Source organism: Leguminivora glycinivorella, chromosome Z, assembly GCF_023078275.1.
Source record: "Leguminivora glycinivorella isolate SPB_JAAS2020 chromosome Z, LegGlyc_1.1, whole genome shotgun sequence".
NCBI classification, from domain to species: Eukaryota; Metazoa; Arthropoda; class Insecta; order Lepidoptera; family Tortricidae; genus Leguminivora; species Leguminivora glycinivorella.
This window is the reverse complement of record NC_062998.1, coordinates 48,019,962-48,162,894: the sequence shown is the minus strand read 5'-3', so window position 1 is coordinate 48,162,894 and position 142,933 is coordinate 48,019,962. Positions and strand designations below refer to the sequence as shown.

Below are 142,933 nucleotides of genomic sequence, written 5' to 3'. Positions count from 1 at the left end.
GCAAAAGTGACCACTTTGTGACTTGTGAATATTGTATTAGAAATTATTTATTGGCAAGCTTCAAAGTGGCACTTTTTGGTCAAGTACGTCAGATTTTGTAACAATTACATTGGTGCTGCTGGGCGATTAGTGAGACTTAGTGATAGAAACAGTTAGTTTCCTTTTTACTTTCCGTTAACCATGGTTTAAGTGTTTTTCTAATACAAAAGGTACCACTGCGTGCGTGAGGCGTTATCGCGAACCTTATTTGTATGCCCGAAGGCTGAGAGGGCTGTAGCCATTTGCGTCAGATGTCGAAGTTTCAGGCCTCAGAACATTATAATATGTACTAGACAGCGGACAAGCGCCGGCGGAAGTGTCGCAGTTGCCGTTGTGTGCGTGCGTGACGACACGACTTGCTGGTAGTTCGCATGTACACAGATATAGAAATGATGCGCGTATATTGCACAATAGCCCAATAGGAGCGTCCATCTACTAGCATGTGTGGATGCAAGAATTTGTGACAGGCGTATTCAATACAAATCGCCCGGCTGGTCCGATCTTCTTCCTTCCTATATCTGTGGTTCGGGCAATGCACGCAGTGGTACATTTTGAGGGAAAATGTCACAAAGATACCTAACAGCATAGTGGACGACGGTAGGGTATAGGACTGAGGCCGATCGTCTCTTCCTGACACGTGCACTTACGACATTGTGAAATTATTCAATATGTATGATAAATAAAGTTGTCACTGCATTTTACATTTTAATTTATTCTAACTCTCCCAAAATTAACACATGTTTTCTCATTTTAATAATAGGTTAAGAATTAGACTTTGATTAGAAATGATCTGATCTGTAAGTCAAGTTTTTGGATAAATGTCACTTTTGACATTAGCTGATACATCCACGGCCCCCTCAATCCTCGTGTACAAATTCTTGTACATATTCCAAAATTTGTATTGAACTTTTATTGAGTAACAAAAGGTTCCAAAGTCAAAAACATAACAAATGCCTCCAGGACTCCGGAGGTTAAAACTAATGGGGATCTAATTCTTAATCTGTTATTTAAATCAGAATGCGCTTGCATTAAATTTTTAGACTTAATAGTCCTATACCCTATAGTAAATATAGGGCAATTAAATTCATAACTATGCTTAGTTAGTATCAGTATTAGAGCAGTATTTTGAGTATTTATTTAGATGTTCTAAATAAGTCTACGATAATTTTTGGACAATTGATTGAAGGGCATCCAGGGCATTAGATGTTATAAATAGTATTGGGGCGAATCTTGTATGCGTATATAATTTACTGTGCTGATATCTATCATCTTATAAATAATTACTAACTACTTCGGAATTAAAATTATATTTTGGATAGATCCCTCGTTATTCAACTGGGTGCCTTCTGGGCCGAAATTTTGCAGCTATAGCACAATACTTACATATACATGCACTAACTAGCCATCCACCTTTTTCGTTAAAAAGAAAGGATATCCTTACATGTTAACCTTTTAACCACCAAACGCCAGTCACACAAAACCCTTAAAACGCCGATGTCGCAAATTTGTTACTGGATTAACTCCTCAAACGCCTTGTCCCGTATCTATCACAGGGAATTTAACCCTTAAATGCATAGTGACCCTTATATACATACGCATCATGCATTTTTGACTCTATTGACAGCATGTCAAAATTCAAATTTGAATAAATCTTTGCCAAGGTCATGCATTTAAGGTAATCTGTCACTCAACACATTGAACCTTTGATTTGTTAATTCAACTGTGACGTATACGAGACAAGGTGCTGGAGGGCTTTAAGGCCCTTTGTTTTTGCGACGCTGTCGTCTGTAGGTGACTAGGCGTCATTGGCATCCTTGGTAACACTTTTCGATAACGCCATCGACCGATTGGTGGCCTAGAGGTTAGTGTGCATGGCGTATCGAGGGAATATATGACCTAAAATCCCGTATAAATTTATTTCAACGGATTTATTGTTGATGAGTTTGATGACATAAATGGTATCTTTTATATGAAAAATATAAAAGTCATTGTTGATAATTACCTGTATTTTAAGGCTAGAGCAGAATACAGTCTTATCTTCTACTTTTCTAGCTTTTATTAATAGTTTGCTAAATTATTACCACTGAACTTTCTGAAAGCACTAAATACGTATACCTAATTGTTTGGCCAACCAAGAAATTCAGTTTTTATCTTAGGGACGCGAGATCGGTATAATTTGGTGCCTACACAAATCTATATAGTAATTAAGGGTTATACAAAAATATTTTAGCTAAATGAAGAGTTACGTACTTACTAATACTCAAACTTTCAACGTTCTGCTTATTAAATACTTTCTGAGAAATAAAACCATTTTAGAGACGCTGTAGGATGTCTATATTCATTTATTTATACATTTTATGCTTGCCAGCATTACAGTCTGGCAAAAAGAAGTAGAAATTAAAAGAAAAAAAAAAAACGGGACGACTCTACGACCATGGTACTGTTTAATTTCTACTCTACTTTGCCAGACTGTAAGGCACGCCACAGACAGTCTTAAAAATTCATAATCTTAATAAAGATGTGTATGCAAACTGTCAGTTCAATCTGAAAATTATGTCAGTTTGAACTGACAGGTTGCATACAAATCTTTTTTAAGATTATGAATTTTTAAGAACTTTGTCTGTATTCACAGCTGTGTTGTTGACTATACCAAAACTTATGTCTATGTAAAAACCCTTATCGGGAAACCGAATAGACCAATTGCATTGTAAAATACAGTTGAACGATTTGTAAGTATTATTAGTTATTTTTGTATAGAATGCACATTTACATACACATGTGCAAAATTTCTAATATTAGCCGTTTAGAGTTTTATGAAAGTATATATTGTATAGACAAGCTAGAAGTCGTGAATGTTTGTGGTAACAAAATTAACCCCTGGAACGTCGTTGTAAAAATTTTGCTGCTGAATTTAAGCTGTTAATTACCTTGAATTAACCTTTAAGTTGTTAATTATTAGAGTAATTTTTTTGGGACAGACGTCCACAAGGCGTTTGCGGGGTCAATACACATTAAAATGTAGCTACCGCGAAATATAAGGGTTACGTACAACGCCATCTAGATGCTTAATACGTAACATAGTACCTACTTTTTTTCAGTTCTTGAAAGTTTTTTCAAAATAGTGTTTAGATAAGCGTTATGTATATACGAAATGTTTATGGTGTTCATTCAAAAGTCCCGTGTAACCGATCAGAGCTTCATGCATCAGTTTTATTTTTGGTAGGTAGAGATGGGGACCCGAGGAAAATAACACATCCAATATCAATACAACATAGCCAAATTTTATTGTAAGCCCAATCAAGGATAATTTAGGATTTACAATTTTCATACTAACAATCGTACCTAATTTTTTTAGCGCTACCTATTAAATACTATCATAACTACACTGATGATGCCTAAAAATTTTTGTTTTTTCAAAATCTGTATTGATGGGATATCATGATATTAAAATAAAGAAATATAAATGATATATTTCAAATATATCATTTGTTCTTATAATAAATAAAAACACTCAAAAATATGTCAGGCTGCGAAACAGCGCCATCTAATTTTAATCCTAAACAGCCCATACATTTCAGGGGTACGCTTTTTTGTATGGACTTTGTCAGTTCCGGTAATATATCGTTCTTCTATATACACCGTGTTTCCGGTATCACTCAAAACCTCAGACACCCCAACTGATTTTTATTTTTTTAAACGTATCTAGGATATTCATTTTTTAATTTGATGATTATTATTTTTTTAAATTAAATATTTAATTTTCTGTGCAGCTCTACTCGACTTTTAACTCTACACTCAATAAAATAATTGCATCGTAAACCTTAAAACTAATTAATTGTGTACGTTACTGCAACGACATAAGGTTTACCAATAGACAGCTATGTCACTGTAAAGCACGTTAAACTGTGTCACAGTAAACTTCAAATTGGACAGGTGACGCAGTAAGCAAATTTAAACCTAACATTCAAAATGACAAGGTTGTAATTAGGTAAGAGTTCAATTTGTTATGACTTATGATAAACTTTAAAATTAAAGTGACGCACAACGTCAAACTCGTAGCGGAAAAAATAATCGTCCAAGTAACCAGCCAGTATTAATACCCCTAAATACTGACAAAGGTATACACGGTGTTTCCGGTATCACTCAAAACCTCAGACACCCCAACTGATTTTTATTTTTTTAAACTCATCTAGAGTATTCATCTTTTAATCTGATAGTTACTTTTTTTTTAATTGAATTTTTAATTTTCTGTACAGCTCTACTTGACTTTTAGCTCTACACTCAATAAAATAATTGCTAACTAGTATCATAAACCATAAGACTATTTATTTGTGTACGTTACTGCAACGACATAAGGTTTACCAATAGATAGCTAAGATGTCACTGTAAGACACTTTAAAGCTTTGTCACAGTAAACTTCAAATTGGACAGGTAATCGCAGTAAGCAAATAAACTCAATATTCAAAATGACAAGGTTGTAATTAGGTACGAGTTCAATTTGTTATGACTTATGATAAACATTAAGATTAAACTGACAAACAACGTCAAACTAGTAGCGGAAAAAATAATCGTCCAAGTAACCGGCCAGTATTAATACCCCTAAATACTGAAAAAAGGTAAACAACCTCTAGCAATGCGATATACACAATGTTGTATTACGAGTACAATAGAATGGGCACGTAAAAAATAACTAATAATACTAATTTAAATAAAAATATTACCCCCATCAAGATATAGCTCAATCGATTCTACTCTCGATTCTGAACAAACTGTTTTCAGGTTTTTAGTGTTAAGTGAAACACGGTGTATAACCTCTAGCAATATGATATGCACAATGTTGTTTTACGAATTTGTAGAATGGGCACGTAAACAATAACTAATAATATAAATTAAAACAAAAAATATTACCCCCATCAAGATATAGCTCAATCGATTCTACTCTCGATTCTGAACAAACGGTTTTCAGGTTTTTAGTGTTAAGTGAAACACGGTGTATACCCTGATATCATTTTTATGGGTTTTATATCAGCATTGCCATACTATTGCTGCCTTATAGATTCTTTTTTCGACCGATTCAATGATTTTCACTTCTCATGCTCAAAAAGTAGACCTTTATGTCATGCGTAGCCGACATAAAATCGCATTTTATGCTCTAGAGCATAAAAGTAAAATTTTCTTCTAAGGCAATTGGTCTCAACAGCCAAACAGTTAAAACATATTGCACAATTTTACTGAGCAATAAAGTTGTGTAGGTAACAAAACTCGTTATATTATATTATTTTTGCTACAATTTATTAGAATTCCGTATTTTCTGTCATTAAATTTAGTAAATCACATAAAATAGGAGTCGATTATCGTTCAAAACTGCTCCGAAATGTTTGACTTGACAGAAAATCAAGCGTCTGAAACTCTGATCAAATGTTGAATAAACATTAAAAAAAAAACCGCCTTCAAAAATAAGCGCGTTAGAAAACACGGAAAAACTAAAAAGCAAAAAATGTTGTAGGAGGTAGGGCATAGTGAATGATATTCCGCTTTGTGTGGTAGGGCACAGCACAGCGGATATCGTCTCGCTCGAATCTAGAGCAGAGCCCAACTGGGGAAGTATCTCCGCCTTACAGAAGACCGCAGCCAAATAGCACTAGACCCTACTCATAGTGTTGTGTTCCTGCCGGTGAGTAAGGCTGCCAGAGCTCAACGAGGGTGCGGTGTGCTGACGACGGGAGGACTTACGGAACTAATTTCCTTGAGTCATCGGCAGCCCGAACCCTCCTGAGAACTTGTACACTCCTTTTTGCTGTGTACCTACTTATACTTAACACAGCAAAAGGGAGTGTACAAGTTTCTAATGGGGTGGCAACGCGCATGTGACACTCTTTGAGTTGCAGGCGTCCATAGGTTACGGTGACCGCTTTCCGCCTTGCTATTACCTGTTTGCCCCACCCACGCATACGCAGGCTGGCCCCGACTCCAAAAATAATTGAATTGTTTATAATTTGTATCTTTAGATTATTGCAATCCGATAAGAAATCTGAATTCAAAGGTTTATTATTTTTTCACGGTTCACGATTTTCGGAGATATCGAGTATCCTCCTTTTTTGAAGTCGGTTAAAAAAGAAAAGTTAGTTGGCGGGAATTGGTTATGTATTGTTCTTTCACTTTACGACAATTTCGGGGTGTAAATTGCCGTGAAAAATATAATTATTTTCCTCGCAATCGTAGTGAAAAGCAGAGTGTACAAAAAGGGCATAAATGTCTATTTTTATCCTCGTCGCTCGTCTACTATTTTGGTGTTCGCTTCGCTCAGACCAAAAAATTGCCTCGAGTGAAATGGGTCACTTTATGTCCTTGTTGTACAATGTACTATTTCGTACAAAAAATCTAGATTATTTTATCGAAGCGTAGCCAGTCGTGGGAAGGGGGGGCTGACAACTGCCACGGATTTCTTCATTACAATATCCCCCCGCAAGTTACGCTTCCAGGCATAGAGAAATGATGAACTGGGTTTTTAGTATTTTTTTTTATTTAATGGAATTTTGCGCTATTCAAAAACGAAGTGAGGAGCTAATTTTATCTAAGATATTTGCGTTTTTTCTTCATTTATGTATGTAAATCACTCAGATACTGAATCCAATGACACCATCTGAACCAAAAGCTGCACTGCCACAAAATGTTTAAAACTTTGTTTAAGCTTCTCGTGCCGCAATGACAACATGTGTATAATATATCGTCACTACTTTGAAAAAATATCGTATCTCACGCTCCTCCTCAAAGTTAAAACGCAGTAAGTCTATATGCATTCCATACATACTTACTACAATTTTCTTTTCATTGACAGACGAAGATACAAGTTTTTTTTAAAGTAGTGACGATATATAACCAGATAACACTGAATCGGTTAGGTACCGCGCTGAATAGTGCCATCTAGTTGTCAAAGCAGTGTTCAGCAGATACCTTCAATAGTCCTTTCTCTATGCCAGTAACAATTGAGTTACTTACCAGTTCTTCTCAGCAAGTGTTTTTACAACGATACCAAATCTTAGGCCGATAGTCCACTAACATATGTTTATCATAGAAATATGATCATAGGCAACATGCCGTCCTTATTTCTTCACGTTGGAGAAAAAAGGAAAAGGAGGCATACTGACCTATGATCATATTTCTATGATAAACATAATTATTATGTTAGTGGACTATCGGTCTTAAAGGTTATAAGCGTAGCGTATTCGTGGAGAGGGGGGGCTAACAACTGCCACGGGAATTTTCACTAGAATTCAACATCCCCCCTTAACGCTACGCTTATGTTTAAACCTTATGCTCAATAGATGGCGTTGCGCGTCGTAATGTTACCCGAACTTCCTGTGTTATATGTATACCTATGTACATTATTGTATTATATTGTTGCCCCCTTGTTCATAAACGTACTCTAAAGTTATTAAGCCGATGAAGTTCGTTTGTCCTTTCTTTCCGACGTATTGGTGTGACAGAAAAGGACAAACGAAATTTATCGGCTTGATAACTTTAGAGTACGTTTATGAATAAGGGGGTTAGTGTATATTCGCCAGTTAGGAAATAAACTATGTGTGTTGATTAATATTCGATTTATAGTCTAGTTCTTTCTAGGAAGATGGCAGCTTTTATTATATATAGAATTAACCATCAGAGCATACACTTTGCAATATAAAATTGCAAATTGTTTATTACTAAAGTCACCATCAAACTTATAGGAGCGGCCAGTTAACCAATATATATCTGAACTTGTCTCTATAGTAGTGTATCGCCTCGTTTATTTATATAACTCAAAAAGCCCCATTGATTTGATATCCCACGTAGTATGATTTAAAAAAAATTGTTTATTGTACTTCGATTCGGCCTTAATGACGTTATGGCACTGGTCCCACCGCGAGCTAGTAAGGTATGAGCTATCGGCTATAAAAACGAACAAAAGATAAGCACTCCCGTGTAAATAAAAGAGACACGGCGATGTTTATAGTTACTCGCCCAGCGGTGAATTATTAATATCGCCGTGTCTCTTTTATTTGCACAGGAGTGATTATCTTTTGTTCGTTTTTATAGCCAATAGCTTACTAGCTCGCAGTGGGACCAGTGTCGTCTCGTCTCATATATCTCATACACCTATACCAATTTTACCCATATCCGAAAAATCAGTGACACTCAAGATATAAAATGAAAGTGTTGTCGCAACTCACAAAAGTATACAGCGTGTCTATTCCATACGGGCGTATATCTTAATAACGATTAGTAACGGACCCAAGGAGCCTAACTACATGTTTTTTTTAAATAAATTACATATTTTTTTCATACATAATAATTCAGCACGCAACGCAATGTAATTATGTCCATATCAATTAGCGTACCTACCTAAACGTCATGTATTATGTCATGTAAAATGAAGTTGGATGGCGTACATTGCTGCTTGGTCAGATTAAAAAAAATAATTACTCTTAATTACATGTTAACACTTTTTAACAAAATTATCATATACGATTCGTATGATCAGATACTATAACTGGATACATTAATCGCCCGTATGGAATCCACACGCTGTATGCATAAGGTTACGCTCATCGATATATGATATAAATTATTTAGTGTTCGTGTATTCCAAAATGTTTTAAATTGGCCTCTTACAACACACCAGCTTCATCACAATCTAGCACTTCACGGCTGGCTTTCGTCTCTTTCCCTCGAAAGCCTAGCACATGTAATAGTTGCAACGAGGTGCTAATAGTTATTTGTTATACAAGGGGGCAAAGTCGTATTTTAACGCCGAGTGTGGAATTGAAAAACGAGCAAGTGAAAGGATTCTATAGTTGAACCACGAGCGAAGCGAGTGGTTCGAGAATAGAATCCTGAACTTGCGAGTTTTTTAACACACGAGAAGTAAAATACATTTGCACCCGAGTGTAACACAAAACTTTTCCCCTCACTACAGCGAGGAAACTACAACGCAAAAAATGCGTTTATCACAGCTTCCAGTAGTTCCACAGGTGGTAAATCATCTTTATTACTAGATTCACCTACTTTTATCAATTTTAAAGCAGTTAATTTGACTTTATTCAAGGTCAAATTACTTTACCCACTAGTGGATAAAATGCGTTTTTACCCGCTGGTATTAAAGGACAAAACACGTGTTTCCGAGCTAGTGAGGGGAAAAATAGTTTTACATGGTAAAATAATTGTGATGCCGGCTATACACACTCGTCAAACGATCTCGAGACAAGCCGGGAACTAGTGTGTCCTTTCCAGTGTGCGTAGCCGAATGCACAAATGCTCACGATACTTAATATCTGTTTCGTAGCTATCTTATATCTATCTCTTGCGTATTGGCGCGACAGAGCTAGCCTGCATTTCTGTCGGCGTCTGGCGTCGACGATTGGCACTCGGCTACGTGGGCTGATCCGCCGGTCTAGGTGAAGTGACAATCATTGAAGGTGGTTTTCCACCGGGAGAGCGTGAATGGGCAGAGCGGAGAGGGAATTGAAATTTGTATGGCGAATTTTAAATTCTCGCCCAGCGCATCTTTGGTGGAAATAGTAAAGATTGACTTGGATGTGCGGGACTTTAATTGAGATATTTGTTAGTGTAAAAATGAACTGTACTGCTTCCGACTTAAAGTATAAATTAACTCTGATGTTAGTTTCCCACCGGCAGAGCGAGACGAAAGTGGCTTAGCGTGGAGAGGAGTGGATTGACGTGGATGTGCGGGACGTGAATTGAAATATTAGTTAGTGTAATTGCTTTCTATTTAGAGTATAAATTAACTAGAAGGTGGTATTCTACCGGCAGAGCGCGACGAGACATGGCGAGGCGCGGATTGAAGAGGATCTGCGAGACTTGAATTGAGATATTTATTCGTGTAAAAATGTACCGTATTGCTTTCGACATAGAGTATCGTATGAAACCTACAACCTGCGACAGGCCCGCGCGGGCTCGCGATGGCTATTAATGGCAATTTTTAATGGAAAAGGGTCCGGGCGATTTCAATTCCCTCCCCGCTCTGCCCATTCACGCCCTGCCGGTGGAAAACCACCTTGACGCTACGGGGCGGTCGAAACGCAGTCTGGCTCTGTTGCGCCCCTACAGAAGAGCAGTAGGGACAGCTAGTGAAACGCTCACGAAGCGTAAGCGATTGTGACGTTTGCTAGGAACTGGGTACGTAGCCGAATAGCACAAACGCTCACGAAACGAAACGCTCGTAGATATCTATCTCCATCGCTCTTGCGTATTGGCGCGACAGACCCAGACTACCTTTCGCGGCGTTTCGTTTTCATTTCGAGTCGCAGAAATGCCATTCGGCTACGGCACCAGATAGGGATTTTATCTTGCCGAGATGATCCCAACAAGTGTGTGCAGTCGTCGACATAAAAATGGTTATATTGAAACGTGTAGGGACAGCTAGCGAATAGTGTATTAGCCATTAAGTTTTGTGCCGGATTTTCTCACACATAGACAAACATCAAAAACAGCTTACCTATTCCGTTTTTTAAATGGCAACCTGCAACAAATCTACATTGGGGCCGATTTTTGAATGTCGACCATTCGGTTTCGTGAATTTTCTTCAATAATATCTCCACTACTAGCGATTTAAATACTCACAGAACGAGTGGTCATTATCACTAGATTTAAAATGACTAGACGTTCTTTTTCAAAAATAGCTTTATGTCGTTTTCCACGGACTTTCGAACGGCGAATTCGTGCGTTCGAAACTCAAAAATCGGTCTCATTATCTCCAATTCTTCTGGTTAATCTAATATTTTCGCTTATTTTTAATTACATAAATGTAAGATAACAGATTTTGACTAAAATCTACCTTGTCACATTTTATACCTGCACCGTGTAATAGTGTCAGGCAACTTGGCTAATAGACGTTCCAAGTTGAACAAGAAGTTGGACAGTCAGAGGCACCGACTCCAGGGATAACATCTTGACACCGCGGCTCTTATTTAAGTTTGCGTGTGTTGGCTCAGTTGTCTGTCATATTTAGTTAATCTTATTATTGTTAAAATCTTATACTGGCATGACAGTTTCTTTTTTTGTCCATTTTGATATTTTTAGTGAATTTTAAGTCAGTTGCACTCAGAATCACAAGCATTTTCTATTTCAATAGCAGACAAAAAGTGTCCCAGAAATTCCATTCATTTTTGTTACTTCCCTCTTTTGTTACCCCATACAAATTATATGGAATATGGTAACACGGCAGACAAAAACAGTCGCACCATAAGGGTTCCTTTTGTACGATTTTGGTACGGAACCATTAAAATCGTATGGCACACTTAGTTTACTTATTAGGACTGAAAAAGCTAGTGATAGAGGCTCTGGTTATTTCTCATACTACGTTACATTATTACATTAAAAAAGTGGACAAAAACACATAAGTACCTACTCGCATAATTTATTTTCGCCTGCGAATTTTCCGTATAAACCATATGACAATTTTTTAGACTGGAATGAGTGATAGAAAAATGTGTTTTCTACCGAGATAGTAAATCGAGAATAAGATGTAAATCCGGCACAAATTCTATATTATTTACTCTGTTATTCGTATAAGAAACGTAAGAAAATGAGATATTAATATAATTAGCCTTAAAATGAATAGTTTATAAAATATATCATAATCTATGTCTGGTACTAACAGCAACACTCTTTAACTCATCAACATTCTTTAACTATCGGTAGACTTTATGCTAATAAGGATTACAAATGCCACAGTAAATGCAGCAAATGTAACAGTGTTGCCGATGGTACAGGTTATCACTTATCAGTATCACACCCATTTTAATAAGCAATAAATCCATTTTTATCTGAAATCCCAATAGATATTATTTTTCTAATGGTAAGAAACATACTTGCGGTTGCATTCGATTTGGCGCACGAAAGTGAATACTTTTCTAGTTAAACTTTGCCCAAGATTACAAAATGCAATATCATTTAGATATTTACCCCCTTATTCATAAACGTTCACTAAAGTTGTCAAGCCGATAAAGTTCGTTTTCACCACACCAACTGGTAAAGGCTTTCTTTGCTATTCGAAAACAGATAGCAAAATTGCATTTTATCTACAAGGGGGCAAAGTAATTTCATACAAATTTTAACTCCATGTGTTAATCTGGCTGCTAGATTTTACCTATAAATGATGATTTTGAATCATAAATATTGAGTAATTTGATGGATTTCATTTATTTTCATGTTTTATAGTCAGTATTTTGGTCGTGTTGGTGTGGTGAAAAAATTTGTGTTTCACTCGGTGGCAAAGTTTGTTTAACCTTCGTGCCTTGATATTCGCTACGCTCGCGGTTCAATATTGGAATTTTTCGCTTGCTCGGGTACCAATATAGGCACGAGCGGTTAAACAACTACTTTGTCCCCTTGTAAAACAAATAACTATTGTCCCTTTCCGACGTATTGGTTAAACGAACTTTATCGACTTGACAACTTTAGTGACCGTTTATATGAATAACGGAGGTAAGGTTAAAAAAATAATTATTTTTTTGTTCTGTCACGTGTTCAGTATGAAGGGCGTTACGCATTAGCACGTATTTTTAAAAACGCAATAATTTAATAACCATTGAAGGCTTAGCGGTACCTTAGAAGTTAGAAGTGCGGAAAAATATGGAGAACATTGTACCAACAACTCATTAGTGTATTTTAACTAGCTAACTATAATTTTTAATAACTAGTAATTCAGCGGACCTTGTGATGTTTGTTATTTATTATTATTTATTATAGTACTAGCATAATGGAGTATAATGTAGGTAACAATATAAAGGGTCAGTTCAGGACTAAAATTTATATTAATATGTATTGCACCTTATATTTGCGGGAGCTAGTTTGCTGTTTTGCCAGAAACGCACGTTATTAACACTGCTCCAAAAGTAATAATTATCATAGAAACCAGTTATTCGACCAGTCTTATGGACATACCACCAATATGTATTAACATGTAGTTAAATAGTCAACCCACAGATCGTTCATATATTAAAGAAGTTTATAGTTGGTTAATACAATAGATAGAACCTAATCATGTATTATTTTATGAAGAACTGTATAACATGTTAACTAGGGCCGGTTGGGAAGTTGTTATGTTACTTGTATGTATGTATAAATAAATAATTAACTGCGGCCTGTATTACTGTAAGGTAGCTCCACAGGGCAGTCAACAGACCGCCTAGCCAACGTGCCAACCGTACTCGATCCCTAGCGTATCGTGGTCACCTGTCTTTCCAATTTTCCTCCTAATCCGTATCAGTGCGACAGAGTCCAATTTCGTTCACGGGGTGTAGACAATTGTCACGTTGTCTACACACTGATTATTACCTACTCTCTGTTGCTCCGCAAAACTTGCCTGCCGTGTGGATATACCTTCAGAGTTCGGTAAAATGTCATTGGTCGGACGACTCAATTCATTTGCATGCAAGTTTTAAAATATAGTAAATGGACCTATGTCGCAACACAAACAACGGTTTGCCTTATATTTTACATCCTAGTTCCTAGTTGACATTTTGTAACCGAACACTCGCGTCCAATAGAAAAATGTGTATAGTTGTATTTTATTTTGTAATATCAATAAATAATCATGCAATTGACACATGATGTAGTTATTTTTCCATTTAGTAATGCCAAACCCTTTTTGTTTAAAATTCTTATTTTTCATTGCCTCGCCTAAGGGCCACTTAGCCTGAGGGTTAGCTAATACTAAATGATGAACAATTATCCTTCAAGTGTTGTTTAGTATCGTACTTACTCATTGTTTTCAAACACGGACTCTTTGATCTGCCTACGTTAAAATTTTGCCTTTAAGGCCCTGGAAAGAAAAGTAGTCTTTTTAAAAAAAGTCAATTTAATTTAAGATGACCACAGGTTGAGCCAACCAATGTATACCAGTATAACTTCGAGTGATCTTCTTGTTTATCAAACATTTTACTTTTATGTAGGTACATAAAAAAATTATACATTTTTTTAATAAGCCTCTTTTGTGTCCCACTGCTGGGCAAAGGCCTCCCCTCCCTTTCTCCACTCGACCCTGTTGTCGGCATTTTCCCATAATTTTGGGTAGAATACATCCAGGTCGTCCCGCCATCTCCTTTTCGATCTACTAATACAATAGGGGGTATAAAATAAAACGCAATTTCTATTGATAAAGTTTACTGCAGGTTGAAAAGGCATGGGGACATCAAAGCAACCGTACAATATCCGCCGAGGCGAACCAACGTACTACGAACCTTTAGTTATACTCGTATTATAAACGACTACGTGTACCGTACGATAGCAGGGCTTTCTTGAACCCTTTCTGAAAACGAAACGCCGCGAAAGGTAGTCTGGCTCTGTCGCGCCAATACGCAAGGGCGATAGAGATAGATAGCTACGAAAGAGATATTATCGCGAGCGTTTGTGCATTTCATTTGGTACAGACGTATTGGTGCGGCCGATGTCTGATTACTTAGTAACGCTTTGATTATAGAGACGAGTAGGTAACTATCCGGACATTGTTATGTTAGAGCGCTTTGCCGCCTCGATATGGTTCATAAGTTTCATCACTAGATAGATACACGCTTCAACACTTACTGTTTGTTAAGCAAGTTACCACGTCCATACGTATAAATAAATTAGCCAGAGATGTGTTTAGATTCTTATGAATGCAACGAGAATGCTTTAGTTGCCTGATGATCGAAGCTCATGCAAGTCTCGTATAAATCATGTGTAGCGTGTGTTCGCAGTTCATTCTCGATCTGGACGCACTTTGTCTTTTTTGTCTATATAAAATGTGAAAGCGCACGAGGATGTTAATGCCCCACTAATATAAGCATAGATATTTTAGCATCCCCTCTCGCACAGGAGCTGAAGTGTAAACCAATATTACTTTTAAAAGTCAGAGGGCCTTAATAATGTTTCGCGTCGCAACAAGAATCAAACTATTTTGATCTCACAGTGCGTGATCGGCTAAACTTTTGCATCGTTAACCGCAAAGTAAAGCAGTATAATGGTTTTTCAGTCCCTTGAATAGGTACATAGATAAGAGTGTACATAATGTTAGTGCGGAAACAGTTTCGCGAGGGTAGGCAGTATACAGGGTGTAATCGTTAAGTGTGGCCAGGCCATAATTCCGTAAATATAACGGATATCAGAAATATTCCATTTGATATCGAAAGTGCGTTACCCAATGAGTAAAATTACATTAAAAACTTTTTTCCCCTCACTAGCTCGGAAACACGTGTTTTGTCCTTTAATACCAGCGGGTAAAAACGCATTTTATCCACACGTGTGGTAAAGTAATTTGACCTTGAATAAAGTCAAATTTACTGCTTTAAAATTGATAAAAGTAGGTGAATCTAGAAATAAAGATGATTTACCTCCTTTGGAACTACTGGAAGCAGTGATAAACGCATTTTTTGCGTTGTAGTTTCCTCGCTATAGTCAGGGGAAAAGTTTTGTGTTACACTCGGGTGCAAATGTATTTTACTTCTCGTGTGTTAAAAAACTCGCAAGTTCAGGATTCTATTCTCGAACCACTCGCTTCGCTCGTGGTTCAACTATAGAATCCTTTCACTTGCTCGTTTTTCAATTCCACACTCGGCGTTAAAATACAACTTTGCCCCCTTGTATAACAAATAACTATTAAATACTAAGTTAAAACATTCCCATACATTTAGTATGACGACTTACAGCGTCAAAGAATGTCGGGTGTCGAAAGAGATTAGATCAGTACGTGTAAAAACTTGAAAATGATAATTAATTGATATGGAGTACGTGGTTAACATAAGACAATTCATGAATCATTTGATAACGATGAAATGCCTCGCCCGTATAAACTATAGTCTTTGAATGAACGGCTTACCTACTAAATGTATGGAAGGGTTTGAAGTTAATATTTGGGATATTTCTGCTTTTATTTAAAAAAAGTTATTAATGTAATTTTACTCACTGGGTAACGCACTTTCGATATCAGTTGGAAGTTTTCTGATATCTGTTGTACCTATTTACGGAACTATAGCCTGGCCACACTTAACGATTACACCTTAGAGCGACGCGAACGGCGGATTCAACGAGTCGTCGCACTTTCTAAGAATTTGGTCGTCGTATACTGAGCCAGCCTGCTCGTATACGAGTCGATCGAACGTATAAGTAGTTGATATCATATAGGTATCTGTCGTTCATAAGTTCATTTCGCTCTAGCCAGTTCGTATATTGCTATTAAAATTCGCTCAGGTGACTTAGAACAAATAATATAATTTTCATGTAGAATGCCCGACAAGGACCGCACGCCTCGCTCTAGTGTGCAGTCATTTCCCATTCACACTCAAAGTTAATATTCAAAACGCACCTAATAATTGTCGGATCAAAATCATTAATAAAACTAAAGAAAAAGGCGCTGGTGGATAAAATCCCCATGAAAATACAGGTCACGAAATATAAAGTTAAGCAAATACTCGAAGGTTAAATAAGATCGGCTCAACATTAAATTTAGCCCACTTTACACGAGTAATTAACTAAACATTATTAAAACTGTCCAGAAAGAGTTTAAGGAAAACATTTTAGCACGTCAACAATGAAAACAACTGGAAAAAAAGGCAACAACACGAAGAACGTCGACTGCTATACTAATGCTGGAATAAATCATCGTTGCTCATACTGGAACGCATTATCACAATAATACACAGACATAAATAACGCCTCTATTCCCAAAAGAGACTCAGAACTCATGAATCGGGTCAAGTTTCAGAGCCACTCTTGGAAATAAGTATAATGGATTTAAAGAAACCGAAAATAGTAATAGCTAGCTATCCCATCGCTCACACCAAAATTGAACCCAAATCCCATCAAATCATAGTCAACTTCTACGACACCCACGGGAGGAAAATGGGTGGTGAAATTTTTTTACAATAATATTTATTCCACTTTATGTGGTTTCACATACCTAACACCCTAGCTTGAGACTAAACAGCCTGCCTGAGGGCTCGTACCTTGCAGTGTTTGTCTATCGCTACCGAAAGCCAAAGCTTTGAAACTTGGACCAAAGAGAATTGACTTGTCAGAAATAAAACGGGGTAAGTTTATTTTGCTCGGGAAAAGTGGGACAGGGAGAAATAGTTATTAATAATACAAGTGCGGAAAAGTGAAACCTATATTTGTACGTGTATCGTACCTGTAGGCCTAGCACATGATGGCCGCGAGAGTATGTCGCCGCGAGATAGACTACCCGTCCTTATGTCATTAATACAGTTAGAAGAAGACGTGTCATCTATCTCGCGGCGACATACTCCCGCGGCCATCATGTGCTAGGCCTACTGGTCTAAATTCATATTGAATGATCCTCTCTCTTAACACACTTTGCCCAATTTTTGTAACATATTCTCAAAGTGGTTTAGGTGCCTTAATTGTATTATTACAATTAATACAGAGTAACAAAGCATCATAAAGCATCGACCATTTATCCCACACTAAGTTAAGATCAAAAGAGAAGAGACAGAAAACTCATCGTCACTTGGACAATATTGTTGTTACCTTTTTTTTATGTAAGTCACTTTGTTAAGTAGTAAGTAACAAAAATAAGTCACGTCAAAAAAGTATGAGTAGGGAAAAATTTAATAAAAGAACCAGGTTTTTAATCCGCTTGATTTTGAAACACAATCGTCGGTAGCTACGGTCGCAGCTTTAAACTGTAGCACGTAACACATTTTAGAGCTAGCGCCCGCTACGCGCTACGGTTGTAAGTATCTAGCTGATAACATGTGAAAGCCCGCAAAAAGATTCGCTCAAAAACGTACACATAACCGAGTGATTACACATCGATCTGGTCTAGAATTTTTTTTAATAAATGAAGTTTACACTGGAGTTGCAAATTATTGATACTTTTACCAAAATTTACATGAAATTAACTACTTATCTAAACGTTTCCATCGTACGGTACACGGCGCCAGTCACTACTATTCAAAGTGATACAATATTTCTTATGTGTATAAACATATGAGTACTAAACGACTCTATTAATTTATTCTAGAACTCTCCTGTTGTAGGGTAATGCCAAATATTCATTTTGTAGTCTAAAATTAGCTGGAACGATTAAAAATTAACTCCTGTTTATATTTTGAAGGATTGTCAGTGTCTTACCAAAATTTAAAGTACCTTACCGCGAGTGTGATACTTACCATATCAGATAACGTTCGGTACGCGTCTCACGAATTCGCCAGTGCGATCGAGTTGCATAGACGCATATTAGCTAGATATATGCCAGGAGAAAGTGGTACGTGTTAGGTACATTCCAATGAGATTTAATTTATTCTGCTATTATTTTTATGAAGTTCTATAAATTATGTATTTTAACACACGTTGTACTAGTAGTAGAATGAACAATAACTACTTATACCTAAAAGCCTGGATCAGGTTAAGATGCCCGCAAGGCTCAGTCAAATAGTCACGATATGCCGGATCATATCGGCCGTCGACATATACCTACATCGTTCTAACATGGAGTTTTGCTTAATTTTTTTTAATAGCCTATAATGTAATCCCACTGCTGGGCAAAGGTCTCCCCTGTTTTCCGCCACTCGTCACTCGTCGTGCTTAATTTAGAGTAATATATTTATTAACGTGTTTGTACTTTGGAGGAATTTGCCGAAATACTGTGTTGAAATTTATTCCGATAATTTAGGTGAAAATGAGAGCACGTATTAGTAATGTGTAAACAGGGTCAACCTGCGATTTCAACGTGTGAACGAATAACTAATTGATATCGACATATAAACATTTTGCTTAAGATCATGATGCCTAAAAAAGTGGACAGTTTCCTCAGTCTTTTGTATTAGCTACACATTTTATAAGTACGTTTAGCCTCTCTTTTGAAAGTTCGATGATTGAAACGTAGCGGACGCGAGAACGAAATAGCAGTAACATTTTTCCGAACAGTGAATCCGAAACTAAAATTGTGTACTGTACTGACATTCAATAGCCCTGTCCAATGCGAAATATACACATGTTGATATAGCTTTGTGCGGACTCTGTAATTTGCAACTCCTGTAGTTATATGTTGACGTGAGGTTTTCCGTTTGGTTGCAAGAGGAGTCGTGTGTCGAGTGATGAGGGTAGTCGCAAGATGAATATTTGGCACGACCCACCGACGTGGCGCCTAGCTACAGCGCCCTATCAGAATCTGTTTCTTCTAAAGAAAGCGACACCTTACATATTAATATAATGTAGTATTGTATGTTATATATCACAAACAATAGCTAGTTTTGTACTTAGTAATAGTACAACAGTCAACGTTTCTGTGCATCATTGATACAGTGCTACAGAGTGCTACAGACCTCTCGGCAAAATAAATTAATGATTGGTAAAAAGCAAAATGAGGTCGTCCATACGATTCTAAAGCAGATACGAGAGGCGCTTACGTCACTCTGCTTTCAACCATCGTGACGAGAAGATACAAGTTATTCATTACCATCGAACACTGATATACAATAAAAGGTAATCTAGACACGAACAATGATATATTGTTATTTTAAAAACACAGAGTTAATACTAAGTCGCTGAGTCCGTGGCGTTGTTCTATCGAGAACGGTAGTACCTCTCTACAATTAATCTGACACCATGTCTTTGACTTTTTACCGCCAACTTGATAATTAAACTTATCTAACATACTTCACCATTAAACGAGTATTCAACGTTCTAACATAAGTGAATAACAGATTGGCGGTTCAAAGATAAAGTACAGTCAACAGCCACATAATATGCAGTGTTATTTAATTTAGTTCGGTTTCACAACTGATAGGCCAATCACATAAAACATGGTTTTATACCTATAATTGGTAAATTAGATAAATCCATAACGTCCTGAAATTGTTAACTAACTCGAATTACTTACACAGTCATATTTAGAGCTAAATTAGGGTAGGTATATAAAGGACTTCAAAACACTTTCTATTATGAATCTATTTTGATTGGCCTATATAAGTCCTATAACTCAAGTTGAAAGCCAACTCAATACCTAATAAGTTGACAAATGCTTCGATCCAGGCATTAGATAAATCCATAAAATGACAGCTAATAATCATTGTTGTCTCGACGTATCAAAATAAATATAAACTTTTAGTTATTTCTTTTAAATGAAGTTTTAGTACCTATATCATTATGTAATATTTCTTAAATTTATACCTCTTCATTTTTTTCTATAAACTCATCTTGGTCTTAACTGTATTAAGTATTGAGGTTTCTAACTAAGTTTAAGAGTAATTTAATAATTTGAAAATTCATTATTTATCGTCCAATGAAATTGACATCGTGCAATTTTGTAACATGCAGTAAGAACGATATATAATATAGGCTGGTTTGAGTGTCACGCGGACGGTCCGCGCGGAGCGATACGCGCGACTAATTTGTATGAAGTTGATGTTGTCGTCCGCGCGGACCCGTCCGCGACACTTTCAAGCTAGGAACACACTACGCGGACGTCCGTCGTGAATCGACCGCGGACGGCAATCTGGACAATGGAAATACACACAACCGTGCAAACTATCGGTCGACGGACGTGGACGTGGCCTTGAGCGCATGGACGTCCGATCGAAATCTGGCTCGCTGGATGTTTTGTTCCGTGCACACTGATCGGTCGCGGTCGCGGACGATTTACGACGGACGTCCGCGTAGTATGTTCCTAGCTTAAAACGCTCCCAGCACGGGTAGCATGGTCGCGCGATAGACGATAAAATATCAGGCCGTCCCTATCGCAAAGCATAGTAAGTGCGAAAGGGACGGCCAGCCAGTTTTATCATTTATCGCGCGACCATACTTGCCTGCCTGAACTTCATACATATTAGTCCGGTGCGGATCGCTCCGCGTGACACTAAAAGCAGCCATAATCATCCTTCATGGAGTAAGGAAACATGACTGTCATATCGCTTAAGACTTTACTAATGGCACATCCTTGAACTGACTCGCAAATTCTTTTAATTTTTACATTTTCGCTTTTTTCCATACAATGCCCAATAACCGATTCTGAAACAGAGTCGAATACGGTTAACCTCCGATCGCTTCTCGTCAAGACTTCACCGCGCCGCTGCCGTGAAATAGGTATTGTCTAAGTCTATCTAAGTATTTTCTAAATGTATATGAACATGTAAGGAACTCATAGCATCTATAGAGCGGCACGGCTCAGTCAGTTAAAACTAAAAATAAATAACACAGCTCATTTCCACGGATCTTGGCGGTGATCTTGCTAATGTAAACCTAATTAATTATGTAATACGAGTAGATGACACCAATCGTAACTTGTATTAAACACGGTCGCGTGCGTGTGCTGAGTAATTGGTTATTATATTTATGTTACTGGGAGCATGGTATCTATTGGAAACAGTTTGTGAACCACCTGTTAAATCCTTTGAGTTATCTTGAGTACTATCAAAGACATATGTAACTCCGTATAGACAGATAAAGTCTAAGAAAAAAAAACGTACCTCAAAACCATACAGAAAAAGGTACGGTGGCCTAGATGGCGATACACCTTTGGGGGACGCTCGGCTAGATGGCGCTAATATTAATATTTGACATTTTAACACATATCAAGCTAATAATATGGGCAAAATTGTCAAAACTGAGGTACAAAAGTTTTAAGCTTGTATCGAGATGGCTATCTATGCACTGTGATTACACATTTTACTTTGACAGTAGGTAACTCTCTATAATACTCGATCCTCTTTGGTACTATGTTAGTAGGTATTGATTAGTGCGTAGAGAAATTTTAAATACGAAATCGACTACTATCGCCTGAGTAAAAGGCGGGGGCTTAACTAGGATCTTTCTTTAACTTTATCGTCCTAAGTTCAGGCGGATCACAAAACCGAAACTTTGACGGTACTGCGGGCCGATTTTTGAGTCTCACGCGTTCGAATTCAGAAAATTGTCACTGAAAATAATAAGCAAGTCTCCGTTTTCAACTGGTATTATTTTAGTGACAAAATCTCGTATGCGAGATTCAAAAATCGCCCCGCTGGGGCGATATTTGGTACAACTAACAACCATAATAATAACGGGTACTTAAAGCGGTTTTTTTATATTTTTTCGGTTTTAATTCAACAAATAATGTGAAAACTTAACATTTGTAACTTATAAATGCAATAAGAGAGGCGGATCGTAAATACAAGGACATTTCACTGGGGCGACATATATAAGATAAAGGATATTGTTTTACCCAAACATTCAACGACTGATGTTGCCAGTTGATATCTCATGGCCTACAGGAATCCCAAGAGCGAGAGTACTATCGTAATTGACCGATTACATGCGTAAAATCGATCAGCAGATAAATATTGAGTGGAAAATAGGCTAAAGAGTATACGAAACCATCACTCCAATGAAAAATATATCGGTCCCAAAAAAGAGAAGGTAGTAACACCCTGTATGTTGTTCCTAATCCTACGCACAATCGCTGGACTTACATTCAGCCGCCCCGGAGCCTCTACTCGACATGCACACGCGTGAGATGGCAAACTTCGCGCGCGCGAGAACTTCGAATATAGGCGTGAGTTGGCTGAACAAGTCTAGAGATTCAATCTCGCGATCGCGAGCTGGCCAACAATTATATAAATCTCTATAAACTTTACTACAGTTAATTAAAATATTAGAGACTATAGTGATTATATGGTTACAATCTATTCGAATAGATTACGGGGTCATCTGACGTTAAAGAAAGGCTACTTACAGTTCAAGTGAAAGTTAAACAAACTTCTTAATACTTTGATAAAAAGCTTTTGCCGACTGTAATCGCGGACCCGGGAGTCGCAAACTGTTGTACTTAATAGTAATTTGTTCTCAAAACCCGAGTACTAAAGTTAACTGGTGGATAAAAATAAATGAATGAAAGACCTTAAGTATCCGATCCGATATCGGATGTCGGAAGAATTTCAAAGGCAAAACTCAAAGATGGCGGCTTAAATGTATGGGATATCGGTCCTACTTCTAATACCGGATCGGATAATGTAAATAAAAATGCACTAAGTGTACATTTTTTGACAATTTAAGTCACTGCGATTCCGTACCGCCTGCGTATTTTGAGCAGCGGTCTGTGGAGCATGCGGTAAAAACGGTACGGATACGATGCGTCACTGCGATTCCGTACCGTCACCGTTTTTTAAGCAGCGGTGTGGTCGCACCTTTAACCGTCTTCTTAATCGGTCACATCCGTTTTGTTTAAAAGTACGTCTTTTTGGCAAAACAAAGAAATGACAAATCTATTGCATTTCTGTATGTTTAGATAAATGTCATCAATTGACTGGAATGTATTTATTTGTACTTCGTTTAGGATTCGTTTATAGACACGTGCATTATGACTAACAGAAGCAAATCAAGTTTATCACAAGCGTCTGTTGTGTACTAAAAACATTTATTTTGAAACAATAAATAAAAACAATTTCTATCTAGATTTTAAAAGATTAGGAGAATTGGTTCATATTTAGTATATAAAAGCCAAATTTCGCTTTAACTGGAAATGAGGACATATTTTCTATAGATTTTTTATAAAGTATGAAAAAATTTGCTAAATAACCTATATAATATGTACTATTACCAGCCATTTGGAACTGAATTGATTTGTAATTGATATTTTTTTTCATATATATTTGCATATTTTTAGATAATTTCTCATTTATTATAAAATCTTGGTAAAGTTATAAATCTATCTACATTGGAAACAGTCACATCAAACATCGCTATTTCGCACGCAGACACATTTTTGAATGTGAAGCCCAAACATGCTCAACAGTTTTTTATGCGATAAATATTTATTTCCAACTCATTTACCTACTCTCCGACAACGAAACAAGTTAAAATGCTATTTCTTTTTACTGATTTTGTATTACTCGATTATTTATCTCGTTGTATGAGCATAGATGTTAGTTTTTGTATAAATAGATCGCAGTGATCTTTTTTTGACCTTTATTCTTTGATTTACCCTCCTGTAGCGCGCTAAATAGTAGCGACGTTTTCTCACCAGATACGAATACATAAAGAGTATCAACATCTCTCACGTTCAACACAAAGAAGAATGTATTTGCATGTGATAAATATATGATAATAACCACCCGACTATTTCGTTGTAACATGACGTCATATGGACGTAAGATATAATATGATTATAGTTATTAAAGTATACCACTTCCTATACAGTCTTGAGGCACCTAAGAATGCGCGTTTAAAAGAAACTTATATTGTAAGTATTTAACAATGATGATCCATTTATAATAAAGAGGGTCGTTGGCCAGTTCGCGATGTCCTCATACCCTAGTCAGCAGGTACTAGATCGTGCTATTACACCTAGCAGTAACCAGTATATAATAAGTACGTATTTACAGCTCTACCGGGCGCGCGGCCGACCAACCCGAGTGCGGCCGACCAACCTGGCTCGACCGACCAAGTCCGCCCGGCCGACCTTCCCGGCCCGGCCGACCATCCCTGCCCGACCGACCAAACCGGCCCGGTTGACCAACTGTCCGGCCGGCTGCTGGCCCGTCTGAACCGTTGCACACTCGCTCGCAGCACTGGGTCTAGTATGTATTTAAAATATACTTAGCTGACCTCGATGGTTTCATCGAGCCTATTTTGTGTACCTGGTATAAGAAAATGTGTTATGATACTCACCGCAATCGCTTAGAGCACATCATAATTTTCAGTACGCTAGAGTTATACTCTTTCGCTATGCTGCCAGTGCAAGTATGAGATAAAATTATGAAATTGTAAAGTTCTATGATCCATATTCGTATACTGAGCGAGATACAATACATTCATTCTAACTTGGGTGTTAGCCACGACGTCACCGAAACGAGAGAGTGAAAAACGGTCCTTCCATAGAGAAAGAAATAGATAGAGTCGCAAGTTTAAGCGTTGGATTCCTTGAGGTCGGTGAGCCTAGCGAGCTGGGCCGGCTCGAGCTCGTCGGGGATGGAGGCGCGGCCGGCGCGCGGCGCCGCGGGCGGCGACTGCGGCGCCGTGGGCGGGCCGGAGGCGCCGGGGGACTCGCCCTCGGAGGCCGTAGAGCTGCTGGCGGGCGGCGCCGCGGCCGTGTCCGCGTGCGCGTCCGGCACGCACACGGCCGTCTGCTCGGACACCGAGGACTCGTCCTCCTCGGGCTCGGGCTCCGGCTCGGGCGGCGGGAAGGGCTGCTCGGGCTCCTCCACCATGGGCGTGGCGGCGGTGATGACGATCTGCGCCACGCCGAGCCCGCCGTCGTCCGGGAGCTCAACTTTGGGCGGCACAGGCTTCGGCGGCGGCGGCGCCGGCTCCTCCTCGTCCTACACACCACATGCGGTTAGATCGTCGCCGGGCAAGCGTTAACAACTACATACGTGCAGTGATGGTGCAGTGAGTGGTCATAACTAGATTACCTAAAGCACCCTGAACCAATTGAAGTTTCAAAATAGGTAGGTACTGTAAGAGGTTTCGCATTCAGAATGAAACCTTTTACAGCAGTCATGGTCGCTGACTGGCAGTCCCTGATTTAAAATTGGAACAGTATAAGAACGTCAAGGAAAACAGACACTTCAATGGGGCATTCATATAGAAGCAGCGATTGAGAGTGAACGGTTGTACTTAGCTCCTAAAATATAAAAAAATATTGATTCAAAGCGTTGTTTAAATGTTTGGATGCTCTCCACTGATAGGCCGACTCTCTTACATGGTGGAGGCACTAACGTCTGAAAGTTTCCCCTAGTTTCGGTTTCAGAGTTTTCAGACAACGAACCCCGACCTCACAGCGCGAGGAAGCGCATGCCAAGCGATAAGCCAAACGCGCTTTAAGAAGAAGGAAAACAAAGTGACCATCGTCGCCAATACGAAGAGCTATTCCGGGTGATATACTTCTTATTATTTAATACTCATTATCACCCATTCCGTAGTTAAAATATAGCTGTGCAGAATTGACGTAAAAATGGAATGCGAGACATTCAACAGAGCAACGGGCGCTCAAGATTGTGTTGTTCAAGAAACTCTACGACTCCTCTTCGGTGACCATGGGCGTCGACGCAAATTGCGTGAACATCAGCTCCATCATACCTATATACTTAATCATACACATATGCAGTAAATCTTCCTAGATATGTAGGTTACATTAGATAGGCAATGTAAATTTAGTTTCAATCTTTTAATTATACATTATATTGTAGAACTTACGGAATAATTGTGATTAGTGAACTAAAATGTACATTATTTCAAAGGAAAAACGACTTGTGACAGAAAATGTCATTTGCCTATCCCTAATGTTAAAAAGGATAATTATTTGTAAATAACCACATAGAACTAATTATTTTGGCGCAATATATAACATGTAGAATACTATACATATTATTTATGCAATGTTTATATTAGAATAAAAACTATTTGATAGGCTTATTTATTCCATAATGTTTTCCTATAGCTACCAATAAGGTTAAGTTATATGAAAACATGTAAACTGTGGAATAAAACACACCCCAAACTGTAAATATTTAATAAATAGATATAATTGTTTAAAGTTATAGAGTAATACGTCACAACACCCTTATAATTTCCTGACTACAAAGAACAATGTTCATACACATTTCTTTTACATGTATCAAGACAAGGCCGACTAGATGACCAGTTGATCCAGCTGTTCACGGTGTGGCGAGATGGCTGGCGGTCATATGCAACCCCCACTTCGTCGTCATCACCAACGTGCAGCGCACTGCAGCTGCAGCAATCTTCATGAGCCGTTCGGGCTCCACTTCACTTCGCAACCGGCGCGGCGGGAAGATTGGCGGCCATGAGAAGCCCCCACTTCAACGCCACCGCCAACAAGAATCGGCATCTTCAAAATTTATTATGTTTTTTCATGTGAAATAAACGTTTTGCCTTGTTTTTTTACTTGAAGTTAGGTGAATTTGCTAACAGCTGTCATGTCAATGTCATCTAGTCATGGCCACAGACAATTAGCTGTCAGAAAGTTCAAAATAAAAGGGTTTAGTCGATGGGCAGGGGTTAGGTTTTTGCCATTGGTTTTCCTAACCATAGTCCATATCTGACTAATTTGCGAGGACCTTGGCTATAGTCCAACTATCCAAATTATGGCGGTCTCAACCGTGGACTAGGCAACCACGCAAAGAGCGTTAGATGTTGGCTACCTTGAATGAGGCTGTCACTATTGGGTGTTAGGAGATTTTTTTGTGTGTAGGGGGGCCTGGCTTAGGTAGGGCCAACCGGTAGTTAGGGTAGAATAGGATAGGATAGGGTGTAGTATTGTGAACAATGGCTGCTTCTAACATAAGGGGAGGGATATGTAAGAGGTTTCGCATTCAGAATGAAACCTTTTACAGCAGTCATGGTCGCTGACTGGCAGTCCCTGATTTAAAATTGGAACAGTATAAGAACGTCAAGGAAAACAGACACTTCAATGGGGCATTCATATAGAAGCAGCGATTGAGAGTGAACGGTTGTACTTAGCTCCTAAAATATAAAAAAATATTGATTCAAAGCGTTGTTTAAATGTTTGGATGCTCTCCACTGATAGGCCGACTCTCTTACAGTACCTATTGATATATTTTAATACTGATTGTTTCAGTTGCTAACCTATTTTGCGAACTTGACTTTAAAATCAAATTTCATCGTAATGTAAGATCCTACTAAGTTTAGACACTATATTTCCACGGAAACATAAACAAAGTCCTGAAGTATTTAGTATAGTTACACCAAGTATATTATTGTATATTTACTGAGACGCTTTTGTTTCATTTTGCTTTAGGAGATGCAGTTTTTGAAACCTATTTTGCGAACTTGACTTGAACATTAAATTTCATCGAAACGTAGGTACATCTTATTAAGTTTGGACACTTTATTATTTCCACGGGAGCGTAAACAAAGTCCTGCAAGTAGTTACAAGGACTGAGAGAGTTCTTTACAAAACAATTCCTAAAGTTGTATTGACAACGTATACAACGGTATATTACTATTCAAGTGTATATTGAAATTTCATGAAAAGTCGTATTTTAGGTACCTACATATTTATAGTTTTTTAGAAAGCAATGATACGATTCTTGGTTTACTTGTGTTTCCAACAAAAAACTACATATTCTTTAACCTAAAAGTATTTTAAAAATTGATATAAGTTGAAGCAGGACAAGGAATTTTAAATGGGCTAAAGTAAAATATCAGGTCAAGATCAAGAGTATAAATAGTAGGTAGTACTATAGTATAAGAAAGAGTAAAATCAGAACATGTCATCATAATACCTATTTTAATACTTATTTTAGTGTTTTTTTTTTGCTAAAGATAATTTGCCTGGCACGTACAGAAAGTATATTAAGTATATAGCCCTATTCACCTAACTACGGGTGCATTCGGCATATTTGGATACAAACCCGATGTACTTAAATACATTAAATAATATCAAACATGAGAACGGTGTATTCTTATATTCTTCTAAATAATATATTAGTCAATATTTTGCTTTAAGAAAGTTTTACTGAAACTTGAGATCGTTCTTCCCGTTTAGCACATTTCCAATTTATTGAATAAAGGTCTAAACTACTCTTTTTAATAAATATATTTAAAAAATGTGCTTTTGGGGAGAAAGAAAACTGACGATCAGTTTTGAAAAGTCCTCGAAAAAAATCCGGGAAATTGTATTTTATATTGTGTAGGTATATGTATAAGTATCTGACATGCAAAATACATATTGCACATGCATTGGTACATGCAGTGAGTTCCTGGTATCTGGGGAACCTTTTACCTACTTGTGTCGTGTTTCGTTAGTGTGTTCTTCTGTAACCATCTTAAAATTATTATCCATAACACAATAGCTAAAGTAGCACCTGCAAAGCAAAGCTCAAATAAAGCGGAGTAAATTTAGAGCTAGAAGCATGTTCGGCGGTCACAGTAAGACGCGACAGTGCTTAAGTACATAAGCTCCTAAACCCGCCGTTTCGGAGTCTATTCCCCGTCGGAGCACCGAACGTGTCTCGTCGACACAGAGCAGGATTCGCTACAACATCGGAATCAAATTTAGCCTCCATATAACGCGGGTCTGCTGACCTGGGTACGTAGCCGAATGGCACAAACGCTCACGAAACAAAACGCTCGTAGATATCTATCTATCGCTCTTGCGTATTGGCGCGACAGAGCCAGACTACCTTTCGCAGCGTTTCGTTTTCGTTTCGCGTCGCAGAAATGCCATTCGGCTACGGCACCAGGATTCGCTACAACATCGGAAACAAATTTAACCTCCGTATAAAGCGGGTCTGCTGACCTGAAATGCAGCGACACCCCTTACGCTGTCGGCGCTACCTTAAAGTTAAAGGCGCCGCGCAGACTATAGATGCTGTTTACGAACGTCAATTTTGCCGTATTGTGGTTTTCTCTCGCTCAAATGCCTAAAGGTGTAAGCATAATCGCGCGAAGTCTTACTGTGACACTAATTAACAATATATGTAGTATACAGGATGGGGCTTAGCTAGAACTTCAATTAAATATCTATAATCCTAAGTTCAATTAAGATAAGCTGAATCAATAAGAGGATTATGAGGTCTGCAATTAACTTGTGCAATTTCCTGGATATATAGCTACGTACGTACTGTTCAGTTAGCTATTGATCCAGCTTATCTCACTACAACTAAAAATGATGTGTCATGGATTTAGTTTATTGTATTGAGGTTATGTGTCGCGAATTTGAAGGCCTTCTACGGCTTATGTCGAATATTAAGAGGTAATACCTACATCTATGTGTCTGGCCACGTAAATTTTAAATTATTGTTTTTAATAGCTATGAAATATTAATACTATTGAAAGTGGTCGTTTATCTGATCTACCATTAAATAAAGAAAAAAAGAATACAACAAACTAACACATTTTACATCCATTCATAAAATTTTATCTTACATATATCGGTACTAAGCTCCATCAATCTTTAAACCAACAATTCATACTATTCACTAACAAAAAACTATTAAGTACTAACTAGTAAGTACGAATTAGTGTTTTTACAAATTCATGATAAATACATTTGAAAGTATAATTACAACAATTTGTGTAGTTATTTCAACGAAATGGATAGAGTAGACAAAACGTTTCAATCTACGACACAATAAAGACAATATCAAAGCAATACTTAGATATGATAACCATATATGATTCTATTTTACGCATGGAAAACTACATAAATAACAATTGTCTTCTATCGTATGTTTAGACATCAAATAGAGGCACTATATTGGTTTCAGTGCCTTCAGCAACCGCAACTTTATGAGTTTTACCTCTCAATAAACGATAGCGATATTCACACACGCATGCCCCATCCTGTACATGGCAATTCACAAGGCACACCTAGTCACAACACAAAGTGTACAACACAAGTGTGTGGGCTCAAACCTCGCTCCAATTCTCAGCGACAACCTCATCGACTGATGCATGAAAAAAACGTCAAAACGATTAAACTTTATACAGTGTGAGATGGCATCTAAACATGAAACGTGACAAATAAAATGATCTATTATGTCATGTCTTTAAAATAGAACAAAGTCCGTCACCAATTAATTAGGTATGTTCATGCGATATTTTGGTACATTCGGGGTAGGTATTATGACAGAGTAATGGGCATTTGTCTTACTTTAGGGGCTCATTTACTTTAGTTTCATGCTGTTCCCTCTGGTGAAGTTATTCGCGGTAATGGCGACTCTAGTAGGTACCTACTGAAAGGAGTAGGTAGTAAAACTCACAGTAGTCAGAAGGGAATTTACTTATATGTCTGTCCGAGTACGTAACTATGTAGGTTTTTGACAAACCTTACAACCGTAATAAAATTAAACTATGTTTTTGTCAGAAATTAACGTACATAACATACATACAATCACGCCTGTATCCCATAAAGGGGTAGGCAGAGCACATGAAACTACTAAAGCTTCAGGGCCACTCTTGGCAAATAAGGGGTTAAAAGAAAACGAAACTGTGGCATTGCAGTGACAGGTTGCCAGCCCCTCTCCTACACCACAATTTAACCCATATCCCATAGTCGCCTTCTACGACACCCACGGGAAGAAAGGGGGTGGTGAAATTCTTAGCCCGTCACCACACAGGCGAATAGTAGTCCGAAATTAAATCATGAAAAATATAATATATTTGACTGAATCGCACTCAGTAGGACTGACCGATTCCCGAAATCATAGTGGACCATAACTTCTACGTAAAAGGATATTGACCTTTGTAGTACAGTCTGTACATTTTTGTCATCATAACCATTGAATATTATTTGTTGAAGTATAAATGTGATTTCATTCGAAATTCGATCTAAGTACATTTAGGTTTTTCCTTTCAGTAATAAACAAAACGAGCTTAACAGGAATTAGTGAACTAGAACGTGTGATTAAATGTACATACCTATTTATGTATTTACCAATTCAAATTCTTAAGTCTTCAAAAGTCTCAAGAAATATTTGCTTTGTTGAATCTGAACTTTACGAGACAATATTTTATTAGGTGATCAGCATTCTTTATGAACTTGGACGCTAACTTCGACACTGAGTATCGAGTCAATATTTCCTGGTCAACAACCTTTCATGCAGAGTCAGGTCCAAAACTTACCAACGATAGTAACGGCGGGCGCGACGGCGGTCGCCTCCTCGCCCTCGAACTGTGTCCCGTATTGCTCGACTTGGTTCTTAGTCAGCTCGAGGTTAAAGCTGAAGTCGGGCTGACTGTCCATGGAGTCGCCTAGGTCGATGTCGCCTTCGGCGTCGGCGTCGGCGTCGGCGGGCGGCGGCGGCGGCGGCGCCGCGGGTGGCGGCGCGTCTTTCCCATTGTTGTTGTCTCCCAGGATCACTGGCAGCGTCCGGGGCAGGCATACTATGAGAGCGGCCGCTCCGCGATATAGTCAATAGTAGCCTCGCTACTTGATGAGGTTTTTGTTTTCCGAAACGGTAAGTAGGTATAACCAATTTGTAAGCTGTGTATCAATCGATTTTTATGTAGATTTGATAATTATCCTAGTATGTACCTTTATAAAGACCCGATTAATAGTGTTCACCGTCGCTCCTCAATAACGGATGGCAGGTGATGAAAATAAATAATATGTAGGTACTTTTTTATAAAAAAATATAGGTCCTTCGAAAATAAATGCGTTACTCCTCGCCGAGAAAATATTATTTCTCTCTTTATTCTAAGTACTAGCTTTTGCTCGCGGCTTCGCGCGCGTTAAATCTGCGGAATGATTCATACAAACTTCTACCCCCCACTTTAGGGAAGTAGGGAATTAAAAAGAGACAAAAATATAGCCTATTATGTCACTCTCTCAGAGGCGGTCACCATGTTTAGAGAGAGGTCCGTCAGATTGTGTTATATAAAGCGATAGCCTCCCAGTGACCTCTCTTAAAGGTACCTAAATGCAATTATATGATCGTGAGTGCACGAGCTATAATGCTTTTAAAACCTTTGACGCTCCGCTGCAGGGTTTTATCTAGTTACAGATTTTATTACAACTTTTGTGTAGTTGTACTAGTTGTAGAATACTAGCCGAGGAAAATTGAATTGTGAGTAAATAATGCAATTTTTATTACGAGTCTCTAGTTCTAGTTCCATTACTTGTTTGTCTTTGTAGATATATAATTTGATTCTTTCAGATTTCCTGTGACCGGTACTTTAGTTCAAGACTCGTATAATTTTAAATATATCTCAGCGGTTCCAGAAAATGTAAGAAAAATATATAGTTACAAGTTATAAAATGTATTCTTTATTTGGAGCACGCCCCATTGCAAAAAAAATACCGTCAAAATCTTGTTTTGCGCCCCTACAAAGGTGTCAATCACGTGGGAATTAAATAGACAGCCTTTGTGTTCATTGAAGGTCTATAACTGGATTATACAGATTTCTAAAACCTACATGAAATGCGCATACCTATTTACCTACAGAAACAAGAGTAAAATTGACCCCGAAAACATTGTCGCTGCACTTTATGGCTATCGCAGTTATGTACATGCAAATCGATGGATACCAGTCTAAAGTTTCAAATTTTCTGTTTTTACATATACATTTGACGACTCACGAGTGATATCGGATGTTTGACAGACACTTATTGCATTCAGCACATACACACCTAAACATGACACGTAAGACGGACAACATTTGAAGAAGAGCGTGGGTTGTGGGTACAGTTGGTTGAAGTGAAGACAAGAGTGTAACACCTGTAGAGCTTCAACGCACATGGCCTAGTAGTAATGTGCCGTTTTCAACATTTCATAATGAAAATAATATTTGCTAAGTTCTGCCAATTATTTTTTATTATATATTTGAAATAGCTATAGCGAATATTTGGTATAGTACGAGTATAAAATAACGTCATTTATACAAATCTAACTCTTGAAGTGTATTACAACGTCAGGTGCCAATTTATCAGTGTATTTTTTATATTTTATATTTTTGTTTTCTTGTTAAGCTGTAAGATACAGGAACAGCGATTATTTTTAACCTTTGATAGGAACCCCTTGTTTTCTAACTTGGTTTATAGCGCAAGTTGAAAGATGCATGATAACACGTATAGACAAAGTACATAATAGAGATTTGAAAGAAAACATCAATAGTTTCACGTTTACGTAGCTGTTAGATAAAACGTGCAACCATGCAGTCGTGATGACACAGGTCGCGTCGCAGGAGAGTTGAGGCGACGATGCCCTCTCGCTTACACCCTAGGCACGTGAGCGAGAGCCGAACGCATCGCTCGCTTCATCTCTCGGTGTGACGTCAGGCTAGCCAGAGAAAACGTGCGTACAGTCAAGTTGGGAAGAAAAAGGAGTCGAGAGAAATGTGTAGTCACAGGATATTTCAGTTCAATTGTTATTTTAAGGTGTCAAAATGGAGAGGTGTGTTTTTTCTGGAAGCCGTGACTGCACATTCCTGGCGACTTGTTCACCTGCCAGCAATACCATGCCAATTGGGGAAAACCACAAAATACCCAACCAGCCTCAAGCTATACGCTAGGTGTCAACCGCGCAACGTTGCCACTATGTGAGCACGATACAGATACTTGGTACAGCAAGACACTGATATTTCCGAACGAGGACAACTTCGATAAGTACTGAATATTTTATTTGTGAGCAGCATAGAATAATAAAAGTAGATAACTTATTCTGTTTTGCTTTCAGATTCTCGGGTTTTGAAAGTTATGAGCAAGATGTTTCGCAAATTAAACTGGATTTCGTTCGGAGATTATACAATCGATTTCAGTACACGTTAAAATACTTTCTAAATTAAATTACGCAAGTTCTTTCAAAACAATATTTTTAATTGACTTTATTTGACTGACGAAACGTTCACGTCATTACTCGTATGTATAGGTAAAAAAGACAACATTACACAAATTGTGCTTTCCTAAATATCTCTTTCACTAACGTGCATTAATACATTTATGTATACAACAGCGCATACGTACGGCGTAGCGCGTAGCAGCATTTGACCGGTTAACACATTCAGTGCCAGCACTTGCTACGCGCTACGGGCGTGGATGGAAATCAAACACACTCGTAGCGACATGCGCCTACGGGCACCAGACCCGATATTGGGGCCGCGCCACATAACGTGTTAAGGCCGAAATAACACTATCATAGAAATATCATCATAGACAACACGCCTTTTTTCGTCACGTTGGAGAAAAAGGGAGGCATACACACCTATCATCATATTACTTGATAAGATATATGATTGTTTACTATCGGCCTAAGTTTATATTTGTTAGCAAAACCGTTTATTATTATTTCGGCAAACCAGACTGATAAAGGTCTTCTGAAAAGGTCGTCCAGATAATATTATCTGTCTAGGTCGGAGCCAGGACGAAATGTTCTATTTCTGTCCAAAATGACTAAAATTAAATTGTACACGCGCCGAACGAATAATGATGATAAATTGGTAACATAAAGTATAACTTGGTTTTGGTTAACATACTCCTAAACAAAGCAAACGCTTTTAATAAACGCGAGTTTTGAAACGTGTTATATTTCGTCTGCACTTAATATCTCAATTAAAAGTTTGAACACATTCCACACAATTCCATACACCAAAGTCAACGATAATTTTACTTGCAATAAAGTAGACATAAGTGAATAGAAATGAAAACTATTAGTAGGCCGCGTAAATACACAGATATTTATATGACTTCAATAAACTAAGTCTTTGTTAATTTCTTCCGAGGATTATATGGATTAGTATTCTACACAAAAACCATTAATTAAATGTGAAAAATATCATTTTCCTTCATTTCCCTTTTCATGGCGGCCGTCATAACCAAACACTGGAAATGCGCCAACATTCAGCGAGTCCACATTTGGAATCTGCTCCCGACATATTTGACATCATCCAAATAGAATAACCTACTCATGCAGCTATTGACACTTTCTTTAATATCGCTTGCATCTGTATAGTTTAATAATAGAAGTGAATTCAGATCGGCAACAATAGAAAATGTTACATTGCAATTTTAAACCGTCATTTTAGGACTTCGTAAATAAACTACCATTATTACATCGTTTTTAAAAGATCGAGCCATTCCGCAAACGCGATCCACAAAACGATTTATGATATCCATGATCACAGTGCGTACTAATATGTATACCTCTTCTTTACAGTTAAGTGAAAAAATACGTGTGTACCCAAGTTGCTCAAAAATGGATGTCGGCAAATGAAGGGCAAAACGGCATATCGTTGAGCAACTTGTTCACTTTAACTTGACTGTAAGTATCTAAAGTGACGCAAGTTACACGCACGTTACACGTATTTTGTACACGTTACACGAAGTTGTCCAGGTTCGCAAGCTATGTGCAGGAGGGGTCAGAAAGGGGGGGGAGCTTACTTTGGTCGTCGAAGCCCCCGGCGGAGGGCGAGCCAGGGGGAGACGCGAACACCGGCGGCGCGGAGTCCGGTGGTGACCATTCATCTTCACCGCCGCTCAGCGGCTCTCCATTCTAGCACAAACAATTTTATTCCATCAAGTTACAGTCTGGCAAACAAGAGTAGAAAATATGTAGGCTACTTCACCCTTTTTAAAAGTTTATCTTATATTATTAATTATTGTCCAATTAACCATATTACCATATTTTATTACTACCTGAAAACCGCAAAAAACATTTTTATAGTACTTATACTTTTACTTAATCAGGCAAAAACAACATTAGCCATGTTAATCTATAGATTGTCGGTGCATGACGTCAATTGAATTGAACACAAAATTTTATGACATTTAAGTATGATGCATAAAGTTCATTATGTCAGTGATTGACTAGGTTTTATGATGTCACTACATGGATGACAGCGTTTTCGAAGAGCAAAGTTAAAAAAAATATTACATACATTTTAATCGAAAATACGTAAGGTGACGGACCCAATCATGGACAGTTTAAGAAAAAAATTCGCCTGTTTTTGATATTTCACTGATAAATGTAAAAATTCTACGGCTAAGCGTGTTAAATCTTGAATTTCCTATCCTTCTTTTACATTTCAATAACGTAACATGCAGAATAGATACTGTCATTGTATTCAGAACGGTTTCTTCATAGTTAATATTGAAACTAGGTGTTTTTTCTCCAATTATGGACGTTCTCCAGTAATGGATCCCCCATTATGGACAGTGAAATAAGTTTAAAATTTTACTTTTAAAACCACTGTATCCGCAAATGACAATCTGAAATACGAAATTTCTCAATTAGTTTGTGAAGTTTGGACATAGGATTGTTTCTTGTAAATTTTGGATTTGTAAATTGTTCCTTGTCCATTATAGGAGGTTAAGTAATAATCCAGTAATGGACACTCAAAATAACGTCATTTCTTTATATTTTATAGCAACAAACTAGTATGTTTTATAATCTCATGCTTAATGAAGTAAGTAAAACGCATTCAAGATTACACCGTGCGTTATTAATTTTTATTATTTTATACATGAACTCAACTCTCTTAACAACATTACTAAGAATTCGTCTTGATATTTTTTGTCAGTAAACTGGTGAATTTTATCTTGTCGTAAATCCTTCTAACCGAATTAATTGAAACTTCAAAATGAAACAGCTCTACAACTCTAGTTTATGAAAATCGACGTATACATATTCAGCCGTCAGACTTTTAAAACTTATTTTAGATACTTATTTTTAAGGATTTGTGTTTTTTTGTCCATAATGGCATCACCGTCCATTATGGGGTATTTTACCTTAGGTAGTCATCAATAGACTTTTAATGCCCAAAATCTATAAACATTGGTTTCTTATGTCAAATACTACAGAAAACAATAATGTCTTGTGCCAAATTCGATATGAGTCAGTAGCCTATAATAGGGGTACCGCCGTCTATGTAAACCGTTTTGCATTGTGGCAACTATTTTGACAGTTTTCTTTGAGAATAATTACAGTGAATGATAAAAAAACTAGTTCGATTTCTACTCTTTTTTGCCAAGCTAGTTAAGCTGCCAAGGAAGTTACCTCCCTTTTGTGTTAACCCCTCGCATGCTTAGAGAGAGGACACGGATCCGTGCGTTGGAATTTTAATTTATATTTGATGATAATGATGTCTTTTGATTGGCAGCATACGAGGAGTTAAAATACAACAAAGGATGGAAGAGGCCGTTTCTCCATACAAACGTTTTCGACTGTTTTCGAAACTAGGAACGACTTCTGACTTCCTCGACGATGAGCGAGAGCGAATGTCCCATGACAAGGAATCGCCAGTTTCTCAATAAAGTAACATAAAGCCTGACCAGAAATATATGACTATATTGTCAGGAGGGCGCTGTTATTCTGATGTATGACAGTTCAGTATAGTACGAAAAAATGGTTCTAATGAAATTCCGCAATATGGCGCGTAGTCAGATATTTCTAGTCAGGCTTTAAGTTAAGAGAGACACTCGTAACTTATGTTTCACTGTGGTGCTACTGCGACTTACCTCGTCACACTCCTCGACGATGAGCGATGGGAAGTTGCCCATGACGCCGTTGGCTTCGCCACGCCACCAGCCGTCGTCTACGCCGTGAGCGTCGCGAGATACCACGCGTATAATCTGCACACCATTGAGCGATTAGTAACCAATCTATAAACTCCGTTTTTTTCATCAAATATTTCAGTCAGCTCTAGACAATATAAGTAAGATGACTTAGAAATAAGTTGTTCATGCTATAGTTAAAAAGAAAAGAGTCGAATATGTTAGCTTTTAAATTGTTTTCCTAAAAATCGCACGACTTTTCTAATTCTAAAAAAAAACGAGTAAAAACATCATACACTAAAGAAAAGTGACTAGTCAACAGGTGGCCAAGCCAGGAACACAGCGATAGACCTATAGTTTACGCGGTTAATTAACGTGATTATTAGACCACCCGACCGCCTTGGTATCAGCCGAACATAACCTGGGTGGCTAGCCGAATGGCACAATCGCTCACGAAACGCTCACGAAACGAAGCGCTAGTAGATATCTATCTCTATCGCTCTTGCGTATTGGCGCGACAGAGCCAGCGGTCGCGTCGGAGAAAAATGCCATTCGGCTACGGGGCCTGTTAACTTCAGAGTTCGAAAGAGCAGAACTATTTGCCTTATAATATGATAGATGAAATTATAAGTAGTTATAACCTATGGTTATCTCTGTCCACAAGTAAATAAGTATACACTATAGCATTAAATCTGTGACGAGTAAATAAATGCAAACGTATGCGAGCGGCCTCAGTGCACGCTGCTAAAATTAATTCTCTGGAAAGCTGCGCGGCAAACGCACCGTGATCTCTATCCACTCTGGTTCCCAAACGTTAACTTTAAAAACTGTTTACTGTTGCCAGTACCGTTAATGAGAATAAAATTAGACTTGGAAGACACCGAGACCACAAAAATCAAGAAATACCAGATTAAGGTAAAATACCCCATAATGGACGGTGATGCCATTATGGACAAAAAAACACAAATCCTTAAAAATGAGTATCTAAAATTTGTTTCTAATAACTGACGGCTATGTACCATAAACTAGAGTTGTAGAGCTGTTTTATTTTGAAGTTTCAATTAATTCGGTTATTTCTGAAGGTTTTGGCGACAAGATGAAATTCACCAGTTTACTGAAAAAAATATCAAGACGAATTCTTAGTAATGTTGCTAAGAAAGTTGAGTTCATGTATAAAATAATAAAAAATGAATACTCGGTGTAAACTTGAATGCGTTTTACTTCCTGCATTAAGCATGAGATAAGGTATAAAACATACTAGTTTGTTGCTCCAAAAATATAAAGAAATGGCGTTATTTTGCGAGTGTCCATTACTGGAACCGAAAAACTGCGTACCTCCTATTATGGACAAGGAACAATTTACAAAACCAAAACTTACAAGAAACAATCCTATGTTAAAATAACCCAAACTAATTGTATTTCTGGTATATAAAATTGACTCATTGAGTATCAGTTGGCTTTAAAAGTAAAATTTTAAACTTATTTCACTGTCCATAATGGGGGATCCATTACTGGAGAACTGCCGTCCATAATTGGAGAAAAAACACCTAGTTTTAATTTGTTAACTATGAAGAAACCAATAGGAGTATCTATTCTGCAATACGCTTGAAATGTAAAAGAAGGATAGGACATTCAAGATTTAACACGCTTAGCGGTAGAATTTTTACATTTATCAGTGAAATATCAAAAACAGGCAAAATTTTTTCTTAAACTGTCCATGATTGGGTCCGTTACCTTACAATTTAAAAACGTAGTGGGACTTAAAAACTTTTAAGTTTAAATTAACTAGTATAAAAGCGCATAAAAAAGTAAATAAAAAGGACTGACTGAAAAACAAATTATTATTTTTAGATATTCTTCGAAGCCAAGCCATGAGACTGAACTCCTGAACATATCCGTAATAACGATTGAGTTAAAATTAGAAACATTTTTTAAATCAAACTCACTTTTATAGCTTCCTTAACTTTGAAAATTATTAATTAGACTTCCGGCACGAAATAAGTATTGAATAAAGTTTATTTTCACGACGCGATAATGGAGTTTCAATGTTCGCCAGAAACTATGAACTCATTTAGAAGCAATCCATAATCCATTAGGTACTTATTCATACACGTGAGTCTTATTACGTTCGCGAGCGATGCGTTCGAGTCCGCGCGCCGCTAGTGACTGACAAACGTTAGCGGTTTCGATGCAATGCACTCGCCCGTTCTTGACGGCGACGGGGATAACACTGAGTGACGCTGGCGTTGGCGTTGGCGTTGGCGGCGTTTGGTCGGGCCCGTCGGGATCGGGACCCTCCAGTAAAAGGCAAGTATCGCAACAGGCGTAGCGTGTGCGCCGGTTACACGAGACCTACGCCGTGGACGGGGTAGTTCGTCACTTCAGATATATCCACAAAAATATCACAACATACCACGGAATGATATACAGGACCTACTTAGGATAACACGTCTGTTCTGAACACTTTCACGATTGGAACTGTGTATGCTTTGTATGCTCTGATGTACGTGGGTGGCTCACAATATAATCATCTGCCTTACCCATCGACCCGTGACGTACTGAATAAAAGAGACGAAAATGCATTTTCAGCATGAAAAGGCGTGTGCTTTTAAATACTGCCCACCGCCGAGTTTCTAGGAACTGAACAACGTCAGCGACCACCCAGGTAGAAGCGCGTCACATATACATATATGTTATGTATAATAAATATTTTTATTTATTGTCTAGTTACAGTTTAATTTCCGGCATACTTTTTGTGACAACTTTTTATTTGTAATCTGAACGTAGAACCGATTAAAAAGTAGTTTATTAATACTTAATACATGTAAATCGATAAAAACATGACGCAGTTACCTGTAATGCACCATAAAACTTTCCCTAAGTAGTTCGTCATTGCAATCTACTGCAACCGTGACTATACCTATTAAACATGTCGGAACTGGGACACTAACTCACACCTAGTTAATTAACTCAACACTTTTTATAACTACTTTGAAGAAAAGTCAAATATAACTCTCATTATGGCATAAAAGGCATAAATCTCACTAAGCGCCTTAAGCGACAAGCGCGAACTTGTTCTACGCGATTTCAAAATGTAAAGTATCACTCAATTTTCCAAGAATGACTTATTTAGCAAATTGTTCGTTCAAAAAAGTTTTTGTGACACGAAATCGTAAATATAAGTACGTATAATTAAATATGTTTTACCCGTTTATTATTCATTTATATCTAATGCCAACATTTTTCACCCTTGGAGCTATGAAAATATCAAAAGAAAACACTTAAAAAAAAAAAGAAAATTACCTGTCCTTCCTCAAGATTGAGTTCATCAGTAGCATCAGCATCGTAGTCGTACAATGCGAAGCAGTATCCCAGGGTGGGCCATTCCGCCTGCGACTCCTCGACGGCGCGCGCAAGCTCCGCGTTGAGGGCCTCCGGCTTGGGCTCCTCGGGCTTCGCCACCGGCGCCGAGATCACGGAGATCTGGTCGGGCGACTGCACCACGTCCGCGTCCTCCCCCTCCACGGTATAGTCCACCGAGGAGAACGATATCTGAGTGACCAGACCAGGATTGGATGAGGCCTATGAAAAGAAAGTCGAATGAAGCACTACGAAGCTGGCGGTCGGCTGTTGCTGTGTCTGTGTGTGTCAATTCGGGTTATGTAGATATACATGTGTGTCACTGATAGATATACGAGTTTCGCCTGGCATGTGCAGTAGTTATATCATTCGCATCTTAATTAAAACACATAAGTATATTTGTTTTTATATCGGGATGGCTGATTTAAATTACTGATATTTGTATAAGTATAACTCAAAGCGTTTATAAACGAATTATAGGGTCTTAAATTGAGAGATTGTTTGTTAGTTTGAATCTACAAAGACAATTACCTCTATATTAGTTTCTCATAACGTTGCCTGCAATATCTAGGGTTGTCGCGATCAAAACTCTCAAGATACCAGCCAATCACACCGGTAGCCGCCTACTCCCGAGATGCAACGCTTTTTACTATAATCATAGTCTTTGATGAAAAATGGCAAAAAGTGCATCAAAGTCCCCACGGCAATTTCCCCACTGTGCTACTTTGACGCGAGCCAGATTACCGTATATTAAAAGTTCCGCCGGTAATTTACGGGCAGTGAAAAGGATTACTAGGCTACTTTGTTAAATGCACCGCCGGCGGTCTTTTACCACAAAAGGACGGAAGACACACTTGTTTGCACACTTTTATCTTGATAAAGAATAGCCCATTGAATCGTGCCTTTATTATTTTGTGAGACATTTTAATAAAACACAAAATTAGATATCCTGTAGGATGTAGGTACAGTTAGCATTAAATATACTGTGTCAACCAAAGCCGCAAATAATTATACCGTAACACACCTTTGTTACTACAAAAATAAATATGAGTTCCAGTATACAGTGTGTAAATATTATACGGGCGAGTATAGGACATCTGAAATGTAATTAGCTAACTTTTAGAATTGAAATGAAATTTTAAATAATGCGGCCCGCAAACACTCAATGTAATGTCGTTAAATACATTGCTGCTGAAAACATTTTCAAAAATTAATTATGGGGTGAAAATCAAGAGTGACTTAATAACACCTCTTAACCAATGATAACACTAATGAATTCTATGTCACCCTAGTTTAAATTTATCGCCCGAATAAGGCTAACATCACACTGTATTTAGTGTTTTAGCTGTCACAGTATATTACTGACTGTACAGTAAATTAAAAACTACGAGTACTAATATGACTGGTCAAATGTTAGAAGCTTCGCGAATATTAAACTAGTGTGAACTCAGACTATTGAATATTGAGATCCGTCTGCCGCTACGCTTCGCCATAAATTTCCGGGCGCAAATAGATTTTCGGCCCGTTACTCGTCGGTTACATTTCCAATGGACCCGATTATAAATTCGGTGGCACGGCCCGTGAAACTCTCAATGAATAAACTTTTCCATATTTACCTAACTGTCATTTGCATAAAGTTCTAGTTTATATTGCGGCGTATGGATAAATATACCTGACGACTAGGAACATTAGTTTTTCAGTTTTTTTTTTCATGCTCATTTATTTGGTTGCACAAAATTGAAGAACATTTGAAAGCGGAAACGTGTTCTCATAATTGGTCATTGGGAACTTGGGATTATTTATGCGTATATCATCATCATAGTTAATCGCCCACTGCTGAGCATAGGCTTCAGTCAACCAATCTGAATCCTAGGCCGCTGTAGAACCCTTTCACAGTAAAAGTCAAAGTTACTTCCATGTATCCATACTAATATTATAAATGGGAAAGTGTGTCTGTTTGTTTGTTCGTCTTTCACGGCAAAACGGAGCGACGAATTGACGTGATTTTTTTAAGTGGAGATAGTTGAAGGGATGGAAAGTGACATAGGCTACTTTGTGTCTGCGAGCGAAGCCGCGGGCAAAAGCTAGTAGCAAATAAAGCACGTTGTCAATGCGACAGGGTTCTAGAGTGGCCTAGGATTCTAATTGGTTGACGGTACACTACGCCACTGATCGGCCCGAATGAAGGTGCCCCGCAGTTTTTCGAATGTCGTCCACACAACGAGTCAAGTAGTATATTTACGTAGTCGCATGTGTCGTGAAGAGGAAGAGACTGTCAGACATCTAATGTGTGAATGTCACGCCCTTGCCAGACAAAAAATGAAGAACTTTGGAGCAGTTTACCTGGTGCCAAAGGACTTCAAAGAGCTACTCATGAACCTCATCATACGATACGTAGAGATGGTCGAGAAGCTCCTGAATAGCTGGCGGATCTTAGGATCGTAGGGGGTAATTGCACAAAAGATCGAGATGGGTCGAAGTGTATCCGTAAGGGCTGGCCCCCGCAGATTTAAGATAAGATAAGATATTTATGTATAAATCAAATGGCATTTAAAAACAGTTCATTCCTGTCCTCAGTATTGAAATCTAATAATATAAACCTATTCTCTTCTCTTGTTACCATACCTATAGTCAAAGTACTGTTAAAAGCAATTTCCCAGGTCGCAACGAGCATTTATATTTCTAGGAATACAGAAATTGTCATATTTTCGTTTAATCCCCTTTGCTCTCGAAACGAGAAAAACTATTTCAGGGAAATCGTCATAAAGCCTTATAAAGTATTCATGGATATTTTCCTACGAATGAAGTTGGAAGATGTTTTAAAATAATAAATAGTAAGTATTACATATTTATTGCAAAATTTGCAAACCATAATAGATGTACAGTTGTTAATATAAAATTGCGTGTTCCACAAATTGTGTGTACCTACAAATTTTATTGTTAAAATAACGTATAGAATCTGGCCCCGTAGCCGAATGGCATTTCTGCGATGCGAAACGAAAACGAAACGCCGCGAAAGGTAGTCTGGCTCTGTCAAGCCAATACTCAAGAGGGATAGAGATAGATATCTACGAGCGTTTCGTTTCGTGAGTGTTTCGTGAGCGTTTGTGCCATTCGGCCACGTACCCTGATCGGAAAGAGAAAAGTCGTGGAATGTATTGTTTTTTTTTTAATTGTTTATTGAATAAGCATCTTACATGAACATAAAAATAAATACAACATCCCCCAAAACTGTTTACACAATTTGTCTGTGGGATCCACGAGAATTGGACCCCATACATTTCACGGCGCTTTCCGAACAGACTACAGAATTTTTATTGTTTAAGTACAACCTTGTCAGCAGCACCTTGATATGCGATTACAGAACATTATAAAAACATTTAGTACAATTTAATTGAGCCGTGCACTCATTAATAAAATAAATAAATAAATATTGGGGACACCTTACACAGATCAACTTAGCCCCAAACTAAGCAAAGCTTGTACTATGGGTGCTAAGCGACGATATACATACTTAAATAGATAAATACATACTTATATACATAGAAAACATCCATGACTCAGGAACAAATATCTGTGCTCATCGCACAAATAAATGCCCTCACCGGGATTCGAACCCAGGACCGCGGCTCAGCAGGCAGGGTCACTACCGACTGAACCATACCGGTCGTCAAATTAAGTGCATCGATGGAATGACAGAGAAGCCCCCTCGCGCACAATAGGCTGCCGCCAGTGCCACCGGAGTACCGGAGGCAGGCAGGTACATAGGATCTTTATTAGACATGACGAAACCGACGTGTCGTGTCGATTCTTCGTTGATGTGGATTAAAACCACAGTTAGTGCGTTTTTAGATTATCCGATCCGATATCGGATGTAGGACCGACGTTCTATATATTAAAGGCGCCATCTTTGATTTTCGCCTTTGACATCCTTCCGACATCCGATATCGGATCGGATGATGTGAAAACGCACATAGGTGACAAGTGTGACAACTAACCCAAACTATTATAAGCCGTGTATGTACCTAGCAGTAATAAAAAAAAAAATATTTGCATGTATTACATTAATTTTTTCATTTAACACTCTTTGATTGTGGATTTTAAAATTATGCATCTTTGACAGTTAATGTGAATTGAATAAGGCGCCAGGTACCGGGCCTCTCTCAATTATTACCCCGAGAGATACTTCCATGCCCGCATCGTACATATTTACGGGTTTGCCTTTTGCCTCGGGTTCTTTGTGCGCGTGCTCAAAAACAAATGAATTTCGGGAATCGGATGAACCTAGTAAATAGATTGGTAAAGTTGTTTTCACCACACCAACTGTTAAAGGCTTACTTTGCTATTCGAAAACAGATAGCAAAATTGCATTTTATCCACATGAGTGCAAAGTAATTTCATACAAATTTTAACTTGATGTCTTAAGCTGACTGGTAGGATTTACCTATAAATGATGATTTTGAATCATAAATATTGGATTAATTGATGGATTAGATTTAGTTTGATGTTTTATAGTCAGTATTTTGTTCGTGTCGGTGTGATAAAAAATGTTGTTTCACTCGGTGGCCAAATTTGTTTAACCTTCGTGCCTAGAAAACCCTCGCAACGCTCAAGATTCCACTTTTCTAACCACTCGCTACGCTCGTGGTTCAACATTAGAATCTTTCGTTTACTCGTGTATATTAATTATATAATACTATCTTTTGCCCGCGGCTTCGCTCGCGTTAGAAAGAGACAAAAAGTAGCCTATGTCACTCTCCATCCCTTCAACTATCTCTACTCAAAAAATCACGACAATTCGTTGCTCCGTTTTGCCGTGAAAGGCGGACAAATAAGCAGACACACACACACACTTTCCCGGGCGATTCTCAGAGATGACGTTCGGTGCCTGATTTCGGTGGTGATTTTTATTTACTACTTTTGTGATATGTTAGTCTATTTACTAAAATCTAGCCTAAATATAAAAAATATTGGTGGTGAAGGCCTCCATTAGAACCTTATAGTTTGTACAGGTAGTTTCAACTCAGTTGAGGCCACGCACACTATAACACTGTCATGTAATGACAACGAGATTTTGAAATTAGTGTTCTTATGTACCGACTGCAGATTCAACAGTGAATTGTAAGAAAGACCAAAAAGTTTCTATTTACTATTTTGTTAAGAATTACGTCTATAGAACAATTTTCAAACAAAACAGAAAATAAAATATCTCGTATGTGATTGATTAATTGTCAGATTATGATTGTAATAAAAATCGTAGAAATCAAAGATAATATGTAATAAATTGCCTTATTTTATCATCGTAGCTGTTTTAACAAAATGGTGTTTACCTATTTTTTCATTACTGATTAGCAGACATAGAAGTCGCAGTAGCAATAACATCAATAATTGATAAATAAATAAATCAGGTTGAAGTATATTTAATATACTTCAACCTGATTTATTTATTGCTACGGATTGTCTCTACGAAATGCTGCTACGGGCTAGGAAAAGTACAGCGTAGCAGGTGTAGCCGTTTGAGTCCAATGCAATGGTAAAGTAAACATATGGGCCATTTTTTTTTAAGAAGTCCACCCTACTTTTTTTAGATTTGGAATTTTTTATGAGGTTTCCACTCAGAATCGCGAGCTCTTTCAATCCTAATACATATAAGAAAAAAGTGTCCCAAGGTATTTTTCTCATTTCGTTACTATTTTAACCGCCGCCCCAAATCTCAAGGAATGTGGTTCTCAATTCTTCTGTATTTTTTTAATGTTTGTTCTACGTAAAAACATGGTGTAGATAGAGAGAGTAGACATTAGCGATTTTCAAAATTACACAAATTTCAAAGTAACATAGGGACATCCTTCCGATATAAAATATATCGATAGCTGAATACTTATTTAGAAGTGAAATTTCATATGAGCTATAAAGTTTACCGGATAATTTAATTTTCACCACACCAACTGGTAAAGGCTTTCTTTGCTATTCGAAAACAGATAGCAAAATTGCATTTTATCCACAAGGGAGCAAAGTAATTTCATACAAATTTTAACTCGATGTCTTAATCTGGCTGCTAGATTTTGCCTATAAATGATGATTTTGAATCATAAATATTGAATAAATTTATGGATTTTATTTATTTTGATGTTTTATATGACGTATTTTGTTCGTGTTGGTGTGGTGAAAAATGTTGTGTTTCACTCGGTGGCAAAGTTTGTTTAACCTTCGTGCCTTGATACCCTCGCCACGCTCAAGATTCCACTTTTTGAACCACTCGCTACGCTCGCGGTTCAATATTGGAATCTTTCGCTTGCTCAGGTATCAATATTGGCACGTGCGGTAAAACAACTACTTTGCCCCCTTGTAAAACAAATAACTATTAATAAAATAATATCGTTTGTCCGTAGCAAAATTTTATTCGTGCCACCGCGACTTCCAGCTAGTAATACTGAGTTCACATTTAATAGCGTCATGAGAAAATTAAAGAAACTTGATAAAGAAACGTTTCACAGTATTTTCAGAAAAACCCAAGAAAACGAAGAAAGATATAGGGAAAGAGAACCTATGATATGTTGTTTCGTGTATTGAGGTGTGCAATAAAGAGTATTTGTATTGTATTGTAGATGATTTAACCGAAAACCAAAACCTTATAATCAATCCTAACGAATCAGATGAAGATATGCCAAGTGACGGTGGTTTATAAAAGGATTTGTTCATTATGTTTTACTGCTTTTAATACCATTAATGATAAGTATATCAATAAATAATAATGTTTTTCAAAAATATATTAATCGTTTTTTTTACATTCACTCACTCATTTCATTCATTATTTTTTTTGCAATCAGTACTAATCTTCATTTAGGTGTGTGTGTTATCATTCACTTCAACCTCCGTGGAATTACCTATATGAAATCTGACATTTTAAAATCACCGAAATTATGTATTGGGCACTGTAATCAATTTGCCCCACCGAAATCATTTTTTTTCTCAAACATGGTATGAAATATTGATGTTATGTGCCTTATAATTGGCAGCGAAGTATGACGTTGCAGGTGCGGCTAGGACGATTTATAGATAATGGAATTTCATACAAACCTTGCAGGCCAAGGCCGGCAAAGTCTTCTTTTTTAATTTCCAAACACAGATAATTGTGACATAGCATCCAGGTATTTAGCCAATTAAAAAAAAACTATAAGGGGCTTTATAGACGTGCCGACTGCAACTGGTACGGGCCCTAGACAATATTTGATTTTGGGTGCGTTTTCACACAAAAAATTTTTTTTCCGTTTTTTTTGAATTTTTTTTTAACTTTTTGTTTTTTTATAAGCGTATACGGGGCATCAAAGGGGAACGAAAATTCGATTATTTTTGCGCTACGACGCACCGTTTAGGAGATACAGCCATCCAAAGTTACTATTTTCAGTAGACTTTATTTATTTCATACCATGTTTGAGAAAAGCACTATACATACCTCGGCGGGAAATGGGGTTGCCCGCCTCAGACCTATCCGTCTATATGTCTTCGGCCGGCAACCCCCTTTGTCCCGGCCTCTGTAGTAATGTACTATTACACATTATTCCATAATATCTGGGCGACCGAGCTTCGCTCGGTTCTATTTTAATATATCACATCTTTAGATAAAAAAAACTCTTATAAATACAAAAACAAAAAAAGACAAAAAACAAAAACTTAATTTCTGGCCGGGATTCGAAACCCTGACACCAACGATCTATCTGCGTACATTAGACCGACCTCGTACGACTGAGCTAAGCGGAATCGATGCGCGCGCGGCGAAATTAACGACCATATTTTACGTTTACTAACGCGAAAGAAAAACTCCTGAAAACTCGAAAATTCGCGTTTTCCGGGATCTAAGGCTACGCTAGATCGATTTTTCACCCCCGAAAACCCCCACATAACAAATTTCAATGAAATCGTTAGAGTGGTTTCCGAGATCGTCGGTATATATAAATAAATAAATAAATAAATAAATAAATAAATATACAAGAATTGCTCGTTTAAAAGTATAAGATTTTAACTTTATATATAACTTAATATTTAATATATTGATGTTTTTCATTTTAATTCGATGACAGGTCATGTAAAAAGGCTCATAATCGCGCAATTTTACTAAATTTAACATGTTAATATACTAGTCATTATCGAGTAGTGAATTATGTACCCATTGTATGGATTAATTTGCTTACAAACATAGTTTTATGTTTTTACAAAGTATATCCTACTATTTAAGTATCAAATGTTAGAAAAAAAATGCACAATAAACCAGTTTACAACGTGGCAATAAAAGTCGGTGGTCACTTTTTTTGATATCGGTGGTCAAAAAATCCACCGAAACCACGGAAATCAACACCACTGATATCAAATTTTATCACTTTTTTGGAGATAACTCCAATAGCATGCATGATAGAGAGGAGATGTCATAATGACGAAATAACATTCTTTCAAGGATTTATTAGTACCTTACATAACGACAAATGCCCTAAAACTGTGGGAGTAAATTGAACCACCGAATCTTAAAAAACATGAGACCAAACCCACCGAATGACTGAGAAACCTTTAAAAAGTCCCCTTTATAAAACGGTACTTCATCTCCTCTAGGGTGAGGTTGCCAACAATGAGCCACCAAAAATTTAAATCTTAATAAGTCAGTCATAATAGGTCCAAATTCAATTTTTTTTATTCAGTGCATTTGTTATTTATCTAGCTCTAAATTTTCATCATTATTTTTTAATAAAACTGAATAGAAGTCGAGATATTTTAGTTTTTTTAAAAGATGAACAATGGCTCATTGTGTACAATCTCTGGTACAGACTGAACCGGTACTATGTATTCAATGAACCGGCCTAGTACACAATGAACCTACCATTATATGTATAATTGCATAGTTTTTGATAAATAATTGCAAAATATACAAACTGATTTAGGTAAATATGGGGCAATTTAATAAATACAACATTTACAATGTCAAAAATGCTTATTTATTTAAACTAAGAGTAGTTTACTAATGTAATCGTCACAATATTCTTCGTTATATGAAAAATAAAGTCTTGCACTTCAAAAAACTTAAATAATATATGTATTATCATATATTGTTGCACGATATTTGCATTCTGTTTTCAATCAAATCGGATTCCCCGATTTTCAATATAAATAAAATACAGAATTGCAATATCACAATATGTACCATTATTTATCCGGGGGCTTAAAAATAGATATTGCACATAAACGCAGTTGTAACCGGGACGTTCAAGACGAGCAAGGAAATGAAAGATGTCGCGGATATTACGGGCAGCGACGTGCGAGAGACTTTTATGTTATTTGTATAGTATTACTTAATACCAAAGACTCCAAAGAGGATCGAGTATTATAGAGAGTTACTGTCAAAGTAAAATGTGTAATCACAGGGCATAGACTGACATCTCTAGACACAGGCTTAAAACGTTTGAGCGTCAGATTTGACAATTTGGCCCGTATTCTTAGCATGATATGTGTTAAAATGTCAAATATGAATATTAGCGCCATCTAGCCGAGCGTCCCCCAAAGGTGTAACGCCATCTTGGCCACGGTACCGTTTCCTCTATGGCTTTGAGGTTCGTTTTTTCTTAGGCTTTATCCGTCACATATGTATTTGCTTAATGGATAGATAGTGTGACGCCCACACCCTCTCGGTTACCTCACAGTTACCGCCTGTCAAAAGTGCGAACAGTCGACCTGTCATATTTCACTCATACAAGCATAGTACGCGTTCACCTACACGAACTTAGACTGTGTGCTAGGAACGCGCCTCTTTCATATGTTTGATCGCCAGTGTCCGAGGTGTGACTGTACAGTCAGCGTCAAATATACTGTAACAACGAACGCACCAAATACACGGTGTAACATGAAGAAACCCAAATATATTTTTCTAAAAACTTAGTTTTTGAAATGTTACTTGTCAAGTTGTCACTTTTTACATCTATCTACGAAGAGATTTAGAGTATTTTCTATAATGGCATCATCGCCATAAAAAGAGCATTTAGCACTAAGCAATAACAAGGATTTTTTATGGTAATAACTAATAACTGTGAAACTATACGAAATACAGAATAGTTTATGATCAGGATATGAATTGTGATCAGGTATATGCTGTTAAAGGGAATCGGTTTCATCATGTTTACACCGTGTATTCGGAACACATCTTTATTTCTATGGCGACGAAGGTATGTTTATGATATATTTGGCGCTTTGGCTGTCACAGTACATTGGAGTATTTGTAGTGTGCGAAGCAAGATGGTACGCTTACAACGCCACATGCCATGCAATGATAAATTGTAACCAGTTACACACCGCTTAAACAAGAAGAGGTTTAGTAGGTAAAATAATTTCGCATAAAGCAGACATATACAGCCTGGCAAGAAGAGCAGAAATTAAAAAGTGACAACATCGTCGTGTGGTCTCGTTTTCACACACATATGATAAGAAAGGGATGACAGGAAGATGTTGCCACTTTTTATTTTTTAATCTTTTATGCCAAGCGGTAATAATAGGTACTTATAGGTACTATTTTTATTGGAAGTTTCCTTAAGTGTAACCAGGAGGAAAATATTGGAAAATTCAATCAGCCGGGTCTTCAATAAGTTTAGTTGGCTATAAAACCGTCTCGAAGTGGAGAATCGTCCGCCATCGATAGTTTCTCGATGAAATTAATTTTTCAATTGTCACAAAAGTATTAGTTTTGCATTCAGTTATAGGCCTTTTTCGTGTTATAATTTTAAAGTTTGACTAAGCGCCATAATAACAACAAGCAGTTTTTAAATACGAAATGAATTGTGCAAATACAACCACAACTAGGTAGGTACTTGTTAGCGCAAATAAGTAGGTATACTCAGACCAGACACAGGCAACATTTATTTGGCAATTAAATGAAGTTCATACTTCAAATAAACATGTGCATAAATTGTCTAACGATTATTTAAATGCAACAGGAGTACTTTCAAACATAGTAACTCAAAAATTGTAATCATAATTAATAGCTCTCAGTAGGTACGTACTCACATTATCGTATTTATTTTTTTAATTATGTTAGGCAAACAGAATCTAGAGGCTAATTCAAACTTACTTTGTGATTCGAAAATTATCATTTTGATATGGTTTTACCTTACCAAAGGTTTTAATTGGGCGGCCTGTTAGCTACTTCTGCTGACTGTTACTCAATACCAACCTGCTAGCTGTATCGTCATTTCATAAGCGTAGTCATTACGAGAAGCCCAAGGTAGACCTGATAGTTAGGCAGAACAGACACCTCTGTGTGAGGTGTCTCCTGATAAGACTATGTGGGGTCTCCTGAAAACTCAGTGGGGTGCCGTAGCCGACGACGAAACGAAAACGAAACGCCGCGAAAGGTAGTCTGGCTCTGTCGTGCCAATATGCAAGAGCGATAGAGATAGATATCTACGAGCGTTTCGTTTCGTGAGCGTTTGAACCATTCGGCTACGCACCGATTCACCCGCACTGATGTCTCTGCGGGGATTCTCCTGAAAAGGCTGTGGAGTCTGACCTGTTCCCGTTCCACGTCGAGATAGTTGTGCGGCACGTAGCCCTCCTCGCCGCGGTAGTTGCGCGCGCGCAGCCAGCCGTCGCCATCGCCCTCACCTACCACTTCCAGCTGCTCGTTTTCGATGATCGACAGTTCGTCTGGGTTTTGGGCCTGTGAGTGGAAATGAAGCGTTAATCGAATCGAAAAGTATTTAGGTTTTTTTTATTAGTGAACACAGACAAGACAAAATACACATAATAACAACAAGACAGAAAGGAATGAAGTGCCACGAAATGGCCTCATCTCAGCGTATTGTTGGTGACTTCCAGCGCTGATCTTCCGAGTTTTTCAAGTGTTGGAAATAAAAATACCTTATGGAATAATACACATGAGGTAAATACGTCACTTGGTATAAAAAGGTTTTTGAAAATAATTTCGAAACCCCACATTTTAGAACTGGGTATTTTTTCCAGGTCCCTTATTTGCTTTGCTCGACGTTATCTAATATAATATTTATGATAGTAGTGATAGTGTTACAATGAGTTGGTTGTAGACCAATGTGAGGACCATAACCAAACCATGTATTTTAGTGAACAGACTATATCTTACCTAAAATACCTAATCATACTACACTCAACCCTCCATCTTCTTCTATCCAAATAAGCAAGTATTGATTAATAAATCAAACCTAATTAATGATTCACTGACACAAACTTGCGTAGAATAATTGATAGTCACGCGTTAATATCCCGCGACAAATAGAAAAGCTCAGGTGCCGTAGCCGAATGGCATTTCTCCGACGCGAAACGAAAACGAAACGCGGCGAAAGGTAGTCTGGCTCTGTCGCGCTAATACGCAAGAGAGATAGAGATAGATATCTACGAGCGTTTCGTTTCGTGAGTGTTTGTGCCATTCGGCTATGCACCCAGAGCGTCGGAAATGTTCACAGTTCTAGACTTGGGGCTCGGATCCGGTATTTTCTTCATACAAAAATACCGGTTTACATATATCGTTCTTTTCCGTTCTTTAGTTTATCATTTTATTGTTAATAGGACAATCGAATAAAACGCGGCTGTTATCTAAATATTCTAAATGCACGATTCAGTCCTATGTAAAATAAATTAAAAAATTGGACTCGTTCAGGCTCTTCAGGGTGTTTTAAAAAACGGTTCCGAGCCTTTCTACATTTAAGCCTGGAGCTGAGATTAATATAGACAGATTATACATCAGGTGAGCCCGAGCGAGAACTAACCTACCCCGTCAATTCTTTTTAATTAAAAGAAAGACTGAAGGCCCACGGACACGGTGCGAGGTCACGAACATAGTATCCTAACAGTCTGAGATGTAACTATTTAAAATCGCATGCGAGTTGCGCGCCGTCTAAATGTCAAGAGGTACATTTAAATGTAGCGTAACATAATAATGTACATGTACCTATAGATAGATATATATCTGATAAGCCCGGGTGAGAATTAACTTACCCTTCAAATGCCTAACATTAAAAAAAAACTAAGGGCCCATTTGCACGGTGCGACATCTCGCATGCGCTTTTAGTTACATTGCGGACTGAGCAAGATACGTACAATTCAGCAAACCAATAAAATACCGCAATGTAATGAAACTCGCACGCGCAAGCAAGAATTAACCCCCTTAAATACCTTTTAATTAAAAGAAAGATTAAGGCTTAAGGCCTTTGAAAGGACACCGTAATCTAGGTCAAAGAAACTAGAGAAATTACTCTTTATTCGTTTCATTGCGAATTATATTTTACGGCGTACCTAAAACGTACCTCAGCAGTTCTCGAAAAGTTTGTACAAAAATTAAGGGAAAAGTTAAATTTGTTTTTATTAATTCCTATTTTGTTACCAAGATTTTGTTGATGAATTGAGATTTTATTAAGTTTTATTTCGTCATTAAGGTTCTCTAGTATCTATATTTTCTTAATTATAACAATTATCCTGTATATATCTTACGAAAGTCGAATTATATTACTAAATCTTGGTAACAAAATAGGATCAATTAAAATTTGCTGACGTGTCATTGTACAAAGTTGACGGGAATTGTTGATCTAAGGTACGTCAAAAATTGAGCCATATTTAGTAAAAATCTAATTTGTCAGTGACATATCCGACCAATATCGATCGTATAGCTATTTAGAGGAAATTTGGTAAGTAGCTGTATATCAAAGTTGTAATCTTATTGTTGAAATATTTAGTATCTAATTAAAATCAGCATTTGATAAATTACAGGCAACGTTTAATCCGACATGTTTAATTTCTTATTTTATGATAACCCTATGACTTCATCAGCAAATATTATGTACCTACTTATATATTGGGAACAAGTAACTCAATATTTGTCAGTAGATAATTTAATGTATAATACCAAATTTATGAATATTTATAGAGCTTTTATCATAATTTCCACATAGACAGCATACTTGGGAATCCACCCACTTATAATTAAAGCAATAGCGGGTTTTCTTTAATTTATTATTTCCTAATAAATACATTATAATATTACTTAAGTATTTACAAAAGCCTAGCAAAGAAAGATACCATAGAAATTCAGCAATCTGTTCCCACGTAACACCAATATAGGTAGGTATGTAGGCGTAGATAGGCACGTGAAACGTAGGTACGTACCTAATACCCAATAAAATAAGTATTAATAATTATATTCCTTTGCGACGTTCTAAACGTTAGTAGTGGCCACGGAATATTATTAGAAATGAGTTAAAATACTGTATGATTAGGATTTATTTGAACAATTTGCTACTTTTTAATTCTATACAATTTTATCAGGAAAAACCAGGCTAACAACTTACGCTAATTAGGGTGTCCCAAATTCTGAAAATGCCCATAGTAGTGACAATCAACTAGAGTACCTACCTAGCTGGCGGACGTCGTTGGGCGAAACGTTTGCGTCGTCCCCGGTTTCAACAATTTCAAATAGGTGCCGATTAGATCAAATAGCTCATAATAACGGTACGTCGCTACATAGCAATACCACTCCGAATGCATCGCAGTATTACATTTCCAATATCAATCAAATAGAAGCAAGGGGTCTTAATTAGTCTGTCGGGATTGGCTTTGGTAACTTACGAGCTGCCTGTGATGCGTTCGGTGCATGAACGCCAATGCGGATGGCATTTCTAGGAATAACAGACGGTTGGTCAGATATCCAATACTGTATATTATTAACCTAATAGGTACATAGACTCCCCGATACGGTATATGTATACGTACTGTATAAACTCCCTGCAACTACTGTATGTGTATACAGTTAACAAGACTGCATGTCACTGTATACGTGTATTTATGAAATTAAATTGTTGCCAGTAACGATGTTACAGATAGAAGGAAATGCAATTTTTTTGTTGTTTGGAGAAAGTACCTAACCACAAATTATGACAAAAATTGGGAATAGACGTTGAATGGTATATGTGAAAAAGGCATACAGATAACACTTTAAGTTATTTTTAAGGTAGAAGCAAAAATTTTGCAATGATGCCACATGCATTTTAAGGGATAAATCAGGGTTTCTTAAAGTGGGGTCCGCGATATACATGCTCTTGTCAACTTCAGTAGATCAGTCACTGAACTTGACGAGAACTAAGTGTAATTCTTTATCTAAAATATTTTTAACAGGGGTCCGACGAATTGTTGGAATTATGAAAATGGTCTACCTACGACCGCCAAAAGTTTAAGAAACCGTGGGCTAGACAGACAGAAACTCTCGGGCAACTTACCGTGTAGGAGTATAGCGCGGTGCACTTGTACAGCGGGGCAGCGGGCGCCTCGACGCCCGCGGCCGGCGGCTCGGGCTCCGCCTCCTCGCCCCAATTGACCTGCGTGGGGTCATCCCAGCCCACGGCCAGCTGCTCCATGTGCTGCCGCTCCTCCAGCGCTGCGGAACAAACGCTTGTATCCCAGCCGGCAGGCGCATCGTCCGCCGGCGGGTCCCAGCCGATCGGCCGGTCTCCTGTGTTACACAACAAAGAGGCCTGTTTCACTGTGCCTCGAGATTTGAGCCTGGTTGGATAGAAGAACTCAAAGTTTTATAGACAAAACTCTTGTAAAAGCAGATATGTTTCCCACATTATATTGCCTACTCTATTATTTAATTTGTAACTATTTCAGGGTAATTTTAAACAATTTAATAAGCAACTACCGTCACCTTTCAAGTGTGATTCACGTTAAATCGTATTGGGCCTGAGTCGAGTATAGTCCGATACGTCACTTTCCATGACGATTGATCGGTGACGGTTGTTTCCCAATAAAAGCGAAGCGCTGGAAGTCCTGTTTTCGCCTGAAGACTAGTTTCTATTGAGAAATCCTAACCCCACGTATGTCGAAGCACTAATCAGTGCATAAGAGTTTCAATCTATTGTTTTAATGTCAACTTCACTTTTTCAATGATAAAAATTGTCAGGCAACATCGAAGGGTTAAGAAGGTAATCCTGCGGCACCAATATCTTATATGTGGTAAAGCTAGACTCGCACTCACTGTCCACATCCTCGTCGTGGTCGTCCTCGTGCTGCGAGCCGGAGGTGGTCCGTTGGTGGCCCGACACGGACGCGGCCGGCGCCTGCTCGCCCTCCGTGTTGTCGCTGTCGTAAAACGAGTCCGAGCTCGGTTGGTCCTGGAAGATACGGCCCCGTTACTAAAGTGTTCAAAAGATGATCGAAGCTTTTCTTCATTTGTACACATGCAAAACCGCGTTCTTTAGTCCAAATACGAAGGCCTGATAGCACTTGGGACGGTCATTAGACGTTAACAATAGGACTACTGTTAACTAAAGATACAGCCTTTAGGCACTGGTCCCACCGCGAGCTAGTAAGCTATGAGCTATCGGCTATAAAAACGAACAAAAGATAAGCACTCTCGTGCAAATAAAAGAGACACGGCGCTATTGATAGGTCACCGCTGGGCGAGTAACTATAAACATCGCCGTGTCTCTTTTATTTATGCGGGAGTGATTATATTTTGTTCGTGTTTATAGCCGATAGCTCATAGCTTACTAGCTCGCGGTGGGACCAGTGCCTTAACAGCGTAGTCATAGATATGTGATAGGTACAACGATTTATTATTCCTTCAAAATGTCATAGGTAAATCCTACAGTAAATGTCAACCATTTCGCGTGTTTCATGAATTAGTACCTAATATTTTCGCTTGTATGTGCCATATAATTAATATTACTGAGTCAGGCGTGGGTTGCTTACGTAGGAGCTTTGAAATATCCAGAGCGTAGGTATATAGACATAGAAGAATCATGCATCAAGGATCTTTACTCCACGCAGTCTAGAAATTAATGTCACCTTTCAAATATATTTATATACTTATTTCTAGAAGCGAAGTGGGAGTGGGTGTGTATCGTCTGTGTCCCGCCCACACATACAATATTACAACATCGAGAAATGCAAGCCTTTGATGCTCAAGGAGCTTATTCAATATTGATTTTTAAAGTCGTCATATGGCGTGGGACGTCAAATGGTGTACTCAAAAACAATTATCAAATAAATAATAAACGTGTAAGGTAAAATTCGATAGAATATTAACGCGTGATATAATGCACAAAACACAAAAATTGCTTATTTGTGTTTCAATTTCCTTTTTTGTTATTGTTACTGTCAAGAAGTTACGAACCAGTCGACGATTTTGGGCAGACGCAACCAACAAAGACTTCTACTACGCGACAGCACGTCGTCAACCGTCAGCAGGCCGATCTTCTTGAGACACTGCCGTGTACCACTGCCATACAGAACACTTAGGGCCGCACCGGAGTCCTAACGCTAAGCAGACTGGCGCTCCGTGGAAGCATGTTTTGCACCGCCAGCAGGTCGATCTCTTTAAGCCACTCGTCGACGGGGGCGCCACTGGTCCGCAAGCACTCCAGCCTTCGCGTACTTGGCCATCGAGTTCCTTCAGCTACTTCATCATCTCGCTACAATAGAATACTTACTGCAGCACCGGACGCGTCAGTCCTAACGCTGAGCAGGCTGGAGCTCCTTGGCAGCGTGTCCTGGACAGCCAGCAAGTCAATCTCTTTAAGCCACTCGTCGACGGGGGCGCCACTGGTCCGCAGGCACTCGAGGCGAGCCTCGTACTTGGCCTTCGAGGTCTCGGAGCGGCGGATGTTGGAGCGCAGCTCGTCCATGCGTGTCTCCAGGTCCGGACCATTCGGGTCGTTCGGGTCCGTCTGTGGACAAACGAGGAAATTCAGGTACTCGTCAGAATAGGCCATTTCTATATGACTTAACCTTAGGAGCGGAAATCACACGGTCAATTTTTCAATACAGCTGGCTGTTTAGTTGTTTAACTCTAAATTATGTCACAACCAAAACAAACTACCAAAAGTTCAAACCTACACCCGTGACAAACCCGTGGTAGTACATAAGATAAATTCCGACCCCAGAGTACTACACTAACAAGGTAGAATTTTGTTTGTATTTTGTTTTTAAATTACTGCGTCGTTGTCATCTGACCATGTCTAAAAGTAATTATCATAACTATTTATTCCACGTTCCGAACCGCACTGTTCTGTCCTTCATAAAAAAGGCTTTAGCACATACAACAATCCCGTAACTGCACAGTAAATAATGATCGACCTCACATCCACGTATTCCCTGTTAATAAACTGCTAAGCGGTTAATGGTAGCACCCGTCGCTTCTCACAACTGGAACATAATACTGGCGGGAACGAGTAGTGCTTCATATTTAATTAAGGATACCTGGAATAACTATCGGCGCTTTTATTCCCGTTTCTGATACTCAGAAACCCGGTATGTTTGACCTTTCTCACTAACCAATTTCAATATGTACTGCCAGTGGTAAAATTCATTACACAGCGAATGCAACACAAAGCAAAATTGAACAAGCGTTGGATAATGTAACTTTTTCTCAGAATTTAATTTTTGCGGAATATTTTCGAGCAGCATAAGTAATTCATAATTTTTGCCCCCGATGGTGATCTTGGTATATTTTCACTGTCTACAATTACGCCTTGGAATAAGGAAAAATATGCTTTACATTTGTGAACCTCAATTTTCGCGGTAGGCCCTCTGTGAAGGCCATGGGTTATCGTAATCTAACAAGCCGGCGGCCTTCTCCGACCACTACTGTATTCATAGATTCGTTGATTGCCATGCATTCTCACTCGTAGAAGTTTGATTGCATGCATGTTGTCATTCACAGGCGTCCCGCGGGAGCCTGGCTAATTTCGCAAGGCAGATTTAGTTGATTAGACAATTTTTTACAGATTCCTTGTGTAATATTCTGATCATAATTATGCAAAGGTAAGATTTTTCGTCATATGTCGTTTTTACGCGATAAAAAAGGGAGCCTTAAAATATTTTCCCACCTCTTAAAACTGTATAGGTATTTACTTGGTACCTACAATAAACATTCTTTCACCGTACAGCTACTGCACCAACTTGGATGTAGGTGGGTCATTTATTCAAAGTCGTTCACCCCACGTATTTTTGGATTTGGAAATTTTTTATATGGTTTCCACTCAAAATCGCGAGCTCTTTCAATCCTAACAGGAGAAAAAAAGTATCCCAAGGTTTTTTCCCATTCCGTTACTATTTTTTCATACATTTTGTATGGCAGTAACGGAATGGAAGGTTTGAAAAATGTATGGAAATCATGGGACATTTTTTTTCTATCAGGATCGAAAGACCTCGCAAATCTGAGTATGAATCGCGTAAAAATACCCATGTTACATGTTACAAAAAAAGTGGGGTGGACAACTTTGAAAAAAAATTCCCAGGGTGGCTAGCCGAATGGCACAATCGCTCACGAAACGCTCACGAAACGAAGCGCTAGTAGATATCTATCTCTATCGCGCTTGCGTATTGGCGCGACAGAGCCAGCGGCGTATCGCTTTCGTTTGGCGTCGGAGAAATGCCATTCGGCTACGGCACAGCAGCACCTCCTGCGCCAGGGTCACCTGTGAGACACTCACCTTCTGCCCCGCCTCGCGCATGGCCTGGTACAGGTGCAGCTTGCGGGTGGCGTCCCGCACCAGCGCGGTCTCGCGGACCACGCGCGTGGCCCAACGCCGCGCCTCCTGCGCCAGGGTCTGTGCCACTGACTCATGTTCCATGGTCACGATGTCGACCGGGTCGTTGTCGCATGGCTCGTAGTCGTACTGTTCGACAAAATTTAAATTATTACTGGTGATCCATTCATACTAAGTAAGCCAGTACTTAACCCAAAGTCTATCATCATCATCAATATCATCATTCATCGTCAACTTTTTTTCAACAAAACGAGGTCAAGCGTTTTTACGGGATAGTTCAAGGATAGTGACTAATATCGCAGCAGGAATAAATGTACAAATTTTGTTGTGCTGTTGCAATGCCATTAGACGTAACCAGTTGTTATCAGTTACTTGTCATTTTAAATCACAAATATATCAGAACAGTTAAACTCATAACAACGGGCTGCCAGCCTGCCACGACGTCATAAAGCATTGTTAAACTGTTCCACTATTTTAAAAGGCTCTGACAGCTTAAGTAACGGGTACTAATACTACCTTCGAATTAGTGGCTTTTTGTATTTTCTACTCCTACTAGCGACCCGCCCCGGCTTCGCATGGGTACTATACCTACATGTAAACCTTCCTCTACAATCACTCTATCTATTAAAAAAAACCGCATCAAAATCCGTTGCGTAGTTTTAAAGATTTAAGCATACATAGGGACATAGGGACAGAGAAAGCGACTTTGTTTTATACTATGTAGTGATAAAGTTACATTTAAGTTTAGAATTGTTTAGATTGGTTGGGAACGTATCAAGTGCAACAGTTGATTCTCGTTTTGCGTTCCAACGAGTCTAGAGTATGCGGTCAATATGCAATTATGTAGTTAGTACAGTGACAATCGGTCGTTTGTATAAGAATAGCGAACCTAAGTTTTTTTGTATAAATTTCATTTTTGGCACAAGATTTTATCACCGACTGTACCTTTCTTTCAACAGTCATCTGCTGCACTCCGAGACGTTTCTAAAACCCCTTACTCGATGGGGATACGACGTGTCATAACAGAGTTCCTATGAGCACCTTTCTGCTCCATCAGCAGATTTTTGAATCTAGAACGCATGATATGTTCGAAAGTCTGTGGAAAACGACGTAATGCTCTTTTTGAAAAAGGACGGCTAGTAATGTTGAAACTAGTGGTAATGACCACACGTTTTTGATGTTATTAATTAGTGGAATTTAAATCGCTAATAATGGAGATATTATTGAACGAAATTCACGAAATCGAATAGTCGACATTCAAAAATCGGCCCCCTGCTCCATGATACCATAATATTGCATTGTCACGTGATTTAGGTACATATTTTATGGGGAAAAAATAACAGTATGCTAAAATATTTATCCATTGGTTTCAATCAATGTGCCTGATCAGGGATCGCAGGGTGGCGGAGCACGGCTCGTCTATACTCAGCTACTGAATCGTGGGCAGTTCCTACTCACGGGGTAAGTTTATGTATGTATACCCGGATGTTGCTTCAGTACCGCCGGCACAGTATAATAAAGAGTACTATCGTACAGTATGGTCACTCCCACTCCCAGCTGAAAGTGCCGCCCACCTCCTCTCTGTTACCTCACATTTACCGCCGGTCAAAAACGCGAAGAGTCGACCTGTCATATCTCACTCATACAAGCATAGTACGCGTTCACCTACACGAGCTTAGACTGTGTGCTAGGAACGCGCCTCGTAATAGAGATACAAGCACAGCAGATTATAGTCTCGAGTCAGCTGTTGTGCCTGATCAGACATCTCAGAATGGCGGAGCACGTCTGTATCCTCCCTGCTGGGGTCCCTCCTGGGGTCAGTTTATGTGTACCTGGATGTGTTGCTTCAGCACCGGGTAGTAGAGATACACGCACTGCAGGTTGTAGTCCCTGGTGAGCTGTTGCGCCTGGTCGCGGATCTTGCCGAAAGAATGCTGGGTAGCCGAGCACGTCAGCAGCTCTGTGCGGCCCATGAGGGTCAGGAACTCTGACACCTGGACAATAAACTAGCTTCAAGGTTTGTGCACACTGGGTGCATGGACGTAGACGCGAAAATGCGTTTTGGCGTTATAGTATCCTTTTTTTTTTAATACTACGTCGGTGGCAAACAAGTATACGGCCCGCCTGATGTAAAGCGGTCACCGTAACCTATGGACGCCAGCAACTCAAACAGTGTCACATGCGCGTTGCCACCCCATTAGAAACTTGTACATTCCCTTTTGCTGCGTTAAGTACACAGCAAAAAGGAGTGTACAAGTTCCAAGGAGGGTTCGGGTTGCCGACGACTCAAAGGACAATAAACGCTTATCCTTATGAGAGACGCAACGGAAATTGGGTCCATCCGTGGCAAGAGTAACGTGAGTCACGATTTTATGGCACATGTTTAATTTATTCACTACGTAAGTTCAAGTGATAATGTATCTCTAAATAAGTGTTACTTTCCCGATTTATGCATAGATAGATCTTTTAATTTGCTGCTGTAGTGCAAATTAATGATGTGCAAGTTGCAGAAACTTTCCAAAAAAATCTTAAATTTCTTGAAAATTTCACTTAACTTTCAGGAAAAATAAAGGGAATTTAAATTCATGAAATGGAAAGTTTCCATCCATACAATTTTCCATACAAAGTATGGAAAGTTTCTGAAGTTTTCCTATGTGAAAATTTCTGAATTTTGGAAACTTTCCGTGGGCACAATCAGTAGTTCAAATAAACACTCACCCAATTGACCCAATGGCATATTTGAAGTTTTTAACAACATAATAATTATGCTGGATTTGTAGAACTAAATGAAAGAAAATTGAAGGACACGTTACAAGGTTTTTAACTACATAAATATACCTACGAGTAAATAGAAAGATGAAGACAACAATAAATAATTTCCCACCTTTTCATATACGGCTGACTCCATGTTTTGCATGCAGGTCTGCAGTTCTACGAGAAAATAGCGATTCTGAGGACAAACATTATAATGTAGACTTTCTGAATTAAAAAAAATACCAAAGGCCTATAATATCATCTCTTAATTATTTAAATGAGTATTACTATGCATGACTGCCAATCAACACGTGGTGAACTAAAGCATCTTATGTTCTACTAACAAAGAGACGTGAGTTGTTAACGAGTTGAAATAGATGCGAGCACAATGCGAGTTTGCCGCGTTGAATCCGGAGCTGTGACTTAGCAAGTTAGCACAACGACGGAGTGTTCTATGTCGCTAAAACCTATCCAGCACCGGATCTAGACTTTTTTCTAAAGCGCCCGAATTTGGTGCCCCTCCTGGACTTGACGCCCGTGGCATGGACTCCTGCTCGCTCCCACTAAATCCGCGCCTGCTTATAACCGCCATAACTGATCACAGATAGACTCCGTTTCATAAAGCTCATGTGTACCTGGTGGGCATTAGCAGCGGCGATGCTGAGCAGGTAGTCGTTCCTAGCGCCCGTGGACTTCTCCTCGAGCTGATCGCGACGCGAGGACACCTTGGCGCTATTCTTCTGGAGCGATGTTATTGACTGGAAGAAGGAGCCTTTCTTCTTCTTTAATCTATTGGAAAAAAGTTGTGTGAGAAACTGGTAGCTTTTTAACCGTGGTAGCTTTTTAAGTGTGCTAATAAGACTGACTAATAATTAATAAAAATACAACGGAAAAGGGAGACGGATCTTAGCCTCGAAAAGGCTGAATAGGTTAATGAACTAAGAGCCCAGATACGCCAGACCTTCCTCATTTTCTCAAAGATGAAACTTTGGGACAAGGTAGAGTTCATACCGACGTTTAGTGTCTGCATATTACCTAGTTCGGCCATTTTTTTGCTACAAGGTTTTCTTTTTAAACACTTACTTTCCTTAAATTCTCAAGGCTCTATATGTGATAGAATACTGTAAGGATTTGATAATCATCATTTCCTATTCATTTACTCTGTGGCCGTAGCTTGAGAAATAAGGGTAAGTTAGAGAGCCTTTTAAGCGTCTGGTAAAAGTTATCAGGAAATGATGATTATCAAATCCTTACAGTGTCTTCTATCACATATATAAAAATCAGCCTTAGATTAAGGGTTAGATTAGATGCAGGCGGTAGTCTTCTTAGGTTAGGTTTTTTATAATATGTTTATATAGTTTTGTAAGTGTTTTTATATTTCATTTTCCTCTTCCTCCGTCCTAACTAGGGTTGTAAAAAAACGGTTTTTTTTCTGGCTTGAAAAAAAAACATGAAAAAAAACCGTGAAAAAAAACAGTTTTTTTTCTGGAGTATGTTTTTTTTCTAAAGTACGAAATCTCAAAATTTGCAAAGTAGTTAATACTTTTATACGGTTTTTTAGACTTAATGTTAACTATTAAACGAATTTAATCAAATAACTTTAATTTCTGGTCTTATAAAAGTAACATTTACGAAATCTGTAGTTTGTAGTTATCACTATTTACTGTTGGCAATACCACCGCCTCTCCACGCTGCCCGCCGCATCGGGGATTCCCCAATAAACGTTTGTATACTGAATTAAAATGTACGTTATTGTTATTGAAACACGTTACAACTCACGAAAAACCGTTATTGTCGTATTATTTGTTCATCTGAAAAAAAACCATATTTAGAAAAAAAACCAAGGTGCTCGGTTTTTTTTCATGTTTTTTTTCATAATTCTGAAAAAAAACATTTGGTTTTTTTTCTATTTACAACCCTAGTCCTAACCTGGGGAACGAGCATAAATAAAGAGAATAATAAGAACTTCTCACTTCTCCTCAATATCCTTAGCCTTGTCCCTGACGTCGTGCGCCGTGTGTTCCTCGTCGAAGTACAGCTTCTTGGTCTTGTCCACGTCGATCACCGTGAGCTGCAGCTCCTTGTGCGCTTGCGCCAGCGAGTCTGTGCACTGGGGGCAAATTACCACTGTTAGTACTTATAGTACCTATTTATACTTTGGGTGACTCCACATAAAAGTAACGTGAGTCACGACTTCATCGAGTGTTTATTTGAACTATAAAGGATCTATGCATATACCGGGAAAGTAACACTTATGTATTTGGAGACAGATTATTACTTAAACTTGCATCGTGACTAAATAGAACATACCATAAAATCGTGACTCACGTTACTCTTGCCGCGGATTGACTCCTTTGTACTTTTAGGCATTTAAAAGAATGTAAACAAATAATTTGTACATTTTCGGGTAGTTACATATATCATTTTTCGGTTAACCGACCAAAAACAGATGTAGTGCGAAAAGGGTTTCCTTCGTATTTTTCTAGAAACGTTCGTATTTGTCCTGACCTTACATTAAAGATACATACTACTCGTATATGTTGGCAAGTACTATTCTAGAGACTCGCCCACTCGCATGCGATTTTAGATACATTGTGGACCATTGACAGCCGGGCACATAATGCATTGTAATAAAACTCGAATGCGAGATCGCGTTCCCTGTAGCCAGGCCTAAATGACAGACATCAAGAAGAAGACGAGGCCAACCTGGCATACCTAGTGAAAATGCATTTTGTATCACACTTGGACCTGAAATTTACATTATTGAAGTGACAGTTCTAATGCGGCTTCCAACTGACAGTGCGTAACACTCAGTCATTGTTACTTTGCGTGAAATGCCGCTCACTCAGCGCGTAACATTCTGTCTCAACGCAACTCACTCATTCCATTCATTCACTTATTCACTCAGTCAGTGACGGAACAGAATGCCCAGAATGGTTTTGAATGGTGGAATGGTTGGTTGGAATGTGTGTGTTTTATATTTAGATCGAGTGCAAAATGAGTTCATGTTTGTTATATCAATAATTTGAGCAAAGACCAATGTAAAATATTTAAAACAGAAAATAATATGAAAGTAACTGAACGCAAAAACGTGATGGTCACTTGACTAAATGTTTTTGAGGTTATGTTAGGAAGTTTCACTTCTTCGAGGGACTCCACGCACTGTTTTTTTTTCTTTTAGACACAAGTCTCAAATACATAAACAAGTCATAATAGTATATTATATAACGGTAACGTTATGAAGGCTATAAAAGTTGAGTACCGCGGTTCGGTCACGAGGCTTGCCGAGTGGCCTAAGTAAGGTACGAGACTTTTATAGCCTTCATAATGTTACGATTGTATACTATACTTTTTCTACGACAGCCAAATACATACCTATTCGAGAATAATAAAATGGGTTGCTTACCTACTTCATATAATGAATGGGAATATTTGTGTGGATCTTAACTATTATATTCTGTCCACAATGTTGATGGCGAGAACTTGTTGCACAATTATTCAAAATATGCCAACAACAGAGAAAGTTGAAACATATTTTTGCAATTTCCATTGCAAAACAATAATAATTCATAACATTTTTGGTACGCTTTATCGACTTTTCAGGTAACAAATTGTCAGTCTCTTTGAGCGCCATAGCCTTGATTTCTTCGGAAGTATATTGTTCACCAGTCTTAGGAAACTCCTATATAAAAAAATAATGTATGGCAAAAGATTCCCAGCATAGCCAACCTAATAACAAAATAAATAATGCAATGGCAACACAAAGGCGGGATTGTCAATTGTGTCAATTTTCTGTATTTTCAAAAGTCAAAACTAACCGTGAAACGAAAATGTAATTCCGTGGACCGTGGTGTTTTTGTTTTCCATGTTTCGTTTTATTCGGTGTTCTTCATCTGAGCAGTGCGTCGAGTTGAGCAATTAAGTTCCTCCGTAGTGTTTCATTTGTGTGATATTGTTATCTTTACGTATTCTCATTAATAAAAGACGTCGAGTTGAAGCAGCGTGCTCCTCCGTCTGCTGTGTCTTTGAGCAATATTATTGAGATAGAGACTCATTATGGATGGAAAAAGCAGAGTCTGTGAAATTTGTGGGGTCAGAGAACGACATAGGCCTGGATTTTTTGGCAATTTCCCAATTGATGAACAAAGGTATGTAATTTAGTAGTGGTTTTCAATTAGTCTAAACAGCGTATTCATAAGTAAAATAGTTTTTCGTTTTCTATTCTGCTTACCTATTATAGAAAAGTAACACAAATGTTCATTTTCTGTGTAAGTCAATTTTATGATGGCATAATTTTTAAATACCTTAATGAAAAAAATATATTTAATAAGAACTTCTCTGGTTCTGAAACTTACAATAATGACCACACTAATATTGAAGCATGAAGAGAGCAGACATGAATATGAGCGGAGTAATAATATTAAAAAAAAGAAGTGATATAGTAGGTTATAGATTAACCTTCCCGGGGAGATGGTGGGGCTTGCTCCATAATTAATTTTGGCATAATTCAAAATTGAATTGAATTGATATTCCGCTTTGTGTGGTAGGGCACAGCACAGCGGACATCGTCTCGCTCGAATCTAGAGCAGAGCCCAACTGGGGTAGTACCTCCGCCTTACAGAAGACCGCAGCCAAATAGCACTAAACCCTACTCATAGTGTTGTGTTCCTGCCGGTGAGTAAGGCTGCCAGAGCTCAACGAGGGTGCGGTGTGCTGATGACGGGAGGACTTACGAAACTAACTTGTTCTGTCTATTGTACTTTGAGTTGTTGGCAACCCGAACCCTCCTTGGAACTTGTACACTCCTTTTTGCTATGTACTTAACACAGCAAAAGGGAGTGTACAAGTTTCTAATGGGGTGGCAACGCGCATGTGACACTGTTTTTAGTTACAGGCGTCCATAGGTTACTGTGACCGCTTTACATCAGGTGGACCGTATACTTGTTTGCCACCGACGTAGTATAAAAAAAAATTGAGTGTTACACATATGGGTCTCAAAAGATTAAGTTTATTTTATTTTGTATATCCACATGAAAAATAGCAAACCAAAGCACCAGCTCAGTTTCATTAATTTCATTATAAACTTATGGCTTGACTAGGTATACTAATTTGGATTTGACTGTTTGCAGATGTAGAACCTGGGTTAAAATTGTTGGTAAAGAAGACCTACTGCACATACCAATAGAAAAACTTCGCCAAGTACGTTTTGTGTGTGGTGATCACTTCAAAGCAAAAGATTTCAACAAAAAAGGCAATCGCTTGAAGAAAAGGGCCTACCCTAAGCTGGAGCTTTCTGCACAACCATTGACTGAGCATCAATTAAAAGACTTCCCTCAACATGTCGCAAGCAAAGGTATGTAAAATAATTAAAATAAATATCTTTAAAAACTCTTTTTATATTGGATTATTCAAGGCTGATTTATTTAAATAAAATCTTAATAGTTCAATAGTTCTTTATTTGCATACCATATAAATTTTACAATACATACTGGGTGCCTGGTAATTAATGGACAACCTTCTAACCACCAAGAGGGCACCTTATACTGGTCCAGAAAATCGATATTAACGTTACAATTTTAATACCTAAAATTTAAATAAGTGTGAAAATCTCGAAAACCAGGCGACTTTTACTAAACCTTAAAGTCGATTTTCTGTACCAGTATAAGGTGCCCTCTTGGTGGTTAAAAGGTTGTCCATTCATTACCGGGCACCCTGTATATGGACCCTGAAAAGGGTATCGCAAGAAAAACCTTAAAAAGATTGAAGGCCAAAAGCTTGTCTGTCAAGATCCTTTGACGATCGGTTTGGCCTAGCGCATAGTGATCCTGCCTGCTAAGCCGCGGTCTCGGGTTTGAATCCCGGTAAAAGCATTTATTTTTGTGATGAGCACAGATATTTGTTCTTGAGTAATGGATGTTTTCTATGTATATAAGTATTTGTATATTATACATGGTGTGAAATTTAATAGGTAATATTGACCAATAATGTAGATTCCTTTGACATTTGCTTTAATTTGTTATATTTCTGTTTCAGCTCCCACAACCATGGATGACAGTACTAAAACTCCTGCAATTGCCTCATCATCCAAACTGCAGAACCCAGAGGCAACAACCCAAATTACAATGAGTAAGTTGAGTTAATTATAAAAAAAAAACCGGCAAAGTGCGAGTCGGACTCGCACACCGAGGGTACAAATTTTAAATAGTCTCATGTTACTACTAAAATAGTACATGTCATACATTAGTTTTTTGGTGGTGCGCGGGGCCGCGGTTTTTTCTTTTTTGTCTGTTTCTTTTGTGTTTCTGTTTTGGTGCTTGCCTTGTCGTTTTGCCACAAGTGAAGGATTTTTGGCTTTGGGGTAGTGACTTTTGGTCTGAGTAGTTTGCCTCATGCAGTAGTAGTTCCCTTAGTGGTAATAGTGGACATTAAGTTTGACTTTTACGTTTAAAAAAACATACAGACGAATTGAGAACCCCTTCCCTTGAAATTTGGAAGGCGGTTAAAAAAGTGTTCCGCGTGGGAGCACTGTCTGTCTGTTTAGCGACATCTCTTTACGCTTAAAAAAATTGCGCAACCTGTGTAGTACAGATGTGACGCGAAAAGAATTTCCTTCGTATTCTTACGGAAACGTACGAACGTGTTAAGGTGTTTACCCACTACATCGTATCATACCATGACCGTAGTAGAAGCGTGTCAGGCAAAAAAATATTCTATGTATTCAACAGTATGAGACAATACCCACTAGCCCGTTCCGTCACCGACCATACTCGTAGCATGCACGGACCGTCAAAAATTGTCGGCGAGGATATTTTACCGGTGTCGAAACGCTCCGTGCATCGCACGCAACGGTGCTGGAACGATGTGTGCAGGCGGCGAAACGGGTTGTAACCGCGTATGATGACCGTCCTAAGCCCGTCATAAACACGTTGCGTTAGTAGGAAAAAAGCTCACCCCCGCCGACCTCTGGTCATAATTTATTATAATGGATGATAAAAGATTGATTGAGACTGACTAACAAATTTTCAAATATATCTACGCAGTCAAGATAATCATAAGGCAGTCAAGGTAATATAAACATTGAGGTAAGATAAACCTCGGTCGAAAATTTTTATATTGGCCGTATGACGTTTGAAAGTAATCTGCGAATGGATTTCGTACATTAAAAGCAGAAGAAGTCTTGCTCTTGACGTCGCAGGTTATTGCTACGGGGATGATACGCGGACGCTACGGTCACTAAACCCGCTATGCACCGATAAGAAACGATGTGGACACGTTGTAGTGGGCATGGCAGACCGTGTCGGGTTACATTCCGTGCCTGACACGTTCACAGTCCGGTCATGGTAAGATACGGTGTAATGGGTAAACACCTTTATGCTATTTCAGCCAATCTCAGTACAACATGTACTGACATTGTCTGAACTACCATGACCAATACGAACGTTTCCGTAAAAAAAGAAAGGAAATGCTTTTTGAACTACATCTGTACATTATATTTCGTTCGTTTCATTCTTCAGATATAACATTTACCAGGTAGTCCTTTAAACCTACAGGCGACTTTTGCACAATATTTAAAGACAATCAATTGACTATTGAACTGATTTTTAGTTCATTCATTCATTCCCTTACCCTTTCCAGTCGTTCCACCGCCATAGTTGCTCATTCTTTTTTCGTGCACGGCGACGAACGCACGCGCTCCTTTAGCTCCGCAGCTACGAACATATCGTGCTCAAAAATGTCTAAGCGCACAGCTAAAGAAAAATTAATTCACTATCGTGAAAAAATCAAGAGACTTGAACAAATTTATGATTCGTCTTCATCGGAAGATGAAGGTAAGTTGTTTATTTATTCCTTAATTCTAAGAAGTGATTATAATGAGCCGACATAGGGATTGACTGCGAGTCTCTAACTATGATCAAATAACCATCGGGGTTGACTGCGAGTCTCCAACGATGTTAAAAAGCAGAACAATGCGCGCAATCTTCAGTAGATGCACGTTACTCTGCGACATAAATATTTTCTCAACCTACCCCCAAGAGAAAATATTTTTCATAAAAAATAATTTATCACTTCTTTCTTGTTTTAGATGTTGTAATGGACCCTGACGGTCCCATACTGGCTCATGATCCTATTATACAGGAACCACAAAGAAACATCGAAAATCCCGAACCGGAACATAATAGTAGTGTACCGATGTCGGACCATAATAACGGGATTATTGTACCTGAAAATCAGGCAGATTTACCGATGTCGTCAGCTCAACCCGAGCTCGCTCCAGACATGCTGCTCGCACTCGGAGAGTCCACAGAGGACACCCCGGAATACGGCGAAAACATCCACGACAATCTAACGAAACTTTGGTCACCGTTACTTAAAAAAGGCATGACGACCGAAGCTAGAGATAAAATCTTAAAAGACTATTTGGTTCCCGACAACTGCCGGTTGTTACAAGCACCAAAATTAAACGTGGAGATTTCAGCAGCCGTACCCGATATGGTTCGTAACCGAGACAAAAATCTGGCCGCGACGCAGCAGCAACTCGGCAACGGAATCGCTGCTATTAACAGGGCCATGGATATTCTAATCAAATGCGCCGATCCCAACGGAATCAGAGCTATGAAACACCTCAGCAACGGTTGCCGCATTCTGTGTGACATCCATGCGTCACTTACTCAGAATCGAATAAAACTCATCACCCCTAGTCTCGATAAGTCGTTCTTGCAAGTTATTCAAGATACAGAACGTGATGAAACGCTGTTCGGCAATAAATTGGCTGAAAAAATCAAGGCGGCGAAGACCATTGAAAAACAAGGTCTTCAAATTAAGAAAACGTCTCCAAAGAAACCCGCGACGGCACAACCGTCGACAAACCGAGCGTCGTACTCGGGAAACTGGACAGCGCCCCCTCGTTACGCGTCGAACAGGGGGGGGCGGAGAGGTGCTCGCAGGCAGGCGAGCTACAGCCGTCGGGCGCTTCCGGACGCACAGCCGGCCAAGGCGGCCCCTGCGACCAAGACGAGCGCCCAGACACCGTAACACAGGTAATCTCATCCAAATAAGTCCGTTTTATAACTCCTATATTAAACATAATTAAATACGGCTACATATACCGTTTTCATTTGGGTCAGATATGGTTACCTACATTTAAGGGCATTTAACTCAGACGGGAAGTAAACACTCTTTACGTCAAATACCCACAGTATACTTTATGTAAAGTTAGCTATTCAATAGCTGCTAGATTTAGGAGCCATATCCGTGCCCCAGATTAAAAATTCGATATATATAGATATTTATCGGGTTTCTTCTTGTCCCGAGATAACGGAGAAAAGCATACAAGTATTTAATACTTATAACAATAGCTTCACAAAAAATAAAAATGACGAAACAAAATTGCACAATTATTTCGTTAATGTATCATTTGAGACCAGTCCTCACACTCATTTGAGTACCAGTCCGTCTGGAGGTTGTTTGATTTTAGTCCTTGGAGCAAGGCTTTGAAAGCTGAAACACAACTAATTATGCAATTTTGTTGCGGGTTTTAATACGACCGCAATTAAGCTAGTACGAATAACATCGTATAGGCAACATTCAGTTTCCTTAACTAAATGTATTATACGCGCATACATAAAATAATTGGTAATGATACGAGAAGCAAATTCTATTTTTGCATCATGTATACCTAACAAAATACATGAAGGATTGCTAATCCAGACTCTCTCCAGCTACCGAAAGAGATGCTTCGAACGGAGTATTTTAACTTTTAGATAGCAGGTTCACCTGTTTGGTAAACCACCAATTATATTATTTGCTTCTCGTGTCAACGCGATAGCGGTCGACGCATTTACACTTATTCAAGTTTAAAACACTTTTAACCCCTTTTTTTTCCCATTACAGGGACTGCCATCCCCTACACAATGGGTTTACCCTGGCGGTCGAGAAGCACTTCGACAGTCCTTCAGTCGAAGAGGCACCCCGCCAGAGGCTATAACACTGATGTTGGCATCACTTTCCGATAAAACAATACAGCAATACGAAGTTACCTATAAGCTCTGGTGGCAATTTTGCGCTATTAATTCTATCGATGTTTTAAATCCACAGAAATCGCCATTACTGTCTTTTCTAACAGAACAATTTAACAAAAAATGCGCATACGGCACACTGAATAGTCACCGTTCAGCCTTATCCTTGTTATTGGGAGACAATGTCGGTTCGGACAATTGCGTGAAACGCCTTCTTAAAGGCGCGTACAAACTAAGACCGAACGGTCCCAAGTATAACCATACATGGGACCCTCACGTTGTTTTAAACCATATCTCTCACTGGTATCCCAATAAAAGTATAAGCCTGGAATATTTGTCGAAAAAATTAGTAACATTACTGGCCATATGCACAGCGCATAGGGTTCAAACATTCTCACTTATAAAAATCGAAAATGTTATTGTATCCACAAATGGCGTCAAAATTGGTATCACTGATATAATTAAAACATCAGCCGCAGGACGAGAACAACCTGTTCTCTTCCTTCCATATTTTAAAGATAACGTTTCTATATGCCCTGCTACAACTCTCAGAGATTATATTTTTGTAACGAAAAATATGAGAGTTGATAGTATGGGACATTTGCTATTGACATACAAACTCCCACATAGACCTGTAACTTCTCAAACCATCAGCAGATGGATTAAAAATGTTTTGTCGGAAAGTGGTATCGACATCAGAGTGTTCAGCGCGCACAGCGCGCGCCACGCCGCCACGTCGGCCGCGCGCCGCGCCGGCGTCAGCCTGGACACCATCCGCCGCACCGCGGGCTGGACCGCGGCTTCTACGTCCTTCGCGCGGTTCTATAATAGACCACTATCGGACGACGGGCTCTTTGCGAGATCTGTTTGCATGCCTAATGCAAGCAATAATGAATAGATAATTAAATCATTGATTATATTTAGATAATTTGTTAATCTGTTAATACAAATAAGTTCATTAGTGATGATGGTCCAATAAGGTCACATCAAAGTGGAATAATAAATAAATGATTTCATATTATACCTACCTTATTTCATTCCACCTAAAGCAAAACTTAAAAGTCTCTAAACATCTACCTGGTAAATGTTATATCTGAAGAATGAAACGAACGAAATATAATAGATGATCAAACGAACTTCTCAAGCGAAGTTCGATCACTATTATATGAGTCGTTTCATTCGAAGATATAATAACCCTCCCACCCTTATTATGCAACCCACATTTAAAAGTTTTGCGTTTTCTCTAAAGATAATGAGCAACTATGGCGGTGGAACGACTGGAAAGGGTAAGGGAATGAATGAATGAACTAAAAATCAGTTCAATAGTCAATTGATTGTCTTTAAATATTGTGCAAAAGTCGCCTGTAGGTTTAAAGGACTACCTGGTAAATGTTATATCTTCGAATGAAACGACTCATATAATAGTGATCGAACTTCGCTTGAGAAGTTCGTTTGATCATCTATTATTCAGGGATAATTTTTTTATAATGTCAACCGAATTCAACAGTTTTTATTTTATTTAAAAAAAAAGTGAACGTAAAATCTATTTGAAGTATTATAAACATTGGCAAGGGTGGTTAAATTGAAAATTAAAATCTGAAAGGTTTTTTGTTATTTCAAATGTACAGTATTGGATTTCATGTTTTTCAGCTTCATCACCAATTCCCATGGAAGCGGTCCCTGCTGCACCCGTGCTAGCTGCATGTAGCACAACGCCGGCACTCGTCAAAGGTAATATTAATACTTGATCATGCATCACAAAATGTAGGATGTATATGTAAGTACATTAAAATAGATGACATTTGATGAAGTGGAACTACTGATCATGATATTGATGACGAAATGTTAAACTATCTGGGGGCACGGCAGTGCCCCCGCCAAGTCGAGCAAAAAGAGGCACGGCCTCTTCTGGAAGCAATTCAGACCATTTTCAACCCCTTGTTATTCCGTGATGGATAAAACTAGAAGCCTGAATTTTCAGCACCCAAGCAGTCATTGAAAAACACGGTATATTCCAAATTTCATCTAATTTGAGCCAGTAGTTTAGGAATAATAGCTAGCCAAAGGTTCTTAATTTTGTCCCTCACTGGCTGACTGACATACGATCATCAATGATTATAAGACACTTGGATTGGACTTATTGTCCCAGAGCTGTAAGAACCTCTTTTTGACACATGACAGCGTCCACAATACGTAAACTCGCGCAACCTAATGAATTTTTAAATAAAATCCTGTAATAATATTTAAAAAAATCAAGTACTTAAAAACAATATTTCGCTTACTTTAAACATAATCTAACTCAATCTATCTAATCATTTTTGCGGTGAGTGAGTATTTTACGATATTAGTTTATCATGCAGGATTTACTTATTATGTCATTTATCATTCATTTCTATTTTTAAACTAGTGCTGTGGCAGAGTCTGTCATTTCGATTCAAATGACATTTCAGTAAGTTGACAGAAATCGTATATTTGTTTAAGCGCCTCCTTGTACATAGGGCCTAATAGATTCACCAATTCGAAATTAATCGTTAGATTTGGCAAACGATACGTCTTAGCCACATCGCAACATACTTCAAAACAAATGTGTCAAAAATGTGAACTTACGAATTCGGGACAATAGTTACGCAAAAACATTTAAATCCACTTGTATAGTCGACTACAAAGAGATGTATCCATTTTTAGGGTTCCGTAGTCAACTAGGAACCCTTATAGTTTCGCCATGTCTGTCTGTCCGTCCGTCCGTCCGTCCGTCCGTCCGCGGATAATCTCAGTAACCGTTAGCACTAGAAAGCTGAAATTTGGTACCAATATGTACATCAATCACGCCAACAAAGTGCAAAAATAAAAAATGGAAAAAAATGTTTTATTAGGGTACCCCCCCTACATGTAAAGTGGGGGCTGATATTTTTTTAAATTCCAACCCCAACGTGTGATATATTGTTGGATAGGTATTGAAAAATGAATAAGGGTTTACTAAGATCGTTTTTTGATGATATTAATATTTTCGGAAATAATCGCTCCTAAAGGAAAAAAAAATGCGTCCCCCCCTCTAACTTTTGAACCATATGTTTAAAAAATATGAAAAAAATCACAAAAGTAGAACTTTATAAAGACTTTCTAGGAAAATTGTTTTGAACTTGATGGGTTTAGTAGTTTTTGAGAAAAATACGAAAAACTACGGAACCCTACACTGAGCGTGGCCCGACACGCTCTTGGCCGGTTTTTCACCTTATTACAATGCAATAAGGTGAAAAAGTGGATATATCACTTTGTAGTCGTCTGTACAAAATCTAGTACACTTGGATGCTTCAAAGGACGTAGCAGGATAAGAGAAGAAAAAATGCCCTTTGATGTTTAGAAGCTGTTTTTTTTTCTATAGTTACTTACACTTAGTAGTATGATTGTGCAAAGTTTTGTTGAAAAATTCCCAGTGGTTCAGCTGGCAGAAAAAAAAACCAAATTCATGAAATATGATTTTCCTCTAAAAGTATTTAACTCTATCATACAATCTTTTTTTCATTTTGGTTAACTAAATAGTACTTATAACCTGGAAGAAATTTGACTTTCCTCCCATGGGTATCATAGAAGTCGACTGTGGGATATGGGTTCCATTTGTTTTGAATGAATGAAATCGTTTATTCACAATGAACATATGGTTACAAAAGATCTTGGATTACAATAATGTGTCCCTTAATATATTCAGTCTAGGTAGACGTGTGAAAACAGGATGTCAGTGATATTATGATCACTCAGTCATTTAAAATTAATTGCAACTATTTTATTACGTCTAATTAGATTTACAAAATGTATATTTGGCAACGAATAGGTGTAAAGATTTAATGAAATGTCACTAGTATAATTGAAATTAACATTAGGTATTGAATGAAGAAAGAATACAGGCAACAAGAGCTAATTAAGAATATACTAAGTTATATAGATAAGATCTTCTGATATCAGTTAACATTTAAAAATTATGCAACAAATAGTCATTTATACTGTAGAAGCAGTTATCAATTAATATTTGATACAATGTCTTTTTGTACTTGTTAATAGGCAATGTTTTTATTTCAGCTGGTATTTTATTAAATATATTAATGCACATGCAATACGCGCTTTTGTTCCTAATTGCTAACTTACTGGTAGTTGGCAGTGCTAACCTATGGCGCCTATGGGACCGTGTTGTTTCTTTGTCTGCTATAAACGTAAATAGTTCAAAGTTAAGTTTCACAAAGAGACATATCTCGTAAATATAGAGGCAGGGGAGGGATAGTAGTTTATGCTTAATAAATAAAGGTTTACACGGTTCTAGTCTTTTTAACCGACTTCAAAAAAGGAGGAGGTTCTCAATTCGACTGAATGTTTTTTTTTTATTTTTTTTTTGTATGTATGTTACTCGATATCTCCGAGAATCGTGGACCGATTTTCAAATTTTTTTTTTTTTTATCGAACCGGTATAACCCCGAGATGGTCCCATTGGCACCAAGTCAGGGTCTGATGATGGGATCCTGGAGAAATCGAGGGAACTCTTCAAATGTTATAGGCTTATGTAATGTTTTTAGTCTATTTTTCAAAGGTACACCAGTATTTACGTCTGATGGTAATAATTTTATGTGGCTGAGCTGATGATGGAAGGTCAACTCCTCAATGGTTAGGAGTTTAAGGATAATTCTTTCACTACTGTACATGTATTCGAACTGATACATATAATATCACTAGGAACCACTAAAAATCAACTGAGCTGATGATGGAAGGTCAACTCCTCAATGGTTAGGAGTTAAAGGATAATTCTTTCACTACTGTACATGTATTCGGACTGATACATATAATATCACTAGGAACCACTAAAAATCAACAAATAAATAAACTTTATAACAAAAAATAAAACCGCCTTCAAAAATAAGCGCGTTACAAAACACGGAGAAACTAAAAAGCCAAAAATAATAAACCTTTCAATTCAGATTTCTTATCGTATTGCAATAAGCTAAACATCCAAATTATAAACAAATCAATTATTTTTGGAGTCGGTACCAGCCTGTGTATGGTTGGGTGGGGCAAACAGGCAATAGCAAGGCGACGAACAGGTCTGGTACCGACTACAAAAATAATTGATTTGTTTATAATTTGGATGTTTAGCTTATTGCAATACGATAAGAAATCTGAATTGAAAGGTTTATTATTTTTGGCTTTTTAGTTTCTCCGTGTTTTGTAACGCGCTTATTTTTGAAGGCGGTTTTTTACAAAAAGAATTTCCCTTTTGCTGTGTTAAGTAATACACACACACGGGCCTATTCCCAGGCCAGGCCTGAACCTTTAAGCATAATCTTTTACGGTAGGGAAAATACAATTACCTAATATATCTGTGCTCATCACACAAATAAATGCCGTTACCGGAATTCGAACCCGGAACCACGGCGTAGCAGGCAGGGTCACTACCGACTAGGACAGAATGGTTGTCAAAAGTATAAAAAGAATAGATGAAGGAAAGTTCTTCTTATAAAAGTAAAATTTTCAACTCAAGTTCCAACAACTTTACTGAACTCTTCAAAATCGCCATCAGAAATTTCCACACAGATAAAAAATCTTTATTGGGATTTGTCTTTTCTATTTTCGTCAACGCAGAAAAAGCAAAAAAAAAGAAAAAAAAACAACAATTATAATTATATGTATATTTCGCGTATAATGAATTTACAGCATTCGTGGTCAACGGGTGACTGAGGAAAAAATTACAATGTGCAAAAGCTACCCACATACAAGAAATAGGTATAACCTAACCACAAAATTACAATTTTGAAAAAAACCCCTACCGCCACATAGTAGACCGATTTTCATGAAACATGGATAAGAACATTCCCGACTAACTCAGCTTTCAGACAAAAAAAAATCTAAATCGGTTCATCCGTTCGGGAGTTACGATGCCACAGACAGACATACACACAGACATTCACAGACAGACAAAAAGACAGACAGACACGTCAAACTTATAACACCCCGTCGTTTTTGCGTCGGTGGTTAATTAATGAACCATGACCATTATGTTACTTCATGAGTAACTATCGCGGTAACAAAAGACAATATTGTATTGTTTTGTTTGCAGGCTATAAAGTTTCGTGGCCTCAACCCCCTATCGCCTCGGAGTTCCGTCAAGCAGGCTAGCAAAGACAGTGCTCCCTGCAGCAGCTTCGAGTCTTCGGAAAGCAGTTATAGTACAGGAACGGTAAGAATATCATCATCATCAGTAGCATAATCCTTGTCTGCCCATAGTATATTCAAATAAGTCAAGTCATCAGACAGTAGAACGTTATAAATGAGGAGTGTCTTTTCAAAAGGGCTTATTTCCACTTTGAACTTTTTTTGGGAAATCGAGAAAAACATAATTCCACGGAATTGATTTTGAAATTAATATTTAATTTGCAAAATTGTAATATTGTAAGTTGACGTTAATGCTATGATTACATCAAACGTAACATGTGTACCTAAATAAATATTTAATTATCATATGTTTTTGAGAATTAAGCACTTTTGATGCGAACTTTTGGGAATTAAGCCCTTTTGTTGTGGCCTCGTAGCGTAAACGTTATTATTTTAAAATAGTTTTATTTAATTTTTGGATTTTGTATTAAGTTAGTTGATATCAATGTTGTTGTACTACATACATTGGTTTATCCACATTATCCACATAAATAATCATTACATTTTTCAAAATGTGTTCTAAACTTTGATGTTACTCTTTTTTTTAAAGATCAGGGCGAGACTTTTCGAGCTTTAATCTCAAAACAACACGTAATTTTCTATACTAAAAAAACTGCATTCATAGTTTAAAAAAAAAGAAAAATGGAAATAAGCCCTTTTGAAAAGACACTCCTCAAATATCATCGCCTTCATCAAAACTAGTAGCCCCAAAATTTTACTGTTTAGTCAAATAGACGACCAGAGATGGTGCCATCATCATCATTATCAAAAGTAGTAGTAGACATGTCAATTCTCAGTTTAGACTGGCAAAGACAGTGCTCCTTGCAGTAGCTTTAGAAAGCAGTGATAGTACTGGAACGGTAAAGATATAATCCTCTTCATCATCACCATAAGCGACTCTCTGTCAGTTCTGTCAAATAGATCAGCAAAGTAGTCTGTCAAATAAATCAGCAGTAAGCATATTTGTATACCTACAGTACCGGTCAAAAGTTTGAGTTCACCCTTTGATTTCGGTACAAATGAGTACTTTTGTACGATAATTATCTTCGGTTTGGTAGTCGAATTATGTTTTCAACTTATATTTATTGTTTTGTGGAGATTTGTTTTACTAGTTAGACACAATTCACGTACCTTTCTTTCACTAAAATCTAATAAACATGACGGCAAAATGCTAGTTATATTTATGGCCTTGCCTTTGCCACTAATTGAGACACATCTTTACACGAAACACAGTTTTAGCCAGATAATATAGGCCAAATAATTATTTAGCCTATAAGATTTGAGGGAAACAGATGTTAAAAAAATATAAATTGTTTACGAAACAAATGTTGACGTCTGAACTACAAAAAACTATCTCTCTAAAGCAGTCAATTGTACTGAAAACAAGGAGTGAACTTAAATTTTTGACCGGTACTGTACTTGTAATACCTAATACCTAGTGAAGTTAATTTCTATAAGATTTCTATCTGTCTGTTTCTGTTAACATGTTTCATGTGCTGTTGGTTTTCCAATAAATAAATAATAAATAATAATACGATGCCCCACTACCATATCTTGGAGTCTTCAAAGAGTACGGTAAATTATACACGTTAAACTTTCGTGACACATATTCAAATAATTATATAATAAGTAATTATATTCTATATATATATTATAGTGGTAATTATATTCTATATGCCTGAAGAGGGGCCTCCGAATTGGCCCGAAACATGTCGCAGCAATAGCGATATAATAACGTGAGTACAACCGTATTTTAATTAATTATTTGAGTACGGTAAATTACCGACGGATTTCAAATCAAGCTTTTCTTGACTCGGCTTAACCAAATTCAGAATGTCAAAAAGCAAAGTTTCTCCAAGATGTTTGTTTAATCTAATCTCATATTTGATGATTCAAACCTGGATAAATTGATATATCTAGTTTTAATATTAGTAATCTCTTTCCAAGGGCCCATTTCTCAAAACTGAAAGTTATAAGTTAAAGCGTATAAATACGCATTGATCAATATTAGTAAACAAAGCTTAAATATAATTTATTATAATGTTTTGTTTTGACATATAACTTACGTTTTCTTTTCACGGTAGCTATCTTAGTTCTTTGATCCAATTTCCAGTGTGCTCTAAGAAACGCATAGAACGTGCAACGACTATTTATCCCATTATTTTTACAATTAACAACAAAACAACATTGGTGACCCATTTCAAACATTGCACATTGTACTATATTTTATGAGTTTTGATAGATGACAAACCACAATCAGTGTCGATTTTGACCACCGCAAGCACTGCGATCGCTTTGCTTACCCCCTCCATGCACTTCGCACGAAGCCAATAGCTAACCTAACAAAATCTTGTAGCACTGACTATATCAATATTAAAAATATTTAATATTTTAAAGAAAATGGACTGACTTGGCAATCGCATGAAACAATCTCATATTAATAGGTATAACTGGTATAAGTAACATAAATATAACTTGTGAGACATTGTATTTTCTCATGCGATGGCCAAGTCCGTCCATTTTCTTTAAAACATTAAATATTTTTAAATTGATATGGTCACTATAACATTTTGTTAGGTTAGCTATAACCTACATAATAACATTAATAACTTATGGCAGAGGTCCTTTAAGTAGGGACTGAATAACATAAACATAACTGACTTGGAATTACAGGGATCTCACAAATTTTTACGCCAGAAGAAATTAATGGCGAGACTTGCTTTTTTTTACAAGTTTTGTTTTTGATGGGATCTCATTTTTTTTGTAGAAAACAAATGGAACCCATATCCCATAGTCGACTTCTACGATACCCATGGGAGGAAAGTGGGTGGTCAGATTCTTAACCCGTCACCACACGAGGCATCTTAGGTACATAATATTATTACATAGACAGATACCTACACTGATTTATTCACTGCAAATATAACTTAGTAATCCTATATATTGATTACAAAGGTTTTTTTACAAGTTTTGTTTTTGATGGGATATACATTTCTATGTATGATTCTTAAGCAAGGTACCTACCGTATACTTATATGATAAATATGATCTGAAAAGACGAAACCATATGTATAGAACGTTTGTTATGGTGTATGTTGGATAGTCAATGGCACACTTATATCATGACATCCCATACATGGGAGTGTTTATTGGCTTCGTGCGAAGTGCATGGAGGGGGTAAGCAAAGCGATCACCAGTGCTTGCGGTGGTCAAAATCGACACTGAGTGTGGTTGTCATCTATCAAAACTCATAAAATATAATACAATGTGTAATGTTTGATATGGAGCATCAATGTTGTTTCGTTGTTAATTGTAAAAATAATGGCGTAAATAGTCGTTGCACGTTCTATGCGTTTCTTAGAGCACACTGGAAATTGGATCAAAGAACTAAATGGATAGCTATTACGGTGAAAAGAAAACGTAAATGACATGTCAAAACAAAACATTATAATAAATTATATTTAAGCTTTGTTTACCTAATATTGTTCAATACACTGTTAGTATTTTTCCTACCGTAAAAGATTATGCTTAAAGATTCAGGCCTAGCCTGGGAATGGGCCCGTGTCGGATATTTCTGCGGCCGCGGATATGACTAGGTACTTACGTTTAGATTTGTTTTATATGGCATTAACGGGACGGAGGTTTAGCGAATACCATGTCACTAGTTCGAAGAACCGCGTCGAGTGGAGGGCCAGCCTTTTAAGAGGTCGTGAAACCCATGACAGGTCCTGGTTTCAAAACTTAGCCCGAAAACGGGCAATAAGGCATAACGAGGATCGCGCTCGTGTAGAGATAGAGACTAATTCTAGTTTTATTTGTGACAGATGTGGTAGGTTATGCCGATCACGAATCGGGTTATATAGCCACAAGCGCCGCTGTCCCTAGATCTGAGACGCTGCTTAAATCATCTGTAAAGATGTACAAGGCCTGATGATGAGTTCGAAGAACTTGTACCATTACTCCTATGTTCTTCAAGATTCCTTATATGCCCTGCCAATTTAAATTGACTCTTTCTGTAGTCTGGGGTTGGAAGACTTGGAAGTTTATACCGTGAGTAATGCTTTGGAAACTGATTTTTGGTATTATATCCATGTCTTTATAATCTATCTACCTAAATTACACTTGAAATAGTAGCTCTTGTTATTCGATTTATTTAAAATTAACGAAAAATCGTTAAAATATAATGTTTGTTTACATGTAATTTTTTGACATTTTCCACTTCAAGTTCACATGGTAGTGAGCGTAATTGTCGTGCACGTAGCCAATTACTAGTTTTGACTCTGGCAACCTGTCGCTTGTCACTCAACTGTCATTCGGTAACATCCTCTTTACAGACCGCTTAGGTAACAGCTTTCGTATGTTCAATCTCATATATTTTAAGCTATATACTAAGTTTCTGATTTTTGTGACAACCTTTACATGTCTGGATTGTAGTAATACACGACTGATAAAGGACTGCGTGGTTTTTCTGTTCAATATCAACCAATTGGAACCCTCGGCCACTCTAGAACTATGTCATAGTGACGTTATAAATCAAATTGTAAGAACACTCTTACTGCTTGTCATTTTGACATGGTTGTAGATTGGCCTAGGTTCCAATTGGTTGACTGTACCTGACCGGATCTCTGATTCTCTGCACAACATATTTCAGCTTCAGCGCCAAACCATGAAGAGGATGTGGCACTAGTATCACCTTCAGGAAGCAAAACCCCTCTTGCGACATCAACAAGGCAAAATGTACTTTGTAAGTATTTGCGTATTTCTTAAGAGCACGGTGAGCAGTCCTTAAAACATGTTTAATAAACGGGTCTCTATTGGTTCCCATATTTTTTGAAGTCCGATTTTTACTATCCATAACGTTTTCCGTCATAATTTTTCTTAGTCATATTATCACTAGTCATAAAATTAAACTTTAGAAATTGTAATTCCGATTTTTGAAAGTCATAGTTAGTCTGCGGCTGTCGCGAGTTATACATTCTTGTAAATCCTCCTTACCTCCCTTGTTGCACAAATGTACTAGTTTTTTTCATTGTTTTGATGGATTTTTCTTATAATAAGTAGTATAATTTGCATACAAAAAACCCAACTATTGGGCCGCCTGTCACTGAATGTGTTAAGATCCTAATGCCGTAAAGGTCTTTTCCCCTCACTAACTCGGAAACACGTGTTTTGTCATTTAATATCAGCGGGTAAAAACGCATTTTATCCACTAGTGGGTAAAGTAATTTGACCTTGAATAAAGTCAAATTAACTGCTTTAAAATTGATAAAAGTAGGTGAATCTAGTAATAAAGATGATTTACCACCTGTGGAACTACTGGAAGCAGTGATAAACGCATTTTTTGCTTTGTAGTTTCCTCGCTATAGTGAGGGGAAAAGTTTTGTGTTACACTCGGGTGCAAATGTATTTTACTTCTCGTGTGTTAAAAAACGAGCAAGTTCAGGATTCTATTCTCGAACCACTCGCTTCGCTCGTGGTTCAAATATAGAATCCTTTCACTTGCTCGTTTTTCAATTTCACACTCGGCGTTAAAATACAACTGCCCCCTTGTATAACAAATAACTATTATACATACCCGATTTAATTTATTTTGGTACTTAGTTGTATTTCATGACGGATGGTAAATATGAAGTTGAAGGTGGATGGATACAAGGGTACTGGGACTGGGGTGGGGGTGGATGGGTAAGGGTACAGATGGATGGAATGTGTGGAGTATCATATGAGAGTGAAGGGTATTAGTATGGAAATGACGGCTGAAAGAGAGGAATGGAAGAAGAAAATTTACTGCGCCGACCCCAAGTAACTGGGTGACAATCACCACAAAAATTAAGAAAATATGTAGTACAGGTATATATTGCAACTATCTGTTTCAGCTCCGTCACCCATACTGATGAAGAAAAAACAGGCTCATGTGCCTAAGTTGGATGCTGCGTCGACCACCAAGGAAACATTAATGGGTGAGATTTCCTACCCTACACGTACAAGTGTGCTTGTAACTTGTAAGGATGCGAATCAAAGTAGTTTAGCTATGTCTTATGATAACCTCGTTCTATTTTACAAATGTGATGTTTTTCTTTTTTGCAGATTGGGATAAGTCTAAAGAAAAATTGATAAGACAACTTAACAAAGTCAAATCAACCGTTAGGTCACTGAAGCGTAACGTGATCCTCCTAGACCGCCTCGAATCGTCGTTGTGCAATTGGCGTTGAAAAACCAAAAAAGAAAACCCAAGGGTCGTTGCTGGACGAAAAAAAGTACAAGATAGCATGTTTATCTATTGGGTTGGTAAGAAAGTAATGAGCGAATCATAACCAATATTGTAATTTTTATTTAATTTATTATTTTAATCATTTATCAAAAATATAACGGCCTTCGTTATCTACTACTTTGTCTCCATCGTTCTGGTAAAGAATGAATAGCATCGGCGAAGAAGTTCTTAGGTTTAGATTCAAAAACTCAGCTATGTACTGTCGTAGATGGGCTTGATCATCGAACTTTTTTTCATTCAAGGCATTGCTTAGCGATCTGAACAATGCGAAATCCGTAGGTGCCAAGTCTGGAGAGTACGGTGGATGAGGTATCACTTTCCAACCTAGCTCCAATAGCTTTAGCCGAGTCACTTTTGCAATGTGTGGGCCAGCATTGTCGTGTAAGAAAAAACTTTAGCATGCTGTGGACGATTCTGACAGATTTTTTGGTTTAAATTTTCAAGCTGATTACAGTATACTGATGCGGTAACAGTCATTCCACTTGGTAGGAGTTCCCAGTGAATAATACCATGAATATCCCACCAAACGGACAGCATAACTTTTTTCGGGTGAGGCTCTGTTTTTGGTGCCTCTATTCCTTTTTCGTTTGGAGCTAGCCACTGACGTTTGCGTGTGTGATTTATATATAAGACCCATTTTTCATCTCCAGTGATAAGATGGTCCAACCAGTTGAATGTGCGGCGAAAAGACAGAAGTTGTATGCAGATATCGGCACGGCGGTTTAGTTGATCTCTATCAAGTTCGTGCGGTATCCAAACACTGTATTTGTAGTTTTTTCCCAACTCGTGTAAATGTGTTTCTATGGTGACATGAGAGCAGCCTATCTCGGTAGCAAGAGTACGACTCGTTAGCCTCGGATCTCCTTCAATTAAGGTTTTTAATTTGGCTACATCAATCTTCACCGGTCGACCAGACTTAGGTTGATCTGATAATGAAAAGTCGCCACTACGAAACCGCTGGAACCATCGTTTCGCCGTGGCCTCAGACACAACTTCAGGAGCAACACGCTGACATATATTACGCACTGCTTCGGCGGCTGAATGGCCAGACTGAAATTCATATAGTAAGCAATGCCTTACATGCACTTTAAATTCGTCCATTTTCTTCCTTATATTACCTCGGCGACAGCTAGTGAATGACTGACGAGAAACTGTGCGACTCGCCCTTTATATACTTTCGACCATAGAAGATTCTAGAACTCTCTCAAAAATTGTATGTGGAATTCAATCGATCGCTCATTACTTTCTTACCAACCCAATATATTAAAACGATCACCCAAGGCATATGGGTGTTCTCCGTTAAGAAGTCCTTTGTGCTAGCGATTCAAATAATTAGCATTACGTAATGATTTTTCATATAGGTAGTAAAAAACTTTTTCAGTACAGATGGTGTTTTTTTTACGCACTAGTGCGAGAAGTGGTTCATTATATGCCAGGTAGAAACTTCGGAGGCCCATCTGTACTGAAAAACGTCGTATGATACACGTGCAAAAAGGAAATTCGTAACTCGTGTCGATTTAAAACAAAGTATTATTGTGATTCACTATATTTAATATTCATCATGAATTTCTGCAACAGTAGGTACTATTCAAATATCTAAAAACGAGCGTCACTTTCCTTTGTACATCCTTACACAAAAAATCAATAATTCATTTATTGCAAATGTGATTTACAAATGTGATATATTATTGACTGGTACTGCAGATCTTGTCAGACGAAGATACAATCATGCTATTGCTCATATTATCATTCTTTTAAAGAAGAAAAGCTGCGTAACCCGCGCGTGAATTATTTTATTAATAATTTAGAATTAAGAAGTGTAGCGAGGCTGCATGCTTTGTTGGTGTTACAGAAGTTATTTTTTACCCTCCATAACTAGAAAGAAGTATGAGGAAAAACATGTTTGTCGACCAATAAAAAATAAATCTATTTAGACCATTAAATTTCACAATTGTTCTATTATTTCTTAATTGTAGATAAATAAGCGAGAGTACAATCATTGTTAATATGAAATGTTGATTAGGACTTAAGTACTATATAATGACATGTACATGTACTCGTTTTTCCGTGTCGTGTTGTATTGTATGGATCTGAATGCTGGGCGACAAAGGTGGAGGATGAAAGGAGAGTGCACGTAGCGGAAATGAGAATGTTGAGATGGATGTGTGGAGTGACCAGAATGGATCGGATCAGGAATGAGTATATTAGGGAAAGTTTGAAAGTTGCGCCTATAACGGAAAAGATGAGGAGTGGCAGGTTGGCGTGGTTCGGTCATGTAATGAGGAGGGATGAATGTCATATAGGCAAAAGAATGTTGGAGATGAAGGTTGATGGATGGAGAGGGAGGGGTAAACCCAAACAACGCTGGATGGATTGTGTGAAAGAGGATATGAGGAAGAAAGATGTGAGTGTTGAGATGACGGAAGATAGAGGAGAATGGAAGAGGAAGACGTGTTGTACCGACCCCACATAACGTGGGATAAGGGTAGGAGGAAGAAGAAGTACATGTACTCGTTTTAGACAATTTCTTAGCTCTCACTTAGTTATCGTACTCCTAAAACCTGAAATCCTGAGCTTACTAGGCCACGCGCCCGTGCAATAATTTCATCGATATCGATTAAAAGCATTTGAAATATGGACATCACTATTATCGAATTTTCACATCACTATCTTTGACACCTGTCATGCGTCAATGACGTTACGTAATGGTAACACTCGACGCAAACCCTTATGTTGGTAGCATTAGGATGATATGCTCATACATTGTACTTTTTTTCAGAAATGTATGGAGTTCCGTCTCTTAAAACGTAGTGATTATATTCTCTTTGTTGTTCACCAGAATCACTCATAATTACTTAAGTTTTTGCACAATAACGTCGAATTAAAACAAACTACACAACACCGAAATAGTTCAAATACTTCCGTCAAAAGTTTACAAATGTCAAACATACCATAGACAAGAGAAATAGAAAATAAGCCGGTTTTCAATTACGAAAAATGTGGTTGCGTTCAAGAATATTTAAATGTGGAATGGAACATTATTGGATAAACTTATGATTTTTACCTTTGTTTTGCAATATCTAATATGTAAAACGCATTTCAGTTTATTTTTTCATCTTGATTTAAATTATGAACCTAAATATTTTATTATTTATTAAAAGTTACTTATTACTGCAAATGAAAACATACCTGATAAATGGAAGTTGTGCTTTTAAAAAAAAATTAACAGAACTCCTATATTCATATGAATACTGCTCAGCAGTTATCATATGAACCTATAGACAAATAGACTTTCTTATCGTTACTCAAATCTTATACTATTAAACGAGCAATTCTTGTATATTTATTTATTTATTTATTTATTTATTTATTTATTTATTTATATATACCAACGATCTCGGAAACCGCTCTAACGATTTCGCTGAAATTTGTTTTGTGGGGGTTTTCGGGGGTGAAAAATCGATCTAGCGTAGCCTTAGATCCCGGAAAACGCGAATTTTCGAGTTTTCATGAGTTTTTCTTTCGCATTTGTAAACGTAAAATATGGTCCTTAATTTCGCCGCGCGCGCATCGATTCCGCGTAGCTCAGTCGCACGAGGTCGGTCTAATGTACGCAGATAGATCGTACGTGTCAGGGTTTCGAATCCCGGCCAGAAATTAAGTTTTTGTTTTTTGTCTTTTTTTTTTGTTTTTGTATTTATAAAGTTTTTTTTTATCTAAAGACGTGATATATTAAAATAGAACCGAGCGAAGCTCGGTCGCCCAGATATTGAACTTAATTTGGATACCGCTGACAATAATCTAATTGACAGATTTAAGTGCTGGAGTAGAAAAATAGTATTAAAGATACTGAAGTTAGCAAGTTTATAATTATCTTATGAAGTGAAATATAAACGTGACGTGTTCTTGTATATTTATTTATTTATTTATTTATTTATTTATTTATATATACCGACGATCTCGGAAACCGCTCTAACGATTTCGCTGAAATTTGTTTTGTGGGGGTTTTCGGGGTGAAAAATCGATCTAGCGTAGCCTTAGATCCCGGAAAACGCGAATTTTCGAGTTTTCATGAGTTTTTCTTTCGCATTTGTAAACGTAAAATATGGTCCTTAATTTCGCCGCGCGCGCATCGATTCCGCGTAGCTCAGTCGCACGAGGTCGGTCTAATGTACGCAGATAGATCGTACGTGTCAGGGTTTCGAATCCCGGCCAGAAATTAAGTTTTTGTTTTTTGTCTTTTTTTTTGTTTTTGTATTTATAAGAGTTTTTTTTTATCTAAAGACGTGATATATTAAAATAGAACCGAGCGAAGCTCGGTCGCCCAGATATTGAACTTAATTTGGATACCGCTGACAATAATCTAATTGACAGATTTAAGTGCTGGAGTAGAAAAATAGTATTAAAGATACTGAAGTTAGCAAGTTTATAATTATCTTATGAAGTGAAATATAAACGTGACGTGTCAATGTAAACAGATACAGGAATATTTTATGAATAAGGCATAACATCGACCAAGGCCCAAGACGTCTAGGTCGCTTTAATATTCATGTAGGAATTGGGACCTAAATGACACGCTTGGGTGAACATGCCAATTCATATGTAGATCAAGAATACGAATTATAATTGTAAAGTTTTGACCTATTTACATTAAACCAATAGGTGGACATTTTAGCGAAAAAAGATTCAAAAGCATTTTTTTTTCAAAATAGGTAAATTTAATGTTTTTCCTACTCAGAATCACGAGCCCTTTCGATCCTACTAGGTCACAAAAAAGCGTCACAAATTTATTTTTTTCACTTTGTTACCATTTTTCAAACACTTTGTACTGCGGTTACAAAGTGGAAAGCAAGGATTATTTATATAGGATTTACATACTTCATGCTAAGAATCGTACCTCAATTTTTTAGCACCTATTAAATACTATCATAACTACGCTGATGATGCCTTCTAATTTATTTTTCTCAAAATGTGTATGTGTAGGTATTGACGTGATAATCATGATTTTAAAATAAAGAAATACTTAAATGTCATTTGTTCTTATAAAAAATAAACACACGCAAAAATATTTGGGGAATATATGATTTTGGCCACTTCCAGGCTGCGAACTGCGCCATCTAGTTTTAAGCCTAAGGAAGGTCGCTTTTGATGCCTGAAAGTCCCAAAACAGGGTAGGTATCTGTCGCGCCAATACGAAAAAGTGATAGATAGAGCTAGCTACGCTACGATAACGATATCAGCGTAAGCGATTGACGTTGGCTAGGTCGTTGCTCACGCCGCGATTTCGTCGCTACGAGCTACGCTACTAGTACCTATTTATACAGTATGTGCCCGTCACAAAATTTTGAATGAGAGATATTTAAGTAGATAAGGTTTCACATTCAATATACTTAAAAAAAAAGGGTTTTACTACCTACACGGTGAGACTTCTGTACCTATGTAGTAGGTATCTACTATTATTTATTACGGATCCGAAGTTTATATCAATATGCCTAGGAATCCCATGATTTGGTAGATATCACGATCGGCCGCCAACTTATGCTTCATCTAACATCATCTTTGAGAATTATAAAATGTAATTTTGTATTTCAATGTAATTATATAGCTATCATAATTTGTAATTTTCATCAATTAGAAATGGCAAACCCATTTATTTTAATTTAACAGAATAATAATCGATTAATATAGGTCCCCAATAATTAGTAGATAGTTACACGGAGGACAATTAGTAAGAAATAGGCAATTGACAGTGTAACTGCTCTATTACAGTGTGGGACGCGTCAGGTGACTATGTACCTAATTGGGACAAAAGGACTGCCATGGTATTTATTATGAGATTATTTAGCCATAATCACTTTCATGGTGTAGCAGATGAGCGAATAGAGTTTTATTAACTTGTGATCGTAAAAGTTATCGTAATAGGAATGTGCCTTCAAAATGTAATTAGGTACCTATTTGAAAAATATTCTTGCCCAATAAAATCCTTTAGTAAGCAAAGCTACACTTTGTTAAATGGGCATTTTCAGAAATTGGGACCCAATATTAGTTACAATGTTAAAAAATTAACTCTATGTCAATTTTGTGACGACAATTAAGAATAGGTACCTATATTTGTATAAAAACCAATTTTTTCATGTTATAAACGTAGATTATTGTTTATAGTTTACGTAATAAACACAAAAGCAATATTTTTATTGAAATTTCATTTGCTTAAATGTCGTCACAAAGGTGACATCGAGTTAATTTTTGTTACTTTCACTAACTTTGGGTCCCAATTTTTGAAAATGCTCTAATACCTAAAGATACGGACTATCTAATCTATCTATGGTCCAAGCCAACGTTTCTAAAAATAAAGTAAATGTTTTCCCTCTAAATCTGATTAACGCATTCACTGCCATCCTCTTTTCCTAGTTATTCGCCAATTGCCACACCTTGCTGTGGGCCCCAAAACGCATTATGTGAGTTCAACCGACTATTGCCTACCCAGTGCCTCCAACGCACTTATGAGTCCATACTAATTATATATGTTTACATACAAATTCAGAACACATGTGCGTCGAACGAAGGTACTGGATGAAAGTCACTTAATACTATGAACGTGTCTGTGCGTTGTACACTGGGTGAAAGTATTAACGAAAACGCGTATATGCGTTGGTGGCAGTGAATGCGTTAAGGAAGTATAAGTATGTTATGACCTAGTCTAGTGACATGAGTGCTAACCTTCTTTGCGACGTTGATTTTGCGCTGGCGCAGCATTTTGGCCTCGTCTGCGACTTGCTGCTGGAAGACCCTGCCGGCCCAGATCGTTAGAGCTAGTCTCACTTCGTAGTCCTAGTAGGTACTAGCCACCAACCTTTTTGGCGACGTTAATTTTGTACTGGCGCAGCATTTTGGCCTCGTCTGCGATCTGCTGCTGGAAAACCTGGACGGCCCAGCACATGGGAGACAGCTTCACTCTGTATATCCTACACGTGTAGCTACTAACTACTAACCTTCTTAGCGACGTTGATCTTGTGCTGGCGCAGCATTTTGGCCTCGTCGGCGATCTGTTGCTGGAAAACCTGGACGGCCCAGCACATGGGAGACAGCTTCAATCTGTATATTATCCTACACGTGTAGCTCCTAACTACTAACCTTCTTAGCGACGTTGATCTTATGCTGGCGCAGCATTTTGGCCTCGTCGGCGATCTGCTGCTGGAACACCTCGACGGCGGCGAGGCGCGCGCGCGCCAGCTTTTCGTTCTCCTCCAGAACTGTGCGCCACACGTTCCACATGTTCCTGATGCAAAAATTTAAATTGTGAAACTAAACAAAATACACTTATAATATTATAGGCTATTATAGACTGTCCAGAATGATTTTCGCATTTTGATTAATTTTTGGTACTTAAATTATTTCTTTTGAACGGTTGTTGCTCGCTTGTACGAAACTGTACGAAAATCTGTCACAGCTGTGTGTTCTGTTGTGCCGACGGAAAGTTTCCAAAATTGTGAAATTTTCAGAAAACTTCGGAAACTTTCCGTACTTTGTACCTATGGATGGACAATTATTATACGGATGTACATCACTATGTGCAAGTTGCGGAAACTTTGCAAAAAACCTTATTTTTTCTTGAAAATTTCACGAACAATAAAAGGAATTTAAATTGATGAAATGGAGAGTTTCCATCCATACAAAGTACGGAAAGTTTCCGAAGTTTTCCTATGTAAAAATTTCAGAATTTTGGAAACTTTCCGTCGGCACATCATAAAAAGTATGTTTAATTTTAGCCAAGAAAAGACTGCTTGTAAGAGATCAAAGATACATTACACATTACCGATCTCTCTAGAGGTGTCACATAACGGATTACGAAATAATTATGATCCGTAACAAGGAAGGCTTCCCTCGTCAGTGTTTCATGATAATACATAATACCGTAATCATTATTCACCCCTTATTTGCCATGAGTGTCACTGAAACTTGAGAAGTTTCATGTGCTCTGCCTACTCCTTTATGGGATATAGGCGTGATTGAATGTAAATATGTATACCATACTATAATATTATAAATGGGAAAGTGTGTGTGTCTGTTTGTTTGTCCGTCTTTCTCGGCAAAACGGAGCGACGAATTGACGTGATTTTTTTAGGTGGACATAGTTGAAGGAATGGACAGTGACATAGACACTTTTTGTCTCTTTCTAACGCGAGCGAAGCCGCGGGCAAAAGTTAGTACCGTAATAGTTCAGCCACATCCCCGATTAATGACTAAAACATCTCGACTCACAATAGTCACAAAGAGGTGAGGCTTTATTCGACATGCATACCTAAATGTCAAATTTCATTGAATTTTAAAACGGACTGATTCTGAAATCTCGATTCGACCAAAATGCATTATTCAACCCTATAGCGAAACAAACATCTTTTTTATTACAAGTGCAAACGTATGGCTTTTAATAATTTGATTTAGCTGTCACACTGGCCACCTAATAAGTGCGTTTTCACATTATCCGATCCGATATCGGATGTCGGCGACAGGCGCCATCTTGGATTTTTTCCATTGAAATCCTTCCAACATCCGATATCGGATCGGATAATGTGAAAACGGACTAACAATGAATTACTAATGTCTAATTTTGACAAATTATTGTACAGTCACGTCTATAAATATCTATGAAGTTCAAAATTCAAATAACATTGTAAAGTGCGCCCACATTGCCGTCCCACACAGAGCTGGTAACTTGAGATGCTTAAGGAACAGGAACAGGGGTGTGCTCGAAACATCTAACAGATCTATCAAAACGACCTAACCGACCTAAGTATTGGCCCTAAAATTTATAATTGTATCCCCGAACAAATAACTGCTATATCCAATGACAATAAATTTAAAAAATGGCTAATTGACATAACCACACTGATATTGCCTACATTTTTTTTTAAATGTGTATTGTTGACGTGACGTCATGATATTAAAATAAAGAAATATGTCATTTGTTCTTATAAAAAATAAAAACACGCAAAAATATTTCAGCAATTCCCGTCAACTTTGTACAATGCCACGTCAGCAAATTTTAATTGATCCTATTTTGTTACCAACATTTAGTAATATAATTCGACTTTCGTAAGATATATACAGGATAATTGTTATAATTAAGAAAATATAGATACTAGAGAACCTTAATGATGAAATAAAACTTAATAAAATCTCAAGTCATCAACAAAATCTTGGTAACAAAATAGGAATTAATAAAAACAAATTTAACTTTTCCCTTAATTTTTGTACAAACTTTTCGAGAACTGCTGATTTGTGAGTGTGCACGGGTGTCGTCCCACTTTGTCGATAGCTATAAAGCCGCTTTATCAGTTTATTCATATAAAGATACCATACAAGTAAATCTCACCTTAATAGTAACCGACAAAGTGGGACGTTTTACTAAACTCACTCACGTCATTTGAGGAAAATATTATTCTGGCCATTTCTAGGCTGCGAAACAGCACCATTTAGTTTTAAGCCTCAAAGGCCCATACATTTCAGGGGTAAGTACGCTTATTTGTATGGGCTTTGTCAGTCCCGTATTATTATTATTATTTTTTTTTTTAATACTACGTCGGTGGCAAACAAGCATACGGTCCGCCTGATGGAAAGCGGTCACCGTAACCTATGAACGCATGCAATGCAAACAGTGTCACATGCGCGTTGCCACCCCATTTGAAACTTGTACATTCCCTTTTGCTGTGTTAAGTACACAGCAAAAAGGAGTGTACAAGTTCCAAGGAGGGTTCGGGTTGCCGATGACTCTAAAGGAATACGGAACAAGTTAGTTCCGTAAGTCCTCCCGCCATCAGAACCGCACCCTCGTTGAGCTCTGGCAGCCTTACTCACCGGCAGGAACACAACACTATGAGTAGGGTCTAGTGCTATTTGGCTGCGGTCTTCTGTAAGGCGGAGGTACTACCACTACCCCAGTTGGGCTCTGCTCTAGATTCGAGCGAGACGATATCCGCTGTGCTGTGCCCTACCACACAAAGCGGAATATCATTCGCTATGCCCTACCTCCTATTAAATCGTCGTTGGTATTACCTGTCTACAAAATACAAGGTGTAGCTGTTTATCCTAAGTCAACAGCAGAGGGCAGCAGTCAGAGTTTAAGTAAACGAAAAGCATGAAATACCATTTTTCCTCCGCTCCGTCGACTTTGATGTCTGGGATGTTCGGGATCTTCTTACTGAGGTACCCTGAAGATATTTTCAGCAAGGCCTGCGAACAAAAACATTGCGTTATGATGTGTTTCACGAGAGAGTAAGTCCGATTTCACATTATCCGATCCGATATCGGATGTCGGAAGGATTTCAATGGAAAAAATCGAAGATGGCGCCTGTAATGTATGGGATATCGGTCCTACATCCGATATCGGATCGGATAATGCGAAAACTAAGGTTTATACAATTTAGTATGTTTTAAAAATACTAACTTTAACACAAAATATTAACTTCTAACTAAGAAACTCTAATTGGCATGGAGGGAAAATATGTTATTCATGAACTTAAAATAATTGCTTTGCAGATACAAATTATAGCTTTGGCTGTATTCATTATAAAATAAAATAAAATAAAAATAACTTTATTTAGCATTGTGTAGTACATTTATGCTTACAGTTAATGGTAAACTTATAAATATCGTGATTTATAACGGTTACATAAGTTATAATTATAACTTTATGGTAACTGGAATGAAACTTTGAGTAAGCGGCATCTGATCCCCGTACTAGTAAAAACTGTATCACGGTGGAACAGGATTCCCCTTGTCATTGTTTACATTATTCTCTAACTTATGTTAATTTATGTTATAGAAATACAAATACATTAAACCAAAGGGCAGCATGACATCGTGGCATCCGATGTACAGTCAACCAATTTCAACCTTTGGCCACTCTATAACCATGTCAAGATAACAAGAAGTAAGAGATTTCTTACAATCTGATTTATAACGTCACTATGACATAGTTCTACAGTGGCCTAGGGTTCCAATTGGTTGACTGTACCTACTTGAAAGAGCAAGAATATTATATACCATGGATTTTGCGTGCCGACCAATGAGTTGAAGCCAGGTTCATTCACCTTTACTCCTATGTTCTATCTCTTTCCGACACTGTGATGTATTGCCAGATTAGTTACTAAAAAAAACGTATAAAACATTCTTCAATCAAATTGACTTACTTTTCTTTGTATTATACGAAAAAAAACTCAATCAAAAACCTTATTTCTCCGGTATTTACCTCCTGCGTACTATGGGAACACTAATAATAAAAAAATATGCCCGATATGTCAGAATTGTCAGAAGTCATTCACCGATTCAGATATTTATTTTGCGAAATAAACGTTTTTCGACGATTTACTTAAGTTCTGCGCTATGTATTGCATAGTGAACCATTGTGGAAGTAAATGGAAACCGAAATCCGACGTAAAATTTCACAAGTAAGTACTTATTTTACCAAAATGTTCATAAACCTCGCTGGCAATAAATTTTCTGCTATTTTGCTTGTAATCTTGGTTAGTTCTTATCATTATATTGTTTTCATTGTCTCAAATTATATCAAAATTCCCACGAATAGGTTTAGAACGATAAATATGACCTTTAAAGAAAAATAATGCTATGTGTGGTTTTACGACTAGGGTGACCAATCTTTTTCTTGCATGGTATTTACTCTTATTGAATGGAGCTAAATCTATCAACTTGGTACGGTTTCTATGTTCATAGTTCATATCACAGTATAATAATACCAACTTTATTGTTTATGTCTTTACAATTAACATGAATAATATTAAACTTTTCAGTGTTCCAAAAGATGAAGGAAGGAGGCAGCGTTGGCTGTCGATTGTACCGATAAAAGGAAATGTTTCAGAGCGTTCGACAATTTGCAGATTTGCACTTTAAGCCTGAAGATTATGACACAGAAAGAAATTTTAAAAATCGGTCCAGTAACGACGGAGATATCGTGGCATAAACATTAAATTGAGATACATATATATATATATATATACATGCGAAGAGAATTGAAATACGTACGAATTGAGAACCACCTTCCTTGAGATTTGGGGCGGCGCTTAAAAATAAAGATACTGTTTTAAAACGTCCTAGTATTTCATTATTTCCCCATTGACAAATACTTCCCTTATATTTTTGTGGCTATTCCCACTAGTTACCACCAAGTTTTTACCTGTCCTAACTACTGGGATTTTCCCCACATTGTTAATTACCACACCGGGGGTTGATAGCTACTGGGATTAGTTTTCCCAGTAGTTACTACCAAAATATTATTGTGATAGTTTAAAGTGACTGAAACATTTTTTAATAAATACAGGTGTCAGTAAAAGAAAAGTTATATTTTAAGCCTCGTGTTGCAACACTCACCACGCTCTTATTCTGGAACGGTTCTGAAAAAAAAATCCCAGTAGTTTACCACTGGTAAAAACTGTACCGTATTTTGTGGCGTAAGGCAAAGTAACTGCAGAGTGGTATAGAAATGGACCTTATTGGCGGTTGACAAATTAGTAAGGTGCATTAGAGTAATTCCGAATGACAGAAATGTTCAGATAATTCCGAAAGGGGAATCTTGATATGACGGAAATAATGGTGATTTCTATGCGACTTTCCTAATTAGACGGCTTTCGGAATTGCCCTAATGTACCTTACTTTTTGAGTTTGTGAGGATGGATGTTCACTTTCGTGATAAAACGATTGATCGGATTTGAATTTAATAAGTTACAAAATTAATCAGTCGTATAAACGTAATACGTCAAATTCCGCGGGATATCCCTAATGTATGCTTAATCATGGACACCCTAAAGAAAGAGATGCAAGACCGGCGTGACGTAATTCAAGGTCAAATTTTCTGGCTTCAACGTAATGTTCGGCACGCAATATCCATGGTATATAATATTCTTGTGAAAGAGCAACAAACACAGACCATAGATTAAATATAAGAATCATCCCATCCCAGAAAAATCCCATACATTAAAATGCGACCGCCTAAGAACACGTATACACTGCACCACACACAAATGGCGCCACAAAAAATGCCATCGATTATTTGTAGATTCGATTATTTGTTGCCATCGATTATTTGTAGATTGGCGTTAAGTGTCACGTTTCGAGCCTTAAATCTATGTCAAAAGTGTACACTTAACGTCATCTACAAGTATAATCGAAAGCTATATCACATTTTTTGTGGCACCATATATGTGTGGTGTGCGCGTTCTTAGGCGGTCGCATTTTAATGTATGTGATGGTATGATCTTCTTATATTTAATCTATGCTGAGACTAAAATCGAGGGTCCTTATTGGCTCATATAAATTCATTGAAATTCAGAAAATGAAATTAATTTATTATTCATAATATCAAAGCTAAGTTTTCATAATGTTGTGTTTGAAAAAATTATTCGTTATAAACTTATAACAAATAATTATTTGCACTAATTTTTTTTTGTATACTACTTACGGACCAAGTGATAAATCGGGCATTATAGTTAATGCCCGGTTATTATACCTAGCATAGCGCAAACGGTTACTCGTTAGGTCCAAAAATCACGTACATTTTCCGTGACATTTACGGTCCAGCCACGACATTGGTCTAAGCGCGACAGCGGTGAGCGGCAGCCATACGTGCGAATGAAAAGTCCCATCGCTGTGTCTCGCTCTAATGTATGGCCGCTGCTCACCGCTGTCGCGCTTAGACTAATGTCGTGGCTGAGCCGTTACGCTAGTACCGTAGTACCTAACGTATTATAAAACATCAAAAACTCACGGTAGACGGTTCGTCAACGACGGTCGAGCAGCGGTGTCTGTTCATTAATAATTCATTCGCTTGCGAATTTCGCGTGAGCCCATGAATAGTTTAAAAGCAGCGCACTTTCAAATAATTGGTAAAATCTGAGAAGAGCAAAGCAGTGTTTAATAAAATGAATACAAAATCACTAAATATATCACACGGAAGAATATCAAAATGTCGAAATTTTATAATCGTATACCTACAATTAGAATGTGTGAGTGTGTTTAGTAAAACGTCCCACTTTGTCGGTTACCATTAAGGCAAGATTTACTTTTATCTTCATATAAATAAACTGGCAAAGCGGCTTTATATCAATCGACAAAGTGGGACGTTTTGCCTTGCACGCTCACATATTTAATTGAAATCATTGTTTTGCGTCTATGTTTCAGACAGGATTTAGGGTGCGCGACCACGAGCGACAAAGTTGCTCGGCGACTTACGTATTTGTATGAAGCAGTGATAAAATGCGTTTATCACTGCTTCCAGTAGTTCCACAGGTGGTAAATTATCTTTATTACTAGAATCACCTACTTTCATCAATTTTAAAGCGGTTAATTTGACTTTACTCAAGGTCAAATTACTTTACGTTTTTACCCGCTGGTATTAAAGGACAAAACACGTGTTTCTAAGCTAGTGAGGGGAAAAGAATATTATTATATCAATTGGCTCATACTATTCAATGATTCCCGCCATATTGGACTGTTATAAAACAGCGGGAATGCAGTGACTGTTGGCCAGTTCGAGTACAGACAAGTCGTAGTGTAGTGACATCTTGATTCTTGAAATGCTGATGATTACAAATAGGTTGTTATTATTAAATAGTGTCTTAATCGAACAAGTACTTAACCGGGCGAAGGAGCTAGTGTTTTCTTTAGGTTCCTCTCTGGCCAACTGGCAGAGGTCCAACCAACGTAAAGTCAGGGTCAGAAACGTTATTCTCTTTGTAAGTAATGGCCTATCCTTGCTGTAGGAGTCTAAAATATGTATAACGTATTTACAAGAAAGTGCGTCTTCACATTATCCGATGCGATATCAGATGTAGAACCGATGTCTACGAGTATATATATATCTACTAGCTTTTGTCCGCGGCTTCGCTCGCGTTAGAAAGAGACAAAAAGTAGCATATGTCTCTCTCCGTCCCTTCAAGTATCTCCACTTAAAAAAATCACGACAATTCGTCGCTCCGTTTTGCCGTGAAAGACGGACAATCTTTCCCATTTATAATATTAGTACAGAAGTAGGTGGATTAAGGATCGAATAATGTGAAAAAGCTCCAATGTATCTTACCTAACAAAGTAAGTACCTACCTAACCCATGCGCGGATCCAGGGGGGGGGTCATGGGGGTCATGACCCCCCCTGGAGCCTAGGTTGGCCATACAAATAGACCACGTCACCCCCGCCTGAGGCCTGGGCCTTTACCACGTGACCCCCCCCAGGGCACGAAGCTGGATCCGCGCTTGTACCTACCTACTAGATACCTACTTTATTTTCCTTTCTCAATAGCGATCTTTTCCCTACTTACTTGAATCACAGTAGGCTTAGCGGGCATTTTCAGGATTTGGGACCCTCAATTAGCGTAAGTTGTTAACAAAAATCACTCACTGTCAGTTTTGTGACGATAATTAAGCATGAGATTTCAATAAAAATATTGTTTTTGTGTTAATTACATAAACTTTAAGCAATAATCTACATTCAGAATGTGAAAAAAGTAAATTTTTAATGCTTAATTGTCGTCACAAAACTGTTAATTTTTGTTACCAACTTACGCTAAAAATTGGGGTGTCCCAAATTCTGAATTTTTAATGTTATGTATTTCTGTATACTTAAGTATTAATAATGACTGTAAGTTACTACACTACACAAGTATTACATTATTTAATACGAGTATTAAATATCTAGTGTGTAAAGTATTTCTTTTAAAAGATTTATGAATTAAGTATATCTGATTTTTGGTGCTCCGCCAATGAGCGAAGTAAGTAAATGTGTGTTTAGTAAAACGTCCCACTTTGTCGGTTACCATTAAGGTGAGATATAGGTACTTGTCGTGTCGTGTCGGGTGTGGGTGGCGTCGTCGGCCGAGGAGTTACAACTGATGGTAACAAGAGTGCATGCATCCTTCGAGAGGAAAGGAATGAGAATGAATGTCAGTAAGACGAAAGTAATGGTATTCGAAAGAGATGAGATTATGACAGATTGCGAAATTGAGATCGATAATGAAAGTTTGGAACAAGTGAAAGAGTTTGTGTATTTGGGAACGTTGTTTACAAGGGACGGTAAACATGGAAAAGATATTGAAAGGAGAGTGAATGCTGGGAATAGAGTGAATGGAGCACTAAACGCTTTTATGGGCAGCCAGAAAGTATCGCAAAAAGCACGTCTGGCAGTGCATAGAGGAGTTTTGGTGCCTACACTTATGTATGGTAGTGAAAGTTGGGTGTGGGAGAAAAGACTTCAAAGTCAAGTGAATGCTGTGGAAATGAGAGCGTTAAGAAGCATGGCTGGTGTAAAGTTGAGTGATAGGATCAGAAATAGCGTGATAAGAGAGAAGTGTGGAGTGGATGTAGATGTGGTGACAAAGATTGAGATGGGTATGTTAAGGTGGTTTGGGCATGTAGAGAGGATGGATGAGAGGAGATTAACGAAGAAAGTATATGAAAAAGGAGTGAAAGGGTCAGTTGGTAGTGGAAGACCTGGGCGAACTTTTCTTGATCAAATCGGGGAAATATTGCAAAAAGGCCAGGTCAGAAGTACTCGAAACCGACGAGCGTGTATGAGAAACGTTATGAAAGTGTGTGAAGCGAAAGTGGTTTGTCAGGATCGTAGTAAATGGAAATCCGTGATCTCTGCCTACCCCTCTGGGAAACAGGCGTGATTGTATGTATGTATGTATGTATGTATGTATAGGTACTTGTATCTTTATATGAATAAACTGACAAAGCGACTTTATAGTAATCGACAAAGTGGGACGTTTTCTCGTGCACACTCACAAATAGTTTATCTATTACGTCCCTATAATATTCGAGATACACTGTAAAGTAATTTATTTCGCTTGGAATCTAATTAAGACGACGATAACGTTTCGCAGACATGCTCGGGATATGAAACCGATTTTTATTAATCAAAACTAGAGCTATGGATAGATTTAATAAATATCATGAATTATCTTTCTTGCCATATATTTAAAAACAACTACGATCTACGATCTAAGAATAACGCTTTCAAAAACTGACCACTTATTATTATGATTCATGAATAAAATTCTCAACGAAACAAAGAGCTCCTGGCTTGTAAGATGAATGGCCACTAGCTTAGTTTTATTTTCGAGATAGAATGCGAAGATTAACTTCACATGAATATACTGTTTGAATGCAATTTACTGTGGGATGGTACTTTATGTTATTTATAAAGTAGGTACTTTTTCAGTTGCAAAAAGCAAAATCATAGGTGCACTTACGCTACGGGAAATATTAACTTCTCTACTGACTTGTTTTTATTTCAACTTGCCTTGTTAGGGCCACTTGCACCAACGAAAAAATTAAATTTTGAAAAAACCCCCGACCGCGACATAGTGGACCGATTTTCATGAAACATGGCTAAGAACACTCCCGACTAACTCAGCTTTCAGACAAAAAAAACTAAATCTAAATCGGTTCATCCGTTCGGGAGCTACGATGCCACAGACAGACACACACACAGACAGACAAACAGACAGACAGACAGACAGACAGACAGACGGACAGACAGACAGACAGACACGTCAAACTTATAACACCCCTTCGTTTTTGCGTCGGGGGTTAAAAAGAAGTGTTAACCCGAGGGTTAACCCACCATTTTATATGGAATTTGACAGATGACAGCCCACTAACCCTGAGTTGAGTGATTGGTGCAAGTGGGTCTTAGTATGTTAGTTTGGGTCAAAACGTAGAAGCTAAATTTGACCCACTTCTCGGTTTCCGATTGAGCTGAAATTTTGCACACATATGTAAATGGTGTCATGGAGCTGATCTGATGATGGAGCAGAAAGGTGGTCATAGGAACTCTGTTATGAAACGTCGTATCCCCATCGAGTAAGGGGTTTTAGAAAAGTCTCGGAGAGCAGTAGATGACTGTTGAACGAAAGGTACAGTCGGCGATAAAAGCTTGTGCCAAAAATAAAAAATAAAGTAAAAATCTTATTTCTACTGACAAAGTTGGCGTACAAGAGAGTAAGGGCTACTTGTACCACCCGCTTAACTCAAGGTTAACCTCGGGTTAACCCACCACTTTCGGTGGTGCAAGTGACCCTTAGCGTTTTCACATTATCCGATCCGATATCGGATGTAGGACCGACATTCCATACAATACAGGCGCCATCTTGGATTTTTTCCATTGAAATCCTTCCGACATCCGATATCGGATCGGATAATGTGAAACGGACTTTCCCTTTTATAATTATAACGCAGTTGTAAACAATACGATCATACCTACATAGATCCTGCATGTAAATAATGACTGTCGTACATAATTCATTCGGTATAATTACCTACACGTAAAAGAGTAATAGAAAAACACATTATTTCGTACGTTTGATGGCATTTAATGGGATGCCGCGCTACCTCCTCCCGTCTAGACGCTAACTAGTCTAACTACGAAGGCTTAATGAATGAAATTAATATCCACTCCCCACTTTCTGCCACCTCTTTTACCCTTACGCTCTTTTCGCGCCGACAACGCTTGGCTAAACAATAGGAAACGGATGACAATAATGTAATACTCGTTTGTTTTAAATGTCTATCCACATAGCAAAAGATATACAGGTATCAATTCTGGCATGTAATACGGTTAAACAACAATTTTCGCCCCTATTAAACAAACAACAATTCTTCTACATAAGTATACCGTCTACCGAGAAATCATTTCTTGGGTTAACTAAAGTTATAAACTCAAATATTATCTGGCCAGTATCCCTCTATACTTCTTTGGGGCATTCATCGTTCCTAAAGGTACCTACTGACTTATTTTGAAATCAAACGACATGGGCATACGAATTTGGAATTTCGATGTAGCTCCAATGAATGCTTGGTCAGATAAAAGCCGGCTCGATAGGAGATGCCATTTATCTTCCAGTCGATAAATGGCGGCATTTCAGCGCTGCCCCGGTGCCGGCGCCACAAATGGCACAAATGATGTAAGTACAATAGTGTCAATACTGGGGTTAAGTGTGTCTGGCCTTTTTACATTGTCACAGGTGTGTTTGCGGCACTGGTCCCACCTCGAGTTAGTAAACTATGAGCTATCGGCTATAAAAACGAACAAAAGATAATCTCCGCGTAAATAAAAGAGACACGGCGATGTTTATAGTTACTCGCCTAGCGGTGAGCTATCAATATCGCAGTGTCTCTTTTATTTGCACGGAGTGCTTATCTTTTGTTCGTTTTTATAGCCCATAGCTCATAGCTTACTAGCTCGCGGTGGGACCAGTGCCTGCGACAGGCCCAATGCGAAGGTACGCAGTATGTACCGTCTATGCAGCTTACCGAAACGAAACCGTAGCCTACAGTCTACCTACATAGCAATATGCAGATTTCTGAAATTTCTTGTTTTCTGGATATAAATACCAAGGATGACTGTCTCATTATACTTGTATTCTCTATATAGTTATAATATAAGGCTGCCCAGTAGACAGTAGCTTTTGTAGGTAGTAGTTGGATGAAAACCTTGGGTTTGAGTGTCCTGAACACCAGTGGCGCGTCTATTATTTGATAAAAGTCGTGATTGACTAGTTTTTATGTGCCTATGGTGTGCTATGGTGTTATAGGTTTTTATATCAAATACTTAAATATATTTTCTCTTTTTGTTTTTTCAAGCGATTCAATTTGACTAGCAGGTAATTTGTTATTTATATATATTTAAGTAATTGTAATATTTTACAACACAAATTACATGTCACTGTCGGTATCTTTCTACAAAACGCAAGTAATTTGGTAGGTATAGTAGCAAATATGCGAGTACTAAATTAATAGTAGGTTTTTTATTATTATTATAAATGGGCTTACTCTTGGTCACAGACTAGCCAAAGGCAAAGACGTGGCCTACGATGGAGTGAGCTCGCCCAGAAGATGCCTGTTCACTCTTGATTTGAAGGTTGCCGGGTTATATGGTAAGTACTAACTCATTCCCTGATTCAAAATAAATGAGCCAATCTAAAATGCCCGTGCCGTTTTACGTCAGGTATTATACAATATAGTCATTGCCATCCCACAGGGCTAATTCCACATGTTTACAACGTGACGAATCGCGATGAGTATCATTTAAGTACACAAGCCATTAAGTAAATAAGTCGTAATATTGTTACGGAATCCGTGCTGGCACGAAAACGGCATTATTTTATACAAGGGGTTTATTCGATATGTTTAACTGTAAATTTTCGCATCATTTTAAAATCAACAAATGATATTATCCGATTATCATTATAATGTCGACTTCATATCGTCGTCTTGATTCTCGCCTGTAAGACGTTTTGTTTAAACGTATTATCAGCATTTTTTATCACTTAATTGTGACTTATATTTATAACGCTCTAATTGCTACAGAGTGATACTGGTCATGGAAAATTTTGAGTCAGTGTCAGTCCAAGGCTACGATTTTAACAGCCTGCCGGTGCAAGTGTTATAATGATTAACGTTAAACGTATGAAATTATGACGTTTACTTACCTTGCAGAGGCGAAGCTATCTCAATCGTGATTAACTAGATTGGATTGACTTTTATCTAGTTTTGGTTTTTAGTTTTAGGAAGTAAAAGTTTTGAGCCCCTATTGATTTTCTCCATACAATGATCAATTCTTCCGTTATCGAGCAACATATTTTAAAACATCACAATCTCACGCTAGAGGTTCTGAATGCCGTTTAGGGGGTTATCACACTGGCTACCACTCCGCTGCTCTTAATTATTCATGATACGGCCATTAATGCTAAGTTTAATTAAACCTAAATAAGTTTGTCTGGGTAGCCCTAGGATTACCCAAACCTTTTTGATAAAGTGCGAAAATTACATTTGCTTTCATTTGTATTATGTAGGCTTTCATCAGTATACCTATAAATTAAGAATTAAATCTACAAGTATAGGTATTCCCAACAGTGACAGAAATTTAATGTAGTGACGACGCAACACCTAAATAATCAAATAGTTAAATTATTTATTGACTTTTACACAGAATATATAATAGTACAAGTACAGAAGGCCCACTGCTTTGATGTTCACGAAATGCCGCCTTTAAAAATGCCTACAAAATTCTAACAAAGAAACGAGCCGCACGTGCGCAGCGACTGACGATAGGGTTGCCTATGGATTAAAACGAATATACTCAGATAAATAAAATGTTATACCATTATATTCAAGTCTTGGGTACTTTCTAAGTATATACACAGTATTTAGATATTTTTGTTTAACCCCTCGTATGCGGCCTGTCAATTTTGGTCATTTAAATAGTGACCTTGACATTTAAAGCAATAGATTAAAATTCCCACGCACGGATCCGTGTCTAAGCATACGAGGGGTTAAGTCCCAACATCGCAAGCCTTATTGAACTTTTCCGTGGGACTTAATCAATAGTAGATCTGTGTAAGATTTTCCTATTTTATTCATGATGTCTATTTAACTAAGCATTATCAGTCATTCCACACGCGGACATCGCATATGAACCTTAGAAAAAACTCGCGACGAAAAGTAACAATAGAAAGTGCGAACGTGCGTTCCATGAGAACACGCGCCACCCCTGATTAGGCCGCGAACTCGCGGCCGCCAGCATGTACTTGTAGCGCGGCGATAAAATCGCAGAGTGAGCCGCCCCTGCTTTTACCAAGACATAACAATAATATTCCTAAGAGGTAGGTTAATTCCATATAACCAAAGAGGATCGAGTATTATAGAGAGTTATTATCAAAGTAAAATGTGTAATCACAGTGCATAGACTGCCATCTCTCGACACTAGCTTAAAACTTTTGAACCTCAGTTTTGACAATTTGGCCCATATTCTTAGCTTGATATACATGTGTTAAAATGTCAAATATATATTAGCGCCATCTAGCCGAGCGTCCCCCAAAGGTGTATCGCCATCTAGGTCACCGTACCTTTTTCTGTATGGTTTTGAGGTACGTTTTTTTCTTAGACTTTATCTGTCTATACGGAGTTACATATGTCTTTGATATAACAGAGTAATGTAAGTGACCAATTATTTACATGTTTCTTTATTTAAGGAGCAAATTTAAATATCAATATATCTAAGGACTACTAAACTTATCTATTATCTAGGGATAAATTAAGACTTCAATTTGCATTACAAATAAATAAACATGCAATGGAGTGGTTTACAGTTAAATGTAATTGCCCGGTAAACTAGGCTAGACAGAGAGATGGCAGGTGGACTAAAATGTTATCGGAATGGTGGCAAGAAGCGCTTGGAATCCGTTGGCGCGTTGGGTGGACGACATCCCGAAAATTCCCTAGATTATTATCGCTGTTTTTAATATTGAGATCATCTAAAATACTAAATCCAACTTTAGGTAATTATTTCTTCGTTTCGTTACGTTGCAATTACTAAAAAGCTAGAGGTAATTAAGACGATACGATACAGGTCAATTCTCCATACAAACGCTCTCGACTGTATCCTCCCTGGTTTTTGAAGAATGATTTTTTCAACACAGATTATTACTATTTTTATCTGTGTCGGACCGTTTTGATTATTTCATTGTTATTCAGATTCTTAAATTTCATTCCGTTTAAATACGTTTTGAATGAGGAAACAGTCGAGAGCGAAACCTCGATTTTAAAGATTTTTTCGCCATATCTTTTAACTGAGTTGTTCTTAATGGACATTTATTTTTTTCGATAAATCTAGTAAATAACACTAGTATATTTAACTGAAATTCCCAAATTGAAAGGGGGACTCCTTTCCATTTTAGCATTTTCGCTCCCGTAGCGTCTTAATTATAAGCAGAGATCGGACAGTTGGGCCGGCGTCATTTGTATGACGTTTTTGGAATAATGAACCTTATGTTGTTAGAATGACGCTCAGTTGTCCGATCTGTGATTATAAGTAATTTGCTCAGTTGACGGCGAGATTGATAGTCCTGCTTGTAGACGGGTTAGGTACCTACACGTGATAGTTCAATTAAATTTTTACGATTAAAATATATAATAATGTGAACTGCTAAGGAATGGAACATGCTCCCCTCGTCTGTATTCCCGGGCGAATACAATCTGGGTGAATTCAAGTCAAGAGTGAATAGGCTATTACTGAACCAGTTAGCTACAACCTCGGCCTTGTCGTCACTTTCCATCAGGTGCGACTAAGGTCAATCACTGGCCAGTTTATAATTAAAAAAAAAAAAAATATATATATATATATATATATATAAGGTGTATTCGGGTAATGCCGTTAATCGGATAATTCCGAAATTCAAATTAATTTACCGACGGTTTTTGACGTTCGGAATTACCCGAGTACACCTTAGTTATTTTAACCGTCAAAATGTAATGAAATCACGGGTGGGAATGTTAAAATCACTGTGAACTTAGTTTGGAAAGACTACAGAGCTTTTAAATTATCGTTAGGAAGTTTTGTAAACTTAGGCCATTTCTTGGATTTTACATATACATAACAATACTATACGTAAACATAACACGCAAGTACCTATCTAAGATATGAAATATACCAGTGTCCAAAAATACAGTGGCCTTTCTCTACTGTCAGTTCCTTAGTCAACATCGATTTCAATACTTCGAATGACCTACAACATGAGCATGACTGACTGATATGAAACGCTAACCAAAATTGTTCAATGTTCGGTGCTTTTCAATGTGCGTTCGTAATTTAGCTACTTAGATGTAAATAATGTAATGCTATAAGTACAGCCCTTCGAGCAGTACTCGAAAGTTACAACAGTTATAAGCGCGAAAGGAAGTGCGGTCGGGCCTACGTCCGTTTCCTGAGCACTGTTTCCTATCACCACACGGCTACAGAAACAAGTATAAACTATTCAATTCCACATCTATTTCCTATCTTTAGATGGGCGCACACTTAGCCACGACATTGGTGAATTTCTGGAGCGAGACACAGCGATGGGACTTTTCATTCGCACGTATGGCTGCCGCTAAGACCAATGTCTTTTAGAGTTTTCTGAGTACTTGCGAAGCTTTGAGTTGCGAGTGCGATTGATCTAAAATTAAAAATGTGTTTTACCAACAATTTCATTCTTAAATACCCAATGTGAGTAGTTATCTTTAGTAAAACTTCCCAATTTGTCGATTGCTATAAAGCCGCTTTGTCAGTTTATTCATATAGAGATACAAGCAAATCTTGTCTTTATGGTAAGCGACAAAGTGGGACGTTTTACTAAAGACTGCACTCACAAATTTTGTTGCTGATGGTAGTTTTGTTCTTTTGATGGGCTGTGGCAATTAAATAATTGGCAAACCCAACAGTAATTGAACAAATCATTAAAATGAATTAATATTGTAAGATGAAACAAAAACTAATGATGTACACGATTCGATGTTTTTGTCGATACGAATACTAAAAATATCCTGTAATTGTATTTGAGTCCATTACAGACGTGTAATAAATTATTTTTCAATAAAAGTGTTTTTATCCATAGGAAAAGATATAGTCTTTCTAGTCAATACCTACTTATTAGCAGATGCTTGTGGAATCAGCACTTCATAACACATTGTTGATTATAATTCCTTTTTTAACCCCCGACGCAAAAACGACGGGGTGTTATAAGTTTGACGTGTCTGTCTGTGTATGTATCTGTCTGTCTGTCTGTCTGTCTATGAGTGTGTCAGTCTGTGGCATCGTAGCTCCCGAACGGATGAACCGATTTGGATTTTTTTTTTGTCTGAAAGCTGAGTATGTCGGGAGTGTTCTTAGCCATGTTTCATGAGAATCGGTCTACTATGTCGTGGTCGGGGTTTTTTCAAAATTTTAATTTTGTGGTTAGGTTATAATGAGATTACTTTACTCGAGTTCAAATACTCAGAGTCGTCTCTTTAGGAAATATCGAATACCTACATCTCTGAAAATTATGGATGCTCCTACAACAGCCGGCGTAGCCGATGGCAATCGTCGACGCCAGACGCTGACAGAAAAACAGTCTAGCTATGTCACGCCAGTACGCAAGAGCGATAGAGATAGATAGCTACGAAACAGATATTATCGTGAGCGTTTGTGCATTCGGCTACGCACACTGGGCTCAGCTGCGCTTCTCAGCTACGTTAACAATGAGACGACTTCGTAGCTTAGCTCGTCCGATTTGTATGCAAATTTAAGTAGCTTTGCATTGATATGCTTGTAGAAAAGCAGCCGTTCGTGCAATAGACAGACACAAATCTAGGTATAGACAAAATACTACAATACTAGCATCTTGACAACCGGTCTGGCTCAGTCGGTAGTGACCCTGCCTACTGAGCCGCGGTCCTGGGTTCGAATCCCGGTAAGGGCATTTATTTGTGTGATGAACAGATATTTGTTCCTGAGTCATGGATGTTTTCTATGTATATAAGTATGTATTTATCTATTTAAGTATGTATATCGTCGCTTAGCACCCATAGTACAAGCTTTGCTTAGTTTGGGGCTAAGTTGATCTGTGTAAGGTGTCCCCAATATTTATTTATTATTTATCTAATGCATTTAATGACGGTAATCTGAATTTTTTTTTCCCAAACCAGGGGCGGCTCACTCCGCGATTCTATCGCCGCGCTACAAGTACATGTCGGCGGCCGCGAGTTCGCGGCCTATTCAGTGGTGTCAACCTTCGCACGGCGCAATAAAATTCAGTGTCGGCTGCTCGCGTGCGGTCCGTTTGTTTATGTAGGTAAGAATTTAGAATGGCGGTATTCTGTGAACATCAAAGGAGTAAGCCTTCTGTACTTCTATTATTATATATTTTGTGGCCAAACGGAGATACCAAATCGCCTGCCGGTCTAGCCGAAATCATAATTGTTGACGACACCGATAGAAACGCAGTCTGCCTCTATCGCGCCAATACGGAAGAGTGATAGAGATACTACATAGATACCTAGCAACGCTAACGGCTAACAATGTGCATTAATAAGGCCCACTTGCACCAATCACTTAACTCAGGGTTAGTGGGCTATCATCTGTCAAATTCCATACAAAATGGTGGGTTAACCCTCGAGTTAACCCACCATTTTCGTTGGTGCAAGTGGCCCTAACTGTTTGTACATTAGACTACGTACCGTGGTCTTTTTGACAGCAAACTTCAAAATCCACCAATCATAATTATTATACATAATTATTTTTAAATCGGGACTTAATCGCGTATAACTACATATTAAACTGACCTCCAACGTTTCAAGGACGGCGTTGTCCCCGTGGTCTCGGTCTGATAATCAAAACCAAGTGCGGGTAGTTCGAAAAACTCGCGCGGCTGTCAGAAGGTGTTGATGTCATTTCAAGCCAGTCTTCTCCGAGACCACGGGGACAACGCCGTCCTTGAAACGTTGGAGGTCAGTTTAATATGTAGTTATACGCGATTAATAATCGTGAAAGTTTAAATCATAATTATTATATCGCCCCATGTATTTCATTGGTGGATTTTGAAGTTTGCTGTCAAAAAGCCCTGGCGCCTCAGTATCGCCACCCTGCTAAAAAACGATTCAGAAAATCTGCATTCCATTAAAAAGTAGTAGAGACATGCGGTTGTATTCGTAGAATTTAATATGCTATTATTATATACTTCGGTAAGAAGTGTCCCTCCTTCCATCGAATGAAATGCTCCGACTGGCGAATTTATAGGTATTCGCCTTTATAGCTAGTGTGCGTTAAACAGTTCTAAAGCACGGCTTCAAAGGCAAAATATTTGATTCAACTGAATTGTACCTCTGTACAGTTTTTTATGCAAATAAATTACTTAAGTTGTAAGGTTGTAGCGGCAACTTAACAATTTGTTGATGTAGCTACTGGCATTTGATCCAATTAATTTGTGGTTACCCCGCCGGACACTATGCATTAAAGACATGTTTCGCGTAACACAACCCTCGTTGGGTATATTTTAGGTTCAGTATCAAAAGCTTTAACGTCTGAGGCGGCTGATGACGCTAGCATGAAATTACTCTGTAAAAATTAAGTAAGTAATAAACAGTTTTAGGCCAATTTTGATATAAAAGTATAAGTTTTATCTGACTGAATTACAAAATAATTTTACATTATAACTGAGCTTACTAAGTTAGCTCAATTTTGCCTTAAGTTCAATGAAACAAATGTGTTTCGAAAATCAAACATTTAGAATGGAACCTAGATTCAATTTATTGATCTTAATTGATGCGCATTTAACTATATACTTACCAAAATAGAATATCACTACTTATCCACAAATAAATAGAAAGGTTCAATATAATTTTACAGAACTTAGTATGTATTTCGCTTATGCATTTTGTGTAGTAATTGTCGTGTGACAGTTAGTACGTACCTCAGAGTAACTTTTCTCGTCGCACTCTTGATTGATAATTTTTCTTAGCGTGGATTTTGACGACCTGCTCGTTCAGCAGGTTCCATGTGTAAATAATTGGTGTAATAATGTCTGTTACAAAAACATTGTACGTACCGCGAAGTAGTCCTTTCTCATTAGATAGGTGCACATGTCGTCTAACAGGTCCCATTCGTGCTGCATACTAGTTCTTGACGATTTGCTCCGTGTTGTTTAGAGATTTGACTTAGTAATTGTTGTGAAAATATACCTCAAAGTAGCTTTTCTCAATGGCTGACCGCTAGATAGTGTGTGTGCAGGTCTTGTAGCGGGTCGCAGCCATGTTTAGTTCTTGGCGATCTGGTCCCTGTACAATTTCTTCAAGAACTTGGTGTTATGTAGTTGCTGTTATATAATAAAACATACTTCAGAATAGCTCTTGTCAATGGCCGACCGCTTTATCGTGCAGGTGCGCAGGTCTTGCAGCAGGCCGCACCCATGTTAGTTCTTGGCGATCTGCTCCGTGTGCAAGTTCTTTAGATATTTGACGTTATACGTCAAATATCTACATACCTCGGAGTAGCTCTTCTCAATGGCCGACCGCTTGATGGTGTAGGTGCGCAGGTCTTCCAGCAGGTCGCACTTGTGCTGGTCCTGGGCGTTGTACTCCACGTTGCAGCTCCTCAGACACCTGCTGTAGTCACTGTGACATATTGTTCCACGTACCTCGGAGTAGCTCTTCTCAATGGCCGACCGCTTGATGGTGTAGGTGCGCAGGTCTTCCAGTAGGTCGCACTTGTGCTGGTCCTGGGCGTTGTGCTCCACGTTGCAGCTCCTCAGAGACCTACTGTAGTCACTGTGACATATTGTTCCACGTACCTCGGAGTAGCTCTTCTCAATGGCTGACCGCTTGATGGTGTAGGTTCGCAGGTCTTCCAGCAGGTCGCACTCATGCTGGTTCTTGGCGTGGAGCTTGGCGATCTGCTCCGTGTGCAAGTTCTTCAGGAACTTGGTGTAGTTACTCTGCAACAAAAACACGTGTTATACTAATAACTGGATGTTTCCTTTAATGGGAACAGGCCCCGTAGCCGAATGGCATTTCTCCGACGCCAAACGAAAACGAAACGCCGCGCCAGTTAGTCCGGCTTTATCGCGCCAATATGCAAGAGCGATAGAGATAGATATCTACTAGCGTTTCGTTTCGTGAGCGTTTCGTGAGCGTTTGTGCCATTCGGCTACGCACCCTGTACTTACTTTAATTTGTAAACTTGGCACATAACTTTTTTTAACTTTGAAGTAAGAAGGTCATCGAAGTTCTAATATATTCCATTTCCAAAATATCTTCTAAAGACGCGGTTACCTCAACAGACACAAATATCCCGGTTGACCTTAAGTATATTCTGAGATGTTGAGTACTTACTGCACGCGTGAATACTTGGTTTGTGTCGAAAAGAGGAAATCTTTGATAGGTACTATAAGAGTTTTAACAAACAATGATAATTATTTATTTAATCAAAAATAATACCTAGCTATTCAGAGTAATATCGATATAATTTATTGTCGATAAAACATTTTGCTATATCACTTTCGTACTCGTGCACCGAGTTAGCCCACATATGTTACCTAATCAAATGTTATGCATACAGTAATCATCAATTCATCACATGGATTACCTCAGTATCAATATTTCCATGAACAAATGTATTTTGAATTTCATTTGGCCGAATAACGGCACACCCGCTGACGAGCGTGGCGATTATTCATTCCGACGCAACGCAAGACATATTGAATTATTGGTCAATACGAGTATGAATAGTTCACAGAGAATGCGGCGCTACTGATCCAAAACTAATGGCTTTCATTCATCTTTGTTGTACTGTGTCGTAGAATAATTAGCAGGGCCAAATTTCTGCCTCGGCCCAAGTCTAAGGGCTTAAGCATTGGAGAAAAGGGATGTCAATGCTAATTAGTATTTTTTAGTACTCGTACCTGGGCCATTCTTTTCAAAGTTGCCCACCCCACTTTTTTGGATTTGGAATTTTTTATGTGGTTTCCACTCAGAATCGCGAGCTCTTTCAATACTAATAGGAGAAATAAAGTGCCCCAAGGTTTTTTTCCCACTCCGTTATCATTTTTTCATACATATTCTATGGCAGTAACGGAATGAAAGGTTTGAAAAATGTATGGAAGTCTTGGGACATTTTTTTTCTCTTATCAGGATCGAAAGACCTCGCGATTCTGAGTATGAATCGCGTAAAAAATACCCATGTTACAAAAGAGTGGGTGGACAAAATGGCCCACCTAAGTACGTTTTCACATTATCCGATCCGATATCGGATGTCGGACCGATATCCCATACATTACAGGCGCCATCTTGGATTTTTTCCATTGAAATCCTTCCGACATCCGATATCGGATCGGATAATGTGAAAACGGACTGACTTACTTACCACTGCCATTATATTTTCATTATATTTTATAACTAGATGCTAGTTTTCGTCTACATGACAAATATTAACGATTTATTTTTTAACAAGCAGAAACGTCTGCTAACGATTCTAAACATTTTTATATTAAAGGAAAAAAAAATGGAAAAAATGGAAAAATTTACGCTTCCGGCGGGACTTGAACCCGCATCATTTGCAATCCGTGCAAGGCTCTTAACCAATTGAGCTACGGAAGCCACGCCGGACATCGCAAATCTTTCCATGCCTTTCCTTATGTACACACGTCTTGGGGTGACGTCTAGCGCCATCTACCGACAGACTATTACATCTTGTAACTGGAGTCTCAAGTTATATTGAGAATTCACCAGTAACAATGCCTTGCACGGATTGCAAATGATGCGGGTTCAAGTCCCGCCGGAAGCGTAAATTTTTCCATTTTTTCCTTTAATACAAAAATATTAACGATATTAATTACTACTCCGTCAAGTGGACTTAAACTATTGTATGGACAGAAACTTACACAATAACCCTATTATTGTAATAGATATTTTCTAAACACTGCTGTAAACGAAGATTAAAAATAAATAATTTCAATAAAACTCATTCAAATCAACCCTCTTGTCTTTGCGTCACATTAATTATATCTCAGTGCATCGCATTGTGTTCGCATAGGGGCCTTATCTACATGCGTGCTACATTCAACTTCAATATGAGAAGATTTTCGTTTTCTATATTCATGAACAATAAATACGAGCTTTTATTCAAATACAGAACCTGACCTGAATACAACAGAATATTTTATTGCTTATATAAATACCGAGTCCGAGAGCTTTGCAATGCTAAGTATTGAGTAAAATACGTATAACGTCGGGTGACAAGCAAAAGTCACTAAGTACCAAATTGACACAAGGGAGATAATCAATGTTTTGATATTTTTCGACTTAATAAATCCGTATATTACTTAAATCAAGTGTAATGCATTTTTTTCAGTATTAAAAAATGTGGCAAATATATGATAATGCAAATATTAATAATATCATCTGTAGTTTAATAGTTATTATGCATAATGAGTTTTTGCTGCCGCAGTTTTGAAAAATCAGTGTATATATATAGTCATAGCTGGGCATTAACTCGTTAATCCGTTAATCGTTAATTAACGAAGTTAACATTTCGATTAACGGATTAACTTTTAAGTTAACTTTAAAAAATGTTAACGGATTCGTTAACTTCCATTAAATTTCATAGAGTCCGTTAATCGTTAATCCAGCACCCCAAGCGGCTCGCTGCGCCGCGAAAACCACGTTCTTACTGCTACTGTAAAAGCCCGTAGTACGGCAAAACCTAGGTTTTATCGGTAAAAGGAGATCCGTCGGTTATAAACAGTCTGAAGACCAATTGGATGCAAGGAAGGAGGAAGGACTTTGGATCACTTATTCGAGATCTTCTAAATCTTATTAGGCGTGCTAGATCGATCACAAACCTGGGAGTAGAGTGCAATCATCAGGCATGACAGACAAATCGCGCAATCGACGCATCGAGTTAGAGTCCGGCGCGGGCCTTAGATTACTCTACCAAGTTATCGTGGCCCACAGCATCGAGCTGTCATCTCAAATCTCAATCTGAAGAACCGTAATTATTACATTTCGGTTTTTTATCGATTGGCGTCACAGGTTTTAATGGTTTTTGGTGGATACTTAGTAAATAGAAATACATAATACCTACAGTGGAATCCTATTTTTATGACGTGTTAACACTGTTAACGGATTATCGATTAACTTTAACTTCCGTTAAATCTACCGAAATGTATCGCTTTAACGATTAACGAAGTTAACTTTTTAAGTAACGGATTAACGATTATCGAAGTTAACTATTTGATTAACGGTGCCCAGCTATGTATATAGTGAAATATTTGTATGAACAGCGGTAACCTTGATTAAAACTTTACACGAACTCGGTAATAAAAATAAACTAGTTTATCTTGGCAATTAAAAGTACTTAAATATCAGTCTCGGCTTCGGAATCACTTCTTTCCGATTCGTCGTAATTTGGCACCGGCAAGCGATTTCGGAGCGATTTCTGCGTTTTAAGATTCTTATACCACGGAGCGAATTCTTCTGGTATCTGCTTAGCTTTAACTAGCTTGATGAGATCTGCCTTTTTTAACCGACTTCAAAAAAGGAGGAGGTTCTCAATTCGACTGAATTTTTTTTTTTTTATTTTTTTTTTGTATGTATGTTACTCGATATCTCCGAGAATCGTGGACCGATTTTCAAAATTTTTTTTTGATCGAACCGGTATAACCCCGAGATGGTCCCATTGGCACCAAGTCAGGGTCTGATGATGGGATCCTGGAGAAATCGAGGGAACTCTTCAAATGTTATAGGCACATGTAATGTTTTTAGTCTATTTTTCAAAGGTACACCAGTATTTACGTCTGATGGTAATAATTTTATGTGGCTGAGCTGATGATGGAAGGTCAACTCCTCAATGGTTAGGAGTTAAAGGATAATTCTTTCACTACTGTACATGTATTCGGACTGACACATATAATATCACTAGGAACCACTAAAAATCAACTGAGCTGATGATGGAAGGTCAACTCCTCAATGGTTAGGAGTTAAAGGATAATTCTTTCACTACTGTACATGTATTCGGACTGATACATATAATATCACTAGGAACCACTAAAAATCAACAAATAAATAAACTTTTTAACAAAAAATAAAACCGCCTTCAAAAATAAGCGCGTTACAAAACACGGAGAAACTAAAAAGCCAAAAATAATAAACCTTTCAATTCAGATTTCTTATCGTATTGCAATAAGCTAAACATCCAAATTATAAACAAATCAATTATTTTTGGAGTCGGTACCAGCCTGTGTATGGTTGGGTGGGGCAAACAGGCAATAGCAAGGCGACGAACAGGTCTGGTACCGACTACAAAAATAATTGATTTGTTTATAATTTGGATGTTTAGCTTATTGCAATACGATAAGAAATCTGAATTGAAAGGTTTATTATTTTTGGCTTTTTAGTTTCTCCGTGTTTTGTAACGCGCTTATTTTTTCTGTTCTGAAGTAGGTAGCAAGTTTTTGTACGCTGCTTTTAGTGCTACCAGTAATGTCCGTTGACGACCTTTACCCCTGATATTTACCTCTGTATCACTTCTGTGTAAATAAAAGAGACACGGCGATGTTTATAGTTACTCTCCCAGCGGTGAACTATCAATATCGCCGTGTCTCTTTTATTTGCACGGGGGTGCTTATCTTTTGATCGTTTTTATAGCCAATAAGACACTGAGCAGTGAGCACTAAGTAATTCCTAATTGAGAAGACACGTTTTAAAAATGAGATCGATTAGTACAATCGCCTTCCTCCCCTAAATTCTGGCTACACCCTATTTTGTGTCATTGTGTCTTTCACTAAAAGAGGATACATGGAAGCCATAAAAGAAATAGTTACGTAGTTTGGATGAGCGATACGGGAAAATTACTCTTAATTTCAACATACTAGACTAGTCATTTCCGACCTAGTTAGAAGCAAGTCTCAATTAGAACAATATAAATATTCTGAAACTTTAGATATTCATATATGATGATGAACGATGCCCGGTTTTAAAAGACATAGGTACGTAAATGTAATACTTATCTAGTTAAAAGTACGAGTAATACCTTCCCGCGCTACCCTACGAGCTTGGCCTACGAGGTTAGGTGTAATGTATCCGTGGTGCCATGTTGATTTTCGATCAAAGTCAGGTCTTAGTCGTTGTTCTCATCACGGACGACATCTAACGTTGTCCGCGGCGTCTGTACGCATAGTGTGTTCGCCACGGGTCAGAACGACCAAGGGCAGAAAACAAAATAGGAATAAAAAAAAACAAATTTAATTTTTTCTTTAATTTTTGTACAAACTTTTTGAGAGCTGCTGAACCCTCAGTGAAGTGGTTGGTGCAAGTGGGCCTTAATGACATAAGTATGGGTAGTCTATCTCGCGGCGGCGACATACTCTCGCGGCAATCATGTGCTCGGCCTACTAATGAAAGTACTAATATTAGTTAATTAATATATACAATAATAGATTTTTAAAACTTCTAGTCAACAGAAAGACTAAAAATAAATGTAAGTCAGATTATAGTCAGCTATTTAAGATAGATATGTAAGATTCTTCCAGTAAGCCTTAAGCATAAATTCACATTAATTAGCAGTATTAGCACCACTAGCACTTAGTCACCAAGGAAGTCATAATCATGGTTTATCTCTTGTAAGTAATACACACGGCACCAGGTCGGTAACTGCAGGCAAATACGAAGTGCCAAGAGTAACCAACTACTATGGAGATAGGTGTTTGACGAAACGTCTACCCTACATATTAAACTGTTTGCCTGCGGATATCAGGACGGAAGCCAATAGAGCTAAATTCAAAAGAAGTCTGTTTAAGTTTTTAATTAATACTATCTAAATGTTATTTTAGTTTTCTTAGCGAAGAGACTCTGATCCACACTCTGACCTTTGACTGTGGGAGTCAAACTGTGAAAACCGTTTTGTGGGACATATGTTTTTGTTATAAATGTACCTCTTGTGTTAATAAATAAATAAATAATAATAATAGTGATTTGATGTATTTATTTCGTAATATTTTTTATGGATTTGTAAAGTACTTGCAGCTCGGTATTATTATCAAGTAGTGTGCCTTTAAGGCCCACTTGCACCAACTACTTAACTCATGGTTAGTGGGCTGTCATCTGTCAAATTCCATATAAAATGGAGGGTTAACCCTCGGGTTAACCCTCCATTTTCGTTGGTGCAAGTGGCCCTAAGAATACAATTTTACCTACAGGTGAAGTATTCTTAATAAAAAACAAAAATGACTTTCAAAAGCAGAACTTGTAACAAAAAAAGTTTGTTCTTTCATAAATTTATTAGCAGGTTTTTACATTTGTGTATTATTAAAATCTCAAAGTTTTCTATCCGATTTGTACATAATAGCAGAAAGTATTACTCCCTCTTGTCGAAATTTAAAAGTTAAGTCCCGGGGCACCGCAAAATTAAAATTCTCGGAACAATCTATTTATAAACGAAGAAATCGGTTTAAAGAAGTTTATTTTCTCATAAGAATATTTACAATTCACTTACATGAGAAATTAACACTAACTTAACTATGTTGAGCGTATGTATGTATTATAATTTGATTACAAAAGAAGTGCTTAACCTAAATAATTATAACTTTTTTTTTTATATTATGTAGGTACAATAATAATTTACCAGTTTCTAAACTAATAGTATACAAAAAGAGTTGGTATGTGTTCGTAGGGTAAACATAAAATTAGTAGGTAGACAAACAAAATAAAGATCAGAAAATATAACTGCACAAAAAAATGTGTGTTTACGACTTTACGCTTACACTAAACCCAAGCGATAGATAACGCGCGGTGAGAATAAGAATCGAGTTGAAATAAAGAAAAGTTATGTATCAGTCTTGTGAAGTTATAAAGTCTGGCGACTAATTTTTGGGAATCATTGCCTTTGGTTCTGTTGAAGTCATTGGAATCATGTGAATCTATTGAAAGGTCAAGGTATTGGAAAGCCATATCTAGATATAGTTATATACTTTAGCACTGCCTAAGTGCCTGCTTCATAAGCAGCAGTGTTTTTTGTATTTTTTTTTTGTTTTCATTCCTTGCTAAATTTGTATTTGTTTTTGTTATCACTTAGTTTTTGCATGTTTATTGTATGATGACACCAAAATCTTTAAAATAATTAAGAACGAACAAGATTGCTTAGAACTTCAACAGGATTTGAACCGCCTGGGAGAATATTGTGTTAACAATAAGCTGGTTTTGAATGTTATATTATCAACATTCAATGTTCCTTTATTTCTTATTCTCGAAAACGTAAACCTATTATTTATAACTATAATTTACTAAACACTAAACTTAGAAAGGTAACTGAGATCAGGGACCTGGGAATACAACTAGATCAGGAATTGCTATTCTCATCTCATATTCAGAAAATTACCGCGAAAGCTTATAAAATGTTGGGATTCATATTTAGACAAGGAAGTGATTTTAAAAACTGTAATACTCTTAAAATTTTATATAAAACACTTGTACGGTCTCAATTAGAATATGTATCTACGACGTGGAACCCACAATATCATTGTTATATTAACTCAATTGAACGCATTCAAAAGAAATTCATAAATCGTCTGAAAACTAAATTTAAGAATGTTACATTCAACGATATTGTACCCTTGCAGAAACGTAGAGAACACAGTGACCAGATCTTACTTTATAAAATTATCAATAATATTGTTGATTCTCCATATCTATTAAGTAACATATCTCTTAAATGCTCCGGTCTGCGTACTCGCTCCAAAAATACCTTTGCTGTAAAGCCATGTAGGAATAATTACTCAACAAATCGTTTTACTATAAGAGCCTGCTCCACCCATAATACTATGTATAGCCATACCGATATCTTTCATCAAAAGTATACTAGTTATGTAAACACGATTAGAAATACTTTATAATTAAGTTTTTGCATGCATTTGTATCAAAAAATAATAATTTTGTAACGTTTTGTACTAAACTAACTTATGTTACACTAGCTTAAATTTATAACTTTGTGCATACTTTTACACATAAGTGTTACCTATTAGTGAAAACTTCATTGGCTTATGATCCACCTAAATGTACGATTTACAATGTATTATATAATGCTGTTTGTTTTCCTTAATAAAGAAAAATAAAATAAAATAAAATACCTACTTGTGGACATCTGTTATTGGCTATGTTAATGGTTCCTTATGTTATAAATTTATTTTTTGTATTGCTGTTGTTGCCCCAAATAAATAAAATAAATAAAGGTTATCAAATTATCAAGTTTAAGCCCTTTTTACGCATTTTTAGGTAAATGCACGAGCGACATGCGTTTTGATGTGAAACTTAATGATGTCGATTCGAAAACCAAGGTACTTACATTAAACGCATCTCCAGCGGGCCGATTTTTGAGTCTCACGCGTTCGAATTCAGAAAATTGTCACTGAAAATAATAAGCAAGTCACCGTTTTCAACCGGTATTTTAGTGACAAAATCCCGTATTAAGTTAAATTACATATATTACATTCAAAAATCGCCCTCCAGGTTAAGCATTATTTTAATTTTTTTGACGTTAGATGTAGAGGGAAGGGAAAAGATTTTCCTTCGTATTTTTTTCGGTCCATGCGTCTAGGAATCCGATGGTAGGATGGTAGCCATACATTTCATTAGATATCATAGATTTTCCGTGACGTTTCTACTTTTGAATAACGTATTCACGAACTCGTGGTAGACGCTGTAATCGCTAGTAGATTACTACGTACTATCAGCTGCATAAGTGCATGGAAAAATTATGCATGAATTCATTGATAAATTCGCCATGCACTTCTGCAGCTGTTAGTCTAGTACATTACAGGTTTCGAGTCGGAGCACATATTTCACACGTGTATCACATCAAGCGAACGCAAATCGAACGAACGGGGAATATGCAGAATTGCAGATGCAAGAATCTCATATTGGCTTGCATTTCTATTTGGCGTTCAATGTAGAAAATGTACTCGAATACGTTGCGTAGAATTTCAAAATGTTGTCAATTTTATAGGTACATTGCATAACCGTTTTTCCGTGAAAGACATTTTTTTAAATTTATTTAGAACACAAACAGTCGTATTATCCATCATACATAGGTATGTAGTACATAGTGTGCCTACAGAAACTGAAAGTAATACGAATAGACCTGGAGGTTCATAACGTACATATGAAGTTAACCTAACAGTAGGTATTTAAAAAACAGCGTAGTAGTAGTAAGACATACAAACATTATTATAACTGGGCGTGTGTGGGTTACACACGCCCAGTTATAATAATAAAAAATAAGTATGTATAAAAAACACACATCTAATAAAAAATATAACTCTTCTGTTCCAGTGTACATCGGTGCAACGACGAGTGTAAAAGTTTACATCGCGACTGCTCGCGTCGTAGTGCCGCCGAGTGCTACGAGGGCTACGAGAGCCTACGAGCCTCTACGCGCGCTCCTTCACGCTTTGCTTCATTTGGACTCTCTTGTATACCGAGCTGCTTGTGACACGTTAGAAGGATATATACTCATCTTTTAATATTAATATTATATATATTATTATAGATGACCATGACGCATTTTCAGAGTGATCGAGTGAGTTTGCATATATTTTAACCCCACTAGCACTAGACCCTACTCATAGTGTTGTGTTCCTGCCGGTGAGTAAGGCTGCCAGAGCTCAACAAGGGTGTGGTGTGATGATGACGGGAGGACTTACGGAACTAACTTGTTCCGTCTATTGTCCTTTGAGTCGTCGGCAACCCGAACCCTCCTTAGAACTTGTACACTCCTTTTTGCTGTGTACTTAACACAGCAAAAGGGAATGTACAAGTTTCTAATGGGGTGGTAACGCGCATGTGACTCTGTTTAAGTTGCAGGCGTCCATAGGTTACGGTGACCGCTTTACATCAGGCGGGCCGTATGCTTGTTTGCCACCGACGTAGTATTAAAAAAAACTGGCACTTAAAATGAAATTTACATTTTTTTAATACTTTTTTGCATTACTTTTTTTACAAGTTATTTTTTGACATCTATCTACGAGGATAGTTAGATTATGAATGATAATGGCACCATTGACAACGTTTCAAAATTTTCAATGTCCCTAAATCGAAAACCATTTCGAGATATACGCTTGTAGATCACATAAATCATTTTTAAAAAATTTTTTTCCGCATTTTTAGTATAAAAAATCTTTAAAATAGTTTAAAGGGGAAGTGACGTCAAATAGCTGATTTAGAGCTGCCACTATATCAAAAAAATCTTCCAGTTGGGATGTCACTTGAGTTTGACAGTGAAACTTATCACAGTTCGTAGCAAAGATATTAAAAAAATCATGGTTTAGTCTATGATTCGTAGTCATTCACTAGTGGTTGACAGTGACACTTGACAGTCAGACATACCGGACTGTTTAAGCTGACTGTTAAAACTTTTTTTTTTAGGAATGATTTTGTCGTTTTCTTAGGTGTATGAAACAACACATGTGACGTCACGAAGCTGTGTCTTGACGTTTGTAACTTACGCTCTTTCTGCTCGAAGCAGTAATAAAAAGGGAATTTCTCATTAAAATAGCAGTTGTTGGAAAAGTAAAAAAATACGTGTATCTTTTAGTATTGAGTTCTTTCAAACCAAACAATAAAAAGTAGTACTAAAAAATATGAAATGTTGTCAATTGTCATCAAAATAGCGTTTTGTTCTGAGAGAAATAAGTAATTTTATTGTTTTTTTTTTCATGCTTATAACTCTGAAAGTAGGCGAAATCCAGAAAAGTTTATATGACCTCTTACTCTTCTAATATGATGAGGATGAGGAATACGAGTACGGTCTTAAAATTATTCGGTTTCCCCATGTTACACCGAGTATAATGTACACTAACCAATTGGAACCCTAGGCCACTCTACAACCATGTCAAAATGACAAGCAGTAAGAGATTTCTTACAATCTGATTTATAACGTCACTGTGACATAGTTCTACAGTGGCCTAGGGTTCCAATTGGTTGACTGTACATATTATATACAATGCCTAGACTACGTACTCCCTATTTTTAGTATATTAATATATTGTTAACACATCGAGTGTTAGGCTCCGGGCCCTCTGTTTTTTCTTCATTTTCCTTTTCAGGGTTCCGTTAGCCAAAATAGCTAAAACGGATCCTTATAGTTTCGTAGTGTCCGTCCGTGTCTGTCTGTCCGTCCGCATGTCACAGACATTTTACTCAAAAGCTATGAAATAATATGTATTTTGATCAGATTTGGAACATATGTGAATTTTGTGTATATGTGCGTTTATTAAAGAATGTATTAATTGGGAAATTAAGCTGGTATTTTAGTAGTATTTTATGCAACTGGCGTTTAAAGGAGGTCAAAAAAGACGAGTGGCGTGGGTAACAATTTGAGGCGAAGCCGAAAATTGTTATTAAGACGCCACGAGTATTTTTTTACTCAGTTAAACACCATTGCATACAATACTTTTATTAACGACTACGACCATGCACTTAGTTTTTAATAGTTTTCTTGAATAACTTTCGTGAAATTCACACTGTTTCCTGTATTTGACGCAAAGGTTTGCACGCGCGCACTATCGTTATAACAATACGTTGCCATGGTTACAGAGCCAAACAATGCATTTTCAGTTTTTTTGATACTGCGCGCATGCGCGGAAAGCCGGCGGACGCTGGCTGTGGGGAACAAACTTTTATGTAGGGTTTTAAAGATCTATGCACGACCCTGTAAAGGACGAAATTTGGGAGTAGAAAAATAAATAATCCTGATTAATAAAGATAAACAGTATTTTTACGAATATAAATTCATATTTTTTAAAGAATGTTTTATATTTTTTTGGTCCTGTTATAAATATTTTAATTAAATTAATTAATAATATTTACATTTTAAAGTTACCTATTTAATTACATAATTACTTCGCGCTCGATCATTTATTCATTATTAAACGCGCTTTTAAAAATGCTTTGAAAGAAACAATAGTATTTAAGCCCCTATTCAAAGGAAAAGGCCGCCTTTTTAAGCTCAATGAAGCCATATAACTTCCAACTTCGGGCTGCTAAATGTACGGAGACTCGAGAGGCCAATTCTAACTTTGATATCTTTATATCTAAATTTAACATGTTATCTTAATATCGAGACTCCCGAGAATTTGGCTAATTGAATTGACTTTTAATTTGTGAAATAAAACTATGGAAACTGATTATATCGCGTACGTTGAATTACAATTCATCCCGAAGTTTCGAACACTTTACAGCATTCGTGGTCAACAGGTGACTGAGGAAAAAATACAATGTGCAAAAACTACCCACATACAAGAAATATTAATGAACCATAACCACCTGTCGTCACTCCTTGGACGCACAACAGAGACAAAAAATGTCGCCGTGCAACTGTTGCATCCGTGTGCGCGGAGCGAAAATAATATAGATTTTAAGGCAGGTTCACACGCTGTTAACTATAGCGGAAACCGAAGGCAATACTATGACTTTTAATTTGGTTTGATTTTCTTTTATGTTAGTATTTTGCTCCTGTTGGTACTGTGAATTTCTTTATTATTCACTCTTTAGTAAAATTGGTTTAACCTTTTTAAAATAATATGTGTACAATATGTATACATATTTGAAAGGGCGAAATCTAAAAACACATTAAAAACTAAAGATGCATTAATCATAAACGAGAATTCATATTATTATACTTACTTATTAAGTATATAAATTGAAGTTAGATGTTTATCGTTACCACTCCAGCAGTATAATTTTAGTAAGTTTTTCGTGGAAGCAAAATAATCACAACTTCCGAATACAGAACCTCCTTCTGGAAATCTGGGTACCTAAATAAGCCGATTGAAAATAAGACGATTTTTTACATCACCCTCGATGTGCGAGTCCGACTCGCACTTAACCTTTTATTCATTATATTGGCCAAACCCCTAAACCTTAACCAAAATATCTTAGACACCTGTTAATTTATAAATAGTGAGGAACGTGAGAATACCCAAGCAGGCGGTTAGTTAAAGTCATACATACATGTGTAGGTTATTAACCTTAATTAATTAATAATTCAAGCTGAACTTTTCCATATAGGTATAGGTTTTCTTTCAACAACGACGTTATGATGACATTTGCTACCAATAACTGATCACTATTTTAAAGTCCATTCTTGATAAAATTTATTCTAAGCAATCGATCTACATTAACCCACGTTACCGATATGAACAATTGCTATCACACTGTTTCATTAAAGTCAATAGTTTTGATTTTTCTGTCTTTCCTCAGTTAAATTTCACTAAGTACTTCGTTTGTCACATTTATTTAGGCTTCTCCAAAAAATATGCTTTAACAGTTTTGAGAACGTTTCTAAGCCTAATACACTGTATGCATCTATTTTTGTTGTTTTTCGTACTTGCAACATTTCGATGGCGATTTCCTGAAATGTTTGGCCATAGAGCTATTTGAAGCCAAACGTTTACAATTTTCGTGAATGGTCCGAACCGCTGCAGCTATCGATTCCTAGTTCCTCATACGGCCTAATTCTCCGCACGGAGCACGCTGCCTAATTTTATGAATGAACTTTAAAACAGATGACCCTTTTAAGGTTAACATTGTTAATCCCGCATTATGTTTGATTTCAATATTTGTTGGTTTATTTCATTTCGGCTGTGTAACTTAATCATAAACAGTTTCAGGTATCTTTCACTGTCTCGCCGTGTGTTTGTTACATACCTATTTGGAATATTTTAGGAGGACATCTTAAATTCTATTTATTGATTAAGTAATGAAATTTTAGCACACATTTTGCGGTCACCATACAAAGCGTTTGTGTTGCAAAGTTGTCGTGAAACGTACAAAAAATAAATTCATTAAGATTATCTTACATGAATTAAATCACAGGCGCGCACCCCCAAAAATTGCGCAATTACTCATTACATAATGCGTGAGTTACATATATCATGTAAATGGGATGTTAAGTTATTGGTGTTAGGTATCAAGTGGGTGTTTATTATGGTTGGATAATTCTTACCTTTCTCGGCGGCGGCTGCATGGTGGCTGAGCCGATCGATGGCGGCGCACGCTTGCGTGCGGTGGGAGACTCGTCCGCGTCGCGACAGCGGCAGGCCGCGGACGACGGCCGCGCGCCGCGCCTGCGCTCGCCCACCCACGCACCCTACCATAGACCTACACTTTTGTTTTGTGTAAGGAGATAGAGGAGAAAAATGGGATTGCAATTCCAGGAAGTAAAGTTCATTGAAAAATAACCTTATATTTTTATTTAATTTTTAACATTTTTATATACTTGTTCATCAGAAAATAAAAGTAGTATTATATTAAAGATCACTGAATTTTCTGATTAAGTATAATTTTGGATACATATTAACGCAGGTGTAAATGATATGTAATATTTTATAATTTAACGCAAATAAATTGAGAACTTCAACTACTTCAATGATAACACTATTGAACAATATGCTACTCCTCAACAACTGATCATTTTATTCGAAGTTTGCTACAATAATAGTGCCACTTATTCGAAAGGTTTTCATATTATGATTTGGTACACTAACTTGAGTAGACCCGCAGGGCAATACCACCATAATTGCCCGCATGGAAACAACAAATTTTTATCCACAAACTTTTTAGAGCAAGAAATTAAATTAGCGTCAACAGAGATAGAGTTCGTCTAAGTTAAATCTGCACTTGGTATGACGTATGGCAGGAGGTACCTATTCATAAACGTCATATAAGTTGACGTTTATGATGACAACTTCACACTCCCACAGTAGAACTGTGCAGAGTTAGCTTGGCTTGACCATACCTATGCCAAATAGGCTATCACTCATAATAAGTAAACCCCCAAACGTTGTTTTTGGGTACCATAATCGCTAGAAAGTTCCACGGCGGCGTAAATACCTAAAGAACTAATATTTATATGAAACTAATGTTTATTTATTTATTTAAACTTTATTGCACAAATAAAACAAAAATGTACAAATGGCGAACTTAATGCCTAATGGCATTCTCTACCAGTCAACCATCGGGCCAAACAGAGACATGTAAAAATGGTGCAAGGAGAAAGAAAAATGACAATGACAATTATCGAAAACAACTGATTAACTTCATAAAATACTTATATAATACATAAATATAAATATATGCAAACAAAAATAAATATACTTACTTATAATTGATATATATTCGCAAAAATATACATATATATATATATATATATATACATACATATATATATATTGATGGATTCTACTCGAACTCTTGTTTCAGCAGATACTGATGCAGTACCCGCTTGAAAGCTAACTTGCTCTTGTCTAATACTGAGAGGGAGCGAATTCCAGAGACGGCTCGCCTGGACAGCAAAAGAGTTAGTCATAAACCTAGTGCGGTGAGCAGGGATAGAGAGCTTAAGAATACGAGATGTAATGTTTATTTTATAACCGTCCAAGTTAGCGCACTCTTTTAAACAGTTATTTATATTTTCAACGACATGCACCTGGTAAAGGAATAGTACATTACTACAGAGGCCGGGACAGACCCGCCCGCCTCAGACCTATCCGGCCTCGCTTCGCTCGGCCATCTATATGTCTTCGGCGGGCAACCCCATTTCCCGCCGAGGTATGTATAGTGCTTTTCTCAAACATGGTATGAAATAAAACCTAAAGTCTACTGAAAATAGTAATTTTGGATGGCTGTATCTACTAAACGGTGCGTCGTAGCGCAAAAATAATCGAATTTTCGTTCCCCTTTAATACCCCGTATAAGCCTATATCAAAACAAAAAATTAAAAAAAAACGAAAAAAATTTTTTTTGTATGATAACGCACCCAAAATCAATTATTGTCTAGGGCCCGTACCAGTTGCAGTCGGCACGTCTATAAAGCCCCTTATAGTTTTTTTTTAATTGGCTAAATACCTGGATGTTATGTCACAATTATCTGTGTTTGGAAATTAAAAAAGAAGACTTTGCCGGCCTTGGCCTGCAAGGTTTGTATGAAATTCCATTATCTATCAATCGTCCTAGCCGCACCTACAACGTCATACTTCGCTGCCAATTATTTCATACCTACCATGTTTGAGAAAAATTATTTTTCTCAAACATGGTATGAAACATTGATGTATGTGCCTTTTAATTGGCCGCGAAGTATGACGTTTCAGGTGCGGCTAGGACAAGAGGAAGATAATGGAATTTCATACAAACATTGCAGGCCTAGGCCGGCAAAGTCCTCTTTTTTAATTTCCAAACACTGATATTTGTGACATAACATCTAGGTATTTGGCCATTTAAAAAAAACTGAAAGGGGCTTTACAGACGTGCCGACTGCAACTGGTAGAAGACCTCGGCAATATTTGATTTTTGGTGCGTTTTTTTACAATTATTTATTTCCTTTTTTTTAATTTTATGTTTATATTGTTCTCTGCGGGGTTCTCACGTATAAAAGTAAACGAAACTTTTATTATTTTTGCGCTACGACGCACCGTTTAGGAGATACTGTAGCCATTCAGTTTTTATTTTTAGTATTTATTTCATACCATGTTTGGGAAAAGCACTATACATACCTCGGCGGGAAATGGGGTTGCCCGCCTCAGACCTAGGTATATATCCGGCGTCTATATGTCTTCGGTCGGCAACCCGTTTTGTACCGGCCTCTGTAGTAATGTACTATTGAATCATGAAATAATGTCAGTTTCGCAAGTCAGTAATGTAGTATCTAAAGAATCAGTGTCCCTACGGGGAAAACCTTTAAAAAGTAAAATAAGATTTTGCCTATTTTTGATATTTCACTGATACGTGTAAAAATTCTACCGCTAAGCGTGTTTTAACTTGAATGTCTTATCCTTCTTTTACATTTCAAGCGTATTGCAGGATAGATACTCCTATTGGTTTCTTCATAGTTAACAAATTAAAACAAGGTCTTTTTTTCTCCAATCATGGACGGCAGTTCTCCAATAACGGATCCCCTATTATGAACAGTGAAAAAAGTTTAAAATTTTGCTTTTAAAGCCAACTGATACTCAATACCGCAAATAAAATTAGTTTGGGTTATCTTAACATAGGATTGTTTCTTGTAAATTTTGGTTTCGCAAATTGTTCCTTGTCCGTCATAGGAGGTACGCAGTTTTCGGGTTCCAGTTATGGACACTCGCAAAATAACATTATTTCTTTATATCTTTGGAGTAACAAACTAGTATGTTTTATACCTTATCTCATGGTTAATGCAGTAAGTAAAACTCATTCAAGTTAACACCGAGTATTATTTTTTTATTATTTTATACATGAACTCAACTCTCTTAGCAACATTACTAAGAATTCGTCTTGATATTTTTTTCAGTATACTGATGACTTTTATCTTGCCGCCAAATCCTTCAGAAATAACCGAATTAAATGAAACTTCAAAATTAAGCAGCTCTATAACTCTAGTTTATGGTACAGTCACCGGCAAAAATATGTGATGTTTTCTGTCTGTACCTTGTCACATTAACGTCTTGTTTGAAATGAAACGAAATTGTCAAACGATTTAAAGCGACAAGGTACAGAAATCGTCACTTATTTATGCCGGTGACTATACATTACCGTTAGTTTTTAGAAACTAATTTTAGATACTTATTTCTATTTTTGTCCATAATGACATCACCGTCCATTATAGGGTATTTTACATTACCTCTTAAAAATAACACCATCTAGTAACGCAAAAGCAGTTGCGGACGTCCTACTTCTTTCATATTTTCCATTTCGGACCTCGTTCTTAGACTATGATCCGGTAGCATCACTTGATTCGTGGTTAGTACTTAAATTGATGGCTAGATGTCGTTAAAGCGAGACAATTTTGTAGACGAAATCTTTTACAAGGAACAAGAACGATTTAATACTGGAGTGACAAAGCCCATACAAAAACGCGTACCCCTGAAATGTATACATGGGCCTTTTAGGATATTTTTGCCTTTCACTAAATTTTTCGAAGTGCGAACTTTTTATCACAGACTCCTGCCCGGACAAGAATAACACTATCGACCTTTTTACACAACTAGCTCCGGGTATCAAAATTATAAACAAAGAGTCGCTTCACCTCCTTGGTTGTCCCATTTTGGACCAATCCTTTGAAACCTTCATTGACTCTAAGATTCAAAATTTTAAAACAACATCACACCGTTTGGCCAAAATTAATATTCATTCAGCCTATTCAATCATTAAGCACTGCCTTTTCGTCCCAAAATTTACGTACATACTCCGCGGAACTCATCTTTGGAAATACCCAACTTTGGTATCAAAATTAGATATGTTAGTCATTGAAACAATCACCTCCATCTTCAATATCCATTTTGACGACAGAACTTGGACCCAGGCTAGTCTTCCTATTAGGTTTGGCGGCCTGGGTATCCGCAAAATTTCTTGTGTTGCTCTACCTGCTTTCTTGTCCTCGGTGCATGGTGCTCAAAGCCTTATAGGTAAAATATTAGAACCTTCAATTGGATCTATAGAAGCCGCACACTGCTCCGAGGCCAAGAACGTTTGGTCCATAACCTGTCCAAACACGGACCCGCCTGCCAATCTCTGTTCGCAGAGGCAATGGGACGAGCCGCTCTGTCGACTAGTACGGGAAAACCTTTTAAATACGTCAACTAGTTCGACAGACCGAGCTCGTCTCCTTGCGACTGCGGAGTGGGAGTCGGGTCTGTGGCTACAGGCTTTACCCTCACCAAACATTGGGACTCTGCTGGATAACACCACCTTTTGCCTAGCAGCTAGCTTGCGATTGGGGGCATCAACAAACCAGCCTCATCGCTGTCAATGCGGTACCATGGTGGACACATTGGGTCACCATGGCCTCTCATGCTCCCGAAGCGCTGGAAGGATCCCACGCCACGCCAGTATCAATGATGTTATCCGTCGGGCCCTTGTCAGCGCGAAAGTGCCAGCAGTCCTGGAGCCCACCGGCCTGGGACGACGGCAAGAGGCCTGACGGTATGACACTGGTGCCTTGGAGCATGGGTCGGCCGCTAGTTTGGGACGCTACTTGCGTTGATACACTGGCGCCGTCCCATGTTCCAGTCACCAGCGTTGCTGCTGGCGCTGCGGCATCCTCAGCCGAAAGCATCAAGCGCCGCAAATATGCCGCCCTAGGAACCAGCTACATATTTGCGGCGTTTGGCGTTGAGACCTTGGGGCCATGGGGGCCCAGTGCCCGTCATTTGTATAAACATTTGTCATCTCGCCTAATAGAGACCTCAGGCAACCAGAGGGCTGGCCAGTATTTTGCGCAACGTATAAGTATCGCTATACAGCGTGGAAATGCTGCCAGCCTTCTGGGTACCTTGCCCATTGACGGCGATTTAGGCCAAATTTTTTATTTATAAGTAGGTTAGGTATTTAGTTTTAAGTAGTTTTATCATGTTTTTGTTTGTTTGATGTATCTATGTATATGAATCACGCCGACAAAGTGCAAAAATAAAAAATGAAAAAAAATGTTTTATTAGGGTACCCCCCCTACATGTAAAGTGGGGGCCGAATTTTTTTTCATTCCAACCCTAACGTGTGATATATTGTTGGATAGGTATTTAAAAATGAATAAGGGTTTGCTAAGATCGTTTTTTGTTAATTTTTATATTTTCGGAAATAATCGCTCCTAAAGGAAAAAAAAGTGCGTCCCACCCTCTAACTTTTGAACCATATGTTTAAAAAATATGAAAAAAATCACAAAAGTAGAACTTTATAAAGACTTTCTAGGAAAATTGTTTTGAACTTGATAGGTTCAGTAGTTTTTGAGAAAAATACGGAAAACTACGGAACCCTACACTGAGCGTGGCCCGACACGCTCTTGGCCGGTTTTTATTTATTATAAGAACAAATGACATGCTTCTTTATTTTAATATCATAATATCACGTCAAACACATTTTGAAAAAAATAAATTCGTAGGCACATCATGTTGGGAACGTTGTTTACAAGGGATGGTAAACATGGAAAGATATTGAAAGGAGAGTGAATGCTGGGAATAGAGTGAATGGAGCACTAAACGATTTTATGGGTACAGGGCAGCCAGAAAGTGTCGCAAAAAGCACGCCTGCCAGTGCATAGAGGAGTTTTAGTGCCTACACTTATGTATGGTAGTGAAACTTGGGTGTGGGAGAAAAGAGATCAAAGTCAAGTAAATGCCGTGGAAATGAGAGCGTTAAGAAGCATGGGTGGTGTGAAGTTGAGTGATAGGATGATAAGAAAGAAGTGTGGAGTGGATGTAGATGTGGTGACAAAGATTGAGATGGGCATGTTAAGGTGGTTCGGGCATGTAGAGAGGATGGATGAGAGGAGATTAACGAAGAAAGTATATGAAAAAAGAGTGGAAGTTGGAAGTGGAAGACCTAGACGAACTTTTGCTGATCAAATCGGGGAAATATTGCAAAAAGGCCAGGTTAGAAGTACTCGAAACCGACGAGCGTGTTGAAAGTGTGTGAAGCGAAAGTGGTTTGTCAGGATCGTAGTAAGTGGAAATCCGTGATCTCTGCCTACCCCTCTGGGAAACAGGCGTGATTGTATGTATGTATGTAAATTTGTAGGCATCACCAGTGTAGTTATGATAGTATTTAATAGGTGGCGCTAAAAAAATGAGCTACGATTCTTAGTAAATCCTATAAAAACCTTGGTTAGGCCAAGGATTATTTCAATATTAGGTATGCATATTGCATATCTATATAATATAATTTCTGGACTATCTGTGGCTATTTATATACAGCAAAATTTCCAAGTATGTTCAATAAACAAAAAAAGATTTAATCTACAAGTTGTCTCCACACATTTTTGTTTTGCCTGGGTTTCGGTAAGGCAACGCCAGCAGTTACACGGCGCCTATTTAGTAAGGTAGTATCCTACCTTAATTCTAGCTTAGACTTCGTAATCCGGGGTGCATTCCCATCGGAGTCAATCCTACTTTAATGGGATACTGGGGACAGTATTTTATATTTGGAGCGATCGTTTCCAAAAGTTATCACTTCATTACTTAATCGAAACATTCATTCATTAATTAAAACGTCGATGTTATTTTCTAATACATATTGTGTGAGTGTGACACATGATTTTCTAAGAAATATTTTAAGTTATATTTAGGGTTTCGTGACCACTTTGTTACGTATATTTTTATGCTAGGAACTTAGTTTATTGTCCCGGAGCTGTATAAGTAAGTTCACATTTTTGACACATGACAGCGTCCACAAAACGTAAACTGGCGCGACCTAGTGAAATTTTAAATAAACCGTGTAATAATATTTAAAAAAATCAAGTACATACTTAAAAACAATATATCGCTTACTTTAAACATAATCTAACACATGTTACATTTTGCGGATCTTCGTTAATGAGTATTTTATGATATTCATTTATCACGCAGCCGGCGTATCATGCTGCCAATTTTATCACTTATCCACGTGGATAAGACATCTGTCACTCTCACACTGACATACTTGGTAAAGCGTGACGGATGCTTTATCCACGTGGATAAGTGATAAAATTGGAAGCATGATACGCCGGCAGGATTTACTTATTATGTCATTTATCAATTATCATTCATTTTTATTTTTAAACTATTGCTGTGGCAGTCTGTCATTTCGATTCAAATGACATTTCAGTAAGTTGATAGAAATCGTATATTTGTTTAAACGCCTCCTTGTACATAGGGCCTAATCGATTCAACCAATTCATAAATAATCGCTAGATTTGGCAAACGATACGTCTTACCCACATCGCAACATTACTTCAGAACAAATGTGTCAAAAATGTGAATTTACAGCTCAGGCACAATAGGCCCACCTGCACCAACAACTTAACTCAGGGTTAGTGGGCTGTCACCTGTCAAATTCTATATAAAATGTCCCTCCATTATCGTTGGTGCAAGTGGCTCTTAGAAGTATAGGTATGTCCAAAGAGGATCGAGTATTATAGAGAGTTACTGTCGAAGTAAAATGTGTTATCACATGGCATAGACTGCCATCTCTTGATACAGGCTTAAAACTTTTGAACCTCAGTTTTGACAATTTGGCCCATATTCTTAGCTTGATATGTTTTAAAATGTCAAATATTAATATTAGCACCATCTAGCTGAGCGTACCCCAAAGGTTTAATGCCATCTAGGCCACCGTACCTTTTTCTGTATGGTACTGAGGTACGTTTTTTTCTTAGACTTTATCTGTCTATACGGAGTTATATAGGTCTTTGGTATGTCGAAGTCGACGTTCGTGTAAACGAAGATATTGAGAAACCGAGGCGGGCACAGTTGAAAAAGGTTCATGTGTCACAAATGTCGTCGTCGACTTTATTTCATTCGAACTGGTTTTGATACGGCCAATAAGGCAACGATCATCCTGGCGATAAAAGTATGTAAAGAATCGCTGATGTGCGAATATTATGCACGACGTTCGCATAGTTCTGATGGTCCACATGCAACAAGCATGAGCAATCTTCTAAGTCTACAGTCAGCCAAGAAAGTGGTTTACCACTTTTCGACTATTTCACACACATAAAATCGAAATGTGGTAAACCACTTTTTTGGCTGACTGTACACTGTCAAAGCCTTAATAATATAGTTAAACATTAAAATGAGATAAAATATTTATAAATTCTAAGCTATTCTACTGTAAATATGATGAACGTGAAACGCTGTCTGACAAGCACTAATGGCCTTACCAGGCAGACATAAACAAGAAGCCTTTTCGCTTTGACACCCGATACACCTTCGTTTTGTTAGAACGCCCCGGAGGCGTCAGTTGGATACACCCGAGCCAGAGGCTTTAAGTACCTGGGGCTGTATAAATCTAACTCAATTATACCATCTCATACATTAAAATGCCACCGCGACGCGCAAAAAGTAGATGGCGCCACTAAAAATGCCTTGTTGCCATCGATTTTACTTATAGATGGCGTTATGTGTCACTTTCAACATAGATTTATGGCTCGGAGCCATCTACTAGTCTAGAAAAATTATGTCTTATTGTACATACTTATAACTATGTGTTTGTGTACAGTCAAGTGTAAAAATATGGGTGTACACATCTTACTCCAAAATATGTCCTATAGCATCTTAGTCCGGTGTAATAAGAGCGTAGTACCATATTTATGAGATGATTATTTCGATACGTATTTTTGCACTTGACTGTACTAACATAACTGCATAAGACTAACTTACTATCAGGGTGCCATGTGTTACATAAAATATTATTTCTCAAACGTGCAATGAAATATTGTCTTTACGTTCCTTAAAATGGGCTGGGAAGTATCGCTTTTTGGGCGCAACAACTCGAGAGGACTGTAAAGGGATTTCATATTATTTTTTAGGCCTAGGCCTGCAAAGTAACTTTTTTTTATAAAATATTGTCCTTTAGAGCATTTTTTATTTTATTTCATTGTATGTTTGAGAAAAGCACTATACATGCGTCGGCGTGAAAACGGATTCCCGGCCTCGTATCCCTATCCGGCCTCGCTCGCACGCTCGCTCGGCCGTATATACCTACTTGGCCGAAAATCCTCATTTTCCCGGCCTCTGATGTAATGTACTATTGTATCAACTGTTTACTGCACGTGCCAAAGACACAGTGCCTTTAAAAAAACAATAAATACACTTGACACTTGCCCTGTTCCCTGTTTTACAAATTTGCATGTTCAAACGAATGGGATTTTTTTAACTACAGACTTACTACTCACGCCTATTTTCCTGAGTGGTAATATTATTGTTAAGTAGGTACCTATTTATTTATTGTTTTTAGATGCAACCCTATCTTTTAGATAAACTGCATCTCCGATTAATCGTGGTCTAAAGCAATAACGTCAGCGCGCTGACTTAGATTCTTTTAATAAAGTCACTAAGTAGGTGACAAAGTATTTCATTACATTACCTTCACACTTGAATTTTTTTTATGTAATATAACGTACTCGTAACTCGTAACATACATAGAGAATGCAACTACTATATTATCGTCACTACTTTTAAAAAAACTTGTATCTTCGTCTGTCAATGAAAAGAAAATTGTAGTATGTATGGAATGCATATAAACTTACTGCGTTTTAACTTTGAGGAACAGCGTGAGATACGAGATTTTTTTAAAGTAGTGACGATATGTTTTGATAGATATTTTATTTTTCAACACACTCTCACACTAAATGTGCTATATATGGCACGCAGGCGGTGCGGGAGTTATAGAAAAATCGTTCTCCCAAGGGAGTTGATATTTCTAGTACCTACCTACCGTATTTAACATTCTTTTTTATCTTTTTACATATATTTTACACTAGCTTTTTCCCGCGGCTTCGCTCACGTTAGAAAGAGTCCGGGATGGGAACCATGATTCCCGGTTTGTAGCCGGTTACGTGTTGGGCCAGCGTGGAACCGTTTGGTAACTAAGTTTTGTAACTGGCTACAGAACGAGAATAAAAAAAATCCTGTTTTTAGCTGGTTACGTATTGGGCCCGAGTTACTGATCGGAGTGTTTACCAAATCGAAGCTACATTTGTACATACGCAAACTCCTACTCGGACAGACCGATTACCAAAACTCAACCTAGCTGACTACGGAACCCTAAAAAATATTTGAATAAATCATGTGTTCATGACGGCAATGTCAGCAACATTTGAATAAATCATGTGTTCATGACGGCAAAAAAAAACATTTTCTAACCAGTTACAATACTTACGGGATATTTTTTCCCGTTTGGAAGCTGGTTACCAACCATGGTTAGCCAGCCAAAGGGGTTAAACAACGCTTCTTGTACTTAAAACAAATAATTATTGTAGCCCGATGTTGTTTAAGATGCAAAGCAAGAAAACCATATCAAGGTGCTCCACTTCCCAACAGTGGGCGTTCATGAATTTAATCGCAATGCTGCGTGAATTCGGTCAGATATTGCTAATCGACTCGATTAAGTGATTATCCTGAAGAATAATTCTCATGACTAAAAAATGCGTGGATATTATAACTTACCATCACTTTTGGTTTAGGCCGCCTCTCACCATACTTCTTTTCGTAGTAACTCGCCCGTTTTGAATCCATGGCACAACACGAACTGTCATACTTATTCGATAGTGGAATATTTACTGACTTCTCTTCCCTGTTAGATTTTCTTATTAGGCGTTATCTAGAGATAATATGATAACGTTTATTAGTATTATCGACGACGCTACTATTGTTATTGTATGATTTAACATCACGGCATTAGTCACTACTTACTCGTACAAATTAGTTAGGTGGAGCATTTTTTTTCAAAGTTGTCCCCCCCCCACTTTATTTTTGTTTTGGAATTTTTTATGTGGTTTCCACTCAGAATCGCGAGCTCTTTCAATCCTAAATAGGAAAAAAGTGTCCCAAGGTTTTTTTCCCATTCCGTTACCATTTTTTCATACATTTTGTTTTGTAAGGCGGTAACGGAATGGAAGGTTTTAAAAATGTGTGGAAATCTTCTGATATTTTTTTCTCCTAACAGGATCGAAAGATCTCGCGATTTTTCTCGCTAAAAAATACCCGTGTTACAAAAAAAATGGGGTGACAACTTTGAAAAATATGGCCCAGGTAGGTACTTGTTTGTAACCAGACCCCATGTATTTTGAAAGTTAGGATTATCTGCGCTTAGCCATGGTTTGACATTTACGGAAGTACGAAGCAGTTAGGAGACCAGTGGCCCGTTTCTTGAAAGGTACAAGCCTTGTATTACATGTGCGCGAACTGTCAAATCGTATTGGTTGTCATGGAAACACACTTGTAATACAAGGCTTGTACCTTTCGGAAACGGGCCCCAGGGCGCACCTGGCCAACGTCACATTGACTGTACCACCTGGTGTAATGGTCAAGCTGTACCGAGAGTACAATATCCTACGTCCCGAGGCGTATCGTAGACATCTCTATCGCTCTTCCGTATTGATGCAATAGATACAGTTGCGTATCGTTCTTAGTGTGCGTAGCAGAATGCACAAACGCTCACGATAATATCTCTTTCGTAGCTTTCTCTACCGCTCTTGGGTATTAGCGCGACAGAGTCAGCCTACATTTCTGGGGAGTTTCGTTTCGCAGAAATGCCATTCGACTTCGGGGCCTGATCTGTCGGCCCAGTCGCCGATCGAAAGGCAATCTGGCTCTGTCACGCCAATAAGAAAGAGCACTTTTTTGACTGTTTTTCAGATACCTGATTGAAAACGTAAATGAATCATCAATGTTATCATTAACTGTTGATATAAGTTTGGAAGGTCCATTTAACTTCTTCCGGAGTACAGGGCACCATGTTTTTTTTTTTAAATTATAAACTGGCCAGTGATTGACCTTCGTCGCACCTGATGGAAAGTGACGACAAGGCAGAGGTTGTAGCTCACTGGTTCAGTAACAGCCTATTCACTCGGACTTGAATTCACCCAGATTGTAGGTATTCGCCCGGGAATACAGATGAGGGGAGCATGTTCCATTCCTTAGCAGTTCGCATTAGGAAAGAAGATGCAAACCTCTTCGTGCGAATGAAAGGTAGGTCGACAACGTAAGGGTGAAACCGCTCCCCGCGCCTGGTTGTCCGGTGATGGAACGGGGAAGGAGGAACCAGGTCATGCAGTTCCTGTACACACTCTCCAGAATGTATCCGGTAGAAGACGGACAAGGACGCAACTCGACGGCGATGCTCGAGGCTTTGTAATCCTGCCTTGCCTGCCGGAACGTCGCCAATGAGTCTTCGAGCTCGACGTTCTAATAAGTGTTATACATATTTTTCATAGAAGGTCCATATTTCCACCCCAATAAAAACGATAGTGTCTATATTGAGTTTTAATTGACTTAAACAATGCACAATAGTAGTGTTGTAAGTCTAAACATACATTTATCATGGAATAACAAATTTGCAGCTAGCCAGAAGATAAATCGAGGTCGTTCAGGGGTAAACTTTGGTTGCGTTTGTGTTCTATTATCGTGAAACCACTTTTTAGAATCTAAAATTCTAGTTTAATTTTGATATGATGAATTCATCGTTATATTATAGCAAGTAACATCATTGTTTCAGGAGTATAACCAAAGCCTTCAACGCCGAGCGACCTCGCAGGACAGGCGTCGGGAAACCAAAACGTAGGAAAGAAATAAATTAAAAGGAAAGAGTAATTGATCTAAAAAATTTATTAATGAATGAGGCGACTATGTGCACATTGAAAACACTTGTTATATTACAAGACCACTTGTACACTATTTACAGCGGCCGCGCGGGCCGAGCCTAGCCTTCGCCCCTACTAATTTCTCTTAAATTACTGTACACAAATCATTTGTACAAGTTAGTTAACTTAAACTTAACCACTAATATTCTAAATTTAATTAAAACAATGGAAATATTGTTGATCATAATACTTATACAGATAATGGTATAAGAAGTGAATCTCTTAAAGTTAAATACTTATAAACTGATTAGGTGTATCGGCTACAATATAAATAATATATGTATTGAATCATTTAACCTAATGACTGGTACGAAACGGTCAGCCATAGCTTTACATCTAACATAGATAACCTCTGCGTCAGTGTCACGTAGTCTAACGGTACCATACATAGTGTAATAGATGTACTCCCTTTATAATAAATATACCACTAACCAACACTGAGAGCTACTGAACAATCAATGTGGAAGCTGATCCTACGCCTAGTCTAGCAGAACAGAGTCCCTCCGTCCCTAGCGGACGCGGACGCAGCTCGCGGGGCCGACGCCGCCGAGCGTCAATGCTTCACGCGACGCTCTCTACAAGTATTTTATACATAAACATATCAACAACACACATTCTTATCAACATCACTTACAAAGTAAATTACAATTCCATACAACACTTTTATAATATTCAACACTCAGTAAATAAGAATACTCAATATAAAATCATGCGCTCAAAGCACGAAATCTAAATAACGCCATGCTATATAAATCACCTCGAATGAATGCTATCCTCAAAATATTTAAATAGTTCATTGATTTTGTAAAAAAATATGTATTAAAAAAACACGTAATTTCACGGAAACACAACCGAAAGATGTTCCGTTAAAAATCGAGTCTAATTTAAAATCTAATTTAAAATATAAATTAAAACAAATCACAGTAACAAGGTAATGATCGATATAAATATAATTTCCGTATGTGATGTCGTATAGGTAATGTCGAATTGTGCGTAGAAAGGGGGATGAAAGAGTAGAATTAACGCCGGCATAGATGATAAACAAAGTAAGGGGTTGGCATACAATGAGAGCTGTTCGGACTGTCCGGTCCGGCGGGCGACGATACCCGAGGGTTACTATTTGCATTCGGTTCCAATTACGCCCAACTAAATACCTACAGGAACACTTACCTACAATTATGTCAATGGCAGAATAAATATGAGCAGGTGTCGATAACAAACTTCTAAACTCTCTTGTTTCCGAACACCTTACTCGATTAGTTTGTGAACTACAACTGTGTATAAAATATGTTTTATTCTAATGCAAGGGAAGTGAATCCGGA

At 37.8% G+C, this 142,933-nt stretch overlaps 3 protein-coding genes and 1 long non-coding RNA gene across 7 annotated transcripts; 3 read left to right on the top strand and 1 right to left on the bottom strand.

Moving 5' to 3' along the window:
• Window positions 1-23,214: 23,214 nt before the first annotated feature.
• On the bottom strand, window positions 23,215-139,507 carry LOC125240852 (protein nervous wreck). Its single transcript, XM_048148994.1, has 19 exons — window positions 139,417-139,507; window positions 114,274-114,417; window positions 96,269-96,354; window positions 93,256-93,400; window positions 65,619-65,755; window positions 64,281-64,434; window positions 63,776-63,841; window positions 62,724-62,885; window positions 60,835-61,020; window positions 58,831-59,067; window positions 57,375-57,510; window positions 56,617-56,849; window positions 52,887-53,036; window positions 41,291-41,569; window positions 37,952-38,065; window positions 35,876-35,987; window positions 31,624-31,860; window positions 30,415-30,446; window positions 23,215-25,331 (listed from the first exon to the last, which is right to left on the bottom strand). The coding sequence occupies exons 1-19, from the start codon at window positions 139,483-139,485 to the stop codon at window positions 24,918-24,920; spliced, it is 3,093 nt and encodes a 1,030-aa protein (XP_048004951.1). The 5' UTR covers window positions 139,486-139,507; the 3' UTR covers window positions 23,215-24,917.
• LOC125240854 lies at window positions 67,327-84,542 on the top strand. 4 transcript variants are annotated; one of them, XR_007178678.1, is made up of 6 exons: window positions 67,327-67,793; window positions 68,775-68,998; window positions 69,679-69,771; window positions 75,312-75,392; window positions 79,759-79,878; window positions 84,505-84,542. XR_007178678.1 is itself a non-coding variant. In XM_048148996.1 (5 exons), exons 1-5 carry the CDS (start codon window positions 67,702-67,704, stop codon window positions 79,815-79,817), a joined length of 549 nt encoding a protein of 182 aa, XP_048004953.1. In that variant the 5' UTR covers window positions 67,327-67,701; the 3' UTR covers window positions 79,818-80,033. The 4 variants fall into 4 exon arrangements, 1 of the variants encoding a protein (XP_048004953.1); XR_007178679.1 differs by lacking the exon at window positions 84,505-84,542 and adding an exon at window positions 83,678-83,830; XR_007178680.1 differs by lacking the exon at window positions 84,505-84,542 and adding an exon at window positions 82,621-82,815.
• On the top strand, window positions 71,137-74,284 carry LOC125240853. Its single transcript, XM_048148995.1, has 3 exons — window positions 71,137-71,474; window positions 71,729-72,683; window positions 73,537-74,284. Exons 1-2 carry the CDS (start codon window positions 71,378-71,380, stop codon window positions 72,676-72,678), a joined length of 1,047 nt encoding a protein of 348 aa, XP_048004952.1. The 5' UTR covers window positions 71,137-71,377; the 3' UTR covers window positions 72,679-72,683; window positions 73,537-74,284.
• On the top strand, window positions 84,547-86,014 carry LOC125240855. Its single transcript, XR_007178681.1, has 3 exons — window positions 84,547-84,597; window positions 85,727-85,810; window positions 85,938-86,014. It is a non-coding gene; the product is annotated as an uncharacterized LOC125240855 (long non-coding RNA).
• Window positions 139,508-142,933: the final 3,426 nt, after the last annotated feature.

Excerpts from the sequence above, each read along its gene's own strand:
- LOC125240854 (XM_048148996.1), top strand. The coding sequence starts at position 67,702 with ATGGATGGAAAAAGCAGAGTCTGTGAAATTTGTGGGGTCAGAGAACGA. Across the intron at positions 67,794-68,774 it reads TTCCCAATTGATGAACAAAG|ATGTAGAACCTGGGTTAAAA; the intron begins GTATGTAATTTA and ends GACTGTTTGCAG. Across the intron at positions 69,772-75,311 it reads AACAACCCAAATTACAATGA|CTTCATCACCAATTCCCATG; the intron begins GTAAGTTGAGTT and ends CATGTTTTTCAG.
- LOC125240853 (XM_048148995.1), top strand. The coding sequence starts at position 71,378 with ATGTCTAAGCGCACAGCTAAAGAAAAATTAATTCACTATCGTGAAAAA. Across the intron at positions 71,475-71,728 it reads GTCTTCATCGGAAGATGAAG|ATGTTGTAATGGACCCTGAC; the intron begins GTAAGTTGTTTA and ends TTCTTGTTTTAG.
- LOC125240852 (XM_048148994.1), bottom strand. The coding sequence starts at position 139,485 with ATGGATTCAAAACGGGCGAGTTACTACGAAAAGAAGTATGGTGAGAGG. Across the intron at positions 96,355-114,273 it reads TTGAGAAGAGCTACTCCGAG|GCCTTGCTGAAAATATCTTC; the intron begins GTACGTGGAACA and ends TTTTGTTCGCAG. Across the intron at positions 62,886-63,775 it reads AGTCAGCCGTATATGAAAAG|GTGTCAGAGTTCCTGACCCT; the intron begins GTGGGAAATTAT and ends TTTATTGTCCAG.